The sequence below is a fragment of the Hippopotamus amphibius genome, chromosome 3 (genome assembly GCF_030028045.1).
Source record: "Hippopotamus amphibius kiboko isolate mHipAmp2 chromosome 3, mHipAmp2.hap2, whole genome shotgun sequence".
NCBI lineage: Eukaryota > Metazoa > Chordata > Mammalia > Artiodactyla > Hippopotamidae > Hippopotamus > Hippopotamus amphibius.
Window position 1 is genome coordinate 58,160,047 of NC_080188.1, and position 142,837 is coordinate 58,302,883.

At 39.0% G+C, this 142,837-nt stretch overlaps 4 protein-coding genes and 1 non-coding gene across 6 annotated transcripts; 2 read left to right on the forward strand and 3 right to left on the reverse strand.

Annotated features, from left to right (window-relative positions):
- Positions 1 to 1,317: 1,317 nt before the first annotated feature.
- TRNAW-CCA (transfer RNA tryptophan (anticodon CCA)) lies at positions 1,318 to 1,390 on the reverse strand. Its single transcript has one exon. It is a non-coding gene; the product is annotated as a tRNA-Trp (tRNA).
- An 11,231-nt stretch (positions 1,391 to 12,621) lies between these two features.
- On the forward strand, positions 12,622 to 63,956 carry HERC6 (HECT and RLD domain containing E3 ubiquitin protein ligase family member 6). Its single transcript, XM_057728393.1, has 23 exons — positions 12,622 to 12,838; positions 14,948 to 15,107; positions 16,660 to 16,736; positions 17,778 to 18,005; positions 19,327 to 19,421; positions 20,944 to 21,071; positions 22,037 to 22,173; positions 22,719 to 22,786; positions 28,127 to 28,251; positions 28,943 to 29,002; positions 32,158 to 32,245; positions 35,350 to 35,539; positions 38,954 to 39,108; positions 42,761 to 42,874; positions 43,528 to 43,635; positions 47,371 to 47,529; positions 49,566 to 49,709; positions 57,786 to 57,952; positions 59,177 to 59,243; positions 59,671 to 59,741; positions 61,075 to 61,258; positions 61,346 to 61,448; positions 63,190 to 63,956. Exons 1-23 carry the CDS (start codon positions 12,622 to 12,624, stop codon positions 63,402 to 63,404), a joined length of 3,060 nt encoding a protein of 1,019 aa, XP_057584376.1. The 3' UTR covers positions 63,405 to 63,956.
- A 3,993-nt stretch (positions 63,957 to 67,949) lies between these two features.
- HERC5 (HECT and RLD domain containing E3 ubiquitin protein ligase 5) lies at positions 67,950 to 106,155 on the forward strand. Of its 2 annotated transcripts, XM_057728391.1 has the most exons (23): positions 67,950 to 68,434; positions 70,745 to 70,865; positions 71,538 to 71,614; positions 74,183 to 74,404; positions 75,619 to 75,710; positions 75,945 to 76,075; positions 77,559 to 77,704; positions 78,838 to 78,914; positions 79,637 to 79,740; positions 81,008 to 81,067; positions 82,420 to 82,513; positions 85,805 to 85,994; positions 87,228 to 87,382; positions 91,833 to 91,946; positions 92,896 to 93,006; positions 94,556 to 94,726; positions 96,838 to 96,981; positions 97,893 to 98,059; positions 101,460 to 101,526; positions 102,380 to 102,450; positions 104,448 to 104,631; positions 104,713 to 104,815; positions 105,880 to 106,155. In XM_057728391.1, exons 1-23 carry the CDS (start codon positions 68,155 to 68,157, stop codon positions 106,083 to 106,085), a joined length of 3,087 nt encoding a protein of 1,028 aa, XP_057584374.1. In that variant the 5' UTR covers positions 67,950 to 68,154; the 3' UTR covers positions 106,086 to 106,155. The 2 variants fall into 2 exon arrangements, with proteins under 2 accessions (XP_057584374.1, XP_057584375.1); XM_057728392.1 differs by lacking the exons at positions 70,745 to 70,865; positions 71,538 to 71,614.
- Positions 106,156 to 108,682: 2,527 nt separating this feature from the next.
- On the reverse strand, positions 108,683 to 112,411 carry PIGY (phosphatidylinositol glycan anchor biosynthesis class Y). The gene has a single exon (XM_057729551.1). It carries the CDS (start codon positions 112,409 to 112,411, stop codon positions 112,196 to 112,198), a length of 216 nt encoding a protein of 71 aa, XP_057585534.1. The 3' UTR covers positions 108,683 to 112,195.
- Positions 112,412 to 112,504: 93 nt separating this feature from the next.
- Positions 112,505 to 114,361, reverse strand: PYURF (PIGY upstream open reading frame). Its single transcript, XM_057729550.1, has 2 exons — positions 114,022 to 114,361; positions 112,505 to 112,646 (listed from the first exon to the last, which is right to left on the reverse strand). Exons 1-2 carry the CDS (start codon positions 114,222 to 114,224, stop codon positions 112,505 to 112,507), a joined length of 345 nt encoding a protein of 114 aa, XP_057585533.1. The 5' UTR covers positions 114,225 to 114,361.
- Positions 114,362 to 142,837: the final 28,476 nt, after the last annotated feature.

The window sequence follows — 142,837 nt, forward strand, 5'->3', positions numbered from 1 at the left end:
TTTTTGGTGGTGTCACTAGGATTTTCTATATAATCATATCATCTGCAAGCAGTGACAGTTTTACTTCTTCCTTTTCATTTTGGATTCCATTTATTTCTTTCTCTTCTCTGATTGCTGTGGCTAGGACTTCCAATACTATGTTGAATAAAAGTGATGAGATTGGGCATCCTTGTCTTGTTCCTGATATTAGAGGAAATGCTTTCAGCTTTTCACCATTAAGTATGTTGTTAACTGTGGGCTTATCATATATGGCCTTTGTTATGGTGAGGTGTGTTCCCTCTATATCCACCTTGTTGAGTTTTTGTTTTTGTTTTATCATAAATGGATGCTGAATTTTGTCATAAGCTTTTTCTGCTCTATGGAGATGATCATATGGTTTTTATTCTTCAGTTTGTTAATTTGGTGTATCACATTGATTGATTTGCAGGTATTGAACCATCCTTATATCCCTGGGATGAATCCCACTTGATCATGGTGTATAATCCTTTTATTTTTCTTTTTCTTTGGCCATGCTGCATGGCTTGTGGGATCTTAGTTCCCTGACTAGGGATTGAACCTGGGCCACAGCAGTGAAAATGCCAAGTCCTAAACTTTGGACTAGCAGGGAATTCCTATAATCCTTTTAATGTATTTTTCTTGTTGAGGATTTTTGCATTAGGTTCATCAGTCATGTTGGCCCGTAATTTTCTTTTTTTGTGGTATTTTTGTCTGGCTTTGGTATCAGGGTGCTGCTGGCCTCATAGAATGAGTTCAGAAGTATTCCTTGCTCTGTAATTTTTTGGAATAGTTTGAGAAGGGTAGGTGTTAACCCACCTCTAAATGTTTGGTAGAATTCAGCTGTGAGGCCCTCTGGTCCTTGACTTTTGTTTGTTCAAAGTTTTTAAATTAATTATTCAATTGCATTGCTGGTAATTGGTCTTTTTACACTTTCTATTTCTTCATGGTTCATTTTTAGGAGACTGTACATTTCTGGGAATTTGTCCATTTGTTCTAGGTTATCCATTTTATTGGCATGTAATTATTCATTACAATCTCTTATGATCCTTTGTATTTCTGCGATATTGGTTGTAACCGCCTTTTTCATTTGATTTTATTGAAATCTTTTTTTTTTTTTTTAAGGATTCTGGCTAAAGGTTTATCAATTTTTTTAAAATCTTTTAAAAGAACCAGTTCTAGTTTCATTGACCTTTTCTATTTTTTGAAGTCTATTTTATTTATTTCTGCTCTGATCTTTTTTAAAATATTTATTTATTTATTTGGCTGTGCTGGGTCTTAGCTGTGCTATACAGGATCTTCATTGTGGCATGTGGGATCTAGTTCCCTGACCAGGGATCGAACCTGGGCCCACTGCATTGGGAGCGTGAAGTCTTAACCACTGGACCACCAGGGAAGTCCCTCTGCTCTGATCTTTATGATTTCTTTCCTTCTACTAATTTTGGGTGTTGTTTGTTCTTCTTTTTCTTGTTCCTTTAGATGTAACATTAGATTGTTTCTTTGAGTTTTTTTCTTATTTCCTGAGGTAGGCTTATATGACTTTAAACTTTCCTCTTAGAACTGCTTTTTGCTGCATCCCATAGTTTTTGGATCACTGTGTATTTGTTTCCATTTGTCTCCAGGTATTTTTAAATTTTTTCCTTGATTTCTTCAGTGATCCATTGGTTGTTCAGTAGCTTCTTGCCTAGCCTTTATGTGTTTGTGTTTTTATCAGTTATTTCCTCGTAGTTGATTTCTAATCTCATAACCCATGGTCAGAAAAGATGCTTGATATGATTTCAATTTCCTTAAATTTACCAAGACTTGCTTTGCAGCCTAGCATGTGATCTATCCTGAAGAATGTTTCATGTGTACTTGAAAAGATGTGTATTCTGCTGTCTTTGGATGGGATGTTCCATATATCAGTTAAGTCCATTTGGCTTAATGTGTCATTTAAGACCTGTGTTTCCTTATTGATTTTCTATCTGGATGCTCTGTCTGTTGAGTAAGTGGGGTATTAAAGTCCCCTACTATTATTGTGTTACTGTCAATTTTTCCCTTTATGTCTTTTAATATTTGCTTTATGAATTTAAGTGTTCCTATGTTGGGTGCATATGTATTTACAATTGTTACATTTTCTTCTTGGATTGATTCCTTGATCATTATATAATAAACTTTGTCTTTTATAACATTATTTTAAAGTCTGTTTTGTCTGATGTAAGTATTGCTACTCTGGCTTTTTATTTCCATTTGCATGGACTACCTTTTTTCCAGTCCCCTCAAACTCAGTCTGTGTGTGTCTTTAGATTTGAAGTGAGTCTCTTGTGGTCAGCAAAAATATGGGTCTTTTTTTGTATCTGTTCAACTACTCTGTGTCTTTTGGTTGGAGCATTTAGTCCATGTACATTTAAAGCAATTGTTGATATGTATGTACTTATTGACATTTTGTTAATTGTTTTTGTAGTTCTTTTTTGTTCATTTCTTCTTCTTTTGTTCTCTTCCCTTATGATTAGATGACTATCTTTAGTGTTATGTTTGGATTCCTCTCTCTTTTTTTATGTGTGTCTATTACAGATTTTTGTTTTTAGTTATCCTGAGGTTTATATATAGTAATATATATATGTGATTATTTTAAGTTGCTGATAGCTTAATTTCTAATGCATTTTAAAAACCCTTTATTTTTATTCTCCTTTCCTCATAATTACTGTTTTTGACATCATATTTTACTGAATTTCTATATTCTGATTTGACTTTTCCTACATATTATAAACTAGTGATAGTTAAGGACATTAGTGTGAAAAAATTTCTCATAAAACTTTCATGACACAATGAGCTCTCCTGATGAACTCTGTAATGAAAACAGCCTTTTAGCCTAACTTGGATATATTGCTTTATCTTTTATTTTCAAACTTTCATTATCATTTCCATATTGACACAAGGCTAGGGGGAGTGGGAAGGAAGAAAATGTCTGAATATGGAGTATTTACCTGAAAAGCAACATTTCAAACAAGAAGAGATGGAGCTAGTTAAATGATAAACTTAAGATCTCTGCCCACTCAGTAGCACAGAGGCTGAGAATAAGTTTATATCAGTTCTAGAAAATAAATATTTTTGCATAGTCTGACTGAGTTATTAAACCCTGACACCAGTGCCAGTGTCATAATTTGTGGGACCCAGTGCAAAATAAAAATTCAGAGCCATTTGTTGAAAAAGTAGGGGGAAAAAAGGGCAATTAAAGGTACTAAAATATAAGGTTGTTTTGTTTTTTTTTCCATCTACAATCTCTTTTTTCATCTTTTCCTTTCAAGGGTAAAAATTTTTATTTTTGAGGAACTTCATACTGCTCATTTCAGAGTCACATTAGAAAGTAAAATATTGTTCTCCCTTCATCCTAGAAATTAATGAGAAGGGCATATATTTTTTGAAAAAAAAAATCACAACTCTTGGAAATTTACCTCTAGTATCTAAAATGAACAAAAGAGAGAAAAAAGCACTTACTATGTATTTCAGATTTTTTTGGCTGGGGAGATCTTCCCATGTGGTATTAGTACTTCTTTTAGTTCATATTACCAAAATAGTAAAAGCAAGAAACAATATAAACCTAGTGGTTTTTTGCTGAAACTGACGAGCTTGTTCTCTTGTTCTGTGCAGACACTCTCAGCTTCTCAGCTGGCTGGAAAAAAATTTGTTGACATTTTCCTTTTGTAGTTGTTTGTTTTGTAAAGAACAATAGTAAAACTTCTAACATCCACACCTTGGTGATTAGTCTTCCACTTTATTCCTTGAATGTTTCTCTGGTGTTGGTAAGGTCATCTTCCAGTCTCTTTTTCAGTTTGTCATGGTGTTTTTATTTGCTAATGTTATTCTGAAAAAAATATATATATAGAATTTTAAATTATTAGCTTGAATTCTATCATTCATCTTTAAATTGTGCAATACTAGTTTTAAATGCAAATTTTATAGCTCTTATTTGCAAGTGTGTTTCATCCTTATCAGAATAGTGGAAACACTGCCCCAAACTAACTCAACTATTTTATTCCACTTCCCGATTCCCACTTGTTCTACCAACACTCTAATTTTGGCCTAAGGATAAGGAAGGACTGAAAGGGGATTATTTGGGTTGCCCTATCTTTTCTTTCTTTTTTTCTTTTATAATTTAAACTCTTTATTAAATATTAGTACAGTTTCACTTCCCCCACATTGACTCTCTTCTTAATTTATTAATTTCCCCAGTTACTTAACTTTCAAGTGAACCCTCAAATCCCAGGTAAGAGTTTGTGAGCTGAAGTTTATCTAAATAAATTAGGGTTGTAATGAAAAAATTAGTGACTGAGAATTTCTAAAAATAATAGACTTCTTCCTCTGCCACTCTGAGACTAGACGGAAGCTTAACACATTCACAACTTAACCAACTTAACAAAGTGACCCTCAAAATTATACAGGAAACCTTTCTGTAAAATTATTTTTGAAAGAGTATAATATTTGATATTTCAATGAAAGTATGGAAGTATTCATCAAGGGGAAAATCAAAACTTTGTTGGACTTTTCACATTTTTTTAATTAAAAATTTATTAAAGCATAGTTGATTTATAGTATTGCATTAGTTTCAGGTGTACAGCACAGCAATTCAGTTATACATACGTGTGTGTGTGTGTGTGTGTGTGTATACTGTTTCAAAATCTTTTCCCTTACAGATTATGATAAAATATTGAGTATAATTTCCTGTGCTATACAGTAGGTCCTTGTTGGTTATCTATTTTGTATATAGTAGTATGTATATGTTAATCCCAAACTCCTAATTTATTCCTCCCCTCAAACCCCTTTCCCCTTTAGTAACCATATGTTTGTTTTCTATGTCTGCGAGTCTCTTTCTGTTTTGGAAATAAGTTCATTTGTATCTTTTTTTTTTTTTAGATTCCACATATAAGCGATATCATATTTGTCTTTCTCTATCCAGTTTACTTTACTTAATATGATAATCTCTAGGTCCATCCATGTTACTGCAAATGGCATTATTTCATCTTTTTTATGGCTGAGTAATATTCCAGTGTGTGTGTGTGTGTGTGTGTGCGCGTAAAACATCTTCTTTATCCATTCCTCTGTTGATGGACATTTAGGTTTCTTCCATGTCTTGGCTATTGTACGTATTGCTGCAGTGAACACTGGGGTATGCATGTATCTTTGAAAATTATGGTTTTTCTGCATATATGTCCAGGAGTGGGATTGCAGGATCATATGGTAGCTCTATTTTTAGTTTTTTAAGGAATCTCCATAATGTTCTCCATAGTGGCTCCTTTTTCTTTCTATATCATCACTTTCAGCGTAAGTGGTTGCCTGACACTGAGAACTAACAGGGGGAGTAAGGAATGATGTGGTAGGGTTTCTTGCTTCTTTGTGTTTCTTAGAATGCCATTCATTGCCTTATTTCTGTGTTGGAAGCCCAGTTCTAGTTCGAATAGAACGTGTGACCTCTAGGGATTATCAGTGTCCCAACTAACTCAGTCATGCATGTAACCTGCTTACCTTATACTGAGTCTCATTGAACTCCCACACATCATGGACCCAATGGGATTTTGTGCTCATGGGGCATCCTGAACACTGTGTATGAACAGGGTGGCAAGAAATAGCAGACATATGTATCTCCCTTGCTCACATGCATACTCCAGTATTACATCACACTTCACTTACAAAACACAGGTTCAAAGATAAAGTTGTTAAGAATTTCAAGACAGAACATTAAGTGCAGGGCCTTCTGAGAGCAGGACCCTCTCAGTGTGCAACTGATTACACTCGTCACACACCCATGAAGCTGCCTTGTCTGCTATATATGTTTGGACCAGACATCTCAAATTCCTTGCTGGCTGTGGAGAGACAGCTCATTGCCAGCTAATAATCCTCTTCTTCCTCCTTGGTAACTGAATGCCAGTTTTATTTGGAGTTATAAGATGTTCAGCTAAAAACTACATTTTCCAGCATCTTATGCAGCTACTTGTGAACAAGTTTTGGTTAATCAGATATATGCAGAAGTGTTGCATGGGATTTGGGGGATAGCAACCTCATTCCTCCTTTCCAGCTGCTTGGAATAGAGTTGTGATAGCTAGAACTCCAGCAGTCACCTTGGAACATGAGGCAACCTTGAAGATAGAAGTTGGGTTCTCAAATGAAACACTTAGAAGATGCCTGAGTCCCTGAAAAACCATGGAGTTACCACTTGGGCCCTTCGCTGCTTATCTCAGGACTTTTTAATGTGTGAGAGAAATAAACTTGTATCTTGTTAAATCACTGTTAATTGGCCTTTTAATTATATGCAGGCGAAACTAATCCTAACTTACAGGGAAAGCTTCACTATTTCACACAGGTTAACAAGTTAAGTTAAACAGAGTTTTAAATTCAAACCTCAGGCAGTCCTCAGTGGCAACCACTTCTAGGATTCAGAAGCATTTTTCCTCTTTCTTCCCAGTTCAGGACTATGTTCTAGAGCTCTGAGATTGCAGGTAGACTCCAAATAAATGCAGTGTTACAATGTAATGCATTACAGCAGTGATATACTAATATAACATGAGAGTAGCATTTTGTCATTTTTTTTCTAATTTAAATACCAATATCTTACAATGAACATGGGAAAGAAAATTATAAACATCCTTGTGGATAATTATAAGATAACCTGTAGAAAAGAGATGTCAACCATTAATCTCTCAACCATAAAAAAAGAGATGAAGTTGTTGCCTGGATAAAAAAAAAAAAAAGGATCAGGTTGACTAATACTGCCACCTAGAGTTAAAATTCAAAACTACCATTTCTTCCCATTGCCTAGTACTGGCTATCCTAATTCTCTTGTCCATTTGTGAAGAGTCACTAGATGACATTTTTCAGGGAGCCTCCGGGACATGAAGCTAGAGGGTGATCATACACCAAGCTAATACATGGAGTGCATTCCATTTTCCATTTATCTATCCCATCTGAGTGCTGTCCTGGCTAAGTAGCATGGAGATGGGCTTTGAACTCAGAAGCATGGGAGTTAAGCAGAAGTGGGTCTAGGAAGAGGATCGCAGAGGAAAGCAATGGAAGTGCAACACCTTACCTCTTCCCAGACGTCCTTCCAGCTGATCCTCAAGGACTGACCTCAGGCCCATTTCCCCTCCTCCTGCCTGGGTTATTCTGCTTCCCTCAACCCCATGTGTTCCCTGCTGACCTTTTGTAAGCCCATCCTCTCCCCCCTTTGTAGCATCCCTCTCACCTCACTTTGTGTCAGTGCTATTTGGTGGAAAGAGGGTAAAGAAAGAGGTGTGGCTTGAATCTGGTCTCCCATTTATCTTACTATTTATCTTGAGCAAGTCACTACAGTTTCTTGAGACTCCAGTTATTCATATCTGTATGGGGTGTAATACATGGACCCTACAGGGCGGTTGCCAAGCTGAAACGGGGAAATGTATTGTGAGAGAAACTGGCATGTGGTGGGTAGTTAAGAAATTTTATTTTCTTTCCCTTTTCTCATTCTCTGCCCTCCATAAATCACTGTTAGGAAAAATAAGTAGGGAAAAAAAAAAGGAAAATAGGCTGTTGGTATGGGTATAAATATATATAAAGATTATTTATATAGGTATAAATAACCTTCAAAGTCTGATTTTAAAGATACAATGAAAATCAATGTCTGTTGCTTTTCTGTTTTTCACCTGTGTGTTCTCTGAGAAAGGGAAGCTCATCAGACATGGTTATAAAGTAGAAAGAAAAACCAGGGGCTATTCAACTCACTGATCTGTAATTCAAGACCCATTACTTTGACCTCTCTGAGCCTACGTCTTCATCTGTGAAGCAGGGACTGTGTTCCCTCTCATGCCCGCTTACTCTGTGCTTATGAAGACACAGCAGGTAAAAGAGCTGGATTTTGTAAAGTCTAAAGTAAATACTAACGTAAATAGTAATTATTATATTTTGTTTGCTCCCTGTTATACCCATAGTGGACATTCAGTAAATATTTTTAAAAAATAACCCTGAATTTTACCTAATTAATTCACCTAATAGTCATTGTGCCTATTAAGTGCCAGGCACTATATTTAGCGTGTATTGTGTAATAGACACTTTGTTAGAATTTGGTAAGCCTGCAGAGATGATTCAGGACCCTCCTGGAGTTGGTTGGGCAAAGGTGAAATAATACAGCCATACAGAGTGAAATCGTGGGAGTGTGTGCACACTGAGGTCATCACTTGTTGTAGCAGCTCAGAAGGGAGTAATTGATGCTGTGGAGTCCAAGAAGTACTTCACAGAGATGAAGCATTTAAGACATACATATTTTTGTAAACAAATGGAGAAAAGGAAATTCCTCTTCTCAGAGTGAACAAAGGCATGGATTTGGAAAAAATCAGAGAGGAAAAGGTAAGTTGTTTGTTGTGACAGTAGAGAGAGAGAGGGAGAACAAGATATGTCTGTAATTGTTGGTGAAATGCAGCTGGAAACGTCAGTTAAACAAGCAGATCGTGGGCAGTCTTAAATTATATACAAAGGATTTTGTGTGTATTATTTCTGTAGCAATAAGCCGACAACCATTAAAACAGTTAAGTGACATGATCAGAACTATGTTTTCTGCAGATGACTCTTAGGAGAACATAAAAGATTGATTGGAGAGGCCAGATATTAGAGATACAGACATGTGAGATGTTACTGCAAAAGAGCTTAACCAGGGTAGGAGTGGTGGAGCTATAAAGTGGATAGAAAATGAGATGTTGCTGATATGAGCTTACATCCTTCGGCAACTAATTGATTAGGGGAGGATTTTGCAGTGGGGAGAGAATACAAGATGAATTGGAATTATCTAGATGTACCATTAACCCAAAGGGGGCCGGAGAGGAGAGATTAGGGACTCAAAAGCGTGCAAAAATTATTGTAACAGAAACCTCAATTAAGTGGACTTGGGAGACCAGAAGGAGGAGCTCTCAGGCCCTGGACAAGACAGCAGAGCCCTTCTTTCCGGCAAGGTCTCAACCAATGAAAGGCCATGGACTCTTAGCTTACTGTAGTCCTCCCAACTTCCTCTTCCCCTCTATAAAAGTGTTTCCTTCTCTTGCCATGGGGTGATTTGCACATGGCTCACTGTGATTGCAGACCCCAAACTGAAATTCTTCACTGATCCCAAGCAAACCCACCTTTGCTGGAGAAATATATGGCAGTCTATTTGTTAAAGGTCAACAAATATGTTATAGTGGAAATTAAATAGGCTTTCTAGTCAAAGTAGCCAATGTTAAAATCCTTCCACTTTACATGCACGTGTCGTCAAACGAGTTAACAAAACTCTCTGAGCCTTGATTCCTTACCTACAAAATGGGAATAATACTACTACTTAGTTTCCATGATTGATGTAGAGGATCCTCGTTGCTTTTCTCCTTGGCATCCATCCCCCACTTCTTCCAGCAACATGCCCAGTCTTCACTGTGGAATCTGCACACTCCTCACTCTCAGAACATGTGCTCACAAGAGACTCTTGCAGGCAGAGCTGACTGGCTCAGGAGGGACATGTGACCCAAATTGGGTCATTAAGAGCATCATGGCTAAACACCAGGGCTTTTGTTTGTGAGCAGATTGTCCACAGGCTGTAAAACTGAGAGCTGGATATAAAGTTTAGAGCCTCTGTAACCCTCTTGCCACCTCAGAGGAGATTCTGGAACTGCGCAGTTATGCTGCTTGGAGCCTGAAGATGAAGTCCTCATAGCAAGAGGCAGAGTGAAGAGAGACAGAGAACTGGAGTCACTTGGACATTGTATAAGCCCTTGTTGACAGCACTTCCCAGAATCAGCCATGCCCATGGACTTTTCAGTTATGTGACTGTCAGAAGAGGCTACGTTATGCTCTCTGTGTAATAACAAACACCCCAAAGCTCAGGGGTTTATAACAACAAAGATTTATCTCTCACTTTTGTTACACAGAATGGCTGCAACTCTGCTAGATTGTTTTTGGTCTGGGACCCAGGATCATGGAACAATTTCTGTTTGGAAAATCACCAGTTGTGATAGAGGAAAAAAAAGAGTAGGGAAAATAAGTACTAGTTCTTAAACCATCTGCCTGGAAGATGCTTCCTCCTTGCATGTGATTGGCCAGAACAAATTCACACACTCAAGCTTGATGCCATAGGGTGGAGAGGGGCAGCAAATATTGTTGAATAATAATCATGCAATCTACCAGTAAATTTCCCTTTTGCTTAAGCGCGCTTAGGTCATATTTTCTGTCACTTGCAGCCAAAAGGACCTTAACTGAGAAAAGCTGGAGAAAGAATTAGATATTTTATATTAAATAGTCAACACATGGTAAACACTCAATAAATGGGAGCTACTATTTCCAAGTATATGAACACAGATGAACTGAGAATTACATCTTTCTCAAATGTTCTCAATTCCTTTAATTTATTCACTATCTCACTAATATTTATTGAGTTCTTTTCATGTGACACATAGTGTGCTAAGTGGTGGGGACACAAAAGGACACAATACCTTTGCAGTTTAGTTCTCCAGTAGATTTTTTTTAATAACATAACATGAGGGCTCAGTGTCTTATGCCTGAGAAAAGTGGTAAACATTTAGGAAATTACTATACAGAAAAAGGATATATATGGTACATAATGAAATAGAACCAGAAGTATGACTAGTATTCATTTACTCAGCACTCATCAACCCATTTGTCCAATACATACTTATTAGCCTCTAGCACGAGCTAGACACTCCTGAGGTAGAAAAGCAAATGACATTTATTCTCATCTTTACTTGAAATGTGGCAGTAAAGAGAGGTGAGCTGAGAGTATATAAATGGATGCTATAATAATAAAAATAAAATAATAATGCTGGTGATGACTAATGCTGTCACAGTCACCAGTGACCTCCATTTTGCCAAGCCTGAAGTCCAACACTCAACCTTGTTCGACAAGCAATTGACAGGGTTAATCATTCCCTTATTCTTCGCTTGCTTGTGCACACTGCCCTTCCTGGTTTCCCTCCTAGGATCAGTCCGCTGTTGCATGCGTAACACACTGACCCCCTGGGTGATCTCGTTCAGTCTTCTGGCTTTAGGTATCATCTCTACACTGATGACCCCCAGTTTGATGGCCACCTCAGGTTCTCTCCACAACTCCAGGATGATTGATCTTATTGCCTCTTTGTATAATAAGCATCTCACAGGTATTACCAGACTGGACTTCTGACCCATCAGCCCCAAACTGTACCTCTCTTGGGGTTCCCACTCCAGTAAAGGGTACCGCCTTTCACCCCAGTTGCTCAGGCCAACCTCAGAGGAATCCTAATCCCTTTCCTTCTTTCCTCCCACTTTCAATCCATTAGCCAATCTGTGGACTCTGACTTTTAAACCATTTTGAATGTGATCATTTCTTCTTTCTTCCCCTCTAGGATATCACCTTAGTCCTGGACGCAGCATCATCCTTCTGCCCTGGAGTCTTACAGCAGCCTCCCCTAACTGGCTTTTCTGCTTCCATTTTTGTTCTATTATTTTCTACATGGCAGCCAGAATAATTCTTTTAAAACTAAAGTCAGATCATATCACTTCACTGTTCAAAAGCCTCTAAATGCTCCACTTCACCCTCCACCCTTAGATATGAGTATGACTCATTCCCTCATTTCCCAGGTCCCCTTGGCTCTCTGCTCAAACATCACTTCATCAGAGAGGTCTTCCCTGATATCTTATCAAAAAATGCTAGTTCCTTCTGCCCCCACCCTCTATTTCTTTACTGTTTTATTTTTCTTCATGTTGCCACTTGACAGTATACAAAATATTTATGTTTGTTTATAAACAGGAGAATGTAAGCACCATGAGGATTTTGCATTTCCAGTGCCAAAAACAGCCTAGAAGAAGGTTGGCATGCAGATGCTTTTTTTTAAAAACAATTAATTAATTAATTGGCTGTGTTGGGTCTTCCTTGTCGTGCACAGGCTTTCTCTAGTTGTGGCGAGCCAGGGCTACTCTTCCTTGCAGTAAGTGGGCTTCTCATTGTGGTGGCTTCTCTTATTGTGCAGCTGGGGCTCTAGGTGCGGCAGACTTCAGTAGTTGTGGCTCATGGGCTCTACAGCGCAGGCTACCTCGTTGTGGGCATTGGCTTAGTTGCTGCGGGGCATGTGGGATCTTCCCAGACCAGGGATTGAACCCATGTTCCCTGCATTGGCAGGCAGACTCTTAACCTCTGCCCCAGCAGGGAAGTCCCAGATGCTTTTACTAGGTACCCTAGGCATTATTCTAACACAATTTATTATCTATTACATTATCCTAACACATTAGATTTGCTGTATTACTGTCTACATTTTGTAGACGTGGTAGCTGAGGCACAGAATCGTTAAGTAACTTGCCTAGAGTCACACAGCTTTTAAGCGGCTTAGTTATGCAAATTCAGGCGCTCTTCCTCCGGAGTCCCTCTGTTCCTCAGCACTTGGCGCTCAGGTATGATTCCTGAAGGCCATTCCCGAGGAGGCGTCAGGATGACGGCTGTCAGGACGGTGTTGGGGGCGGGGAACGAGTTGGACCAAAGGGTGACACCAGCGAGGGCGCGGCTCAGCCCGCCTCCCATTTGCTGGGAAGTCAGCGTTGCCCCTGTCACTAGCCTTTGGGTGCCGGGCGGGCAGAGCGCACAGACTCGGGCAGGTGGCTGGGCGAGGCAGCGGGATGTACTTCTGCTGGGTGACGGGCCGCCAGGAGCCGCTGCGCAAGGGGCCCGAGGGCGCCGGCGGCAACGCGCTGCTTCAGGCGGCCAGCGGAGAGCATCACTCGCTGCTGCTGCTGAGCGACGGCACCGTCCTCTCGTGCGGAGACAACAGCCGAGGCCAGCTGGGCCGGAAACGCGCGCCGCGCAAGGAGCGGCCAAAAGAGCGCCGGGACGCAGGTGCGGGGCTCGGGGCCTGGCAGGTGGCGGTGGCGGCAGTCGCGGGTCTCCCGTGGCGGGACCACGGGAGGCGGGGGAACCGTGCTGCGCGCCGCCCAAGCGCAACTCCGTCAGTTTCGTTTTCTCGTTGCGTCTCAGGTTTGTTTCGGTTTCTCGTAGTTTTATCTTGAAAAGGAAACTGAAAGCTGAACGAAACTGGGCCACATTCCTTTGAACAGAGAGAGATGCCTTTTGAGACCAATCCTTACCTATGCGACTCTGTCTGGAACAGAGTGACCTTCCAAACGTGGTTTGTGGTTTGGACACCCGTAACTCCCTCAGAAATAGCCAAGAGAGTCTTTTTGCTTAAAATTAAGAAAATGTGTAATAGCATTTTACTGTTATTAATTATTGTAGAAACACAGGGAAAGAAATCGCTTATTATCCTAACACCTAAAGACAACTCCTAAGATTTTGATGAGTCTTTTTTACTTATTATATATATTTAATCTTTATAAAATCATGTCATATACAGTTTTGTATATGCAGAATTTATATAACTCTATAAATTGCATTTTCATTAAACATATCATGAACATATTGCCCTTTTATTATGTATTTTTTGAAGATAAATTTTAATTTGCAAGTGTTCTAGGCTGTGACAGTACAATTTAATTATTCTCCTTTTGTGGAAATTTTGTTTTTTCTCATCGGGGCTTTTATAAATAATACTATGATGTACATTATTGTAAGTAAATATTTGACCAAATTTCTGATTACTTACTTAAAATGAATTCCAAGAGTTGTGTCTAGAGGAAAAACTTTTCCTCTGCCCTCTTAGTTCTAGTCCTGAGGGCCTGTGAATTAAATTGACAAAGACAGATTAGTGAGAGAAAAAAATCTTACAATTTCATTAATATTTTATATGCAAAGGAGTTCACAGAAAAAAAGTGAAATTCAACAAGTGGTTAGACTTAGGAGCTTATATGCCATTTAACAAAGAACAGGGGGTTTGGGTTTTGAGGGATGATCAATTGTGGGGAAGTGTCTTTGAAATACATGGGGGAAACTAATGGAGGGTAAGGGTTATTTTACTAAGGGCTATTTATGCAGACTCATCTCAGTGCCAGCTCTGGTGGTGAATCACTGTTTTCTTCCTGGTAGGGAAGCGGGGAGGAGAAATTCATGCCAACTTCACAAATTTATGCTTCTACGTTGATAAGGGGAAGGCAGCGAACTCTTCTTGTGATCTGTTGATTCTCAGTTGCCTTCAGCTCAAAATCATCCTTATGCCAAAGTGGCATATTTTTGGGTGGCATATCCTGATCCCCGTCAGGTGGAAATAAGGGACAACATGATACTTAAAGCCAGATTCTTCTCCAGGAAGAAGGTACCAGTGTCTACCTCCATGAGTGTATGAATCTCTGGGAATTTTTTTATTGTTGCATAGTTTGAAAAGTAAATCATTGAAAAGGATAAGATCACAAGATTAAAAAAGAAAAAGAAAACAAGTGTGAATAAAAACTTTACTGGTAAGGATGTGCTTAACTCCAAACCTCTAATAATTCAGAGACACACACTTTGGGAGAACAATTTTGATTGTCGTGTAGCGAAATGTGCTCGGGTTTTCATTTGTGGGCACCTCTGGCCCATTGAGAGGCATATTCCTGCACTCTTCCTTGTCAGAGTGCCTGGCATCTGCCTCTCACACTCGGGCAGGCTCCCTGCCCATTTCTTCCTAAGCAAAGGATTCACTGTTCTCGCTCTTCTGGGCTGGGAGGTCAGAGGAGTGGACAAGGGGTGATCCCACGTTCTCTCCGGCTCCTTTTCTCTGGCTAGGTTTTGACCCCACCCTCATAGAGAAATGTTAGGCCAAGTGATGAGTCCTTAGAGAGTCCCCTCCTCCACATGCCCACCCTTTTGAATAGCAGCTATGTTCCCATGAAGACAGTGCCACACGTTGAGCCTATTTCCTTCACACCTTTAAGGTGGATTTTGGCCTTGATTTCAAAGTCATTGGAAGAGAGGAGAAATCCCAGTGACCCTTCCTTTTGAAGAAAAGTACTTTCTTAAACTTGGTATTAAGTTAACAGTCTTGTGGGGGGTTTTGTTTTGTTTTTGTTCCCAAAGAAAGAATTCCATCATTGGAAACTCTACGTGTTAATCTGGTGAGCTGTGGAAAGGAGCACTCCCTGGCCGTCTGTCACAAAGGAAGGGTCTTCGCGTGGGGAGCTGGTTCTGAAGGACAGCTGGGAATTGGAGAATTTAAGGAAATAAATTTTATACCTAAGTATGTATTTTAATTAATTCATTTATTCATTTCAGTATTTTTGAGTTTCATGTGCCAGGCACCATGCAAGATGCCAGGGTCCAAAGATGACTATAACAAACACAGCTCCTAACCTCAAGGGTTATAGTGTAGTGAGGGAAAGAGGCAGGAGAAAACGTATAACACCGATTATTATTTAGAGTCTATGAAAGAGAAGGGCAGCGTGACGTAAGAACCTGTGACCCTTTGATCTTGATCTTATGTACTGGAAATAACTGTGGGGCCCACATGGACCTCCAGAGTTGGTATAAAGATTATTTTAAGTGAAAATATTTAAGCTACAGAAGATGCACAGAGATATCTTATCTGGCTAAAACAGGGCCTCCTGAAAATACAGCTGCCATCAACCCTCTCCTTTGAGGGAGTTTCCTATGAATTCAGCTGTTGTGAAGACAAACCACCCAATCAGCATCAAAAAATCCAATATAATCTTCTATACTCTCCCACTGAAGCCCTAAAAAAACCCCTTTTGCTAAGTAAATATATATAAACCTCTATGCAGGCTGTTGTACAAATTTTCCATTACTGGGAGCTCCTGTCTGTACATGTAAACTTTGCCTTTTTTCCTGTTAATCTGTCTATTGTCAGTTAATTTGCAGGTCCCCAATCATGGGACACAAATTGGAAGAGGAAAGGTTTTCCTCCCAACATAACCTTTTGGCTTGTCATAAGCCACTGGATCCTAATATTTTACTTAGTAAAATCGGGGAAAAAATCACTTCCTCACACACAGCTTCCTACGCCAGATGATGTGACAAGCAGTCTGAACTGTGTGTTTGTGAATTACGTGCATTGGGAATTTTCAAAAGCTTTTTTTTTTTTAATACTAGGAAGTTATCTTTTATTACCTTCTCTGGTCATTAAATTATATAAGAGATTGCTGTGGCTTGGGGGAATGAGCATTGAACTTGGAATGAAAAGCCCAAGGTTTGAGTCCATTCTACAGCTGGTACCAGTGCACCTCTTTGAGTTCTCCTAGGTTAAATCGTATAAAATTGCTGATAGTTTTTGATCCACAAAAATGGCAATTTAATAGGAATCAACCTAATGGTATCTTTCTCTCACAGGGTGAGATAGGTGATGCAGGTGAGAGTGCTTTATAAATTCTGAAGTCCTGTGCTATATGTGTATGAAGAAATGTATTTTTCTTTTAGGCTGTTTTAAGTATAGCATAAGTATAGCATAAAAGTTAGTACATTATACGTGTTAAAAGCCCAATAAAAATCACTTTTGCATTATGTATTGTTTTGAATTCTGTCCTGCACCTTTGTATATGTTGATATCACGTTAAAACAGTTTGAGAGCTTCAGTATAAAGTTTGTTCAGGTTTTTCTGTAAGATATTATGAAAAAACCTGAATGAACCTTTTGGCCAGCCCAATTTACAGAAATATTATACAAGAAAATATTCTATAACCCAATATTATACAAGAAAATAATTTAAACTATGTGTAGTCTACTTGGTGACCAAATCTGAAGAAAGGTTAACAGATTTTGCATCATTTTTATTATAGGAAGATAGAAGCTCTGACTGGTATAAAAATTATACAGGTTTCCTGTGGACAGTACCACTCCCTGGCATTATCAGAAGGTAAAGAAAAAGTCTTCTTGGGTCTCCTAAGTGTCATCAGGAAGTAATTTTTTGAATAAGAATGATACCTGTTGAGTTTTAATGCACTGGGGTTCATTTTAATGTATTTAAAGTTAAAAAAAACTTAACTTATAGAAATCTGAGATGTGTTTTCAGTTCTCTGGGCAGATAGTTAAGCATTAAAAGAACTTGATTTTTTTCTCTTTTTAAGAATTTGATTTTTGACTTCTTATAAATTATCCATCTCTGGTCAAATTCAACATAAAATGTTGTTGGTTTTTTCCCCCCCAAGTCATTCTACAAGTATTTGTTGAGTGCCTACAGTGTTTCCAGCAAAGAAGATATAGCAGTTAACAAACCTAAGACCTTGCTTTAACGAGCTTATATTCTGGAGGGATGTAGGAGAAGTGAGCCTTAAACACACAAATAGTTGTGTGGTGTAACAGAAATAAGGACTTGAAGAGAGGTGAAGCGTGGCAAGGAGACAGAGCGAGGAGGAGGTTGGAGGGAGAGAGCAAGCTCCGGAAGGGTTCCATCAGACTTATATTTTTAAAAGAGCACTGTGACCACTGTTTAGAAAAGAAACTGTTGGGGCAGAGATGCAGTGTGGGAGCTCAGTGAGGTGCTGTTGTCATTTTCCAGGAGAGAAGTGATGATGACTTGGCGGCTAAGGCGGTAACAGTGGAGAGGTGAGAAGTGGTTGGATCCTGGATAGATTTTGAAGATAGAGGCTTTAGTATTTGCTGGGTTGAAGGGTGTAAAAGAAAGAGAGAAGTCAAGGATGACTTCAAGGTTTTTGGCTTGAGTGGCTGAAAGATCATGGTTACCCTTTCCTGGGAGGGAGAAGAAGAGTGGATGTTGTTGGAAGGGACTTTTAAAGGTGACCTTGACCATCCCCTTTGCCTTTAGTGAAAGGCCTTTAACCTCCTTTACCCCTGTTCTTATTCTTTAAAGAGTTTTAGAATTAGAATAGTAGTGTCTCCTTGACTTTGGTATTCCATTGTGTTTGCAGTTCTGAATTTCTCCTCTTTATTTTTGTAGACGGCCAAGTGTTTTCATGGGGAAAGAACAGCCATGGGCAGCTGGGCCTGGGGAAGAAGTTCCCCTCCCAAGCCAGCCCGCAGAGGGTGAGGTCCCTGGAGGGGGTCCCGCTGGCGCAGGTGGCCGCAGGAGGGGCCCACAGCTTCGCCCTGTCTCTGTGCGGGACTTCGTTTGGCTGGGGGAGCAACAGTGCGGGGCAGCTGGCCCTCGGAGGGGATGATGTCCCAGGTAACGAGATGGGCTTGTAGTACGCCCTTTCTTTCCAGTGGGAGGATCAGTTCTGTAAAAGGGACCCTCAGCGGTCAGAACAGTGGTTCCCAAACTTTGTGTCACATTAGAATCACCCAGGGAGCTGTGTGAACTTTTTTGATTCCTGCTGTAACAAATCACCACAAACCTAGTGGCTTAAAACAACATACATTTATGACCTCATGGTTCTGGTGGCCAGAAGTCTGATGCAGGTCTCACTGAGTTAAAGTCAGAGGGTCAGCAGGGCTGCGTTCTTTTCCAGGCTGGAGGGGGACAGATCACTTCTGTTGCCTTTTCCAGCTTCTAGAGGCACCTACCCTCCTGACTCATATCCCCCTTTCTTCTTCAAAGCCAGCAGTGGCTGGTTAAGTCTTCTTCAAGTCACATTACTCTGACATTCATTCTTCTGTCTCGCTCTTCCTCAATGAAAGGACCCTTGTGATTACATTGGGCCCACCTGGATAACCCAGGCTACCCTCCCTATTTTAAGGTCAACGAATTAGCAATCTTAAATCCATCTGCGTCCTTAATTCCCCTTTGCCATGTAATCTAACATATTCACAGGCTCTGGGAAGAGAACACAGACATCTTTGAAAGGCCATTATTCTGTCTACTCTAAGAACGTTCGAAAATCTGAATGCCCACGTTGGACCCCAGACCGATTAAATCAGAATGTCTGGGGACGGAAGCCAGGCATTAGTCATTGCCCCACAGGTGATTCCAATGTGCAGCAAAGTTTGGGAACCACTTGTTTAGAAGATTGCTAGCAGTAGGGGAAACCAGGTCCTCTGGCAACCGTTCAACAAAACTCACCGTGATGTCTTCCCCAAGAGTCCCTCTGTTCACCCCTTTACACGTGGCTCACGACTCACGTATATTTAGCTCCTGTTACATTACCAGTACCATGCTGAGCTGCTACATCTCATGTCATTTAACTTTGTCAACATAAAGTAGGCCATCTTATTTTCTCAATTATTATTCCATATTTTCAAAACACCTATTATGTGACAGCAATGAATACAACATAATGGAAATATTATTGGGAAGGAGGGTCTTAAAGCTTAGCTTTCTTGGCCAATAGCCTTACTCATTCCAGACAATTAAATATTTTCCAGAAATAAATGCTAAAGGACTCCTCTTTTTTTTCCAGTTCAGGCTTTCCCTCTGTTTTATAATACTTCTGATTGCTCACTTTTTAAATTACGTTGATGAATTACAAGATGACAAAAATATTAAATAAATAAAAACTCAGGAAATATAGTATTTCTTATACTCTAGAGATTCTGCTTTCTTTCAACAGGTCAGAGCTACAAGCCTCTATCAGTTGGTTCACTGAAGACTCTAAGTGTGACTTATATCAGCTGTGGTTACGAGCACACAGCAGTGCTTACGCAGGTAATCCAGAATGCCTTGCTATTATTATTATTATTTTTTTGGCCACACCATGTGGCTTGCGGGATCTTAGTTCCCCCACCAGGGACTGAACCCAGGCCGCTGGCAGTGAAAGCGCTGAGTCCCAACCACTGGGCCGCCAGGGAATTCCCATCTTGCTATTTTTTTTTAAATCCCAGAGAAACGTTACCACAAGGTACATGTACTGATTATTGTGGAAAGCAATATGTATATCAACATCTGAAGACACCCATTCAATGTACAGATCTCTAAAGAGGAGAAGTTAGCCAAACATAAACCATAACAAATTTTAAGATCCTATTTTTTTTAGTTCCTATAATAAAAGCTAATTTCAGCTTTAGGAAATATTTTTAGATATTTAAAAAATTTAATATAGGAGCTAATCCTTTTAGCAAGTATTCGTTTATACTATAGCTCTACACATGAAAAATATTATAGAAGCAATAAAGTAATTTTTATAGGTTTCCATGGCCCACATTACAGACTAGAACATTCTTTGTTCTGTTTCTTACTTGGCACAATTGTGAGTCAGCTTCCTGAATGTTTCCCCCCTTTCTTGTACTGGCCATACAGTACATTCCAATGGGATGGATTTTCTCCATAGACGTAATGAATAGACTTGAAGACTATTTGTGAGATTGCAATGTTTCTTTAAAAACTAAATACCTAAAATAATTTATATTTTGTTTTAAAAGCATGTTTGAATTATATGCTTCTTCGTTGGCAGGAGAAAGCTAGAGTTGTTTTAATCTAGAATCATCTTTTGAAAAGAGATTTATTTTCAGAGAAATGCTCAAATAAATAAAGCAACCCTATGCTTAAATTAGTGTTACACTTTTTTTTTTTTTTGGCTGTGTTGGGTCTTCATTGCTACCCATAGGCTTTCTCTAGTTGCGGGGAGCGGGAGCTACTGTTCTTTATAGTTTCTCTATGCTTAAATGTTAGTGTTACTCTTTTTTTCTTTTTGGCTGTATTGGGTCTTCATCGCTACCTGCAGGCTTTCTCTAGTTGCGGGCAGTAGGGGCTACTCTTCGTTGTGATGCGTGGGCTTCTCATTGCGGTGGCCTCTCTTGTTGTAGAGCATGGGCTCTAGGAGTATGGGCTTCAGTAGTTGCGGTGCACAGGCTAGTTGCTCTGCAACATGTGGGATCTTTCTGAACCCGGGATCGATCCTGTGTCCCCTGCATTGGCAGGCAGATTCTTAAGCACTGTGCCACCAGGGAAGCCCCCAGTGTTACTCTTGAACCATTTAATTGGTCCATCAGTTTATTCTACAAACATATATAAGTGCCTAGTTCTGAAGGGAATGCCAATGAGTTTTCAAGCTTAATGTGTTAATTCTTCATTCACTATTAGAAATAATAAATATAGGATCCTCCTCTTTTCTATAGGGTGTATATCTACCATAGTGTTCTCATAGAAGTCTCTTATGATACTTAATCTTTTAGTTTTTAGTTACTTTTTTTTAGCTTGAAATTAGTCTGATCCCTCCTTTTTTAAACAGGATGGGAAAGTATTCACATTTGGAGACAATAGCTGTGGACAGCTGGGACACAGCCCCACTGCTGAGAAGAGGGGTCCGCAACCTGTGGAAAGAATTGAGGGCCTAGTTTCGCAGATAGATTGTGGAAGGTAATAGGCTTTTTTTTTTTTTAATGCATGAGTGAAAAGTGTTATATTTTATTGCTTAGAAGTGACTTATGTGGAATGTTATCTAACCTTAAAACCCTAAAATATGTGAGTATTCTTTTTATGGATCATTTTCCTTTCTGAAAATTTACTTCTTGCCAACATAGTTTAATTTTTCTATTTTTTCTTCTTTATCCTGGACATTTCATTTATTTCATAAGAATTTATTGGAAATCTGCTATGTATAGGCCACCTTACTTGGGGGGTAGGGGAGCTGGTCTATAATAAAAATAGTGATGCTTGCCTGTTTGAGTTCGTGAAACAAAATTAATCTTGTGCAAGTAGAAGATATATTTGCATATGTATTCAGAGTTTTGCATGACCTAATTATAAAGACACTATTTCTTTTTAAATTTTTATTAGCGTATAGTTGATTTACATGTTAGTTTCTGCTGTACAGCAAAGTGAATCAATTATTCATATACATATATCCACTCTTTTTTAGATTCTTTTCCCATATAGGTCATTACAGAGTACTGAGTAGGGTTCCCTGTGCTATACAGTAGGTCCTTATTAGTTATCTATTTTATATATAGTAGTGTGTATATGTCAATCCCAATCTCACAACTTATCCCTCCCTGTGAGAACATTTTGAATATTATCTACCCAATTCATAAAAAAAGACAAAAAGAGCTTACATTTAAAACACAAATGATAGACACCATAGTAACGACCCATCAATAATATTCTGCCTTTAAGGTCAGTAAGAAGTCAATATTCACCTACCATTTGTTTAGCCACGTGATTTGGCACCCTCTAACTCTGACATTGTGATATGGGATCTGGGTACTTAGTATAAGATGAATCTGTTATTTTGTGTTGAGACATCACACACATCACTCATCTTTTTTGAAAAAGCGTGACTCATTATAATATGTCTTCATTGTAATATATTCTCTCTTCCCCAGTTATCACACCCTTGCGTATGTCTATACCACGGGTCAGGTGGTGTCTTTTGGTCGTGGACCAAGCTGCACAAGCAGCTCATCTCATCCGGGGGCTCTGGCAGAGAACTTTGACATTAGCTGCCGGATTTCTGCTGATGGTATGAGCAGTCCCACTAATTCATGATTTTGTGTTAATTGATGCCACTGGAGGAGAAATATTATGCAGTTTCCTACCAAAGGAATGCATAGAATTGTGGTTCTTTTAGTACTGTTATCTTCGATTTGTACAATATGCATTTTTTTCTCGTGTAATGTTTCCTGGAATATTTGGTGATCTTTTCTAAAGATTAAGGTAATACAAAAGAAGAACCCAAATCGGTTACTTAAGCTTTGGAACAGTACACTTTTATATATTTAATCAAACCTCTATTAAAGCACATCAGCCTGGTTTCATTATGCAAGTGCATGAAAAATTAAATTTCGGGCTAAGTGCATATACAACATGTAATCTGATGAAAATGAATCCTTGTGCTGTTTGTAGTCAAAATCCATTTAGAAGCCAATAAATAAGTAAATTTAGCTTGGTACTTAATACATTAGATTTTTTTTTAGAGATTATTTTTAGAGCAGTTTTAGGTTTATAACAAAAGATTTATTTTTTACTTCTGAAAACAATAAGCATGGGTTTATGACTTTCTTCTAGACCTTGTGAATGTTCAAGCCAAACATATTTTTGCTGGAACGTATGCCAACTTTGTGACAACCTACCAGGTATCTATTATACTTTCTGTTTCTTTTAAAAATCATTTTTTCCTCTAGATTTCATAGCGGTATTTGAAACACTGTATCATTTGTGTATATTCAAAACTTTTACTCAAATAGTAAGATCCTCTATTAAAATGCTTCTTTAAACATATTGCATGGCTCTCCCCTCCTCACTTGGCGCCCTAACAGATGCCATTTGACAGCAACAATGACTAATACCCACAGTAGTCACCCATGAGTTCGCGGCCAATCAAAGCGCTGTAAATGGATCGACACACGTAATCCTCATATCGGCTCCAATTGGTATTATCTCCCCCATTTTACAGAGGAAAAAACTGAGTCTCAGAGAGGTGGACCTACCCAAAGTTACACTGCTAAGAAGTGGCAGAGCTGGATTCAAGCAGTCCAGCTCCAAAGCTTACACCGTTACCCACCATGCTCCAGTGCCCTCCTCATTGTCAGCAGAGAGGATTTTATTGTCATATTTCTGGGTGAGGTCTGGAATGTTTGTAGGGAGACAAAGTACATGCAGTTATTTTCATAGTTTGTACTTTTTTTCTATTATCAGGAATGTTTTAAACTTTACACCTGTATTAGGCTCTTACTGTATTTTCTGGGACAGAAAATTGTCAGAGGCAAGGGTTTCTGTGCTGCTGGGGATAGTCAGGAGATTGTGCTTGGTTGCTCTGTTACAGCCATTCAGTCAGCCAGTCAGCAAAGGCGTCCTGTCTCAGGCTCTGCTCTGGGTCCTTGGGGTAAAGTGAATAAGACACACAAGATTGTCCTCATTCGTGCCGTTTGGATTCTACAGGGAAGGACAGAGGAGAAACACGTAAATGCAAAATAAGTATGATTGTGTTCGAGAATGACAAGTGCTCCAAAGAAAATAAAATGGGCCAATTGAGACTGATGAGGTGTGCGTCTTTAGAAATGTCAGTCAGGGAAGACCTCCCACAGGCTGTGACATTTGAGCAGAGATCTTACCCGCGCTTAGATCCGGAGAATGCGTGTTCCAGGGAGCACACAGAAAGGTCCTGGGGCAAGAATAAGTTTAGTATGTGTGAGGGACAAAAAGGAAGCCAGTCAGGCAGAGCATAGTGGGAAAGAGTGAAGAGTTATATGAGCTGGAATCATATGGAGACGGGTGAGTTATGGGAGATGGGGCCCGTTTGAAATGTCCTTGGAGAGGAGATCCAGAGTCTTAGTTGTATGTCCAACTCCAGATCTCAGGAAGGATGCTAGCACTGGAAAATAAACATGATAGTTTTATTAAACTACAGATGGTATTTAAAGCCAGGGGCCTGGCGAAAAGTCACTTAGAGTGAGAGCAGAAATGAGAAGAGAAGGGGACAGAATCCAGCCTCGAGGGACTTTTCCATTAGGAGGTCAGGCAGTGACGAGGGGCCAGAAGAAGAACTGAGAAGGGCCAGTTTCAAGGTGGGGAAAACCAGGAGAGGGCGGCCCATCAAAACAAGAGAAGAAAGTCTTTCCAGAAGGAGGAAGTGGCCAAACCTGACACATACTACTGAGGGATCAAGTAAGACAATCACAGAGTTTGTTTTTGCTTTGTCAAGACTGAGTCATCTCAGGGGACAGAGGATGAAACCTAACTGAGTGGGATGGGCAGAGAATAGAGGGTAAGAAGTGGAGGACAATGACCGTGAGAGTTCTGAGAAGTTTTGTTGTGAAAGGGAGTAGAGGACCGTGGGAGGGTTTTGTTGTTGTTGGAGAGGTGATATTAAGGTATGTTTGTATGCCAGTGAGAATGATCCCATTCTGGGGGAGAAAGTGATGATGCATAAGAAAGGGAATAATTGTAGAGGTAACAGACATCCCAGAATAGGAGCGAGGAAGCAGGGTGCAGGGTTCAAGTAGAATGTAGGGATTTGGGCAGAAATTTTTATTCCGTTCTGATGAGGAGAGTGGAGGTGAGGGTAGGCTACTGGTGGGAAGGTGCTTAGTTCTTCCCTGATTGTTTCAGTGTTCTTAGTGATGCACAAGCCACGGTCCTTATCTGAAACTTAGTGAACCAGAGAAGGATCGCTGCACGTTTAGGAATAAAAGGAAAGTGTCTCAAAGTGAGAAAGTGAACATTGTGGGAGATTGCTAGACAGTATAGAGTGCCCATTTGAAATCTGTGGTCGTAGGCTTAAGGTGAAATCAGTCAACACAGCTGTTTGTTTTCCTCCATTGATGTAAAGCTGCTTGGATTCCCTTGGAGTAATTCAGAGTTGAGGTTAACTACAGGTAGACTTTTGCTGGGTAAATACAGTAGGAAAGGGACAGAAGACTTAGAGGTATTTGCAAAGGACTGATTCTAGTGCTGACCATACAATCTAAGCGGGGTGAGAAAGACATGAGGAGGGTGATGGATAATGAACAAACAATAGGGTCAACGGATTGGAGAGCCCAGGGGCCTCAGAGAATGTTGGAATGGGTTCCACTCTAAAGTAAGTGTCTTAGTCTGTTCAGGCTGCTATAACAAAACACCATAGATTGAGTGCTTTATAAACAGAAGTTTATTTTTCACAGTTTTAAAGGCTGGGAAGTCCAGGACTAAGATGCTGGCACATTTGATGTCTGGTGAGGGCCTGCTTCCTGGTTGATAGATTGTTGTCTTCTCACTGTATCCTCACATAGCAGAGAGGGCTAGGGGTGGAAGAGCTCTCTGGGGTCTAAGAGCACAAGTCCCATTCCTGAGGGCTCCACCCTCATGTCCCAGTCACCTCCCAAAGGCCCTACCTCCTAATGCCATCACATTGGGGGTTAGGATTCCAGTATATGAATTTTGGGGAACACAGACGATAATGTTCTGCCACTGCGCCCCTCCCTCCCCCCCCCCGGCAAATTCATGTCCTTATTGCATGCAAAATACATTCATTTCATCCCAACAGCCCCCAAATCTTAACTCATTCCAGCATCAAAGAATGTTAGCCTGGGCGTTCCACTCAAGGCAGTGAATTAGAAAGGATGATATATGATGATCAGAAAGGATGATATATGATGATCAGAGTGAAGACTGTTTCTAATAGCAATTTAGAAGGTGGGATAATTATTGATGATCATAAAGTACAGAATATCACCTTTATCTAGGGCAATAGTTTTCAGCTAGGAGTGGTTTGGCGCCCCTGGAAACATTTGGCAACGTCTGTGGTCAGTTTAGGTTGTCCTGAGGGAGGGGCATGTGTGTTGGGGTGGCTGCTACTGCCACCTAGTGGGTAGAGGCCAGGGCTGCTGCTAAACATCCTACAATGCACAAGACAGCCGCTCGCAACAGAGTTATCTGCTGCAAAATGTCAGTCGGATCAGTTTAGAAACCCTGATCCAAGGCCTGAGTGGCTGAGGTGGAGCAGAGGGAAAGAGTGGAGATGAGATCAAGAATGGAGAGATCAAGGTGGGAAATAAATCGTGTTCATTACGTCTGAAGTTGGCAAGAATAACAGGAAGCATGATGAGAGGCGTGGTTGCACTGAGGAAGACAGTCAGCAAGGTGCTCACATTTTCAATGACTGAAGGGTAGTGACTAGGACTTTGGGAGGTGGTTACAGAAGAAGAGGAGGCAGGCGAGATAGCCTGATGTCATGCACTTCAGAGGAGCCGGGATTTCGAAGAAGAAAGTAGAGGAAGTGGTCTGTAAGTGCCAGTAGGGAGCACCTCATTGTCCGAAGGTTCCTGGGATGTTGGAGGAAGAAAAAAGCTTCCTCATGATTGAACTCCAGGGGACACCCAGGACTCAGATCAAGAAGGTGAAGGGAACTTTGGGAGTCATGGTTACACATCTTTTTCAAAAGGTCTTTAGTTAAGCATGAAACAAAACTGATGCAGAATTCCCTGATTTATTATGCGCTTAGTGGAGGCAGAGGTATAATATGGAGCAGAAGTATAATGGCTTTGGAAGAATATATTAAAGACAGGTTTTTGTTTCCAGACAGTGATTTCTGACACCTGTGGTTGAGCCATTTAGTTTCAAATATTGTATAGAACCATGGTTCTGAAAGTGTGGTCCCCAAATTGGCAACATCAGTATCACCTGGAAATTTGCTAGAGGCAAATTCTTTTTAATTATTTATTTATTTTTATTCGTTTATTTATTTATTGACTGTGTTGGGTCTTCATTGCTGCGCATGGGCTTTCTCTAGTTGCGGTGAATGGGGGCTACTCTTCATTGCAGAGCACGGGCTCTAGGTGTGCAGGCTTCAGTAGTTGTGGCGTGTGGGCTCAGTAGTGTGGTGCATGGGCTTAGTTGCTCCGTGGCATGTGGGATCCTCCTGGAGCAGGGATCGAAGCCATGTCCCCTACATTGGCAGGTGGATTCTTAACCACTGAGTCACCAGGGAAGTCCCTAGATGCAAATTCTTGAGCTCCACACCTGACCTGTTGAATCAGAAACTGTGGAGATGGGCCCAGCAATCTACGCTTTAACAAGATCACCAGGTGATTGTGTTATCAGTTTGAAAACCACTGATATAAAAGCAAATATCTGTGGATGATTAAAGGGCAGAAAGAAACGTATTTACTGAGTACTTACTATAATCCAAAGGCTTTGTGTACCTAATATCTTTTAATCTTAACAGGAGCCCAGAGAGGTAGGTATTGTTATCTCATTTTTTAAATTGTGGTAAAACATATATAACATAAAATTTGCTGTTTCAACCATTTTAAAAGGTATAATTCAGTGGCATTAATTGCATTCACAGTGTTGTGCAATCATCACCACTGTCCATCTCCCAAACTTTTCATCACCCCAAGCAGAAACTCTTTTCTCCCCCAAACAGAAACTTTTAACCATTAAATAATAACTCCCCATTCCCCCCCTACCCCTAACTCCAGGTAACTTTAATATCCTTCTGTCTATGAATTAACCTGTTTCATACAAGTGGAATCGTACAATATTTGTCCTTTTTTATCGGGCTCATTTCACTTGGCAGAGTGTTTTCAGAGTTCATCTGTGTTGCAGCATGTGTCAGAACTTCCTTCCTTTTTATGGCTGAGTAATATTCCATTGTGCGTATATACCATATTCATCAGTGGATGCTGTTGCTGGATGTGGGTTGCTTCCATCTTTTTGGCTATTGTGAATAATGCTGCAATGAATATTGAGATACAAGAATCTGTCTGAGTCCCTGTTTTCAATTCTTTTGTGTTATCTCAGTTTTAAAATGATAACTAAGGCTCAGACCAAGCAACTGGCCAAGGCTAGGAAGTGGAACAGCCAGGCCAGTCTGAGGCCATGGCTCCTCCCACCAAACCCCACTGTTTTAGAGGGTGGGGTCTATCTCCCATCCGTGTCTTACTTACTACTTAGTGTGTGTGTTTTCCTGATCATTCTTTTTTTTTTCTTCCCAGAAGGATACCAGTTCTACCAGTGTTTCCAGGAAAACACTGCCAGAAATAAGCCGAATTAACCAGTCCCTGACAGAAAAATGGATGACAGTGGCAAGAGGAAGTGCAGAACATGAAGTGGCTAAGAGGTGGCTTTGTCTGATAAAGTAGAAACTGGAAATTCGCTGGTGGTCCAGTGGTTAGGACTCTGCGCTTTCACTGCTGGGGTGTTTGGGGTACTAAGACCCTGCAAGCCATGTGGCAAGGCAAAAAAAAAAAAAAAAAAGTAGAAACTGCTTTTATTACTTGGTTCTGAAGCCTTGGTCATTTTAACCTAGACATAGGAGAGAGGATTTGGCTTTGTCATGAAGGTATTTGCATTTTAACCATGGTTCTCTTCTACCATCTCTTACTTTGAAGAACTCATTGATGTATTCACTCATTCATCATTTCTTTAAACAGGTATATTGAGGATGCCAGGCACTTTGATAGGTGAGGAAGATGCAGGAGTGAATCAAAAATGCCTTCTGTCCCACAAAGCCTTCCCCAAGGCAGACTTTTTATAGCTTCACAGTTTATTCTCTGGGGCTCCATAAGTTTCTGTTTTCAGAAGGATGGATTTTATTTAAATCTAGATGACTTGATTAAATCAACTATGAAGGGTTTTGGTGAGATTTAGCAGTCACATGCAAAGTATACCCAGAATTTGGAAGACTCTTAAGATATAGTTATTTTCATTAATAATGATTCTACGCCATCAGTTATACACAGTATTCAGTAAGATGAAAGGGACATGCTTATAGTATGTTGTGACTTAACTTTATCTTATTACGTTTGCAGGGAAATCAGAGTGATATTTTCATCTCCTGCTTGTCTGACTGCAAGTTTCTTAAAGAAAAGGTAACATTTACACAAGACTTACCTTTACTTAAAACACTGGGGACTATTTAAAATGAAATGTTTCGACTCAGTCTTTTTAATATGTGAATTTTGTTATCTATGAACAAAAAAATCCAACATTGAAGACTTCATAGGTTGTTACAGAATTCTTCCATTTTTGTAAGGTAATTTCCTATTGGACCACTACAAATTGTAATTTCTCATTTACATTGTTCACTTCCTCTGCCCTGCCCTCCTCTAGTATCTGATTGGCAGGAATGGTGTGTTTTTTTAGAATCATTGTATCTAGGAGTGATCAGTTCATTCTAACATTGCTTTTGTACTTAGAGGCCAGGGCTGTGCTTTGAAGTTCTTACTGTGAGATCACTAAGGAAAACAGATCCTATTTATTTTATCTTTAACTAGTCTTACTACCACAGAGGAGAATCTAACTTCTCTCCTACTTGGTTTGACACTTGGTCTGATTCAGCAGTTTAAACACTTCCTCTCTTAAATTGCTCAATGTTTGGCCTTCTGTTTCTTCCCCTCCCTCTATGCACTCCAATACTGTACCTGGGAGCTACTGAAAGATAAAGTGCGGCATAGTAAGAATTGTAAGAGTTTATTTGAGCGAACATCGATTTGAATCACACAGCATCAATTTGGAATTGCTTAAGAGTGCTCCAGCACCAGGAGCTCAGGGAGAGACATATAGGGAAGGTACAGAAACAAAGAAAGGAAATGATTTGGTTGGCTATCGCTTAAAGCCTAGTTGGCTTTTTGTGATTGGTTGTCCTTAGGTTTTGATTCATAACTCTGAGGCATTTACAGGCTTGGATTTTGGTTTGCTTTTGAAACTGTGCACCTCAGACTGGGACTTGAACCCACATGCCGGGACTCAAACCCAGCCTATACCCAGGTTGGGACTCAAACCCACACAGTTGGGACTCAAACCCACGCAGTCGAGACTCAAACCTGGCCAAAACCCTGACTGGGACTTGAACCCACGAGGCTGGGACTTGAACCCTGCCAAAACCCAGGATCTTCCAACTGAGATCACATTACCTGGTTTCAGGACTTCATGAAGCTCAGGTTCTTGATGTCTCATCACAGAAAGAATTCAGTGAGAGACAAAGTGACAGGTAAGAAGTTTGTTTAGAGATTTATTTAGAGAGAAACACACTCCAAAGACAGCCTGGGCCATGTCAGAAGGTGAGAAAGGCACCAGCATGTGGGGGTTGTCGGGTTTCATAAGGGTGGGTAATTTCATAGGCTGATGAGTGGGCGGAGTATTCCAGAACTGGGCCACCGCCCACTCTTTCATCCTCAGGGTCAGCCTTGGGACTGTCATGGTGCTTGGAAGTTGACTTGTCCGCCATCTTGGACCCATTTGGGTCTAATCAGTTTATGTCATGTCCTCAGGCTATGTCATTCTTTCGCATGTTGTGCCCTGCTCCCTTCCCTCCTGTTTCACTTTTATAGGCCACCATGGCATTAGGGCCACTGCAGTGTAATGGCCTCCCTGTTTAATTAATTTAGCAGGGACAAGGGAGAGGCGGGGGATAACCGCATAAAGGGGCCCTCAGGCTGCTCTCTGTCTTCTCTGGAGGGTGGCGCCCTGCAGGGCTGTCTGCAGTAGTGTAACTCATCCCAGTCCTTTGCTAGGTCAGGTCCTGTCCCTCCCTTGTTGACGTGGCCTCAGGTTGGCTCACTGGTTCAGAAGGTAGCTGCACACATGCACCACTAGGCGGTACTCTCTATTCGCTTAACCCTGTTGCAGGTATTTATCGCTTCTCTGTAACCCCCTGTTGTCCCTTTGGTTCTTAACCCAGCTGCATTCTCAGCCACTCCTTGGAGACTGGAGGAATGGTTGGGTCCCATAGCTTCACCTGGGAACTGGAGAAGCCAAGGGAGGCTGAATGTCAAGGATTCTTGCCCCCCACCTGACCCTACCCCTTCACTGCAGCTCATGAGGCAGTTGTCATTTTAGAGTCCCAAAAGGCATCCCTGTTCATCTCTACATATCCTGGCCAAAGGCAGGAGATGAGAAATCAAGACACTGCTTCCCTCTGCTGGCTTTCTCTCCCTTTTGCCTTCCTCTTCTTGCCATCCTTCTAGCCTAGAAAGAAGGGGACTCTACCATGCAATATATCCTCTTTCTTCCCCACCGTAGCCTCAAGCTCATTCTCACTACATAAAGGAGAATCTTTTACACTCTAAGAGTATTATCTTTCTAAAGTGTCAATGTATCTATGCGTCCTTCACAGGAGTGATAAAATTCAAGGTTTGATCTTAAGATGTCAAAGGCCGCAATGGAAAGTTTATTTTACAGGGAAATTTACAGGACTTTGTTTTAGTACTTGCATAAATGTTTTAGCCCTAGTATTACAATGGATTTGCTAATCTAGCCAGTGTGAAATATTTTGTAATAGTACATGATAAAGACAAATCGTTCTACAGAACGCGGTCTCCTCAAATGTCACCAACACAACCCAGGGAAACGCCACACCTAAACCAAACCTTGGTAGTATTTCTGAGGGGAGTGGCCAGGTCTGAATTTTTTTAAATCAGCAGTTTGGATTAAGGCAGGTCTTTCAGTGTGGGAGGGGAGGGTGGAGAACTTGATTAGGATTGAGGAAATATACCAGCATCCAAGACAACTGCAAACAGCAAGGCAAAGATTTTGAGACCAGAGATGCAAAGAATTTTAGGGCGTAAACGGTTGATAGCTTTACGGAAGAGTTAATGGGTCTTTTCAGGAAGTTCCTAAAATGAAGAATCAAGCCATTTGCCTGGGCAAAGGTGTCTTGGAATAGTAAAGTCATGCTAATGAAACAGTGGAATCCCAAAGTAATGTAAATATAAAGATAGGTGGGGGTTAGGGAGTTTCAGTTCTCAGTGTGCAGGCTGAATGTGAGGGTAAATGGTTTCAGTTCTCAGACGTAGCAACTGAACTTTTGCTATTGTTGTAGCCCAAACTTGAGATAATAAATTGTTATGTATTCTCTTTAAGGAGAACATAAATTTTATACTTTTGTTTTTGGTGCCAAGTAAACTGATTATTTCGAAAGAATGCAAGCTTTAGGAAAAAAGATTCATAATGATATATGAAGTTAGAAATATTCATTTACATCAATTTATGTGTTTTTTTTTTTTAACATTTCTTGCATCCAAAGAGAATCTGGAGAAACAGTTTCCGTTGATGTGGACTTAGCAAGAGATACCTTCAAGAAGTTAACAGAAAAGGAATGGATTTCTTCTATGGTAATAACCAGTATTCACTTGAGAAATAGAGCAATAGAATTTCTTTACAGAAACCAATATGGTGAAGTTTAATTTTGTTAGGAGCTGAGTGAGATGGAATGTGATCGGGGAGGGGGCTAGTGTTTATTATGAGGTTACTATATGCCAGACACTGTAGGGGCTTCTGTGGGAAAACAAATGAACTTTTCAAGGAGACAGATGGGCTTTTATGGGGACACATGGAAGACAGGATAGCTTGTGATAATGTTTGTTTCTGCAGTTTCTCATCCAAGTGCAAGTGCTTGGTCTTTTTCCTGGCAGTGAAGTTTGCTTGCCTGCCCACCAGGGAGGGGATTTATAGCTGCTTCACTGTTCCAAGACTCTGCCTTTAGTCAGATGAGGAAAGCTCTGAAGGCTTCTTTCCCCATCAGCTGTATTTCTGACATCTTCAGTTTAAAATCATCTTTATACCGATTTGGGTCCCTACATTTGGAAGGGAAAGAGGGAGAGTGTTCCTTAATATGCAGTAGAAACTATTTTTATTTATTTATTTTTAAAAATATTTATTTATTTATTTGTATTTTATTTGGCTGCATCAGGTCTTAGTTGTGGCACATGGGATCTTTTAGTTCTGCATGTGGGATCTTTAGTTGCAGCATGAGAACTCTTAGTTTTGTCATGTGAGATCTAGTTCCCTGACCAGGGATCGAACCAGGGCCCCCTGCATTGGGATCGCTTAGTCTTAGCCACTGGACCACCAGGGAAGTCCTTATTTTTATTTTCAAGATGAAAAAGTAAGAAGAGTAAATGTGATTAAGTGTGTATATATATATATATATATATTTTTTTTAAGCTCTTTATTGGAGTATAATTGCTTTACACTGTTGTACCAGTTTTTGAGGTACACCACAGTGAATCAGCTGTATTTATACATATAGCCCCAAGTATTTTTTTAAAATAAATATTTAGGTGATGCGAGAGATCGCTTCGTGTGCTATTCCCAGTGTGAGTTCTAAGAAACATTAGTTTCATAGACTGCTCTACCTAAAGGGGTTCTTAGTGAAGCAGCTTTGGGAACACTGCATACTGTTATGGGGTCGTGATGCACATAAGTAAATCAAATACTCTATGATGTCACGTACCGAAGGAAACCAGCTTTTTGGACCCTATTTTTCTCAAAGTTATTTGACTTTGCGACACTGTTTTCCCAGGTACACCTCCTCGCATTCCACAGAAGTCATGTTCTTCTAGATATATGAAAAAACAAATTGGAAGAACATTAATGTAATGATAATAATATACAGTACTTCAGAGTTTATTGTTACAGGTACCATGTTCCTTAACCCGTATGACATGTAGAGGTAGACAACTCATAGTGAAGAGTATCTAAGATCTGTTAGAGAGAATGAATGAGCTGTTGGTTCAGAAACTGGCCCCTGTGCTTAGGGGATACGGAGAGACTGAGGAAAGAGGCAGCCACTCCAGATTGGAAGGTGGCAGGTTTACTAAGCAAGGGAATGCACAAGGCTTGTCTTGGGTGGCCGCAGATGAGTAGATCTCTGCACCTGCCTGCCAGAATCTTGAAGTTTGTATAGAGGCATTAACTGCTGGCTTCAGTCACATATACCGTCCAGATGGTCTCAGCAGCACCTTACTCTCTCTCGGCTGCGTCCTTGGAACAGCTCGCACCGCGGCAGAGCACACGTTCCACACACAACGGGGGTGGGCCAGGAGCCTTCGATGGCCCGGGTCCCGCTCGAGGGCCAACATCCCCTTGATTACCTCCTGCAAACATAAGCGCCTCCAGACAACTTCCAGATCTCAATGGCCTGTTCACACCGTGAAGCTTTTTTTTTTTTTCTCACACCAAAGTCCACACGGGGTTGGGATAGGAGGCATCCGTAGGGAAGGAAAGAAATTGATTTTTCCTCTCCTTATTTTAGTTGCATTGGCTGGGGCCTTGCAGATTACACTGAGAAAAGACAGATGAACAAGAGAAAAACAAATCAGTTTATTAGCATGTGCATCCCGCGTATGCAGGGAAATACTCAGTGATGAGTAACTTTAAGGAGTGGTTAGAATGTGGGTTCCTAAAGCATCTTAGCGAAGAACCGTAATTTTGTAGAGCGGTGAGAAGACAAAGGAAAAGGACTTTGAGCTTCCGTGTTGGCAGGTGGTGGGACGGCAAATATATGAAGAAAGTTAATAGTAGGTAAGGGCTAGTGAGTAACGTGTGCTGTGTAGTCTTCCTGAGTGCCAGCTCATCTCTGCTGATAAGGTTGTCATCCCCTTCCTGGTATGGGAAGTTGGGGGACAGGAGGACACCTTCACAAGGGGAATTTATGTTCTGTTTTCAGGTAGATGGGAGAGGCCAGAGAGCTTGTTCTATGTCTGCTTGTTCTTACTTGCCTTCAGCTTAAAATAATCCTCCTGTCGGAATGGCATATTTGGGGGGTGGCAAATTCTACTACCCTTACACCCTCTGCCCAGGTTCATTCAGGAGTGACTCAGGCTCTTTCTCTCTGGCGTTCTAGGCCCCAGGGCCATGAAATTCTCCAGTAGATCTCTTGTGTTGGTTGGCAGATGAGGAAAGAAGGTATGAAAGGTCAGATGGGAGGCTTTAGGGGCCAAGCCTGGAAGTGTCACACATCACCTTCCCTCATGTTCTGTTAGCTAGACCCTGGTCACATGGCCCCACCTGACTGCAGGGGAGGCTGGGCAGTGCCATCTAACTGTGAGCCCTGGAGGAAGACGAAACGGTATTGGCGAGATGAACATATGCCATTTTCTCTGCCACAGTAGATTGTAGGTCAGATAGATCTGGGTATGGATCCCTTCTAATTGAGCAACCTTTATGATTTATTCACTGTGTCCAGGCATGTGATTTCACTTTTATTTCTTTCATTGACCCCAATATAAAATAGGGTGGATGGTTCTCACATACCACTTCAGGGGCATTTGGGATACAAGGAGAATGGAGTTTGAATAGTAGGTTTCAGGAAAACTAAATGATTATTCCATTTGGAACATAGTGGAGTTGAAACCTCTGGTCCCATAGCTTATTTCTTACCATACTCTGTATCTAATATATCCTGAGCCTTTCCCTGATCCTGTTTCAACCACAGATAACAACATGTCTCAGGGATCATCTGCTCAGAGCTCTTCCATGTCGTTCTCCGCACCAAGAAGCTTTATCAGTCTTCCTTCTGCTCCCAGAGTGTCCGGTCATGCATGATCCTAAGAACTGGATGACTCTGGTGGTTCCATTTGCAGAGGCTGTTTATAACATGACTGGCCAATCTTCAAGAGTCCTGAGTAAGTTTGATTACTTCTATGTCGTTTTATCTGTATTTTCAATAGAGAGTCACTGTCTAAAGTAGAAGCTGTAGCAAATTTTAGATTTCAAAATGCTACACAAATGTTTGAGTGTATGGTATATGCATTATTGAAAAGATTAACCTAAAGCTATTGTCAAATCCAAGTTTGTGTGCCCGAGGCACAGTGATGCCAAACAAAGCAAAGCGTTGGAGTTTGGAGCAGAGAAGGGTTTACTTCAAGTGCCAAGCAAGGAGAACGGGCAGTTTGTGTTCAAAAGACCTAAACTCCCTGATGGGTTTCAGGGAAGAGTTTTTAAAGGTGGATTTTCAGGGAAGGCTGCAGAGTGTGTGACTTTCTTCTGATTGGTTGGTGGTGAGGTAACAGGGTGGTGCTCCAGGAACCTCAGTCATCAGCCTTCTGGTTGTAACCAGTCTGCAGTTCAGGTACTTGTGCTCAGTCTGAAGTTACCATCCTCCACCTGGGTGGGGGGATCTTAGTTCCTGTAGAAGAACTCAGAGATATGTATCAGACTGTCTTATATATCCCTTGAGGAGGAACCCAGACCCTGCCCCATTTCTGCACTATTGTTTCTTGACTGCCTTTCCTTCCTTTCTACATTCCCTCACTTTCTTAATTACTAACAGTTTGACTCTGCCTCTTGGAACTCAGGGAAGGTCCAGGGAGTTGAAGCCTTTTTCCTGCAATCAAGAAACAGGAGACACAGAAAGGCTTTTGCACTTGGGAGGGGCCCACAGGATCCTGCATGGTTTCAAAGCTATTATAATCATTACTCTTATCATTACAAAGTATGTGTAATTCTTAGACTTGGTCACAGCCTTGACATCAGAGTTTAATAATCATAGAGTATCCAGTCAAGATAAATCCATACTTTGAAACTTTTTGTTTATGTTGTTTTAAAACTTTAGACCTTTTGACCAAAGGTGAGGAAAAAAATGTTTAACTTTGTGTTCTTATTTTATTCAATGCTATAGGATATCCTTTTACAACTTTGAGCTAATGTTCAAAGTTCAAAGCTTAAAAGGTATGAAGGTGAAATATATGGTGAATTATAAGCCACCTTGTTCCTCTCCCAGAAAGCAGCTACAGAGTAGAATTTCTTGAGTAACCTTCTATAAAAACACATAGAAATAATATTCTTTTTTAAAAATGGTAGCATATATTCTTTGACAACCTGCTTTTTTCCACCAAACAGTGTATCTTGGAGGTCATTATGTTACAGCACCTATACGACTGCCTTATTCCATTTAATGGCTGAGTAGTTTTCTATTGGGAGGCTATACGTGAATGGTTGTTTCTAAATTTTTGCTATTATAACAGTTCTAACATGCATTTCTTTGTACATATATAAATTTACACAGGCAGGGAAATGTCCAGAAAGCAAAAGTATTGGGTCAAATTGTATGTGCATTTTAAATCTTGAGAGATTTTGCCAAATGACCCTCCACAGAAGTCAGGGCCACCATGTCAACCAGCTTTAAGTGGTTACCATTCACATTGTCACCCTTGGAATTGGGCAACATGGCAGCTTTGACAGAAGATGTACCAGTTTACACTTCATCAATAAATATGAGAGCATCAGCCCACACACTCTTCCACAGTGTGAACCAGACTTTGGTCTATACCATTCTGAAAAGAAGAATCTCTCTCCCTTTTTTTTTTTTTCACTGCATCACACAGCTCATGGGATCTTAGTTCCCTGACCAGGGATAGAACCTGGACCCCCTGCAGTGGAATTGTGGAGTCCTAACTACTGGACCACCAGGGGATTCCCAAGAATCTCTTAATTTGAATTTGAAGTTTCTCATTATGAATGAAGTTGTGTTGGTTTTCCAGTATTCCATTCCATTTGTACATAATATTCTAGGAACTATCATTTGTTGTTAGTATCTTTCTTTTTTATTTAGAAGTTTTAAACTACTAAGACAATTTTTTTTGGCAGCATCTTCCCATATCACTTGTTTTCTTTTATTTTTTTAAATTAATTTTTATTAAAGTCGCTTTACAATGTTGTGTTAGTTTCTGCTGTACAGCAAAATGAATCAGCTATACATTTATGACAATTCTTTATCCATAGTATGAGTTGTAATTTTTTTCTTTTTACTTTGTGGTATTTTTGCCATGCATAATTATTTTTAAACATTTTTAAGCAGCCTACTACATTAACATTTTCTCTTATGGTTTCTGAATTTGAGTCATACCTCAAAAAGTTTACCTCATGATGAAATTTAAAGATTTCCCATGCTCCCATTAGAATTTATATTGTTTCCTTTTAAAATTAATTTTTATTGGAGTATAGTTGATTTACAATGTTGTGTTAGTTTCTGCTGTACAGCACAGTGAATCAGTTATACATATACATATATCCACTCTTTTTTAGATTCTTTCCCTATATAGGGTCATTACAGAATATTGAATAGAGTTCCCTGTGGTATACAACAGGTTTTTATTAATTGTCTGTTTTATATATAGTAGTGTATATACGTCAATCCTAATCTCCCAATTTACCCATCCCCGACATTGTTTCATTTTTATGTTTAAATCTTTGAACTATATGGAGTTTAAACTTCATTTTTTTTTATTAAACTTCATTTTTTTTTCTGGATCAGTTTCCAGTTGTCACACATTTATTAAATGATCTGTTTCATTCCCCACTAGTATGCAGTGCCACCTTCATCATATACTAAAGTTTCATGTGTATTTGGGTCCATTTGTGAAGTCTCTGCTACATTAATCTGCCTTTCATGCATCTGGGTCATTACTATTTTAATTACATTAGCTTGAAAATATATTTTAACATTTGATATGTTTGTTTTTGAGAATTATCTTTTAAAATTACAAAAATTCAGTTTGTAACCTCAGTGATATTAAAATATTGTTACTGAGCTAATTTATAAATATATCCATCTATACCAGATGTTCATAAAGCCTGAAAACATAGATAATATTATTTTATTTTTTACAGATTAAAAATGTCCTTGATGACATTATATGTCTTGTGTGTATGTGTGTGTGTTTGCATGCGCACGTTTGTATTTATGTATTCACCTATGTATGTTTTCAGACTTTACAGATACCCTATGGAATTTTCAGTTTGAAAATCATGAAATCAGTCAAGTAATCAAGCATAAATATGAACTATCAACAACTTTTTTTCAGAAACCTGAATTTGAGCTTTTAATTCCAAAGATACTTAATCAGGGAAAAAAATTTTTTTCCAGATACGTGAGTAGTAAATGTTGTCCAGGATGTTATCCTTTGAAAAGATATTTTATGGGTTATGCCATCAAAAATGGAAAATGTGATCTATTTCTTACATTAAAAAACTTAGAAGCTGAGGGAGATTTTTTTGAGGGGGTACGTATTTATCATGGCTGATTTTACACCCCTCAGAGCAGTACTGGGCATCTTTGCAAGAATCCTCTCTCAACACACTGGTCCAGATGCTTAAAACTGCCATCATCTCTCAACTGTATTCTTGGACTGAAACCATTCAGAGTCACCGCAATGTTAAAGCTCTTCTGGAAGTGATGAAAAAAGTGTATAAGGTAAGGGTTCACCTAAAGGAATGTTTATACCATTTTACTAAATCAAGATCCCTTAGTTCTTAGCCATTTGGAGGCTTGTTTTGGTTTATTTTCTATATCAAGAATGAAAATATTTTATTCAGCCCTTAATAATTCAGAATTTTGCTTGTTTTGCTAACTGGATAAATTCTGGTGGAATATATCACATATTATGTATAATATATTAGAGGCACAAATACTCAGATATGAGAATGATTCAACATTTTCATTAGTGTATACAACATAATCCAGAAGTAACCTAAGGTTAGGCTACTAATAAACCTAATAATTATTGGAGGATAGGGAGGAGCCAGAGCATTTTAAATAAAAGAGCAGAATTAAATTGGTATCGTTCAATTGAAAAATAATTAGCTATTGTAAGATGCTTTTATATCTTACCATATAAATTGTTCAATTGGCAGTCAAAGCAAATTTCACCACAAAATATCCATCTCAGTAGGAGAAAATATTATGTACAGAAATTAGTGCTTTTCAGAAGTAATAATGCACTATTTCTAAAGTAGTATATTTCTTCCCCCCATCTTTATTGAGATGTAACTGACATAGAACATTGTGTAAGTTTAAGGTGTACAACATGTTGATTTGATACACTTATACATTACAAAATGATTACCACCATAGCTGTAGCTAATACCTACATCACCTCATATAGTTACCATTTTTTACTGTGGTGAGAACACTTAAGATCTACCCTCTTAGCAACTTTCGACTATATAGTACAGTATTGTTAACTACAGTATAATCACCATGCTGTACATTAGATCCCCAGAACTTATTCATCTTATAACTGGAAGTTTGTACCCTTTGACCAAGATCTCTCCATCTTCCCCACCCGCCTGCCCCCAACTCTGGAAACTACTGATCTACTCTGTTTCCATGAGTTTAGCTTTTTTTAGATTCCACATATAAATGATGCTCTACTGTATTTGTCTTTCTCTGTTTGATTTATTTCACTTAGCATAATGTTCTCATGGTCTGTGCATGTTGTTGCAAATGGCAAGATTTCCTTGCTGAATAATATTCCTCTGTGTGTGTGTGTGTGTATGTGTTTGTGTACACCATATCTTCTTTATCCATTCATCTGTCCATGGACACTTAGGTTGTTTCTCTGTCTTGGCTATTCTATATAATGTTGCAATGAACATGGGGCTGTAGATTATCTCTTTGAAATAGTGATTTCAATTCCTTTGAATATATACCCCAAAGTAGGATTGCTGGATATTATAGTAGTTCTATTTTTAATTTTTTGGGGAACCTCCATACTGTTTTCCGTAGTGGCTGCACCAATTTACATTCCCACTAACAGTGCACAAATGTTCCCTTTTCTGCACATCTTCACCCGCACTTATCTCTTATCTTTTCGATGATAGCCATTCTAACACCTATGAGGTGATATCACACTGTGGTTTTGACTTGCATTTCCCTGATGATTCGTGACGTTGAGCACCTTTTCATGTACTTGTTGGCCATCTGTATGTCTTCTTTGAAAAGATATCTGTTCAGTTCCTCTACCCATTTTTTAATTGGATTGTTTGATTTTTTTAATTCTGTTGTATGACTTCTGTGTATATTTTAGATATTAATCCCTTATCAGATATATGGTTTGCAAACTTTTTCTCCCATTCCATAGGTTGCCTTTTCACTTTGTTGATTGTTTCTTTTGCTGTGCAGAAGTTTTTCAGTTTGAAGTAGTCTCATTTCTTAATTATTGCTTTTGTTGCTTGTGCTTTCAGTGTCACATTCATTGCCAAGACCAGTGTCAAAGAGCTTTCCCCGATGTTTTCTTCTAGGAGTTTTGTGGATTTAGGTCTTCTGTTTAAGTCTTCAATCCATTTCAAGTTAATTTTTCTGAGTGGTATAAAATTGGGGTTCAATTTTCATTCTTCTGCATGCAGTTATCCGGTTATCCCAACTGCATTTATTGAAGAGATTATTCTTTCCCCAGTGAGTATTCTTGGTTACACTGTCAAATACTAGTTGGCCAAATATGTGAGGGTTTATTCCTGGGCTCTTGTTTCTGTTCCATAGGTCTATTCATCTGTTTTCCTGCCAATACCATACTGTTTTGATTACTATAGCTTTGTAGTATAGCTGCAGTCAGGACATGTGATACCTCCAGCTTTGTTCTTTTCAGGATTGATTTGTCTATTCAGGGTCTTTTGCAGTCTCATACACATTTTAGGATTTTTTTTTCTATTTTGTGAAAAGTGCAATTAGAATTTTAAGAGGGATTGCATTGAGTTTATAGATGGCTTTAGGTAGTATGGACATTTTAACAATATTCTTCCAATCAACATTGGATATCTTTTCATTTATTTGTGTTTTCTTCAATTTATTTCATCATAATCTTATTGCTTTCAGTGTACAGATCTTTCACCTCTTTGGTTAAATTTTTTCCTAAATATTTTATTGTTTTTGATGCTTTTGTGAATGGCCGATTAGAGTTTTAAGAAGACAAATAAGAATCATGAGGAGTCAAATATTTTTTAAAAATAATGTATAAAAGGGAAATGTTTGACATAGAATCATTGGGGATTTTAAAAGTAAGAAACTTTATGAAGACTTAAAAAGATGATTGGTAATGGAGTCCTTTCATTTAGAAAAAGTGGATATTGCCTTTTATAGTTTCGTCACATTTTTCATTCTTGATATTAGTTATTTACTTCTTTTTTCTTTTTCTTTTCTTTTCTTTTTTTTTTTGTTCAATCTTACCAGGAAGGTTTTTTGTAAGACCTAACCTTTTCATTTGTTGATCTTCTCTCTTGTACATCTCCTTTTTATTTCCTTAATTTATGTTTGTAGATTTCTTATTTCCTGCCTTCTATCTCTTGGATTAGTTTGGATTAATTGGATGTGATGGAGGCTTATTTACACCGTTGATTTAACACATTGCTTCTTCTGGGAAGCCTTCTTGAACCCCTTAAGTCCTTCTCCAATCAAAACTGTATCCTAGGTGCCTGATTACTTGTTGTTTTTACCTACTAGATCATGGGTTGGCAATCCATGCCCATGGGCAGCCTTCTACTTTTACAAATAAAGTTTTATTGAGACATATCCGCACTTACTTATTTACTTATTGTCTAAGGGTGTTTTATGCTACAAAATGGCAGGGTTGAATAGTTGCACCAGAAACTGTATGATCCCAAGCTCAAAATAATTACTATCTGGATTTGAGAGTTTGCTGACTACTCTACTAGACAGTAAGCGATGTATAAACGAGGACAATTTTTAGCTTATGTTTTGTCTCATGCCTGATAAATAGTGTGTGCTAAATTAATATTCATTAATTCATAGAGAAAGGGACGAGTTTGTCAAAAGTACCTAAGTTTTTTTGTGCTTTTATTCTCAAGATCTGGAAACTGTTTCCAGTGAACCTTTGTCCTAAGAATTGGTTTACTAATCTCCACTGCCAATGTTTTATATCTTTTACAATATTTGTAAAAATTAGAGAAGTTATGGATCAAAAATTGGAAGTTTTATAGAGCTCTACTTCATCATTGACAAATACATTGGGTTCATAGAGCTCTATTCTAATTATCTATATGCTAACCATATATAAAAATAGATTAAATCACTTACTGATAGAAAATGAAAATCACATATTCTCTTTAAGGTAAACAAAGATAATTGTCAACTACCAGAAAATACTTTCAACATAAATGAACTCTCCATTTTGTTGGATTTTTATGGAGAGAGAGAAAAAGTGATCTGGAGGAATAAAAACCTGGTAAGAATAATATTTTTACTTTCCGAAGCTTTTCATACTTTAAAGGGGGAACACATTAGTAGCTAGGTAGGTATCTTCTTGATAAATTAAGATTTGAAAATTTATTCTTTGCAGTGCTGAATTTGCTAAAGTAGATGATTGTGGAAAACTTAAACATCTTTCAGTCACAAAGCAAATGCATTTTCCTAGAAATTTGTTTCTAGGTAATATAGATTCTTAAAAATGAAATCTAAAAAGTGTTGAGGTTGGACTTCCTAGGTGGCACTGTGGTTAAGAATCCACCTGCCAATGCAAGGGACATGGGTTCAATCCCTGCTCCAGGAAGATTCCACATGCTGTGGAGCAGTTAAGCCTGTGCACCACAACTACTGAGACCATGTGCCACAACTAGTGAAGCCCGCACACCTAGAGCCCATGCTCCTCAACAAGAGAAGCCATGGCATTGAGGAGCCCATGCACCACAACAAAGAGTAGCCCCCACTCGTTGTAACTAGAGAAAGTCTGTGTGCAACAGCAAAGACCCAACACAGCCAATAAATAAATAAATTAAAAAAAAAAAGTGTGGAGGTAAATAATTTAAGATGGTGAGGTAAAAGAATGAAGTTTTCCTTTTATTTTGATTATCAAAACTGTTATCTCTTTTTCATTTTTAGATATCTGCAGAAAACTTCAGTCCCATTATTTTCAGTGATTTTCCATTTGTCTTTAATTTGCTCTCCAAAATTAAATTATTACAAGCTGATTCCCATATAAAAATGCTGGTATGTATGTCTTACTTTTTTATTATGTAAAATTTTCAAACATATACAAAATAGAGATAATGGTGTATTAACCCCCAGCGCAAATTTTCAGCAGCTATTAACATTTTGCCATGCTTTCTTCATTTATCATTTTTGTTATTTTTGTAGTTGTTACTATTTTTGCTAAAGTATAATATTTTAAAGCAAATCCCAGGCCCGATTTCTTTTCATCTTGCCACACTTCAGTGCATTATTTCTGTTTGTTTCATTTTTGTTCATGCTGAGATTCATCAGCGGGTTCAGTGGTGACCACATTCTTCCACTGTAATATTTCCCATCAACCTTTTCAAAAATAATTAAATCATAGTTGGTGTACAATATTATATGTTACAGGAGTACAGTATAGTAATTCAGAATTTTTAAAGGTTATATTTCACTTATAGTTATTATAAAATATTGGCTAAAAAATATTGGCTATATTCCCATGTTGTACAGTGTATGCTTGTAGCTTATTTTATATCTAATGATATCTAATGATTACTCCCCTACCCCTAAATTGCCCCTCCCTGCTTCCCTTGCCCCACTGGTCACCACTAGTTTGTTCTCTATATCTGTGAATCTGCTTCTTTTTTCTTTCATTCACTAGTTGCTGTATTTTTTAGATTCCACATATAAGTAATATCATACAGTATTTGTCTTTCTGTCTCATTTACTTCACTTAGCATTATGCCCTCCAAGTCCATCTGTTTTGCTACAAATGGCAAAATTTCATTCTTTTTTATGACTGAGTAGTATTCCTGTGTGTGTGTGTGTATGTGTGTGTATATGTATCACATCTTCCTTATCCATTCATCCACTGGTGGACACAGTTTGCTTTCATATCTTGGCAATTGTAAATAATGCTGCTGTGAGAAGAGTTAACACCTGTTGTTCTTAAACTGCTCTAAAAAGTTGCAGAGTATGGAACACTTTTGAACTTATTCTGTGAGGCCAGCATCACCTTGATACCAAACTAGAAAAGATATCACAAAAAAAGAAAATTACAGGCCAGTATCACTGATGAACATACATGCAAAAATCCTCAACAAAATACCAGCAAATCAAGTCCAGCAATATATTAAAAGGATTATACACCATAATCAAGTGGGATTTATCTCAGGGATGCAAGGATTTTTCAGTATCCACAAATTAATCAATGTGATATAGCACATTAACAAACTGAAGAATAAAAACCATCTGGTCATCTCAATAGATGTAGGAAGAGCTTTTGATAAAATTCAACACCCATTTATGTTAAAAACTTTCCAGAAAGTGGGCATAGAGGGAACCTACCTCAACATAATAAAGGCCATATATGACAAACCCGCAACTAACATCATCCCCAGTGGTGAAAAGCTGAACGCATTCTCCTTAGGATCAGGAACAAGACAAGGATGCCCACTCTCACTGCTTTTATTCAGTAACGTTTTGGAAGTCCTAGCAACAGCAACCAAAGAAGAAAAAGAAATAAAAGGAATCCAAGTTGGAAAGGAAGAAGTAAAACTGTCACTGTTTGCACATGACATGATACTATACATAGAAAATCATAAAGATGCTACCAAAACAATTATTAGAGCTCATCAATGAATTTGGTAAAGTTGCAGGGTACAAAGTTAATATACAGTAATCTGTTGCATTTTTATACACTAACAATGAACTATTAGAAAGGGAAATTAAGGGAGCAATCCCATTTCCCATCACATCAAAAAGAATAAAATACCTAGGAATAGCCCTACCTAAGGAAGCAAAATACCTATACTCTGAAAACTATAAGATGTTGATGAAAGAAATCAAAAATGACACAAACAGATGGACAGATACACTGTGTTCTTGGATTGGAAGAATCAATATTGTTAAAATGACCATACTACCCAAGGCAATCTACAGATTCAATGCAACCCTTATCAAAATACCAATGGCATTTTTCACAGAACTAGAACAACTAATTTTAAAATTTGTATAGAAACAAGAAAGATCCCTGATAGCCCAAGCAATCTTGAGAAAGAAGAACAGAGCTGGAGGAATCATGCTTCCTGACTTCAGACTATTTTAAAAAGCTACAATAATCAAAACAGTATGGTAGTGGGACAAAAACAGACACATAGATCAATGGAACAGAATAGAGAGTTCAGAAATAAACCCACACACTTATGATCAATTAATCTATGACAAAGGAGGCAAGAGTATACAATGGAGAAAAGACAGTCTCTTCAGTAAGTGGTGCTGGGAAAACTGGACAGCTGCATGTAAAATAATGAAATTAGAACATTCTCTAACACCATATACAAAAATGAATTCAAAGTGGAGTAAAGACCTAAATGTAAGACTACATACTATATAAAACTCTTAGAGGAAAACATAGGCAGAACACTGTTTGACATAAATTGCAGCAATAGTTTTTTTGGATCTGTCTCCTAGAGTAAGAGAAACAGAAGCAAAAATGAACAAATGGACCTAATTAAACTTAAGAGCTTTTGCACAGGAAAGGAAACCATTGACAAAATGAAATGACAGCCTATTGAACGGGAGAAAATATTTACAAATTATATGACTGATTAAGGATTAATATCCAACATATATAAATAGCTCATACGGGGCTTCCTAGGTGGCACAGTGGTTAAGAATCCACCTGCCAATGCAGGGGACACAGGTTTGATCCCTGCTCCAGGAGGATCCCACATGCCACGGAGCAACTAAGCCCTTGCACCACAACTACTGAGCCTGTGCTTTAGAGCCTGTGAGCCACAACTATTGAGCCCATGTGCTGCAACTACTGAACCCCACGTGCCTCGAGCCTGTGCTCCACAACAAGAGAAGCCACAGCAATGGGGAGCCCGCGCATCACAACGAAGAGTAGCCCCCACTCACCGCAACTAAAAAAAAAGAAAGCCCGCACACAGCAAAAAGACCCAACACAGCCAATAAAATAAATAAATAATAAATAAATAAATAAATAAATAAATTTATAAAAAAATAAAAAATAAAAATAAACAGTGCATACAACTTAATATCAAAAAAACAAACAATGCAATTAAAAAATGGGCAGAAGAGCTGAATAGACATTTTTCCAAAGAGGAAATGCAGATGGCCAACAGGCACGTGAAAAGATGCTCAACATGGCTAATCATCAGGGAAATGCAAATCAAAACCACAATGAGATGTCACCTCACACCTGTCAGAATAGCTATCATCAAAAAAGAACACAAATAACAAATGTTGGTGAGGATGTGGAGAAAAGGGAACCCAATGCAGTTACCAAGCGTTATGATCTTTTCCAAATTTGATGGATTAATCATGACATTTCAGTTTAATTTTAATTGTTTCTTACTATTATATAAGGCCTGAATCTTCATACTCTATTTATTTATTCATTTATTTATGGCTGTGTCAGGTCTGGATGAGTGTCTCAGTGTGTTTAATACCACTATTGCCTGTAAGGATTATGTTTATTATGATAAGTGATCTGAAATACTTTTAACTATTTAGCTGTACATCCATGGTGACTAATCCCCTGTATACAGTTCCTAAATGCCACAGATCCTGTGGTCTCTTTATCTTCTGTAACATAGATATGATGCTCTTTTCCTTAAATAATTACAATATGAGTATATATAGCAATGGTAGGCATAAATGTATGCTATACAAAATATGTTTATTTGAAATATTAAACAATTCCTAGTATTCCTATGAGGATTTCTAAAATACTTCTTTTTCTAGGAATCAGTAGGGAGAAATTTGGATTTGGGGCACATGATTCTTCCAGGAAGGGCTGAATCCCCTCCATTTGTACTTAGAGTCAGACGAAGTCACCTTGTTGAAGATGCTCTGCGTCAGTTAAGCCAAGCTGAAGTCACTGACCTCCGGAAAATATTAGTGGTACAGTAAAAAGCCTCATTGGATATTTTTACTAATGTGGGAGGGAAACATTTATATAATGTAGCACAGGAAGAGCCTGTATTTACAACTATAGTTATCAGCCTAATGGTTTCCAGGATTCCTTGGTTACCCTTCAGAGAAGAGCTGTGGAACATTGGGGTTATGAGTTAACTATTAGTTACCTATGGCTACAGAAATGCTGCTTAATGAACCATCCCAAAGCATAGTGACTTAAAGTAATAATTTTACAGATCTCAACGCAGCTCAAGGTCTGCTGATCTAAGTTGAACTCATCTGGGTGGCTTTGCAGATTTTGCCTATACTTGTTTACATGTTTGGGAGTTGACTAGGGATTGGCTGATCTAGGCTAGGCCTGATTGGGGCAGTTTGACCCTGGGCCCTGGTTCCTATGTTTTCCATCTTCTTCCTGGGACCCACAAATATGTTCTCATAGCAGTGTCAGAGGTACAAGATAGCAAGCTTAGTCACACAACAAACATTGCTTTAGTCAAAGCAAGTCACATGGCTGAACTCAAGTCAAGGGCTGGCAAAATATCCTCAGCCTCTTTAGTGAGAAGAACTGCAAAGTCGCATGCAAAAGACCTGGGTCAAGGAAGGGTGAAGAATTGGGGCTGTGAATGCAATCAGCAAGCAGCTGGTGGAACAGATACTTTCCCTACATTTTGGCTCTAGTTTTAGTCATAGACTTTCCACTTTATTGGTCCCAATTCTAGCCATCCTTCACTTCACCCTTTGTGGGCACCTGTAGGGTTTTCACTGTGTAGTACTGGCGATCATTTGCCCACAGAATGGTGGCTAACTTTGTAGGTAAGGGCTGGCATCTATCCAGAAGGGAGTAAATTTTCCTGATATCAGCCATGAGGGGAAGAGTTAAGTTCTCAGAGAAGAAGTCAAAACCTGAAGGGTGGGCCTCAGAGAGGAGAGGTATGTTCCCAGCATGGGCTCTAATAGAAAACATAGAACTATTTTAAAAGCCAGAATTTCTAGTTGTTGTCTCCCTCTGTACCTATTTTCCTTTAAATCTCGATTATGAGAAAATCAATGGAAAATGATTCTGCCTACAAGAGATGACAAAGCAGTAAGAAGGCAAACTTCAAGACAAATCCAATCAAAATATAGACTCTAAACAAGGCAGGGTCCTCACGGCCCTTTTAGCAGGTGCTGACCGTGGCGAAGGCAGACTTGCTAGTATAAATGAGCAGAAATAAGAAAATCGGAAACAAGCTTAATTTATTATTGGGATATCCAAATGGAATGTGAGGCAAGCCCTTATGATGATGGACAGGTTGATGGTTGATCAAAGTGCCAGTAAATCAGATCTTCTAGGCAAAGAGAAGAGAAAGAGAACTCAGTGAAGCTCGGTGATACTTATATTAAAAAGAGAAAAAGAAACAGGAAAGGAAGTATAGAAGGAGTAGTTAGAAACGTAGGAGGAAACCCAGGGTAGTACTCAACTACAAAGCCCAGAGGTAGACTTTAGAAAAGAGGGACCAGTTCTTATTGATGCCTACATGAGGGCTCTGGGCATTCAGCTCTGAAGATTCCTACAGGTGCCATGCCCAGGCTGACGGGGAGGCTGTTTATCTGAAGTCTTAATGAGGGGAGAGGCAGAAGAAACCAAATAATTTTTGACTGGAGCCCAAGTTGTAAAGACTGAATGATGAGAGAAAGATAAACAAGATAGAAGGATCAAAGAATTTAGTGGCCCAGGGGTTTGAAGCACATCAGAATTTGGTTCAAGATGCATTGGTGAATGCTGAATCTTGCTAGAATTCTGCTTGACTTGGTTCATGTGGCAGTAGAAGGGACCCATGCACTCACTATACAGTAATCTGACAGTAACTAGGTTCATGGCATCTGCTGCTCAGAAGCAGATTGAGGGAGAACAGAGAACAGTTAGGTGAGAAGAATGGATTTTAGGAATCCAGGTGATGGCAGGAGGTTTGAAAGTTTTCCATAAAGGTCAAGGCATTATATTTTAAATGTGGACCTGGGAGTGTGTTCTCTTTCCTCAGGTTGAGTTTATTAAAGAAATTCGTTCTGTGGGGGAAGGGGTGAAGTCTGAGTTCTTCCACTGTATAGTTGAAGATATGACCAAGAAAGAATATGGGATGTTCATATACCCTGAAGAGGGTTCCTGCATGTGGTTTCCTGTCAATGTAAGTCTTTTATTTGTTTTCTTACGGTTTTTCAGAACAGAAAAAGTATGCCATATACTGTAACATGAACACGATACATACTAATGTAAAATTAGGTCACATAAAGCATGCTACTCAAAATGTGGTCCACAGAGCAGAAGCTTTAGCGTTACCAGGAGTTGTTAGAAAAGCAGAACCTCAGGCCCAGACCAGAACATGTATTTTTTATAAGATCCCCAGGTGATTCATATGAATATTAAATTTTTTTAATGAATTCATTTATTTGTTTATTTATTTATTTTTGGTTGTGTTGGGTCTTTGTTGCTACACATGGGCTTTCTCTAGTCATGGCAAGTAGGGGCTCCTTTTCGTTGTGGTGTGTGGGCTTCTCATTGAGGTGGCTTCTCTTGTTGTGGAGGATGAACTTTAGGTGCACAGGCTTCAGTAGTTGTGGCATGCAGGCTCAGTAGTTGTGGCTTGCTGGCTCTAGAGCACAGGCTCAGTAGTTGTGGTGCACAGGCTTAGTTGCTCCGTGGCATGTGGGATCTTCCGGGCCCAGGGCACAGGCCCATGTCACCTGCATTGGCAGGCGGATTCTTAACCACTGCACCACCAGGGAAGTCCCTGAACACTAAATTTTTAAACAGCTTGAATAAAGTATACTTGAGATATGATAAACGGCACACAAAGTGTCCAGTTTGATAAATTTTGATTTACATCTATAGCCGTGGAACTCAAGACAATGAACATATCCATCATCCCCCAGAGACCCTCAGATCCCTTTCTGATTCTACTCCTCCCTGCTTCTGCTCCTTGCCCCATGCCCAGGCAACCACTGATCAGATTTCTCTATAGAGTAGTTTTACATAAATGGAATTTTACATAAATGGAATCATAAGTAGTCTTCTTGTCTGTCCTCTTTCATTCACATAATGATATTGAGACTTATGCATGTCGTTGTATGTATTGTAGTTTATTCCCTTTTATTGCTGAGTAGTATTCCATTGTTTAGATGAACTACACTTTGTGATCCAGCCTCCTGTTGATGGATATTTGGGTGGTTTCCTAAATTTTCAGAGGCAGTAGTTGAGAGTTTCAAATTAGGAGAGAAATTATTAACAGAATCCTAGAGATAATTGCTAATTCTAATAAGGTGATTCATTTCTGCAATGATTATATTTTACAAAGAACCTCAATATGTAAACATTTTTTTTCGCTGTGGTAAAGTTCCAGAACAATATGTCTAGTGTGGTATGATTTGTGCTAGTGATCAAAAGGGCTTTGTTCTTGTCCATAAATATTTATTTATTTATTTATTTACTTTATTCTTTATTTTTCCCTCAATCTGTTTTTTTTAAGAATTTTATTGAGATATAATTGACACAATAAACTGCATATATTTACAGTGTACAGTTTGATTTTTTTTATTACTAATGTATATGGCAATCCCAATCTCCCAATTCATCCCACCCTAACCCCCAGCCCCCACTCCCCGCCCTGGTGTCCATATGTTTGTTCTGTACATCTGTGTCTCTATTTCTGCCTTGCAAACTGGTTGATCTGCACCATTTTTCTAGATTCCACATATATGCATTAATATACAATATTTGTTTTTCTCTTTCTGAGTTACTTCACTCTGTATGACAGTCTCTAGGTCCATCCATGTCTCTACAAATGACCCAATTTCATTCCTTTTTATGGCTGAGTAATATTCCATTGTGTATATATATATATACACCACTTCTTCTTTATCCATTCATCTGTTGATGGACATTTAGGTTGCTTCCATGACCTGGCTATTGTAAATAGTGCTGCAATGAACATTGGGGTGCATGTGTCTTTTTGAATTATGGTGTTCTCTGGGTATATGCCCAGTAGTGGGATCTCTGGGTCATATGGTAATTCCATTTTTAGTTTTTTAAGGAACCTCCATACTGTTCTCCATAGTGGCTGTATCAATTTACATTCCCACCAGCAGTGCAAGAGCGTTCCCTTTTCTCCACACCCTCTCCAGCATTTATTGTTTGTAGATTTTCTGATGATGTCCACTGTAACTGGTGTGAGGTGATACCTAATTGTAGTTTTGATTTGCATTTCTCTAATAATTAGTGATGCTGAGCAGCTTTTTATGTGCCTCTTGGCCATCTGTATGTCTTCTTTGGAGAAATGCCTATTTAGGTCTTCTGCCCATTTTTTGATTGGGTTGTTTGTTTTTTTATTATTGAGCTGCATATGTTGCTTGTATATTTTGGAGATTAATCCTTTGTTGATTCGTTTGCAAATATTTTCTCCCATTCTGAGGGGTTTTTTTTTGTCTTGTTTATAGTTTCCTTTGCTGTGCAAAAGCTTTTAAGTTTCATTAGGTCCCACTTGTTTATTTTTGGTTTTATTTCCATTACTCTAGGAGGTGGGTCAAAAAAAGGTCTTGCTGTGATTTATGTCAAAGAGTATTCTTCCTATGTTTTCCTCTAGGAGTTTTATTGTGTCTGGCCTTACAGTTAGGTCTTTAATCAATATTGAGTTTCTTTTTGTATATAGTGTTAGGGTGTGTTCTAATTTCATTCTTTTACATGTAGCTGTCCAGTTTTCACAGCACCATTTATTGAAGAGGCTGTCTTATCTCCATTGTATATCCTTGCTTCCTTTGTCGTAGATTAGCTGACCATAGTTTATCTCTGGGCTTTCTTTCCTGTTCCATTGATCTATATTTCTGTTTTTGTGCCAGTACCATATTGTCTTGATTACTGTACCTTTGTAGTATAGTCTGAAGTGAGGGCGTTTGATTCCTCCAGCTCCGTTTTTTTCTCTGAAGATGGCTTTGGCTATTCAGGGTCTTTTATATCTCCATACAAATTTTAGGATTTTTGGTTCTAGTTCTGTAAAAATTGTCATTGGTAATTTGATAGGGATTGCACTGAATCTATAGATTGCTTTGGGTAGTATAGTCATTTTCACGATGTTGATTCTTCTAATCCAAGAACATGGTATATCTCACCATCTGTTTTGTCATCTTTGATTTCTTTCATCAGCGTCTTATAGTTTTCTGAGTACAGGTCTTTTACCTCCTTAGGTAGGTTTATTCCTAGGTATTTTGTTGTTGTTATTGTTGTTGCAATGATGAATGGGATTGTTTCCTTAATTTCTCTTTCTGATCTTTCGTTGTTAGTTTATAGGAATGCAAGAGATTTGTGAGTGTTAATTTTGTATCCTATAACTCTACCAAATTCATTGATTGATTAGCTCAAGTAGTTTTCTGGTGGCATCTTTAGGACTTTCTATGTATAGTATCATGTCATCTGCAAATAGTGACAGTTTTACTTCTTCTTTTCCAATTTGGATTCCTTTTATTTCTTTTTCTTCTCTGTTTGCTGTGGCAAGGAATTCCAAAACTATGTTGAATAGTAGTGGCAAGAATGAACATCCTTGTCTTGTTCCTGATCTTAGAGGGAATGCTTTCAGTTTTTCACCATTGAAAATGATGTTTGCTCTGGGTTTGTCATATATGGCCTTTATTATGTTGAGGTAGGTTCCCTCTGTGCCCACTTTCTGGAGAGTTTTTTTTTTTTTATCATAAGTGGATGTTGAATTTTGTCAAAAGCTTTTTCTGCATCGATTGAGATGATCATATGGGTTTTTTTCTTCAGTTTGTGAATATAGTTATCACATTGGTTGATTTGCATATACTGAAGAATCCTTGCATCCCTGGGATAAATCCCACTTGATCATGGTGTATGATCCTTTTAATGTGTTGCTGGATTCTGTTTGCTAGTATTTTGTTGAGGATTTTTGCATCTATATTCATCAGTGATATTGGTCTGTAATTTTTTTGTAATATCTTTGTCTGGTTTTGGTATCAGGGTGATGGTAGCCTCATGGAATGACTTTGGGTGTTCCTCCCTCTGCAATTTTTTGGAAGAGTTTGAGAAGGATATGTGTTAGCACTTCTTTAAATGTTTGATAGAATTAACCTCTAAAGCCATCTGGTCCTGGAGTTTTGTTTGTTGGAAAATTTTTTATTACAGTTTCAATTTCATTACTTGTGATGGTCTGTTCATATTTTCTATTTCTTTCTGATTCAGTCTTGGAAGGTTATACCTTTCTAAGAATTTGTCCTTTTCTTCCAGGTTGTCCATTTTATTGGCATATAGTTGCTTGTAGTAGTCTCTTATGGTGCTTTTTATTTCTGTGGTGTCTGTTGTAACTTGTTTCATTTCCAGTTTTATGATTTGAGTCCTCTCCCTCTTTTTCTTGATGAGTCTGGCTAAAGGTTTATCAATTTTGTTTATCTTCTCAAAGAACTAGCTTTTACTTTTATTGATCTTTGCTATTGTTTTGTTTCTATTGCATTCATTTCTCCTCTGATCTTTATGATTTCTCTCCTTCTATTAACTTTGGGTTTTGTTTGTTCCTCTTTCTCTAGTTTCTTTAGGTGTAAAGTTACATTGTTTATTTGGGATTTTTCTTGTTTCTTGAGGTAGGATTGTATTGCTATAAACTTTCCTCTTAAAACTGCTTTTGCTGCATCCCATAGGTTTTGGATCATTGTGTTTTCATTGTCATTTGTCTCTAGGTATTTTTTGATTTCCTCTTTGATTTCTTCAGTGATCTCTTGGTTATTTAGTAGCATATTATTTAACCTCCATATGTTTGTGTTTTTTACAGTTTTTTTTCCCTGTAATTGATTTCTAATCTCATAGTGTTGTGGTTGGAAAATATGCTTGATATGATTTCAATTTTCTTAAATTTACCAAGGCTTGATTTGTGACCCAAGATGTTATCTATCCTGGAGAATGTTCCATGTGCATTTGAGGAGATGTTCCATGTGCATTTGAGGAGAAAGTGTAATCTGCCGTTTTCAGATGGAATGTCCTATAAATATCAATTAAATCTATTTGCTCTATTGTGTCACTTAAAGCTTGTGTTTCCTTATTAATTTCTGTCTGGATGATCTGTCCATTTGTATAAATGGGGTGTTAAAGTCCCCCACTATTATTGTGTTACTGTCAGTTTCCTCTTTTATAGTTGTTAGCATTTGCCTTATGTATTGAGGTGCTCCTATGTTGGATGCATATATATTTATAATTGTTATCTCTTCTTCTCGGATTGATCCCTTGATCATTATGTAGTGTCCTTTCTTGTCTCTTACAACATTCTTTATTTTAAAGTCTATTTTATCTGATATGAGTATCGCTACTCCAGCTTTCTTTTGATTTCCAATTGCACGGACTATCTTTTTCCATCCCCTCACTTTCAGTCTGTAAGCATCCCTAGCTCTGAAGTGGGTGTCTTATAGACAGCATATATATGAGTCTTGTTTTTTTTATCCATTCAGCCAGTCTGTGTCTTTTGATTGGAGCATTTAATCCATTTACGTTCAAGGTAATTATCGACATGTATGTTCCTAGTACCATTTTCATAATTGTTTGGGGTTTGTTTTTGTAGGTTCTTTTCTTCTCTTGTGTTTCCCACTTAGAGAAGTTCCTTTAGCATTTGTCGTATGGCTGGTTTGGTGGTGCTGAATTCTCTTAGCTTTTGCTTGTCTATAAAGCTTTTGATTTCTCTGTCAAATCTGAATAAGATCCTTGCTAGGTAGACTATTCTTGGTTGTAAGTTCTTCCCTTTCATCACCTTAACTATATCATGATACTCCTTTCTTGCTTGCAGAGTTTCTGCTGAGAAATCTGCTGTTAACCTTATGGGAGTTCCCTTGTATGTTATATGTCATTTTTCCCTTGTTGGTTTTAATAATTCTTCTTTGTCTTTAATTTTTGTCAGTTTAATTACTATGTGTCTTGGCTGGTTCTCCTTGGGTTTCTCCCACTTGGGACTCTCTGTGCTTCCTGGACTTGGGTAGCTATTTCCTTTCCCTTGTTAGGGAAGTTTTCAACTATAATCTCTTCAAATATTTTCTCAGGTCCTTTTTCTCTTCTCCTTCTGGGACCCCTATAATGTGAATGTTGGTGCATTTAATGTTGTCCCAGATGTCTCTTAGGCTGTCTTCGTCTTTTCATTCTTTTTTTCTTTATTCTATTCTGTGGCAGTGATTTCCACCATTCTGTCTTCCAGGTCACTTATCCATTCTTCTGCCTCAGTAATTCTTCTGTTGATTCCTTCTAGTGTATTTTTCACTTCAGTTATTGTATTGTTCATCTCTGTTTGTTCTTTAATTCTTCTAGGTCTTTGTTAAGCATTTCTTGCATCTTCTCCATTCTCTATCAAGCTCCTGGATCATTTTCACTATCATTATTCTGAATTCTTTTTCTGGAAGGTAGCCTATATCCGCTTCATTTAGTTGTTTTTCTGGAGTTTTACCATGTCCCTTCATCTGGTACAAAGTCCTCTGCCTTTTCATTTTGTCTGTCTTTCTGTGGCTGTGGTTTTCTTCCCACAGGCTGCAGGATGATAGTTCTTCTTGCTACTGCTCAACATTTTCTTAAAGTAACAAAAAAACTTCAATCTCTATTAGTAACACAGAGCAAATAATTCAAAAAAGAATCACATGTTGAGCTTCAATTTATTTTATTTTAAAAAATTATTTATGTTTTGGCTGCATTGGGTCTTCGTTGCTGCGCACATGCTCTCTCTAGTTGTGGTGAGTGGGGGCTACTCTTCAGTGCAGTGCGAGGGCTTTTCAGTGCAGTGGCTTCTCTTGTTGCAGAGCACAGGCTCGAGGCATGTGGGCTTCATTAGTTGCAGCATGTGGGCTCAGTAGTTGTGGCACACTGGCCCTAGAGCACACACTCAGCAGTTGTGGTGCATGGGCTTAGTTGCTGTGCAGCATGTGGGATCTTTCTAGACCAAGGATCAAACCCGTGTCCCCCACATTGGAAGGCAGATTCTTAACCACTGCACCACCAGGGAAGTCCCAAGCTTCAATTTACTGATCTTCTCTCCCATAAACTTCCAAAATGTTTTTCCAAATGACATGGTGGAGTTTGGAACCCAGAAAGGACAGGGGACAGGAGAAGATGAATGGGAGTGAAAAATTACTGAAAGGTGTTTTGTATCTTTTTTGAGAATGAATGAACCTCTAAAAGATAAGAGTGGCCAAGGTGTGGCAGTGGTAGGATTTTTATCAATCAACAAACTTTTACTGGCTATTTCTTGAGGTTCCCACATTGTATTAAATATTGCAAAAGATTCAAATTAGTGTTTAACACACTCTCTTTCCTCTTCCAACTCTTTGTATATGTAGATGGAGGGATAAGACTAAAACACAAGGAACTTTAGCAATTTTTTGAAATTATGGACTGCTGATTTTAAGTGTTGTAATAGTTGTTGGGAAACTTTGTAGGATAGGGAAGGAAACACTCATGTGGGATTAGAAGCCCAGAGTTCTAGTGTTGAGTGGTGGTGGGTGTGCAATTTAGCCTCTCTGAGTTTTCAGTTTCCTCACCTATAAAATGGCTGTCATAATTTCTGTTCTGTCTGTTTTAGAGCTGTTGTCAGATTAAAATAAGATAAGGTATGTCAAAGTGTGAAGCGCCATGAAAACTTTAGGGCACTATACAAATTTACGAGATTTCATCAGGACTCTTTCCTTCCTCCTTCCACAGACCGTCACAGTCAACAGCATCAGTCACCTTCCTGACCCATATGCTTGTCCCTGTAAGCACACCTAGGTTGAGAGCCTCATCACCATAGGGAACTGCACTCCTCTGACACACACCTGACATGCCTGGTGCCCACTGCAGGTGTACATAAAATGTAGCCTTCTTTCCCGGTGTCATTTTTCTACATTAATTTGAAGACAAAGACTGTAAAATTAAATAGCGAAAAGCTTGGTATATAAGGCTATCTGAGCATTTTTTTCGTATTCCAGATATGCTATTAGTAACAAAATGCAAATTCATTTATTCAATATTCTGAACTGTTAAAATTTGTATTTTAACTTATGGAAGAAATTTACATTGTATTACAGCCAGTGTAAGAACCTCAAATTTTGATTTTCCTGAAGCCCATTTTGTTTTCTAATTTCTGACTTTTAGAAAAGGGAACTAAACCTTTTTTTTTTTTTTTTTTACTAATCTAATTATCCCTTTGGATTGTTGATTATTTATAATACATCAAGGATTTTTTTTCCTTCTCCTTTTCCAGCCTGTAATTGAGAAGAAGAGATATTTCCTCTTTGGGATGCTGTGTGGACTCTCCCTATACAATTTTAATATTGTCAACCTACCTTTCCCACTGGCTCTGTTTAAGAAACTTCTGGACCAAAAGCCATCATTGGAAGATTTAAAAGAACTCAGTCCTCTTTTGGGGAAGTAAGTAAATATAATTGCTTTTCTAGGACTATATATCGAGTCAGTCTCAGTTGTTTAGATATAATTAATGTTATACACAAACATAGATACACACAGACAAGCTCTTCAGTTTCAATAAATATGTGTGCTCTTTAGATGAATTTGAATTTTAGCATGATTTATAATTAAGTAAACATTTAGAAATGGAGAAAAGCCAAATGCTCCTCTAATTATGAACCAGCACAATAAACAGAGCTGTGGCCTATTCTCTTGAATTTATCCAGACGGAAACAGTTGCTTTGGGTAGTACATGATATTCTTAATGAGAATCATACATGCTATATTTATTTTAAATAAATCCTATTTAGTCCTATTTTATTTATTTTAGTAAATCAGCATGTCATCAATTTTATTTTCTAAGTATTGAAAAATATTTATTCTGAGTTAAAAGGCAAACTATATCCTGTGAGGGAAATAGTGGCAACACATATGATAGACAAAGGATTAATACCTCTGGTGCATAAATATAGATATATAGATATGACTGCATGTGTGTATGTATATGTAATAATAAAATGAAAATACACTCAACCTTACTAGTAATCAAGAAAATACAAATGAAAATGAGATATCATTTTTCTGCTTACAGACTGACAACTGTTAAGTTTTTCATAAAATGTAAAGTTGGCCACAGATGGCAGATTATTCTCTTCTCATGTACAGTTAGTTGAAGACTAAACTAGCTAGACTTACACCATATGCTCTGACAGTGTAGAACAGGGTTTTTCAAGCTTTGCGATACTGACATTTTGGATAATTCTTTGTTGTGGAAGGCTGACCTGGACAGTGTAGGGATGTTTAGCAGCATATGGGGTTGCTACCTACTAGATGGCAGTAGCAAAACTCCCTTTAATCGTAACAACAAAGGATGTCTCCAGATTTTGCCAGATGTCCCCTAGGGCACAAAATCTCCCCTGGCTGAGAATCCCTGGTCTAGAGGAAGGGGCTCCTTTTTATAATTACCACCAAGACACAGCAGTGTCTGTGTGTTAGCAGTGGTTCCACCAGTCAAACTGTAAATAGGAGTTAATTCCAGAAAGAGGGGTGGGTGGGTTGAGGGGAAGAAATTCACACAGCATTTTATACATTTCTACATTGTCCACAGTTTTTTCCACTGAATGTTTATTTCTTTTGAAATTTTACAAGAATAATAAATATAATATTTTAAAACAAATTTTTCATTAGGAATTTGCAGGAAGTTCTAAATGATGAATCTAATGACATTACAGAAATGCTTGGCCTACGTTTTTCTGTGAGTACTAATGAAAGCCAGATTATAGTTTAGATTTAATGTTTTTTAAAAATATTTTTATTATAGTGTCTTAAATATGGGATGTGTTTTTTGGAGGGTATTTTACTTCTGTACTGTAGGACTTTTCCCCTACTTACTCCTCATTTGTACCTTATGTCTATATACTCTCAAATAAAGTGAAAAGACAGCAACTATTCAATCAATGTGAACAATGTAAAAAATGGAATGATGTATGCTTAAAGCAATATACAGCATATACTAGGATATGTTTCTATTCATGTATATATTTAGAAGACTGAACTACATAAATAGTTAATACCTAGTTATTTAAAATTTTATAGGGAAGAATGTACTAACAAAAATGGTATTATGGTAGATTATTCAGACTTTCTTTCATGTTTGGCACCTGAATATATGTTGGTTACAGATACACTGGGACCAAAATGATGCTGATTTAATTCCAAATGGGATCTCTATATTTGTAGACCAAAGCAACAAGTAAGTTTTGAGACCTAGTATATCTGCTTTGAATACACATAAAATGTTTATATCCCTATGCTTCAAAAATGTATTTTGTCTTCCCAGATGATCATTTTAGCTCTTTATCTTTCTCGAAAAACAAAAGGTCACAGGGAAAAACAGGGGAGAAAGGAGTCAAGATTAAATATTTCCTTTGCAGCACTTTTCACTATTCATTTAACAATTATTTTTGAGATACAGCAGTGAAAAAGACAACAAAATCTGGAGCTTATATTCCAGTGGGGCAGAAAGTCAGTACACAAATAAATTATTATGTACTAGGATGTCAGACAAAGGATGTGCACTCTGAAGAAAATGAAAACCAATTAAGAAACTAGAGGATGACAGGTAGTGGTATGCTGGAGCTTGTGAGAGCTGATTGTTAAATTTTCAAAAATGTTGGGGGTTTATTATTAAAAGCATTAGTAGCTTGAAATCAGCCATGGTGGGAATAGTTACACCACAGAAACTGGCAAGTGCTGCAAATGAGGGTTCCCTCTTTTTTCCTCTCCTTTTAAGAGAGCTGGTTGTAGAACATTTACTAGCATGCCAGTGGTTACAGGGGAGGGCAGAGGAGGGCTGATTTAGATAGGATGGTCCATAAAGGATGCTCAGAGGGTAGGAGACTGGCATGTTTTTGGTGGATATCTGGTGGAAATACCTCCAGTAGCACGTCTACCATCAGGAAATTCATCACGCAGTAGAGAAGACAACCTTTGCAGAAATAATTTTCACATAGTGAGAGGGGAGAGGGAGAGGAACAGAGGACCAACCCTGAGAAAGTCATGTTCGTTTTGAATTCTGATGAGTGATGGAAGTTGCCAGGTGAAAAAAGAGCCCTGTCTGCTGTGGACTAACTGTAAGTGAGACAGTGAGGCCAGTGAACTGAAGGTCAGTGTGGCTGGAAGTTCCAGCGGAGGTGGGAAGAGGCTGCTGAGGCGGGCAAGGGTCAAATCATCGAGGCCTTTTTGATCCCTCTAAAGAGGTTTGAAATTTACCCTAAAGGCAGTGAGAAGCCTTTGAAAAATTTTAAGCAGGAGAATGACATATCCGGATTAGTGTTTGTAAAATATTGTCCTGTCTGCAGCTGGGGAAATGGGAGCAAAACAAAGCCTTCATCCTTTTGCCATATTCTCCAAGTTTCCTTCTTGTAGCTGACCAGATGTTTTCATACCCCTATGTCATATAGGGTTGTGTGCTATGCAGATGTAATTTACTTTCATTTCTCAATTGAAATAGTAAAAAGGGCAAAGTAGAGGATAGTTTAGTCACTGGTAAAGTATATTATTGGCTTTTTTTTTCTTCCCTCAAGGAAAGACTATGTTTCTAAGTGTGTTGACTACATTTTCAATGCCTCTGCCATAGCAGTTTATAAGGAATTTCAGAGAGGATTTTTTAAAGTCCTTGACAAGGAGATACTTAAATTTTTCCAGCCTGAAGAACTAAGGACAGCAGTAGTTGGAACTACTGATTATGACTGGAAACAATTTGAAAAGGTGGGTGATGACTAAAGTGCCCCCAATTCTTCCAAACAAAAATTCCCCCTAAAAACCATTTTTCTCCTTTTTTTTTTTTTTCCCAAGAATTCAAGTTATGAGCAAGGATACTATGAATCACATCCTACTATACTGATGTTTTGGAAAGCTTTCCATAAATTAACTTTGGAGGAAAAGAGAAAATTCCTCTGTAAGTATTGCAGTAATAGACGGATCTATAATTACATATCTTTTAAAATATCTTATTGAGATGAAGTCATCATTAATGGTGTGTCCCAGACATTAATGGCAAAGCAAGGGTTAGAACCCAGGTTTCCGGCCTTCTAGACCAGTGTGCTTTCTCTTACATAAGCCTGTTTCCCACTTGAAAAAAATGATAGTAATAAAGATATTGCAGTTTTACTACCTTGTCTGCACTGACTCTAATATCACCTCCAATTTAAGTTTATATCCTCTGTCTTCACTCTGGTTGGCTCCTAATTGAGCCTTTATCTCATATTCCTACCTTTATTTACGTGCAGTTATCTAAAGTCCTATGGAATTAGGACAATGGTCAACTGTCTCAAATACTATTTTAGAAATAATAGTAATAGCAGTGACCACTGATGATGATGATAACAGCATTTATAGTGTTTTTTTTAAATTAATTAATTAATTTATGCTGCATGGGCTTTCTCTAGTTGTGGTGAGCAGGGGCTACTCTTCGTTGTGGTGCACTGGCCCCTCATTACTGTGGCTTCTCTTGTTGCAGAGCAGGGCTCTAGGTGCGTGGGCTTCAGTAGTTGTGGCACATGGGCTCAATAGTTGTGGCTCACGGGCTTTAAAGCACAGGCTCAATTGTTGTGGCACACGGGCTTAGTTGCTCCGTGGCACGTGGGATCTTCCTGGAGCAGGGATCGAACCCGTGTCCCCTGCATTGGCAGGCGGATTCTCAGCCACTGCGCCACCTAGGCAGCCCAACAGCATTTATGTTGTGTGCTTACTCTATGCCAGGCATTGTACTGATCTCGCTTTATATCTATTGCCTCCCTTTATCCTAATAGCAACTTTAAGAAGCAGGTGCTCTTATTTTTCCGCATTTCAGATATGAGGAAAAAGAGGCTTGAGGTATTTAGTAGCTTGCATATGTTTAGATAGCTGGTGATTGTCAGAATGAGAATTTGAACCCAGCAGGCTAATTCAAAGCCCAGGCTCAAGACCACTAAGCTCTGTGTGGTATAAGAACTTCTCTTGCTGGGAATCCTAGGGTTTCCAAAGGACAGACTTAATGACATATTCTCTTACCTTTTTATCCCACTTCTCAGTTCTTTCTGAGATATACATCTTTCTTCTTGCTATTTTTGTTACCACTAAGGATGTTTAAGGCCAACTTTTCCATAAACCTAACCTACTTCTCCAAAAGCCCAAACTACCTTTCCAATCTTCTCTCTTAATGGGAAACATATGCTTCAGTCCAGTGGTTCTGTTGGCTGCACATTCAGTGAGTTCACTTACATCTTCCTACCTCTGGCTTTTTCTTGGGCTTTTCCCCCTGCCTAGAATGGTCATCAGCTTCTCTTCTTGAGAACTGTCTAGCCAGATGTGACCTCTGAAGCTTCCCTGTCACCCCAGCCTGGTGCCTCTCTCCCTGCTTTGAGTCTCAGGGCCTTCATTAGCTCTTCACCTCATACTTCCTAGTTGAGCTAAACTAAACTTCCTTGTGTCTTGCTGTTATCTTTTCACGTATGTAATTTCCCCCCAACTAGGTCATGAACTCATCGAGAACTAAGACCAAGTGTCATGATTTTTTTTCACTCCACATAGTCCCATGTAGTTCTCTATGCACAAGGGGACCCAATAAGTATTTATGGAATGAATTGATTAATTTCTTCCTTTTCATTTTAAGTTTTACTTTCTGTGAACTATTTTAACCAAAGCTTATTTCTTTTTAGTTTTTCTTACAGGAAATGAAAGGCTGCATGTAAAAGGCATACAGAAAATGGGAATCTTCTTTCGCTGTCCTGAAACTTTCACTGAACAAGACTTCCCAAGAGCACTGACATGTCATAATATTCTGGACCTCCCTAAATATTCTTCAATGGAAAGAATGGAGGAAGCACTTCAAGTAGTCATCAACAGCAACAAAGGATTTATCACAGTGCGATAGTGACGTTTTGAGAGGCTCAGGTCTCAGGTTCTCTCACCCTTCCATCCTTTTGTTCTTCTTTAGGTCTAATTAGTGCAAAGGCTTGATGGATTTTAGTTAGAATTAGTTGACACATGCTGGGGTAAATAATAATGTGATGAGTCAAGGATCACATTTTTAATGAATCAATATTTCCTGATCTTTAAACTTGCTATAAGAATGCTTGCTTTTGGGACTTCCTAGGCGGCACAGTGGTTAAGAATCTGCCTGCCAATGCAGGGGACATGGGTTCAAGCCCTGCCCCAGGAAGATAACACATGCCACAGAGCAACTAAGCCCGTGGGCCACAACTATTGAGCCTGTGCTGTAGAGCCCATGAGCCACAACTATTGAGCCCATGTGCAACAGCTACTGAAGCCCGTGTGCCTAGAGCCCATGCTCCACAACAAGAGAAGCCACCACAATGAGAAGCCCACGCATCACAATGAAGAGGAGCCCCCACTTGCAGCAACTAGAGAAAGCCCGTGTGCAGCAACGAAGGCCCAACACAGCCAAAAAAAAAAAAAAACAAAACAAAACACCAATAAATAAATAAATAAATAAATTTATATATAAAAAAAGAATGCTTGCTTTTTACTGAAATTTTTCCTGAACAATAATTATCATTTAAAAATATACTGAATATTAAAAGCTAACAGATATTTTAAAAAATGTACATCTAATAAACACTGTCTGCAAATATGAAAGATGCTGAAGTGCAAAAAAATAAAACTATAAACTAATTCAACATGTTTTTGAGGCATGTAAATATATATTTTCATATTCTGGAATGTCTCCAGAGTTTTGATTTTTGCCAAACAGTCTATTTGAAAAATCTAAATGTTAAGGGATTTATTAATTTACTGAATAATGACTTAAGCTCATTGTTGGGTTCCAAGTAGCATTCTGAATGCAGCTATCCTTATTTTGGTTAAAGGCTAAGCCCAACCAGGAACTCCTGTCTAATGACAGTTGTAAAAAAATGAAGAACATGAAATATGTTTCAGCATCATGGCTATAGAATGAATTAAAGGAGAGATATAAGTATGTTGGAAATGAATTTTGTTGGCCATTTCTATCTCATGTTAAAATTTAAACTGTAAGCTATTCTATGAATGCCTATTGTCATCCGAAACCATACACAGAAGCTTTGTGTCAGTGGTACTTTGGGAAAGGAAATGATGGGGTGAAGTCCACACTGGGGTGCTGATGTGGAAAGAGGGCAGGCAACTGAAGATAGGCAGAACAGACAGAGAATTCACCAAGGACACTGAAATGGAGGTGGTTAGTAGAGACACAGCCCCCAGTGAATCCTCAGTTATTCTGGATATATCTGGTTTCTACAAATAAGTAGAATGAAGGCCCAGATGTATTGTGTTTGAATTTTAAGGGAAAATTTTGAACTTAACCTCTATTAAATTCTATTTGAATTTAACCTCTAAATCTTAGGGATCCTTATGCACCTAACTTTTGTGTTGTTTTTCAAGCCTTTCAACTCCAACATTAGTTTTTGTATGCAAATGGGTGACGTGTACTAAGCATTTTAAGAAGAGATAGTACCAATTCTTTATACACTCTTTCAGAAAATAAAGAAGGAACACTTCCCAATTAATTGTCTGTTGCCAGCATTACCCTAATAACAAAACCAGATAAAGACATTACAGGAAAAGAAAACTATATGTATCTCTCATATGAATACACATACAAAAATCTACAAAGTTTTAACATGTCATTCAATAAAATATAAAAAGGATAATACCTTATGACCAACTGGGAAATAGTCCAGAAATGCATCTGAAAATCCATTATATTTCACCATAATAGACAAAAAAAATCATATAATTACCTCAATAGAGGTAGAAAAAAATTGACAAAATTCAGTAGCCACTCATGCAGGATGAATACTCTTGGCAAACTAGGAACTTCCTCAGCCTGATTACTTCATACTTAATGGTGAAAGACCAAATGCTTTCCTACTAAAATTGGAAACAAGGCCAAGATGTCTCTCATCGCTTCTGTTCAACATTTACTAGTCCACAGAATAGGGCAAACTAAAAACAAGGGGGGGCATAATGATTAGAAAGGAAATAGTAAAGCTATCTTATTTATAGATTACATAGTTATCTGTAGGATATCCAAAGGTATCCATACAAAAAAACTACTAGAACTATTAAGTAAATATAGAAAGGTGTCAGGATTCACCGTCAATGTATAAAAATTAATTTCATTTATATATACTCACAACTATCACACACTGAAATTTTTTAAAGTACCACTTACAATATCATTAAAAAATAAATACTTAAGGATAAATTTAACAAAATATGTTCGACTGTTCAATGAAAACTTGAAAATATTGCTAAAAGAGATGAAAGAAGCTTTAAATTAAAGGAGACATGCTCACGGACAGAAGAATCAATATTATCAGCATATAAATTCTTCCCAAACTGACCTAATTTAGTGCAATTTCAAAATCCTTGCAGTCTGTTTTGTAGAAATTGATAAACTGTTCCTAAAATATATATGGAAATGCAAAGGACCAAAACTGTTCCTAAAATATATATGGAAATGCAAAGGACCAAAACAACACTGAAGAAGGACAGTGGTGGAACACTTGACTGAACTTATTTTGAGACTTAATTAGAATCTCCAGTAATCAAGGCGGTGTGGTACTGGAGTGAAAAATGGACTTTCAGATCAATGAAACACAAAAGTCCAGAAATAAATCTAACCACATATAGCCAACAGTTTTGACAAAGACGCCAAGGCAATTCAGAGTAAAGGTAAACTGGAACAGTTGGAAATCCATAAGAAAAAAAAATGAACCTCTTCCCTTCCCTCACATCATAAAGAATAATTCATTTGAAATGTAACAAAGACCTAAAGCTATAAAACTTCTAGAAGATAACATATAAGAAAATCTTTATCTGGTTAAGCAAAGATTTCTTAAGACAAAAAAAGGCATGAACGATGTAAGAGAAAAAAAATGGATAAAGAAAAAAATGAATAAACTGCATCAAATTAAAGCTTGAGCTCTTCAAATGACATTTCTCATGTAATTTTATTTATTTTTTTGTTTTAGTTTTATCACAGTATTCTTTTTATTGAAGTATAGTTGCATTACAATATTGTGTTAGTGCAGATGACATTTTTAATAAAATTAAAAGGCAAGCCACAGACTGGTAGAAAACATTTCAGAACATATGTCTAATAAAGGACTTTATATGTAACATAAAGAACTCTATTATAGGACTTCCCTCCTGATGCAGTGGTTAAGACTCCACACTCCCAATCCTAGGGGCCTGGGTTCAATCCCTGGTCAGGGAACTAGATCATGCATGCATGCCACAACTAAGAGTTCAAATGCCAAAATTAAAGATCCCACCTGCAGCAACTAAGACCTGGCATCAGCACAATTAAATAAATAAGTAAATAAATATAAAAAAAGAACCTCTAAATAAAAAACCCCTTAGATAATAAGCAATCAAATTAATAAATGGGCAAAAGATGTGAACAGACACTTGACCAAAGAAGAGGCAGAGATCAGCACTAATAAGCACCTTAAAAAATGCTAAACAGTCATTAGGGAAATGGAAATTAAAACTGCAATAAGACAGTACTGTAGACCACTGCAATTGCTAAAATTAAAAAGACTGACAATACCAAATGTTGGCAAGGAAATAGAAGGACTGGAACTCCCGTAAATTGCGGGACGGAATGCAAAATAGTATAGCCCTTTTAAAAAGTTTGGTAGTTTCTTAAAATGATATTCGTGTACTTACCATATGACAAAGCAATTCCATTTTTAGGTATTTACCCCAAAGAGATGAAAACATTTATCCACTCAAAGACTTGTTCACAGTATTCACAGCACATCCATTCACTGTAGCCGCAAGCTGGAAAGGACTGAAATGCCTGCCTATTGGTAAATGGATAAAAAAATTGTGGTATATCCATAAAATAGAATACCACTCAACAATAACAAAGAGGGAACTACTGATGAAACGCTACAGGAGGAATCTCAAAATTCTTACGCTAAGTAAAAAAAGTCAGACACAAAACACTGCACAAGTTTTATTCCATTCGGAAGAAACTCTAGGAAAGGCAAAAATGTATTGACAGGAAGCAGGTCAGTGGTTGCAGGCACCACATCACGATGCTGTGGCAGAGCCTGGAACAGAATGCTTAACAAACTTCAGCTTTCCTTGCCACAATAGTTTCTGGAAATTCTGCAAGTCCGCCTGTGTCAGGGCTCCTCCTAGTGGAATTGCACTGTTTCTTCGAAGGCCACCTGGTCCAGTTCAGGTGGCCACTGCCCGCCCAGGGGCACCTTCTCACACCCCCCTCTTCACCGGCCAGCGCCCTGTTTACTCTGGCCACCGTCCAAGCCAGTCTTGAATCATTGAGTTTCCCTTTTCTTTTCCTTTTCGATTCCGCCCCCTTAAAAAAAAAAAAAGTCAGTTTCGATTCTCTCGGAAACTGCCGGCCCCGCCCCCCAACAGCACTTAGGCAGCCCGACGTCGGGGCAGGGGCGGGGTAGGGAGACCCCGGTTCCTCGACGCCGCTGCGCGTTGCGCTCGCTCCGGCTCCGCACCGCGACGCGAGGGGGCGGTGGACGCTCTCAGGCCTTCGCAGTCTCTCTCTTTCCTCTTGTCTTGCGGCGGGTTGGAGCTCGGGGTCCTCTGAAGGTCCGGAGGGCGGAGGCGCGGCCTTGGAGCCCGCGAAAAAGGCGATGGAGCGGACGCCACGGAGGAGGTCGCGGGGCGGCGCGCGCTTGGCGCCCGCGCGGGTCCCAGCGGCCCGGCCCGCCGCGGCCCGGCCCGCGGAGCCGCGGGGCGCGGAGCTCTGGCTCTTCCCCAGCGCCGCCGGGCTCCGCGGCGCTCTGTCCCGGAGGACCGAGGCGATGCGCCAGATGTGCTGCACGGGCGAACGCCTGGCGGTGCTGCAGCGCGGCGGGGCCGGCGTCGAGGTCCACCAGCTGCGGGCGGGGAGCGACGGCGCCAGGAAGCCGAGTGAGTGGGGCCGCGCAGCGCCCGCTCGGCCCTCCCGCCGCGGGCCGGGGGCTGTGAGTGCGGTGGGCGGCTGGGGTCGGAGTCTGGGCCGGGGTCGGGGCCGGGGCCTGCGGGGACGCTTCTCTCCAGAGCGCCCCGACGTGTGGGTGTGCAGTTCTTCTCTACCCGCGAAGGAGGCTCAGAAGGGGCCCCGACGCCGCAGTGGTCCGCGGGGGCCGCAGAAGCGCGCCCGGCCCGGGGTTTTTTCGCGTTTGGCGCGTGCAGCACCCCTGAGTTCTCCCCGCCCGGTTCCTGATGGGCTCGGAGTTTGGCAGGATGGTGGCGAGAAATGGGTGGTCCGCTTCGCCCGTCGACTGCACGGAGGGAGTCTACCGGCAGCATCTTAGCCAGTTAGCCTCTGTCACTGATTTCTGTTCAAAGTGTGTTTTTCACTTACACCTTTTTAGAACATACCCACTCCTATTTTGAGTTTTGGGGAACCTCGTTTGCGTTATCTTGTACTTAGTGATTATGTTTGCAAGTATTTTAAAGAGTGCTTGCAGTTGCACTTCTCCGTAGTAATCTCTGTAGAGATGAGGTCAGGTGACTGTGGCTCCGATTTTACGGCTGGGGGATAAGCACATGGCCACACACTTAATTGAAAAATCTGCTCATGTGTTGAATGAAGAAAATAATATTTTACTTTTGTTCGGTTTGCTTTTAATTTGAGCGAAGTCGAGGATCTTTTTCCTGTTGGTCATTTGCATTTCTTTTTGGTGAACTGCCTGATCATGCATACCTTTGCCTGGCTTCTTAAAAAATTGAGTTGCTAGTCTTTTTCGTATTTATTTGGAAGAGTTTTTGAATATTGAGTAAGAGTAGCCGTTTGTCGGTCATATACGTTGTAAAATTTTCCCCTACTTGCCTTTAGCTAATTCTTATAGTCTGCTTCATCAATGTTTTCTTTTAAGGAGGCTTATGGATTTTGTGTTATGTTTAGAAAGCTATTCACGATCCAAATTTTTTTTTATGTACTCATCTTTATACTAATTTTAAGATTTTACTTTTAAACCTAAAATTTTTAATACACTTGGAAATTATTTTGACTTGAGTGAAGTAGGGGGATCTAGACTGATTTGTTTCTCCAAAGTGGCTAGCCAGATGTCCCAATACCTTTTTAAATAAATAAATTTATTTATTTATTTATTTGGCTGCGTTGGGTCTTTTTTGCTGCACACAGGCTTTCTCTAGTTGCTGAGGGGGGGCTCCTCGATGTAGTGGCTTTTCTTGTTGCGGACCACCGGCTCTAGGTGCGTGGGCTTCAATAGTTGCTCTGTGACATGTGGAATCTTCCCAGAGCAGGGCTGGAACCTGTATCCCCTGCATTGGCAGGCGGCTTCTTAACCACTGCGCCACCTAGGAAGCCCCCCAATACCTTTTTTGAATAAACCCTCTTTTTTTCCAATTGATTTTAAATGCTGAGTCTCTAAAAAACTTCAGTCTGTTGGGCCATTTCTTCTTTATTATCAAACTGTTTTGGTTGTAGCGTTTGTATTATGTAGCATTTGTATTTGGTTTAGCATTTGTATTATGAAGTGGTTTGTGCTTTAATGTTTTTACATGAATAGATTTTATTTCGTTAGAACTGAAAACTGAAACAAGGTCCCAAATCTATCCTACCTTTTGCGAACAAATTAAATAAGAGTAAATGGTATAGTGGACAATTGAAAATCTTTTAACTTTTAGAAAGGGCTAAATATGCACTAATGCCAATACAAATTCTTTTAACAACATCGTTTTTAAAAATCGTCCCCCAAACTGAATTCCTCCTTTTAAGAATATAGGCCTTAGGCCTTGTCTTCTATGTGGAGGATCAGGAAGGGTTTATTATTGTTATTTGTTTTGTTTTTGGAAAGAGTGTGTCTCAGAATACACAATATATTTACTCTTAGAGTTATGGTGTCCAAAAATTAAGTTATATTTTCTTACAAATTTTTTCATTTCTAGCACTTCAAATTTCTCTTTCTGAACTTCTTAAACAGGAATCTAAAAACAAATATTTGATTGGCTATTTTAAAAGTATATTCAATTTAAAACAAAGTATAAGTTCTTTCCCAAATTTAAAAAAAAAATCTGTTATCAAGACACTAGTACTTTCTAATTTGTTTGCTTTCCACACTTGAATTTTCTTTAAAGGGAAGTTCATGTTAAGTCAAGAGTTGTCTAGTTGAAATTTTTTTCCAGGTATTTTAAGTGTATTATAATGAAATGAATGATAATAGTGGGTAACACTCAGAGTAATGATAATTCCTGGTTGGATTTGCTCTGCAGAGTGCATTAAGTTAGGGAAAAAAATGAAGATACATTCCGTGGACCAAGGAGCAGACCACATGCTGGTTCTATCCTCAGATGGAAAACCATTTGAGTACAACTATAGCATAGAACATGCAAGGTAGGGAAGTTTTCTTCTTTTATTAAAAGTTATTTAAATTTTACTCAAACAGCAATCATAATTTTGGTAGGACAATACTACTTTATATGATCCTTGTCCCCTGCTTTATATAGTGGCATCTTAGGAAAATGATGAATTCTGAACTGACTAGTGAATTCTATCAGTGAACTATAAATCAATTGATGTCTCTCAGGGCAGGTACCATGTGTTGCTTTGGCATTTAAAGGAAATGATTGGTTAGTCCACATAGCTGCAAATTGGACTTTAACATCCTTTAACTCATTTAACCTTCATAATACTATAAGTCAGATTTACAGAAATAGTTTTCAACCTAGGAAAAAAATGAATTATCATGGAATGATTTGTGAGACTTTTTCCTAGTAGATCATGTGAATTAGAACTTATTTTCATCTTGCATTATTCCTGCATCATAAAATTGTTTGCAAAAGAGTCTTGTAATCATCTTACCACAATTTTATAATGCACATTATTTTCCTTTTAAGCCACTAATTAAACCATGTTATTATTATAATAATTTTAGATGTGCTGATTGTGAAGCAGTAAATTTCATTTTTTTGAGCTTCAATCCTAATTAGATCCTGTTAATAATTCTTACATCAATGTTGTGACTTCCATCATGTGGTCAACATAAAATATATTTTCTTTCATCAGGTTTCAGTGCATTTTACAAGAAAAAAATATAATTCAGATTGCATGTGGAGATTATCATTCTCTTGCACTCTCTAAAGGTATTTTTCTGGAATATTAATTGTTTTTTTAGCGAGAGTAAATATGTGAACTAGTAGAATGTATGTGCTTCACTTTGTAATGGGACAGAAATTACAGTTTTGAATGTGATGTTGTCTAGAGCACTACTAAAGGAGATACAAAATTAGAATTCTTGGACCTATGAAGTCTTCAGGTTTTCATAATTACTATTCCTACATTTTGTTCTGTCAAATGACAAAACTAAAACAGTTTGGTAATGAGTTTGATGTCCTTTATTTAAGGGGAAACAGCCCATGGATTGAGAGTGTATAGGGCCTCAAAAGCAGTGGCACACTCTTCCTGAGGGATTTCGGGCAAGGGCGAGTTTTGTAGAGTGTTGGAAACCTCAACATGGAAACAGGGCATGATTGGCTGAGGTTGCATATCTGACCTTCTTTAGAAATATCAGGGAACAAGGAGATAAGTGTAGCGCACAGAGTAGACTTGGTTTTGGGGGATTGGCTGACTGGATATACTGCGTTTCTGGTCAAGTCAAGCATTTATAGGAGCGTGAAAATTCAGTTTAGTGACATAGCATGTGGGCCCCATCTTGGGCCTAGAGATTTATTTCAAAAGTTCCATGTTTTTTTTTCAAATATGAAACAATGAAACTGTTCTAAATAATCAAAATCATCCTCTCCGGCAAGGGGACCAGCATGGTCCACTCTTTTCCAGAACTTCCTTCCCTTTTCCTAGTGCTCTTCCAACTCCCATGTTAAGAGCTCAGAATCCATTGGGTCTGCATTTATGGCCAGTATGCAGGCCTCTAACGTGTTTTAACCTTACCTTTTGAATTCAGAGATTCTCCCCAACCCTTTATTACTTCCTGTTTCTTATCAGACACCCTAGTGGTAGGGAAGGGAAGTAGTGAATGTGGATTATGTCCTGAAGAAACTTGAGTTAATTATGATAGGAAGGTGATAGAGGGGAATTCAGGATCAAGGACATTTTTTAAATACATAGGACAGATATAAACATAAACTGAATGAAAGCTGGAATTCAAGGGAAGTAAGTAAGCAAGTATTTGACCTGTACTGAAGGCTCTGTTAAGGTTTGAATATATAAATGTGTATTGGAAAAAAGCTGGTTGTTTGACTTTATCCATTTATGAACAGATCTTTCATTTTGATTATCTACCATGTTCCGGTTGTGAAGATGAAACAGACAGACTGTGCCTTCAGGAACCCAGGATGTAGGGATGTGGGGGGAAGGGGCTGTTCAGGGTTTGTTATTGGTAAATCACAGTCTAGGAAGAATGAAAGTTGGGAAAGCAAAAAAGGGAGCTACTGATTATTCTTATCATGATATTCCTGGTGGCCGATAGGCTCGTGATAATTATGTTTGAAGGGAAATCTCTGCTTCTCACCAGGTCCTGCACGGAATCTTGTGAGGCAGTGCTCAGTAAACATTGTCTCTGATGTATTTTTTCAGACGCCATTAGATACTGTCACCTCTATTAGATAACATCTAAGAACTTTTCTTTAAAAATATGATCCAATATGTGTATGTATAACTAATTCACTTTGCTGTACACCTGAAACTGACACATCAACTCTCCTCCAATAAAAATTTTAAAAATAAATAAGTAAAATAAAACATGTTCCGTATATTCACTTAACAGAAAGGATGCTCTCTCTTTCAAGGTACTGTGCTGCAATTTCAAATGTATTTTTTTAAGCTCTTTATTGGAATATAATTGCTTTACACAGTGGTGCCAGGTTTTGCTGTACAACAAAGTGAATCAGCTGTATTTATACATATATCCCCATATCCCCTCAAATGTATTTTTAAGTTATTTATTTAGCATCTTCAGGCACTTGTGAGAGGAAAAGAAAGAAAAGTAGTTCTAGGTTTTATTTTCCCAAATAATCAAAATCATCCTCTCTGGCAAGGGGACCAGCATGGTCCCAATGTAGAATGTAGAATGTTTCTGTCTTTCATGGGCCTATCCTGTGGGTTTTTAAAAATAAGTATTTGTTGATTTGATTATGATATGTTCAGATAGCTTTATTCTTTTTCCTTTCGGGCTGCTGTAACAAAAATAGACTGGGTGGCTTAAACAGCAGAAATTTACTTCTCACAGTTCTGGAGGTAAAAGTGCAATTCAGGGTTCCAGCAGGTTCGGTGCCTAGTGCGGGCCAGTCTTCTTACAGGTGGAGAGGGCAAGGGAGCTCTCTGGGGATCCTTTTTTAAGGGCATTAATCCCACTCATGAGTGCTCCCCCATCCTCATGATCTCATCTAATTCTAGTCACTGCCCAAAGGCCCTACCTCCATCACAAGGAGGGTTAGGATTTCAACATAGGAGTTTTGTGGGGGACACAGACATTCAGTTCATAACATTACCCTTTGAGGTAGGAGGTAAAGAACTGTAACTTACTGCTAAAGAGAAGATTCTTGTTTTTCTGACTGAGACCTGAGATCTGAGCAGTCCTGTCAGTTGGAATGGAGGAGATTGAGGTGGTGTAGTATGGATGTGTATAAAGTCCTAGGGTGGTGTCTGCTGCATTTTAGACTTACTAAGACAGCATTTTCTCTGTTTACATCAAGGTGGTGAGCTTTTTGCTTGGGGACAGAACTTATATGGCCAGCTTGGAGTTGGAAGAATATTTGCCTCAAGCCCCACACCACAGATTGTGGAGCACCTCTCAGGAGTACCCTTGGTTCAGATTTCTGCAGGAGAAGCCCACAGCATGGCCTTATCCATGTCTGGAAATGTTTACTCATGGGGAAGAAATGATTGTGGACAGCTGGGCCTGGGCCACACCGACAGTATGGAAACATATTTTCAAATTCATATTATGAACAAATATATTTGTCATGTAAGAGATGAATGTAGCACAACTGAAGATGGTTCAGATCCCCACTTTCATTAGCACTGATCTCCCTGGTTATCTCTGTCTCCAGGGCAGAATTGGTCTAAACGACATGCACAGGGTGAAGGTCATGGCTGTAATTGAGACGAGTGTCGGGGCCGAGTGGGAAAAGGGAAGGAGCATTGGACTGGGGATTGGAATACCTGGGCTGTGATACCCGCTTCGAAGTTAACTAATTTCAGGGCCTACCCAGCTCACTTCACTTTTCTCTAGGTCTTATTTTCCTCTTTTGTAAAGTGGTGAGTTTGGATGAAGTGACCTTCAAGATACTTGTGCACTTAAATGTCTATTATTACAATTATGACAAAAGGATACTAAGATTCTATTTAGAAACTCACCTATTCTAATCTTATTCTATAAGGTATTAATTATATCTGTGTACACACACACACACACACACGAAAACACATGTAATTCGCATTATGGAGCTACCTCCACAAAGCAGATGGCAATATTTCTGATGACCCCAAACACCTTGTTAGAGGTTTCAAGTGTGGCAGACTCCGCTGCTTTATTAGCTGTGGTCATGTACACGTTCCCTCCAGGGTTACTGGTCAGATACTGCATTTCTGCCTCACATGGTCCAATACTAGTTACTCAGGAGAACTTGTAAGTCAGTGTTAGAAAAATATTCAGAGGAGGGAAAGGAATAAAGAACAATTGAACTTATTTTTGCTGAATCCGTAAGTGCTTGGACGAGAAAATAATCATGAAAGAGAGAAGAGGTAGTGTAAGGCAAGGACACTGTAGTAGAGAATTTGAAAGAAAAAAAGAATCTTTATGTTCATGAAAAGGGTAATGCTCGATGGGAATTGGAAATTTTGGGTATGCTGCAGTGAAAACTAATCAAGTCAGGTTAAAAAGAGAAGAATGGGCTCTGGGAAGTGAAAGTGACACTTTCACAGGTGAGCCCCCGGAAGCGTGGCCCTTTGACCACTGCCTCATCTTCACTGTTAGATCTAAATGTACCAGCACAGAGCCTTTCTTGTCAGAGTGCTGGGAGCTGTTGTGATGGGCCTAGAGGAAGTGCTCTGATATTTTATCAATAGAGTGGAACTCCAGTGTGAAATTCACCATTTCCTTTTGAACCCTTCTTTACCTTGCATATAGATAAAGATTCTCCTTCCTGTGTTGAAGTGCCGGACAATCAGAAAGTTGAGTTTCTCGCTTGTGGTGGCTCTCACACTGCCCTGCTCACGAAGGTGCGTGAACGCTTGTCTCTTTCACTGTAATTCCAGGAAAGCACTTTGTAGTGGAGAAAGCACTAAAACATGGAGATGTGGACAGCTAGCGTTTCCCAGGGAAGAAAGGTCACCACTTCCCACATGCAGGACTGTCCTGATAAATGGGGGGCTTTGCTTTGATGGTGACTTTATTGAGTGTTTACTTCTGTGTCATATTTCTCTAGAATCTGATATGAAGTTCCCTTTCTTTAGGGTGGGCTGGTGTTTACTTTTGGTGCTGGAAAATATGGGCAACTTGGTCACAATTCAGCACAGAATCAGTTGAGACCCTGTTTGGTAACTGGGCTCCTGGGGAATAGAGTGACCCAGATAGCATGTGGAAGGTAAGTTGTAAAGTATCAGTGAAAATTGATATGATATATACATTTAGATATATACATTTAGTTTAATAAAATTTCCATCACGTTACTTTGATTGAGATAAAGGTATCAAACATTTTTAGATAGGTGAAGATGCTTAATTTACATGATTAGACAATCATAATAAACCTTTATTTTAGTATACATATTTATTTTCATTGATTTTTTTTAAATGTGTAAATAAATTTACTTTCGTTGGCCCTTTAGTGAAATACCTTTGTAACTGTTCGAAGGTACCTTTATCTTAAAAAAAAAAGTTATTCATTTGGGAAAGAGTGAACAGACATGAGTTAGGATTATTCATTGATATCATCACCCTATCTCTGCATTAACCAAAGGAACATTGTCACCACTTTGGATTTTTCATAACATACATTCCTCTGAGTAGCATGTATTACAGGAGGAGTCCTTACCTTAGAAATGTCTTAATGCAAACCAGGGCAGTACACCCACTAATACAGGAGAATTCACTGGCAAGACACAAGACTCACGGAAAGCCATTAATACTGATGGTCACTTTTATTACAAATGGAGGATATAAGTTAGAACTAGTCAAAGGCAGAGATGCATAGGACAGAGTCTAGAAGGGGTCCAAATGAGGAGCTTCTGGTGTCCACTCCCCTTGGAGCCAAGGACAGTGTTACTTACCTCTCCGCACCCTGACACAAGACTGTGAAGAATATTGCCAACCAGGGAAGCTCACCCAAGTCCAGGGTTGTTATTGGGGTTTCATTGCTTAATCATGATTGATTGAATTATTGCCCTTGTGGTTGAACTTAGCCTCAGCCTCTGTGTACCCAGAGGTTGGGCTTAACATACAGCTGGAGGGGCCTCCATGAGCCACCTGGATAAACTATTAGGTGTGGTCTTAGGGGCCTACCATGAATAACAGAGACACTCCTATCATTTGGAAAATTCTAAGGGTTTAGACACTGCCTCCCAGGAAGTGAGGACAAAGGCCAGACCTCTGAGCAAGGCCAAATTCTTTCCTTATATACCTGTATAGTAGGAGAGGCCATCAAGCAAATCAGTAAGAAAATCAACATGATAAAGGTCTTTGGGAAATAGAGCTGAGCTCAGAGAGGATCACCTAATTCCATCTTCTCAGATGGGGAGGGGAGGGGCTCAGAGATGGCTTCCAGGAGGTGGTGACTCAAGCCAAGGCCTTAAAAAGGAGTAAAAAGCAAGAGGTTGTGCTTGTTCTGACAAAGGGAGCATCATTTGCCAGGGTGCAGCATCATGGCCTTCAGCAGATTTAGGGGTTTCAAAATCATCTCAGCCACACATTTGTGATTTCTTAGTTTCCAGATGGCTAATTTCATCCACTGGGGGTTCGTTAGCTAATTTCACTCATTGAGTAGCGTAATTTCTGCACTTTACCAGATTGCTGTATACTCTAATCATTGTGGATAATTGAGAATTGACTGTATGTGCTTTTATTTAATAGGCAGCACACTCTTGCCTATATTTCTGATTTGGGGAAGGTCTTTTCTTTTGGTTCTGGAAAAGAAGGACAACTGGGAAACGGTGGAACACATAATCAGCTGATACCATGTCCTATGAAATTGCCATCAAATGAAGAACTCAAATTTGGTAAATTCTGTAGGAGTACAGGATTTGGCATAAATATCTTTGTTGAGAAACTGATTTTTCTAAGTGTGTAATGTGGCAAGAAGAGAAATGTATGACTGTGAAGGGTGTTTTTCTAAACCTTGGTTTCATTTGTTTACTTGTAAACAAGTTAACGTATCCATTCTAATTTAGCAAGTCAAAATAACCATTAGTTTTCTCTTAGCCCTTCAGATTAAGATTAATGTGGATTTAAGATGATGCAACATAAAGTAGACTGTATGGGTTCAGAGGCCTATGCAGCCTCTGATTCCAGTTTTCAGAGGAGCTATTAATTCCATAGGGATTGGTTTTCTTACCTAGTTAAGTTGACTCATAATTGTATAAAACCCTCAGAATGATGAGCAGCTAACATATGCCAGGCACTGTAAACTATGCTTAACTCACCTGTCCTTAAACAATTCTGGGAGATGTGTACTCTTAGTCCTATTTTACTGCAGGGTACAGAGACTTGGAGAGCAAAGGGTTAGCCTGTATGTGGTTTGCCTGGACTTGAACTGTGCCCTGTGTAACTTCATAGCCTTAGCTCTGATACATTCCATTGTAGAAGTACCTCAGAGCACTTGGGTCACTTGTTTCTAAAAGCTTAGTGGTGACCTAAAGTACCAAATTTCTCTCAGTTCTTCTGGAGAAGTGAACAATAGAGTTATTTCCTTAAGCAGTTTATATGTTGTATGTGATTTCTTATAATCACTTACATAGGCTTTTGAAGTACTTATTTACATACTTCACAGCCAATAGTCATTGATTAAGTCTTGAGTTGTAGAATAGGGTTTTTAGTAATAGGCACTGAATTAAACCAGGGAACTGTTAACTAATCAAATATTTGTTTGACTGTGTTGTGTATAGAAGCATTTATATTAATTATATATATTAAATTGATACCAAATTGTCAACCTTGTGAATCACATATGTTTGCCAACTAGACTTCACAGAAGATATGTATTTCTGCTTTATTGGTGGGAAATGTACTGAGTCTTTGTCAGAAAGATAATAAAAGGACTCAGTTTAAGCAGAATCTAAAATTATTTAGGTTGAGTGTGTATGTTTGTATCAAATGAGTTTCTAAACTCTTGTTTTTTGTGACTCCCTTTCAGAAAGCCGTACCTCAGAAAAGGAGTTAATAATGATTGCTGGAGGGGATCAGAGCATTTTGCTTTGGATGGAAAAAGAGGTAAAAATAGATCTCTAGAAGTTTTATAACTTGGTATTTTAAGCAAAACAAAAGATTCTAGAATCTAGATTTGGTGAATTCCAAAATCACCAAGTTATTAGGAACCTGGGGTATGGCTAGAAATTATTGATGCTTTATTATCTAAACTTCATATGTCTTTACTCTCAAAAATCAGCAGATTTGCCCTTAGTGTATGTCAGATACATGTGATTTCTTTAGACTGCTTACCTTTCAGGAGGCTCTTTGCCAAGAGCGTTTTGATCAGGGTTCTGTTGAACCAACAGCTTGACATTCTGAAGTGACTTTGCCAGCCAATACTAAAAAAGACTGGAGGTTTATAGTCTTGTGAATAATCAGTCCATAACTTCCACACCCTACTTCACCAGGGCAAATCGAGTTCTTGCTACTTCTGTTCCCAGTCCTTTAAGGATCTCCCCACTCAAAGCTGTCTGATGTTCAATTTTAATCTGACCTTACTCTTATAAAGTGTTCAGTGTTGGGGCATTCAGAGAAATTTACTTTGGATCTAAGCACCCTTGGACAGGAAATTGGCAACCAGGCAAATGATTGATTGTTCCTTGGTGGAAGCTTATTTTATGATTTTCCAGAGCTATATTATCCATACTTAGTATTACTGTCTGTCCTTAGAATGTGCCGAAAAGTTGGATACCTATTTCTGTTGTGTCTGAATTTCTATATTTTACTGTTTTGTGTGTTTATAGAATTCCTATGTTAACCTGAGGAGGAAAATTCCTACTTTGAATGAAGGCACTGTAAAGAGATGGATTGCTGATGTGGGGACTAAACAGTGGCAAAATGCAAAAAGGTACACCCTGAATGTCTGACTATCTGCACAGATAGCTCTCTAAAGCAGTGTTTCCCCACCTGGTTCTGTACAATACAGAGATGTAAGATTTTGTGGTCCACTAGTGGTCCATTAGTCAGAGGTCTCCAAAGAAACAGAACCCATAGAGGGTGTGTGTCTGTGTGTGTGTGTGTGTGTGTGTGTGTGTGTGTGTGTGTGTGTGTGTAGAAATTTTAAGGAATTGGCTCATGTAATTGTAGGGGATGGCAAGTGAAAAATCTGTGAGGCAGGTCAGCAGGCTGGAGACCCAGGGAAGAGTTGATATTGCAGCTCGAGTCTCAAGGCAGTCTGGAGACAGAATTTGCTCTTCCTCAGGAGACCTTAGGTTTTTTCTCTTAAGACTTTCAGCTGATTAGATGAGGCCCACCCACCTTATGGAGAGTAATCTGCTTTACTCAGAGTCAACTGATTTGAATGTTAATCTCACCTAAAAAATACCTTCACAGCAAAATCTAAATTGGTGTTTGACCAAATCTCTGGGTACCATGGCCTAGCCAAGTTGACACGTACAATTAACCATCACAAGTAGCGTGTAAGCTCCATGAGGGCGGCTTTCTTTACTGTAGGATTTCTCCAGGCCTTTGATGAGTTTGCATAATTGTGACTCTGAGCAGGAAACGTAATCTACAGTTTCCCAACCCTCTTTGACTTTGGAGCCTCTTGTTTGTTGAGCTGTTATTCCTAGCTGAACAGCTTGGGCAACCTTGCTCTAAATGATAGAACTCCTACCATCTGTACAAAAGATACTCATTTTTTACAGGCATTTCCTCTTAGAGACATTTTTAGGTATGGCCTTCTAGTTCTGGAGAGTAATTATACCAAACAGCTGCATCATAACTTGTAGTGCACAAATGGTCAAGAACTATTTGTGCAATTACTTCTAAGATGGAACTGAACATACCTTTCCCCATTTAATTTCTAGAAATTTTTTCGTTTCTGCTTCAGTGGAATAGAAATAAATAGGGCTTAGAAAGCTGGGTGGTTTGGGAGTGTCTTATTTGTCCAAGAAAATACCCTAGGTCAAGCCTTCTCTTCTTCCCCTCTGGCTTCTCAAGTACCTATCATTTTGTTTCCCACGTTTGCAAATGAAATAGACTTTCAGATGCCCAAGGCAATATGCAAATAAATCGGAGATAGATGGAGGAATTTGAAGGACAGTTCATCATGTCTCCTGCTATAAGGAGGCATATTCTGATTTGTTTTAACCACCATCTTATTCCTAATATAGGGAAATCAGAGAGATATTTTCATCTCTTGCATGTCTGACGGGAAGTTTTCTAAAGGAAAGGTAATATATATAATAAATGTAAAATTTTGTTAAAAACACTATGTCTAGATAGCATGGTGACTATCGTTAATAATACTGTACTGCATATTTGAAAGTTGCTAAGAGGATAGATGTTACAAGTTCTTATCACCCGAGAAAAATGTGTAAGTATGTGTGGTGATGAATATTAACTAGACTTATTGTGGTGATCATTTCACAGTATATGCTATGCATATATCAATGTGTTATGTTGTACACACCTGAAACTAATGTTATGTGTCAATTATATCTCAATTTAAAAAACTGAAAGATTGTAAAGAAAATGATTTGAGGGTAATATAATTATCTATGTCTTTAACTCTTTTTAAAAATTACCTTTTTTTCCCTACAAAAGCACATATATGCTTGCTGTAGAAGATGTCAAAAAAAGAGACATGAAACAAAAAGAAAAAGAAAACCAGCCAAAATTCACCACTTAAGTGTAATAGCTAGTGTTTATATAAATATCTTTTTCTATGCAAATGTATTCTTTTACCAAAAAAATAGGATTGTATTGTTTTATACATTTCTTTACACTTTATACATTTCTTTACACTTATTTGCCCATTTTCCATTCTTTTCAATTTTTGTATTATTCAGTATTTCCCCATAACATCATTTTAATGGTTGCATGGTATTCCATGGGAAGAACAAACCTTAATTTATTTCCTTATTGCTAGATACTAAAGTTTCTTTGAATTTTTAAGTACTATGAAAGAATGACTTTGCACTTCTTTTCCTAAATATTCGTATAATATTTATTTAAAAGAAATTTTTCTGTTTTCAGAAATATATGTGTTATTTCACAAAGAATGTGTCTATTTTCAGACAGTATATTTAGTCCAGTATAAATGTAATTCTTGGGTTAAGATAGACATTTTGTTAGTAATTTTCTAAAATTTACTGCTCTGAAACCCCTTTTCTGGACCCTGCTTATAGTTCATGTAACTGGGAAACAAGAAAAACCTTTACTTTTTTCTGTGGCTATTTTTTTTTTTTTTACTTGGAAAATAAATATTTATTGATTGATTACTCATTTAAGATAAGATAATATCTGATGTAAAGTCTGATAGCATATGCATTGTTAATGCAGCCTTGATATTTTTGACATTTTAGAAACAATCATATTTTGTCAGCTATATTTTCAGTTGTGTTTGTATTCAGCCAAATTTTTGCAGTTATTGAAAAGGTGACAAAAAAGTAATTTTATGAAAATGAAGCAAGCTTTAGAAGAAACTTTTCATCTGGATAAATAATCTAATAGAATATTTAATTTTGAAGTGTCCTTTTTCATTTACTTACTCATCTCTTTTTCATTTATCTTCCTTCCACAGAATAGCTGGAGAAACAGTGTCTGTTCATTTGGACTTAAATACAGCAAGGAACACCTTTGAGGAGTTAACCCAAGAGGAGTGGATTACTAAAACGGTGGTATTCTTCAGATTGTTACTTGGAAAAAGAAAATACACTGAAACATTTTTATAAGAACTCAACATTTCAGAAGAAATATCTTGTTTCAGATATTCTCTGAGACCCTGTGGCACCTACAGATTAGGTTAAACTCAGCTGGCATTCAGTTTCCCCACTTAGGGTGAAATAGTTGGTATAGTGGGCATTTCTGTGTCATCAGTTCATCTGTACTCACACACATAGACGTATATGCACAGACACCCCGGTAGAGCAGCGGTCCCCAAGCGTTTTGGCACCCAGGATCAGTTTCGTGGAAGACAGTTTTCCCACAGACTGGGGGAGGGGCTTGGGGGTGGTTCAGGCAGTAATGTGAGTGATGGGGAGTGGCAGATGAAGCTTTGCTCCCTCACCTGCCTTTCACCTCCTGCCGTGTGGCCCGGTTCCTAACAGGCCGCAGACGGTACCGCGGACCCCTGCCCTAGAGGGAATGTTTTCAGCTCAGGGCTCTGGGAAGATGGTTAAAGTATTTCTTGAGACTGGTACACTAAAATAAGAATGACATTTTATTTGCAGTTATTTTAAACATTAAAGTACAGAAATGAGAACATTTCTTATATGAAAGGCCCCCTCACCAAGGACTGCCCGGATTCTTCATCTGTGTTTTGTTGCACTGCACTTTATTTTCTGTAGGTTCTGGACAGTTCTTGTGCTTTCTAAGATTGTTGCTTCTTTGTTTCAGCCTACTGTCTTTAGGCTTCCCACTTGGAGATGCTTAAACATGCTTCCTTTATTAATGTAGCCTTTCCTAATGCAGCCTTTATTAATTTATTTCCCTCTTCTCCTGTACTGATTGAGCTGGGGGTGGTACTGTCAATGTTTTTGTCTCCATCTGTTTCTTTCTGGGTCTCTGGTTCTTTTTTGCTCTCTCTCTCTCCTTCACTCTCTTCTCTTTGCAACCCCCCCCCCCCCCGCCCCCATTTGGTCTTTCCTGCTGCTTCTGTGGCTCTTACTCTCTCTCCGTCTCCGCCTCTAGCTCGTTATCTCCCTGCTCTCAGCTCCCTCACCTGCTCTCTTGCTCTGTCTGTCACACTCAGCATTTTGTATTGTACCTGCAGGTTCTCTCCCATACACTGTTTTTTTCTCTCAAGGGAAAATGGAAAGTTTAATTATGTTCACTGTGGCAGAACCACTGCCCCATTAGGAGTCTGAGGTAAAATGGATCCCTAAGTATGCAGCTTTATCAGGCCTCTGCAGCACTTAGTAGAAAGATCACCAAACGTAGGAAGCCACTTCTGCATCTGTGAAGGGAGGAGGTAGGACCAGTTCATCACTAAGGCTAATTATACCTTAGTTGTGCCAGAACAGTATCATATATGGTGCAAGCGACATAATTGTAGAGCAGTGTCCCATTGTTTCAGGTGGGAGAGGTGGATCAGAAGACCTGTAATGTTCCTTTCTATTTTGAGATTTCTGTGATGTGGACTCACGCAGGCCTTCCTCCATTCAGCAAATATTTGAATACTGCTATGTGTAAAGCACCGTGGTGAGACCCCTGTCTTTAAATGCTCCTGGTTTGTAAGGGAGACAAATACCTATATGCAGGCGTTAGTGTGGAGACTGGGTGTGTTTTACACTCCACTGTCTTCCCTAGTGCCCAGCTTAGAACGTAGTGGGTGTATCATAAATATTTTTAGATGAATGAATTCAGTCATTACCTGGGCAGTGAACAGTCAGCTCTATTTGGAGTGCTCAAAATAAGGTGTTGAGGGGGAGGGGGGGTTTACCAGGTACCTACAGGGGACGGACATTCCAGGCAGTCAGGAAGATGTGCACCAAGGCACCAGATGACTGACTTGAGAGTGTTGCGGTGGTCCTGAAGGGCTGGAAGGTTGGGGGCGTGGATGATGAAAAGCATAGAGGAAGAAAGGGGGCACGGAGAGAGGTTACAATGCAGTAGTCAGGTGTGCATGGCTCCGAAGGCTGAACCTCATAGTGGGAGCCCAATATCATGTTGTGATATAAAAATAGATAATTGTAAGAATTTGTACATTTAGAGATATCATTTAGCTAGTATCTCATAATTCAGTGATTGAGTTTGAGCTTTGGAGTCAGAAAGATCCAGCAGAGATTCCCACTTAGCTCTGTGACCCTCAGCAGGTTAATTTCTCTGAGAGTTCTCATTTATAAATTGGAGTTAATAATATCATCTATGTTATAGAGAAAAGACAAGGATAAATGACCTTGTATTACTTAGCACAGTATCTGGCAATAATAAGAACCTTGTAAACGCTAGCTTGTCTTTTTAGTGGGCTTTTAGGGAAATTGTTACTCTTATCTGAGCCCACAAAACACATAAAAATTAAGAACTCCATTTGGATTTTTCTTCAACACTTGCATTCTGAATTGGGGAAACTTAAGAAGATTGAAAGGGCCAAAAACGAGTTTGGTGGAGAGAGTTTGTGATGAGACAAATGATTCTGTGAGAAGGTAACAGGAAACCATGCTGATTTTTGTTGTTGCAGTTGTTGGTTTTCGTTTTTGTTTTTTACTGTTTTGCTTGGGGAAATTCTTCCTCTTTAAAAACTGAGGTTTGATAGTGGAACTGGCAGGAAGAATGTGGAGCTTATTATTGGGAGGGCTGCCTTCTAGTTCTCTGTCCATTGTTCATCCGGTATAATCTTTTTTTAAAAAAAATTTCTGTTATTTATTTGTTTGTTTGTTTATTTTTGGCTGCGTTGGGTCTTATTTGAGCATGCAGGATCTTTCGTTGCAGGAAGCAGGCTTCTCTCTAGTTGTGGGTGTGCAGGCTCCAGAGAGCGTGGGCTCTGTAGTTGTGGTATACGGGCTCCAGAGCCTGTAGGCTTTGTAGTTTGCGGCACACAGCCTCTTCAGTTGAAGCACAAGAGCTCAGTAGTTACGGCACGTGTGGGCTTAGCTGCCCCATGGTATGTGGAATCTTAGTTCCCCAACCAGGGATCGAACCCACGTCCCTTGCATTGGAAGGCAGATTCTTTACCACTGGACCACCAGGGAAGTCCCCATCCAGTATAATCTTGCACATGTGATTTCTTCTTGATCTCCTTCATGAACCCCAACAATTGGATGGAGAAAACACTTGTCACATATCTACACCTAGGTATTTGGGAAGCTAGATGAGCTAGATGTTATAAACATGGATTTTAGAAATACCAAGTGATTGTTGCAATTTCATCGTTGAATGAAACTCCAGCTTCCACACTTTATTACAGTAATTGCACCTAGTTCCTGCTGTATTTTGAATGTCTTTTCCTGGATCCTTTTTGACCACAGATAACCACATGTCTCAGGGATACTCTGCTCAAAAATCTTCCATTTCGTTCTCCACACCAAGAAGCTTTAGAAGTTTTCTTCCTTCTCCCAGAATGTCCCATGATGCATGATTGTAACAACTGGGAGAGCCTGGTGGTTCCATTTGCAGAGGCTGTTTGTAAAATGAGTGCCCAGTCGTCAGAAGTTCTGGGTAAGATTGATGGTTTACATTTGAAAATACATGACAGTCTTCTCAATGGAAACACGTGCCTAGTGAAATTACGGCAAGACTTAGGCAATTGTAAACACGTTCATGGTTTTTAGTTCATATTTGTAGCCTATTCTGAACATGCTATAATAATTAATGTGTTCATCCAAAATGAATTGTTCTAGTCCCTTTTTAGCATTCTTGTAGTGATACCTGTGTGGCTTGATCATGAGGTCCTTTGACTCCATCCCTACTTTACATTGTGAAAAACTTCACACACAGACATTGAAAGACTAGTACAGTTAGTCCCAGATACTCTCTACCTGAGAGTCAACAGTAGTTAATGTGTTGCCGTGTGTGTACAGATTACATTTGATGTACAGTTTATATTTAATTTTTACTGAACTATTTGAAAGTGAGTTGGAGACATCATGACATTTTACCCATAATATTTCAGCATGCATCTCCTGAGGATATGGAATCCTGTATTACCACGTCATTATCACACCTAATAAGATTAGCTGTGATTCCATAATATTACCTCATATCTAGGCCGTATTCAGATTTCTGCACTTGTTCCAGAAAGTATCTTACAGGCTTCTTTTTATTTTTTATTTAAAGAGCCTGGGTCAGTTGTCCTGTACGGTGTCTCACATCTGGATTTGTCTGATTGTTTCCTCCTTTCCCTGTATTTTCTGTACACTGGAAATTAGGTCTTGGGGCTTGATTATATTTGAATGAGGTTTTTGACACAAATAGGAAATCTGTTCTTTCTTATGTTTTAAGTCACATTGTAAGCGATGAAAAGCTAGTTTAAAGCATTTTTCTTTTTTACAATACTGAAAGATGGTTTTTAAAAGTTAAAAACTTGTGCTGATAGTGCGAAAAAGAGTCATGTAATCACAAATAGTTCTTAATCTGGGTTTTAATACTGTATACTATTTCATCTGGGCAAAAAATGTGACTAATTTGTCTAGTTCCCCCCCTCACACCCACACACAAATTAATTAGATCAAGTTTGTGGTTCTGTTACTGTCAAGGCATTTTTTTGAGAACATTAAATTCTAAACTTTCAATTGTGATTGTATTTACTGAAAAATGTATTACAAATGTGTTTTTATAACTATGATATATATGAAAATATTCTGTTGGTTTTGGAAAATATTGACTGCTTTTTACCTTTAAGAATCCGGGAAACATTACATGCTAACAGTTATTTACCTTTGTATCCCTCAGAGGAATATTGGGCATCTATGCAAGAATCTGCTTTCATCAAACTGGTTCACATGTTTAAAAAAGCCATCGTTGCTCAACTGAATTATTGGACTGAAAGTGCTGAGAATAACTGTCACATTAAAGCTCTCCTAGAAATGTTGAAAAAGCTGCACAGGGTAAGTGCTCTTTTAGAAACCAATATATCTTTATTTTGCAATAAAAAGTCCCTTGGTTTCACCTGGCTTGAATCTTAAGCAGACTCTTACGAAACATGAAGTTGATATTGATGTTTTTAAAATGTTTTTTGTGAATTGAGTCATGAATATAAAGGAGTTGTGTATAGTATCTATGTACAGGTTCAAGAAAAGTAGTAAAACAGACATCAGTGTAACTACCATCCATGTTAAAAAAGAAAACATTTCTAGTACTTTAGAAATGCCTGTATGTCTCTCACAGATTATACACCCTCACCTCCTGAAGGTAGCCAGGATCTTGGATTTTCAGTTAATCCCTCACTTACTTTTCTTTATGGTTTTATAACTGTATGTGTCTCTTGACGCTATGCTGTTTAATTTTGCTGTTTTCAAAATTTAATATGAGTGGAATACATGCTGCTTACACAATGTTTTGTTTTATAGATTCATCCAGATTAACACTTATGTCTGTACTTCATTCATTTTCACTTCTGTATCATAGTCCGTAGTGTGCCTCTACCGTGATTATCCATTCCAGTATTGATGGATATACAGTATGTGCTGTTTGCCGTTCTTTTCTGCGGGGAGGGTCCCTCTATTAGCAAACATGCTGCTGTCAACATTTTTGTACATATCTCTTGGTGTTCATGTGTCAAGAGTTAGTTTTCAGTTTCCATCCCTAATTCTGGAATTGATAGATTGGAGGATATGCCTGTGTTGTTCTTTATTGGTAGTGACAAACTCTTCCAAAGTGGTAGGACCAGTTTAAATCCTTTCCAGGAGATGATGGGAATTCTGTTGGCCCGTGTCTGACTTTAAAATTTGGAAAATATTTTTAGTACCATATTGAAAACAAGCCAAATTATGATTTTAATTGTATTTCCCTCATTCTAATGCATTAGAGCATATTTTCATATTTATAATTGCAGTACTTGTTTCCTCTTCTATAAGATGCTTGTCCTTTTGCTCAATTTAAATGTACTGTTTAACTTTTTCTTATGGATTATAGGAGTACTTTTTATTTGGATACTAGTCCTTTGACAGCTATATATGTTGCAAATATCAAGTACCAGTTTGTAGCTTGTCGTGGTGGGTTTTGATGAACTCATGTTCTTCTTGTTTCCTTTTTTCTTTTCTTTTCTTTTTGGGCACACCCCTCAGCATGTGGGATCTTAGTGCCCTGACCAGGGATCAAACCTGAGACCCCTTCATTGGAAGCGTGGAGTCTCAACCACTGGATCACTGAAGTCCCGAACTCATGTTCTTAATTTTAATGTAGATAAAATTTGGGGACTTCCCTGGTGGTCCAGTGGTTAAGACTCTGCTCTCCCATTGCAGGGGGCATGGATTCAATCCCTGGTCGGAGAACTAAGACTGTGCATGCCGCACAGCATGGTCCCCCCACCTCAAAAAAAATTATCAATCCATTCCTTTACAATCTTTACTCCATGTGTTTCGTTTTAAACTTTTTTTCCTTCAAGGTTTTAAATTAAAAAAATTTTTTTTTTTATTTTTGGCTGCATTGGGTCTTCATTACTGCGTGTGTGGTCTTTCTCTAGTTGTGGTGAGCGGGGGCTACTCTTCATTGTGGTGCGCGGGCTTCTCATTGTGGTGGCCTCTCTTGTGGAGCATGGGCTCTAGGCACACGGGCTTCGGTAGTTGTGGCATGCAGGCTCAATAGTTGTGGCTCGTGGGCTCTGGAGTGCAGGCTCAGTAGTTGTGGCTCACAGGCTTAGTTGCTTCGTGGCATGTGGGATCTTCACAGACCAGGGCTTGAACCCATGTCCCCTGCATTGGCCACCACAGAAGTCCCAAGGTCACCACTGCACCACCAGGGAAGTCTCAAGGTTTTAAATTATTACCCTGATTAGGGATCAACAGGGCTTCTTTTTGGAAAGGACAGAATGTTGAATAGAAGTGGTAGTGGGTGCCTATTCTTGGTGGTTTTAAAGGAAATTTTTGAACATCACTATTAAGTAAAATGTTTAACATGGGGTTTTTGAAAATAACCTTTGTAGGTAAAAGAATGTTTCCTCCTTTTCTAAGTTGTTACACATTTTAATTCAAAACAAGTATTGACTCTTCTACTGAAATTCTCTCATTTTGTATGTTAGACCTTCTCAACTCTGTCTTCCATGTCTCTTACGCTTCTTCTCCTAATTTCCATCTGTTTGTCTCTTTGTACCCCATTCTGCATGATTTCTTCAGCCCTATCTTCCTGTTCATGAATTCTGTTTCTAATGATTTTTGTTTGCTATTAAAATCGTCCTTTGAGTTTTTATTTCTAGTAGTACGTTTTTCACTTCTGGAAGTTCTCATTGGTTCTTTAATTTTTTTTGTGGTCGTTATTTATAATTTCTTTACGCTTATATTTTCAAGCTTTTACTTATTTAAATCTGCGTGCCTAATAACTGGTATCTGAAGTCTTTGCAGGTCAGTTCCTTCTGTCTTTTGTTTCTGTTGAATCTCCCTCATGGCTCCTTCATTATCATGTATTTTGTGACTCTGTGTGTGTGTATGCGCGTGCACATGAGTGCGTGTGTGCCTGCGTTTTCGCGTTACTCATTGTCCTTGGAACTTTTATCTTTTGGAATTATTTGAGGGCTGGGTCTCTTCAGGGAGAATATGCTTCTGCCAGGATCCTGGAGATATCAGCAGTTTGGTACTATTAAATTAGTCTTTAAAGATTAGCGTTTAATTTAAAGATTAAAATTTTGGCTTTAGGCTTTTTAGATCCCCAGGTGGTATGAATTTGGTGTGCAAATTTTCAGGAGAGTGCTTTTGTAATTAGAAATTCTGTGGGCAACCTTTCTCCCCATTCCAGCACCAAATTTTTTTTAATTTAAAATTTTTTAATTTATTTATTGAAGTGTAGTTGACTTAGTTTCAGGTGTATAACGTAGTGATTTGAAATCTTTATAGATTACATATCATACAAAGTTATAAAATATTGACTATTTTCCCTATGTGTACATTACATCCCTGTGACTTATGTATTTTATTTATTTCATTATTTTTTAATTGAAGTGTAGTTGATTTACAATGTTGTGCTAATCTCAAACGAACCTATCTACAAAACAGAAACAGACTCATAGACATGGAAAACAGACTTGTGGTTGCCAACGGGGAGGGAGAAAGGCAGAGGGATAGGGATGGATGGGGAGTTCGGGTTGGTAGATGCAAACTATTACATGCAGCACCATTTTAACTACAGTTTGCCTCACAGTCTTGGAGTCAAGGTGGGGATGGGTTGATGCAAGGGTGGAGGAAGGAGCTTGTTCATTTCTAGGTTACCCTGGCTCACTCGGTAGCCCTTTTGGGTCTCAGATTTATGAAGCAAGGTTACATAATTTGAACAGAGTCTGGACTTTGTCTCCTTTTCTCAAAGCCTCAGCCATTGAAAACCGAAGTTCAGTAAGTTTGGCAGATACTCTCAAGGCAAATGCCACCATCACTCAGTTTTTGACCTGATTATTCCATACCTGCTCACAAAATCAGTAATGCATCAAAAAATGTTGGTTTACAGTTTATCCTGTATCTACGGTTGTTTTCAGTGAATCAAAGTGCCCCATCTATCATACTGCTTTAAAGAAATGTCTGCCCTACTGCTGAAAAGTGATGCCTGTTCTTGGCTGTTTTTAAAGGTTTTATATAAAAGCGAAAGATCAATGAAAAAATAATTCAGGTGTTAAAAAATTGAGATTACTGAAGAGCTCAGGGAAAGTGTGTTGTAATGAGCTTGCCACTTACAAGGAGAAATCCTAGAAATACTAAAGCAGCAACAAAAGAAATCTTGAAGGGATCCTGCTTGGTCCCCTTTGACTGTAATAGGCAACATGAGAATATTTGTCTGGCTCCCCCTACACACACCCCTCAAGAAGAATCCATGAGATGATGCACCCTCTTTCTCCATGACGCTGAGGCCACTGAGCTCTGTTGACAGTGCAAGGCTGAGATCCGCAGGCTCCTGAGGACCATAGTCATAGGGGTGAAACGGCATCCCCACGCAGTGGTACGGGTCAGGGAACTAAGATCTCGCAAGCAGCACAGTGCAGCACCTGCTACCCCTCCTCCCCTCCCCCGCCCCCCCCCCCCAAAAAATAAAGAACATGACATGAAGTATTGGGCCCCAGAGTAGTCTGGATTCATATTACACTGTATTTTGCTTTGGACTTGAGTTACTTTAAAACATTTTTATGGTTTAAAAGTAACTAGAAGTTTTTCACGGTACCATCCATTTCTGCTGTTAAGTCTTAGGTATTCTTCATGCTCCTGGAAGTTTGGGGCTTTGGCAATGGGGAATTGGATAGAACTTAATTCTGCTCATTAAAAGTATGTTTAACATGCTATTTATTCTGATAATCTAATTTATAGCTATTAAGCAAAATTGTCTTTATATATAAAGTTTCTCACAGGTCATATTTTATTTAAGGTAAACCAGACTAAACGTCAGCTGCCTGAAAATATCTTCACAATAAATGAACTCACACAGTTACTTGATTTTTCTGAAGATGCATATAAAAGGTCCTCCTGTAAAATGAACTCAGTAAGTATGGCGTATTTAAAGACGGTATTGATCACTGGTAAGTTAACATAGGCACTCGTTCTATAACTTTGTGCGAGTTTCCAAAAAATTCTTGTACTCTGCAAAATGCCAGATAGAAATAGCAGGGCTTATGGGGAAAGCAAGGCAGACCCCTCAAAACCTATGCAGTTTTATAGCCAGAACACTGACAGAAAAGTGCTTGCTACCTGGGTAGATAGTTCAAATCAACCAGGCAAGCAGCTCTTGGAGAGTGCCACGAGAAGACGAAAAATGCACAAAAACCAAAGGGTAGAAATCTCTCCACACCCTAATTAGGGCACTGGTGGTACTGAGATAACACAGATGGGAGTGGAACTTTGCTCTTAAGGTGGGCGTAGGAGGTAGGGTGACTCACCACAAGGCAGAGTATAGGGCTGTAAGTTTGGGGAGGGTTCTCTGGGTGTAAGTACTTCTTTCTTATTTTCTTAAAATAAAGCTAAAGGGCTCTTGCTGGCAGTTCAGCAGCTAATCTGAGATTTTTTTTCTCCTTTTCTTTGAAAGTTCTGATTCTCCTCCTAGCACTTCATCCTTAGCCTGGCAAAAATCATGTAGTTAGCTAGCCAGCTGTTTATATTCTGTCACTCCCCTGTTTACCAAATGCATCTAAACTAATTCCCATTTCAGAAGTGCAGGTAGCAGCAGAATAGACTCTTTGGGAAAGTGTCCAGGGTTTATAATTAATGGTGAAATTAAATGAGCACTGAAAATACTAGGTTTATATACCTTTCATTGATACATATAAAACATTTTCTTAGAATTCTGTATATCTGAGCACTACTGGCCAGCATTTTGGATTCCTTTGGCTGTAAGTACTGAGACCTGAAACCATCAGGGCTTTAAGGCTAAGAAGTAAGGCGTAAGATTTCTCTGTCCTTTCATTTATGAAAATTATTGTCATTTCCATTTTTAGGACACTTCAGTAGACATCCAGCATCCTGTCATATTCAGTCATTTTCCATTTATCTTTAATATTCTGTCGAAAATTAAACTACTGTATGCAGACTCGTTTTTACAAATACAGGTATGCGTGCCTATTTCTTTGTCGTCATTAGCAAATCTAAATGATGAGTACCTTTTTCAGTGTATAATAGAGGAGTATAAAAGGGAGCCAGCCACTGGTAAAACCAGTGTAGCATTCAAGAAGCTTATACTCTAATAAAGAAGGCAAGAGAGACTGTCACAATTTGAGTCGGGTTGGCCTTGAGGCATACTAGAGCCTCAGTAGCAAAGGACAGAACTTGGGCCTAGTTGTTGCAGGGCTTTTACCTTGAGGTTGGTGCCGGTAGTCTTCTGAATGGTACTCAAAGAGGCATAGCGGACGTGGGGTTGGTTGGTATTAGCTCCAATATATAAGAAGGTCGGATCTAATGGGAAAACATCATAGTGGGAATAGAGGTGACAGGGATCTTGAATTTCAGACCCAAGTAAATGGCTGGTACTCTGTCATGGTGCCATAATAAAGGTTTGTAAAAAGTATTTCCTTTTCAGATATACTTACTGTCATCACCTGACTTGGTTCTGTTTGTCAGTATACCCAGCAAGGGGTTTTGAACTTAAAATTGGACAGTTGAAAATGCCTTGGAAAATGTACCTCATTGCATTTTTACAAGGATTAAATCTGTTAATATAGGTAAAGCATTTAGAAACAGTGCCTCGCACAAAGTGCCCTAAAGTGTTAGCTCTTGTTGTCACTTTTACCTTATATATTCCTCTGTATATGCATCTATGATATTCAAACGTATGTCATAAAAGTAGATACTTTTACATGATATGGTTGCCATAATAAAACAAAATATGAAATTGATTTATGAGTTCCAAGGAAGATCTTTAATGAAATATTTAACAGAGGAAAATGGAAGGAAAAAAGATTCAAGAACTTTATTTTGCTTGAACTTTGTAACTGTTCTCTCTTGATTTTAAACAAGCTTCCCGTAATTATTTTATAGAACTGGCATCTGATTCCTCTTTGTTTTGCTAAGAGCCATAGATGTTAATGATGCCAAATTGCCATTTGGTGCCAGATGGACGGTCTGTGTGTCTGTCAGTCTGTGGGTCTGTCTGTCTCATGTTAACTTCCTGAATTGTCTGTCCTCTAAAATCTCCTGCCTAGAAAAGGATGTCTTTAGAGAGGTCTCTCATCCCGCACTTTTCCTGAAGCGGACTTCTTTTCTAAACATCTGAACATCTCTTCCTGATTAGAATGTTAGGTTTCTGTTTACTGCTTCAGGCTCACTAGTCAGTCTCAGCCTGTTGGTGAGTGTTAGCTTGGTCACTGAAGTGTGCGTAAGTGTGTCTGCAGGATGCAGCGGTCCAGAGGCGCCTGCATCCGGTCGTGTTCCTGCTCACCCAGCTATTTGGCCCCACAGAGCTTTTCATTCCCTATGTCTCGTGCATCTTCTGCTTGCTATGGGTGAATACTGAATAAAGCCTGTCTCCAGTGGTGTACATGGGGCTCTTTTCATAAATGTTTGTGACATGAACTTACAATAAACTGAACTGGTGTATTCCACTTCGTAAATTTCTACTTAGAGCAAATGGTGAAGTGACGTGAAACATTTTTCTTTTCCCAGAAGAATAAACTTCGAGCTTGTATGAACTTGGCTAGAATTGTGGAACACGAAGGGTCTCCGTTAGCTTTTCTGGCTGCCTTTAATCTCACAGTCAGAAGGAGTCACTTGATTGAAGATGTTTTGAATCAGCTAAATCACTTTGAGAATGAAGATATGAGGAGGGAATTGCTGGTGAAGTATAATTCTTATTTGATGGTTTTGCTGCTGAGAGACGGGAAACATAAAAGAATGTAGCAGTGGCCGTTACAGAGAGGGGATTACCTCCCTTTTCCACTGGGGTTGTCTGTATTGGAGTTCCCCTAATTTTCCCGTTACCTGTGGACTCCAGGTGAGAGATGTCAGGACACTCTGGCTAAGGAGCAGCAGGTGAAAGGGTTCTCCTCCTCCCAACCTGCTCAGGTGCATAGCCCAGCACTAGCCCTAAGAGGTCCAGTCCCCCCTGAGGACTGACCAAGCCTGGCTCCTCATCACCTCTTAAAGGTTCCAGTGAGATGGGGAGAATTGAGTTTGTTTCTGCCCTCCTGCAGGAACCCAGATTGCTTTGTTGAAGAGAGAACATTCTCTTTATTGAAACTATATAGTTTTTTGAGGGTTTAATTGTAGGTATCACCATGTCCTGAATGTTCATTAATGATCTTTGCTTTAGTTACTGTGTAACTTGTCTTACTAATGGATATTTGACACAGAATAATAATGACTAGAAGATCTAATGAATGTTTTCCTTATGCCAGGAACTATCGTAAAAGCTTTACACTTACTTGTGTAACCCTTTCAACCACACTGTGAAGAGGGTTCTGTTTTATCCTCCTTTTACAGATGAGTGTAGAACTGAGGTGCAGAACTGTTAGGTAACCTATGCCGGGGTGAAACAACTGATAAGTATCAGAGCCGGGATTTGAGCCCAGTCATCAGGCTCTAGACTTTCCACTTAAGACAAGTAAAGACTTTCCTGATAATATTTATTAGAGTGTTTTTGGTGGGAGACATTAGTTTATCATTTGTCCTACTCAGATTAAAGAATGATTGACTTTACCAGACCTCAAAATAATATTTTAAAAGTATGGAGTTTGCAGTTAGAGTTGGCATTTCTATGTATATTTGCACATAGGTAATTTTTTAAAACCTAGTAAACTCATTATATGATTCTACACTGTGTCAGCCAGCTAGTCCACTCAGTTATTTTAGTTCCAGTTTTATATTTCATTCATCCATTTTAAAATTTTAGGTAACATTTGATAAGCAGCTACTGTTTTCCAGACTGTGTGAGGCATTTTACGTGTGTTATGCCATTTAATCTTTCTGATGATCTCAAGGGAAAACAGGCTTTGTGAGATTAAGGAGCTTGCCCATATAAAGGGGTGGGGTAAGAGAAAGGATAGAAGTGCCAGCATAGAGCTGGTGCAATTTCTGGTATTAAAGCAACACAAAAAAGAAGAAATAAAAACTTAAATAGTGCCTTGTAAGAGAAAACAAGGGAGAAAAGAGTGTGAAATAAGAGGAGGTGGCCAGAAGTGTAAAATGACTTGGTGAAATCAAGATGAGACATGAGAAACTTAAGTCGTTGGAATTGGGGATTCTATTGGAGAAGCATTTAAGTAGAGAAACGGGTTTAGAAGTTGGTGTAGATTAATCTCCAAAATTTTGGCAACTTAGAGTAGAGGAAGCCAGTATTGCCTGTATTGGAAACAAGGGTGTTGAGATTTTTTTTCTTTTAAGGGTAAGGGAGACCTTAACATATTTGTAAACTGAAGTGAAGGATTCCAAGAAGGAAAGGCAGGAAGGAACAGAGCAAGTAACTGAAGGAGCAAAGATGGGTTATGATAGAGTCATCTAGAGGAGGGATTGGTGTCAGCGGGTGGGATGCTGTCTCCTCATGGAATCAGCGGCCAAGCCAATAAATACTTTATGTGTGCTTTGGTTTTTCAGTTTTTTGAAAATGCTAATATTTATGATTTCTTTACGTTTATTTTCATTATACCTAATGTACCTTATGATTATAAAAATGTCAGTCGAGGTCACTTTAGTGGTAAAGACTTCAGGTTCTCAGGTTTGACAGCCATAGGGTTAAGTCTTAGCAGCTGTATAATCTTGGGAAAGTTCTTTAAATTCTTGAAGCCTCGTTAGCTTCCTAGACTGATTAGGAAAATTCAGTATGCTGACACAAGTCATTTGCTTACCCCAGTGCCTACCAAATACTTGGGTCCACAAATAATTACTAAGTGAAATTTAATACATAGCAATGCAGAGCTCTGGGAGTGCTGCATTATTTGCTATTTCTTTAGATTTCATTTCATGGAGAAATTGGATATGAGTCTGGAGGAGTCAGGACAGAGTTTTTCCACTGTCTCTTTGAAGAGATGACCCGGCCAGAATATGGGATGTTCATATACCCTGAGGAGGCTTCTTGCATGTGGTTTCCTGTCGAGGTAAGTCCTGTTTTCTTGATGTAGGTATTTCTTGAGAGAAAAGGTATGGGGATATACCATAGAAAATTAGGTTGTCTAGACTAATTTTAGGAGAGGAATTATTCATATAATTATGGAGATTAATTTTAATTCTTAAAAAGTGATTATTTTCTCTAAAATGGGGGTCCTCTTTCCTTAGGTTACCAAGTCCATACAGGAGAACTTAAGCAGTATATGTTATTGACCATTTATACAATGTATAGGTAAAAATGAACCTGTCCTTTCTTAGGCACTCATTCTTTGTTTTAGTTCTGCTTTCCCCAGTGAATTTGAAGATAAAGGCTATGAAAAGAAATTGCGAAGACTTTGTTTATAAGAATTACTAAGCCTAATGTGTTTCTATTCCTGTTAATCCTTTATTTTTATTGAAATATATTTGACGTATAACATTGTATAAATTTAAGGTATACATGTTGATTTGATACATTTATATTATAGTATGATTGCCATTATAGTGATAATTAGCACCTTTAATCAAGTCTCATAATTATCTCTTTTTAGTGGTGGATAATTAAGATCTAGTACCTTAGCAAATTTGATGATTATAATACAGTATTGTTATCCATACTAACTGCAGTATGCATTTGATCTCCAGGACTAATTTGCTACTCATTGCAGCTTTTCCCCCTAAACAGCATCTCTCCTATCCCCTCACCTCCATCCTGTTAATGCTTTTAGTAACCAAAACTGTGACAGGGATTTAAGTTGACTTAATGATTGAATATAAACCCTAAATATTATCTCAAAGATTTTTGATTAATTTGTGATTTGATTTTGTGAAAGGGGAAGAAAGGTTTACCTAATATAAATATTCCAATGTACTGGTAGACATTCATTATACATTCAGTTGGTTTTTTTTTTTCTCTTTTCAGCCTAAATTTGAGAAGAAGAGTTATTTCTTCTTTGGGGTTCTGTGTGGACTTTCCCTATTCAATTGCAATGTTGCCAACATCCCTTTCCCACTGGCTCTGTTTAAGAAACTTTTGGACCAAACACCATCACTAGAAGACTTGAAAGAACTCAGTCCTGTTTTGGGAAGGTAAGTTAACATAGTTCCTTTTCAGAACCCTATCTAACATGTATTTAGATAAATATTTAAACACTCACACATCCCAGTAGTATTTTCATGTTCAATAGTAGCATTCTAGGTATTTTAAATCAATTCTAACTTTGGCAAGAATTGTTAGATAATATTTTAACTTTCTAAAATTAAGAAAAGTTGATTTTTCATATAGTTAGTCCTCACTGCTTGCATTAACCTTTGGTTTATTTGAGTAGAGACAGTCATGACAGAGCACAAGTTACACCTTGGTGCAAAACCTACAAGTAATGTTTATTTTAAAAGTTATTTCATGTCATCATCTTTAAAATGAAAACTTATTTCTAAGTTAAAAGACAAGCCACCACCTCACAAAACATATTGGTAACATATAATAGAAAGGGTTAATATCCCTGCTGAATCAAGTGTTCCTGCACATCCATAAGAAAAATTGACAATACAAGAAAGTAACCTACAAAAGAAGCAGTAGAAATGGCTCATGATCATGGGTAATAAGAAATTAAGTGATCACGGAATGCATATTAAAATGAGAGGCTAATATGGACTTCAAATTGACAGTGCTTGGAAATACTGATGCTATGTAGTGTCAGCAAGGATTTGGTATATTTATGCAATGGAATACTATGAAGTTTCTTAAAAGAGTCTATTATTATCCCTATTTTACAGATAAGGAAACTGAAACAGAAAAGTTAGGTAACTTGCCCCAGATCCCATAGTGACAGAACCATGATTGGAACACAGTCTGGCTTCAGAATCCAACTGTTAAGCATTGTACTTATACTAATAAGATAAGGAAAAAAATATTGAAAGAACCAAATTTGGAAAGGAGTAAATTTGTTGTTATTTTTTTACTGAAAACATAGAAAATGACTTAAATATTGCTTATGCCTAAGAAGACTTAATAAACTAAATAATTTATAAAGACCACTAAATATGTATTAGCATTTCTTAAACTTTTAGGTCTTAAGACTCTCTTAAAAATTAATAGAGGACCCCAAAGAGCTTTTGCTTATATTGTTTACATTTGTCAGTATTTATAATATTAGAAATTAAAATTGATAAATGTTTTGAATACAGGAATACACACATTCTATTAGCTATCATATAGCCTCTGGAACACTCTGTTCTGTACTCATGACAAGAGTGTGAAGGAGGCAAGTAGTATCTTGGTATTACGAAGTTAGTTTTGACCTTGTGGACCCTCCCTGTAAAGGCCTCAGGGATTCCCAGAAGTTGTTGGTCTTGGTTATACAGAGAATCCCTGATCTCTATACTCAATAAAACTCCTATTTTAATCCCAGCAGGTTTTAAAAAAACAGGCTGATTTAAAATTTATATGGGTGAACAAGGGGCCAGGAATAGCCAGAAATAATTTGCAAGGTGAATAAGGATGGGGAACGTGGCCTACCAGATATCAGGAATCATTAGAAAGCTGTATTAACTAGGGCAGTATGATATTGGTGCGGGCTTTCCAGTGGGACAGGAGAGTGCAGAACCTGACCCCTATACACATGGCACTTTGTTAGAGGTAGTTTATTAGATCAGTGGGAATAGAAGTACTGTTCAATTAATGCACCTGGGAAAAAACTGAGAGCAGACACCTTAGGGCATGTAAGAGAATCAACTCTATGTAGATAAAGGACTTGAATATTGAATGCAAAAATAATGAGAACATGGACAGTTATCATTCTCACCATTGGGATTTCTCAAGCAAGACATAAAAATACCAACAGTAAAGGAAAGATTGACAAATTTAACTGCAATAAGATGAAAGAAGGTCTCTGTTCATCAAGAGATACCTTAGCAAAGAGAAAAGATACTCTTCAAAATATAGATGTATATATAACATTTCGGGGGTGGTAGAGAAATGGGATAAGGGAGGTACCCCCTATAGGTAGGTGTAAGATACTGGCAGTGCTTTAGTTCTTGTTTGGGGTGTCAGGTTCACAGGTGTTCTTTATAAACATACCCATAAAGAAGCACATGAGCCATACGTGGACAGATAAAAACAGTATCAGGAACCAAGTTTATGATGAATCCAGGTTTGTCAGCTGAGTTCCCATTACTCTCCGTCAACCCCAGAAGACATAATAAAAGATGTCTGTTTTTATCATGATACCATAATAAAAGATCCAGCATTTTAGAGAGTTCCTTTGTGGTCCAGTGGTTAGGACTTGGCGCTTTCACCACGGTGGCCTGAGTTCCATCCCTTGTTGGGGAACTGAGATCCCGTAAGCTGCATGGCACAGTCATTCCCTCCCCCCACCCCCCCCCCCCAAAAAAAAAAAAAAAAAAAAGATCCAGTACTGTACCACAATACAGTAATAAAAAAAATTCAGCACGGGAAAAAATCAACTTGGATTCCATCTTCTCCCAGAGGCGTTCTCCGATGACACGCATCCCTTCAGAAAGAGTGAAGCAAGCTCTCCCAAGTTGTACCTGTACCATTTACGTTGTTTCTAGCTGCACATACCTGACAGCACTGTAGTAAGATTTTTATCAGCACATTTTACCTATTAGTCTCAGGATTTAAGCGATAATAATGTCTTAGTCTCAACTTTACATCCCTTATCCCTGCCATACCAGGTACTTAATAAATGTTTGTTGAATGAATAAATGAGTGGGGGGGCACATAATATAGTAATACAGTGTATTACCTTAAAAGTATTTATAGGGACTTCCCTGGCGGCCCAGTGGTTAAGAGTCCACGCTTCCAGTGCAGGGGGCTCGGGTTTGATCCCTGGTCGGAGACTAAGATCCCACATACTGCACGCCATGGCCAAAAAATAAAAAATTTAAAAATAAATAAAGTATTTATAAAGATAGATAGACTGGCTGCTCTCCATTCAGATACAACCTCTGTTCTCACAGATACCTTGAAACAATTAAGGTGGTCAAATTTCAGGTCTGTCATAAGCTTGAGGATATTGGGACAGGATGTATAGAGAAGGTCCTTTGACCCACCCACTCCTCAGAAATTTCAAGTGATACCTGATAATTAAAAGGAAATCTGTTATTCTGTAAGTAAAGTTTAAAAGCTTAAAGAAAGGTAACACCAGTTTGAATGAATTTCAGAATCAGTAAGCGTGTTAGTGATCCTTTTCTGAATAGAAACCCATAGTCACTGGGTAAGGCGGGGTGGAGGGAAGAGAGCTGGGAATCGGGTGGGGAGCCTGCAGAATTACAAAGAAACCTCCAAACCTCACACTGTTGGTTGAGGTCTGGCCCTAGTGGACTATCAATACACAGAAACAGGTGCTGTGAACTGAACCTGACCTCCCACGTTGAGAATAGACGTGCCCTTGACATTTATTTTAGACGATGTATCTAGGTGTCATGATTACTGACATCTTAAGAATAAGATTACTTGTTCTTTTAGGAGTTTGCAAACACTTCTGGATGATGAAGGAGATGACTTTGGAGAAGTATTTCATATCCATTTTAATGTGAGTAACAGTAAAAATCAAATTACAGCTCATATTTAATCTGATTAACCATTTATATACATACCTTTAATAAAAAACCAAACTCTGAATTAAGCTAGTACAAAAAGTATTTTTCCTCATTTTTTATGAGTTGGGTATATCAGTTAGATTTTACTAAGTAACAGACAACACCTAAACTTAGTGGCTTAAAACAGCAAACACGATTCTGTGGGTTTCTGGACTGGGCTGACTTGGCTGGGCTGCGTGGTCCACAATGGCCTTGCTCACACACCTGGTCGTTAGGAGGTTGGTTGAGGGGGTGTCAGCTGGAACAGCTGTCTCTGTTCTAGTGGTCTCTTATCCTCCACTAGGCTAGCTGAGGCTTCTTCACAGAGGGGTCGCAGGGTTACAGAGAGTAGAAGGAGATGGCAAGCCCCAGCACACAAGCTTCTTTTCAAGCTTTTGCTCCTGTCAGGTCCCGTTGGCCAAAGTACTTCACGTGGCCATACCCAGATTCAGGAGCCAAAGAAATAGACTACCCCTCTTGATGGGAGGCATTGCAAAGTCACATTGCATAAATACCAGGTTGGGAGGAATTTGTGGCCATTTTTTGCAAATCTGCCACACTAGCTCTGTACTGTGTAAAGTGAATACTGAGATATGCCAATTTTCCAATTAATTTATTAATTGGAAATGATGAGTTAAAATAGATAATTCATTTTTTAAAAAAATCATTTTTCATTCTGCATGATAAAGGTGGTAATTTTTTACCACCTTGCTCATTTGAGGAAAAGAGATATGCTCCAAAATGTTTTTGTTGTTAGCAGATTGCTCGGGAGTGTTTTGGAGATACTGAGTTCATTTGTGGTTACAGGTGCATTGGGACAAAAATGATGTAGACTTAATTCCTGATGGAAGTCACATAAGTGTCAACCAGACTAACAAGTAGGTACAAAGAAATGAAGTATTTGTTTTGTTTGTACACTGTATTTATTTCACAGAGCTCTAAAAATTCCTTGTAATTATAATTTTCCTTTCTTAATTCATCATTTTCCAGTAAGGCAGAGAATCAGTGCATGCTGTATGTATGTGTGTGTCTCATAGCGTTTGTACGCTGGCAGGGAAGGAAATGACTTTCTCAGAGAGGCCTTCCCTTATCTTCCTGTCTAGGATTATACCACTGACCTCTCTTTCTTTATCTCCTTACCCAGCTTTACTTTTTCTTTTCATGTCACACATTACCTACCTTTAGGATTTTTTGCTTGTTTACTTACTAGTGTTTCCCATAGCTCCAAGGAGCTGCATGATGGCAGGAGCTTGGTCTGTCTTGCTCACCATTGTTTATCCAGTACCTAGAGTGGTCCACAGTGGTACCAGGTCCATAGGCAATTCGTTTTGTTAATATTATTAGATGTTACTGAGGTATCTTGACTTCCCAATAGTTTATGGGATGCCATTTAAAGCCACAGAGTTTGGAATCATAGAATGTTCCCCTGGTAGTTGGTCAGAGTGGCAAAGAAGTATCTAGTGAGAATTCTTTATTTAAAAAAACTTTGTATTATAGTATAACATACAGGAAAGTTAGAAATTATAAATGTGCAGATCAAGAAATAAAACATTTCTAGCTCTGTGGTATTTTTTATAACTATACCCCAGTTTGTCCAAAGTATTATTGATTGCCTGTCCCCTTTCCCTGCAAGAATTGGCAAATGTGCCCAAAGACAGAAACTGCAAGTAAACCACTGGGCTCACCTCAGGGAGCTTCCCTTCTCTCTTAGTCCAGAGGCCTCTTGAGTCTTGACGTAGATTTGGAGGACTGGAGCTAGATGTGCTTTTTCTCGTTCTTACCACTGGGAACGTTAGCTACGAGGTACTCCATCAGAGCTAGACGTATAAATCCCCTCTTTGTTTGTGCTTAACCACAAATAATTACTCACTTTGACAGATGTAGACAGTACAGAAGAGTATAAAATAGGAAGTTTCCCCTGTCTCCCAGAGATAACGGGGACGGTTTTATTCTTCCAAATTTTTTCTCTTCTGATCTGTCAGTTCTCTTAACTGCGTGACCCTGAACAATCTCACACCTTCACTGTGTCTCAGTGTCCTCTCTACCAAAATGCCATAAGAACCTGTCTCACATAGTTTTATGAAGATTAAATTAGGTAATATATGAAAAAAACAGCTCTAACAGTTCATGGGACACGTTAAACACCCAGTTATTAGATGTTCTAGATATTTATTTATTTATTTATTTATTTATTACTTTAAAATATTTTATTGGAATCCTTTTGGTAAGACCAAGTAAAGGCCGCCTAACTGATTTTGGCCCCCAAACTTCTAGGCAGTCTCCTCCTGCCAACCCCCGGAGGTTGACAGCTGCTCACACGGGTTAATGTGGGAAAGATGTAAAGTTCCTAGGATCTGTCCAGCACCAGATAGAGGACATCCTTTGTGTCAGAAAAATTCACAGTACCCAGGCAGAAGGCACGCTGCTCTCCACTTCTTGTCCCAGCCTGTTGTTGACACGGCAGGAGCCATTATCTGGGCATCCCAGCCATCCCAGTAGCACTTCTCCAGGAGGAGAATTCCAAACCTTAGGCCTGCAGTCACCAGGCTAGCCCTGAATCTCTTTGAAGGGGCACTGCCCCGGCTGGGTTTCCAGAGCTCTCATGCTTTATTCAGTAATAACACACTGGTAGACATCTTAATCCCCCTCGTGGCACTGCGGACCCTCCTTAGAGAATCAGTGGCCTGCACGTTGGCAAATGTGCAGTGATGGTGCAGGCGGCTGCCTTCTCCTTGTTTGGGGAGGGTTTTGCAGCAGCTGCCGGGCAGACCCCAAGGCCACCATCTCCCTGTATTTTTATCATCCTTTTCACCCCTTCCCCCAGTTTTGTTCAGGGTATTGCAGTAAACTAAAATCACTTTTTGTTTCATTAAAGGAGAGACTATGTTTCTAAGTATGTCAATTACATCTTCAACATCTCTGTAAAGGAAGTTTATGAAGAGTTTCAAAGAGGATTTTACAGAGTGTGTGACAGGGAGATTATTGAATTTTTCCATCCTGAAGAACTCAAGGATGTGATTATTGGAAATACAGATTACGACTGGGAAACATTTGAAAAGGTACATCATAAAGGCCAAGTGGTTTGAATTAAAATTTTGTTTGTTTCCTGAATGTTTTTTTTTTTTTGCCTTTTTCTCTAGAATGCACATTATGGACGAGGATACGACAATTCACATCCCACCATAGTGATGTTTTGGAAGGCTTTACACAAATTGACTCTGGAGGAAAAGAAAAAGTTCCTTGGTGAGTATTATTACATCAGGAGATCTATAATCTTATGTGTTTTTTGGGGGATAAGGAAATCTTGTTTGTCATGGGCACCATTTGCAACAAATCATACTGTCAGAGCCACTCCTAGTCCAGTGGAATGTCCTTTATGCCAGGTTGTCCCAACATCAAAAAATAAATGTTAAGATAGGTCTTTTTCCTGTCATTTTTAATTCTGCCTGTTGCTTCTACAATTTTCTTCTGTTCTTTGTGCTAAATATTGAGCCTTCTCCTGTAGTTGTGTCATCATTCAGTTACCCAGGCCCCCAGGGATGAGTCAGGCTGTATATTGTCACTTGTCTCCACTATTTTATGTCACCTTCAGACTTTGATCTCAGCTTTATGCCTACTCGGTACTTTTCCTGAGACTTGTTTAATGACTTCTCTCATTTTCTTACTCAATTTCCTTACTTATTTTTGAGGAACATTTATCTTCTTATTCTTTTTTTTCTGTGGATAACATGGATTTTGGAAGGTATTCAGACTTCTCTAGAAGCCCAGCCTAACTTCCTAGTTTTAACGCTTACAGGAAGTCTTCCTTCCTGCCAGACGGTTCCCTTGTCCCCACATTTCAGAGCTCACCTTGTGCCTCCCACCTCCAGCTTTCTCCTTCTGTGCCTTGAACCTTCACCCTCCTCCTTCTTGCCCCTCTAAACCTTTGCTTCCTTAAAGATTCAGCTTAATTGTGAACTCTTGGAAGTCTTCCCAGTCATCCCAGCCTGACTCTCTCTCCCTGCTCTGAACCACAGCATTTACACTCAGGAGGTACTTAATTCCATGGCACCTTGTTTGGCTGTCTTACACCCTATTATTTTCCTCTTGCTGTTTGTCTTTTCTTGCTCAAGAATATAATCTTCCCAACCAGGCTGTAAGCTGCTTGAGGGCGGTGACTGTGTGTCCTAATAGTGGTCCCCAGTGCAGTCCAGTGTCGTAGGACTCTGCACGTGGGCTCTCAGTTAGTGTTTTTGAATAAACACATTTTCTCTATATAAATTCTGGTCTCTGTGAAGCAGATCACTCATTTTGATTCTTCTTTTTAGTGTTTCTTACAGGAACTGACAGAATTCAAGTAAAAGGTTTAAAGAACATGAAAATAACATTTTGCTGTCCTGAAAATTTGAATGAAAAAGATCCCCTAAGAGCACAGACATGTTTTAGTGTCCTCTTCCTCCCTAAATATTCTACAATGGAAAGAGTAGAAGAAGCACTTCAAGCAGCCATCAACAGCAACAGAGGATTTGGCTGACCCTACCTCACACACTCTACCCCTTTTGGGAAATAGTTTCAAAAATAAAATTAGCTAAAAAATTAACATAAAAATCTTGCTGACTGTTCAATGTGTTTACCTGCTTTTTTGGAATTGCTGTTTTTGCATGTGAGATGTGTTAGTAATGATATAGATGAGGGTGTTAAAACAAGGTGGCCCTGAAACACAGTGCATTAAGTGAGACAGAAGGGATTTTTTTTCCTCATAAATGTCTGGGTAGTTTGTCCAGGGTTAAAGTGGTTCTTCTCCCTCTCAAACTGCTCTAGCAGCCGTCACAGATGACTTTCTTATTGCAAATTTCAGTGGAAACTTGCCCATTCCCATCTTAATATATTTATTGCATTTGAAACTATTGACTACTTTCTCCTCAAAACTCCCATGAACTGCTAGGCTTTCTTTTTCTCGGCTGCTTTCCCATCTCCTCTGCATGCTTCTCTTACACTGCCTTGAGCTAAAGTGCTAGTGTAGTCATCTTTCCCCACTCTACACATACTCCTTGTTGCCATGGCATCAGTTATTACTTCCATGCTGATGGTACCAAGATCTCTCTCTGCCCGGCAGGAGCTGATAGAGCCCAGCACCACAGCCATTTTTCTACGTAGCCTGTGTCTACCTGCATGCCTCTCGGCTCCTTCATCTCAACATGCTGAAGAAGATGACCACTTTTCCCGCATCCCACAACTTGGTATGGTACTGCCAATGCCTCCTACAACCATCTTCCCTTCCTGCCTCCCTTCACCCCCCACATTGGAAAAATCAGTCTGGTTTTGACAATTCTAGTTTTACATCTCCCTCTAAGCCCACTGCCAGTGCTTTAGTTCAGGCTCTCTTCATCTCCTGTCCCATCAATGCAGTTGTCTCTCAACTGGTCTCCTTATATCTAGACCAACACTGTCCAGTAGAACTTTCTGCGAGGCTAGAAATCTAGATAGATCCATACTGTTGAATAAGATGGACCCCTGCTGTAGATTAGGTTTAGTTGGTGAAGAATTTTGAAGAGAGAAAACTTTCATTGGTAGTAGAGGGAGAAAAACAGTATAGAGCTGTGCTGTCCAATATGTGGCTCTTTAACTAAAATGAGATTTAAAATTCAGTTCCTCAGTCACACTGGCCACATCTCAGGTGCTCAGTATCAGCATGGGACTGGTGGCCACTGTATTAGTGCAAATTTGAGCACTAGCCACCCCAGGGGTCCGTAACACACAGGACCCCTGCAAGTTTGCATGTGCTTTTTTTCTTCTTTTTCTGAGAAGAGCCATAGTGTTTATCAACTGCATGTATCAAAACAATTTTAAAATCAGGCAATAACGTCCAGTTTCATTAGCACTGTTACTCTAGTTCCCAAATCCATCCCGACATACCTCCCAGTCTCCCACCACTGCCCTGTGTACACAGTGTACCATGTTCTAATCATTTGTAACTAGCTCAGTTTCCTGAACAGGCCAGCCTCTTTCCTGTGTTTTCACACATGGTTTTTCTTCTGCCTGGAACCCTCTTCTCAGCTTACCTCTACCCCTCCTGCTTCCTCACCTTCTCTCTCTGGATTATTCCCAGTCCTTTCTCAGGATTCACCGCAGCTGGCTGTCTAGTAGAGGCCATGAGAGTGAATTAATAAGTGTTTGTGGACTGTGGCTACTCAGCTCAGAATTCCTCAACTACAGTCTTCAGGTTCCTTCCAGGAGCTTAGCGGCCAGTGGTCCCATGAGTTAGCCGAAAGTGCCACCTACTGGCTTGTGCAGAAGATGGCAATCACTTCCAAATGAAGCATTTCATTAAGTGGCGCAAAACTGGGAAAAGGGGACAGGTCTTTCCCTCCACCACCACACGTGGTAGTGAGAATCCACTATGGCTTTTGGCTGTACCAGGTAATTTCACATTACCTGCCTCACATCATTTCCATGTCAACAGATGCCGAGTCTGCAGTTGAGAGAGGCTTCCTTAAAAGCCCACTCTGCAGGAATGGAAGGAAATGAAAATGACAAATCCTTCCTTGCTCCTTCAGGGTGGAACATCGCTGCTTCGAACGCTGGTGGGAAGGAGCTTATTCACAGGGTGGTTAAAGATGATCCCTGTCGGTGATGCGATGAGGATAGTAGGGAAGGTAGTCTCGCTAAGAGGCTCTGAGGAGGCAAGAGGTCTCTGCCATTGTGGAGTCGGCTAATCATTAGGGAGGAAGAGTGGGGAAGAGTCCCAGTTCGTGAAAGAATCAGGCAGTATTTCTCATGGTGGGTTTACAGTGCAACGATCGGAGGTGGTGAGGTCACTGTCATGGTGTATGTGGCATGTAATGGCAAGGCAGCGCAGGAGTCCCCATAACAGACAGAAGGCCAATATGATGTGCTTGTGAGGAACTTAGAAAAGAAACACTAGAAAACTGTTGAAGAATTCCCCAGAAAGGGTGTCAGATCTGAGAGGGTCACTAGAAGTAGCATAACGTGCCGGACAAAATTTAGTGGGCTTAAGACCTATATTCCACTACTGTCCATGTCTCTAACCGGCATCTGAACTATAGCGAGTGACTTGGAACCACTGAGCCTTATGCTGGACATAGAGATGTTGTGTTTTGATAACAGCTTTATTGATATATAAGTCGCATAGCATATAATTCAGCCGTGTACATTGTACAACTCGATGGATTTAGTATAGTGACAGAATTGTGCAGTCATTGCCACAGTCGATTTTAGAACATGTTCATCACCCCAAAGAGTAACCCTGTACCTTCTAGCCATAACTGCAATCTCCTGTTCACCCACAGCCCGAGGCAACCACTAATCTACTTCCTATTTCTACAGATTTGCCTGTTATGGGCATTTCATCGATACAAAATCAATGTGATTTTTTATAACTAGCTTCTTTCATTATAGCATAATATTGTCAAGATTTATTCATGTTATAGTATATATCAGTACTTCATTCCTATTTATTGCCAAATAATATTTCTTTGTATTCATATTCATACCACATTTTATTTACTCATTCATCAGTTGATAGACATTTGGGTTGCTTTCTAACTTTCTGGTTATTATGAATGATGCTGCTGTGAACATTTGTGCACAAGTTTTTGTGTGGACATGTTTTCATTTCCCTTGAGTATATACCTAGGAGTGGAATTGCTAGGTCATATGGTAACTGTGTTTAACTTTTCGAGGGACTACCAACTGTCTTCCAAAGAAGCTGCAGCATTTTATATTCTCACCAGTAGTGTATAAGGGTCTGAGAAATATTTTAAAACTGCAGATCTGCTCTTAGGCGTGCCAGTGAGATAGAGAAATATTTCTTCTAGGTAGTTCTGTTCCTTTCCCAGCTTTCCATGATATTGTCATGCATATTTCATCTATGTTACAAACTCAACAATACTATAATAATTATTACTTTATATAATTTAATACCTCTTAAAGAAATTGAGAGAAGAAAGAACAAGTACTTATTTGTAGCATTAGTTACATTAACCTTATTTATCTTTTCTGGTTCTCTTCATTTGTTCCTGTGAATTCAAGTTACCTTCTAGTGTCATTTCCTTACTCCAGTACAGCTTTGCTCTCAGCCACTCACTTCCTTTGTGCTGTTAATGGCAAATAAGATGTTGACCCCAAAATACAATTGTATATATATTGTTTTATACAATTGCTCTGCAAATTAGTTAAGAAAAAATCCTTTTTTATCATTTACACTTCTCTAGTTACATAATTATCTTTACTCTCCTGGTGGCCTGCTCCTCCTGGGGAAATACCATGACCCTCAATTAGGAGCTGGGGAAGAGGGGCCGTGCTCATGGCCACACCACTTCTGGAGTGGCTATTACGCTGAGCTGAGAGGAGGGAGAAAGACCTGTGTGGTGGTTCAAACTGCTGTACTTAAGTTTTAGATTTTCTTGTATGTTTTCTCACTTGGCTATATGCTCCTAGATAGTTTCCAGAGACTTTTAATGGCTGTGTTGTTTTTTGTTTATTTTTTTTATTTTTTTGGGGGTACACCAGGTTCAATCATCTGTTTTTGGCTGTTTTGTTTTTAATTTTCACCAGTTAGGGTTGTTTCACTGGGGAACTGGTCTCCACAGCTCTTCCTGCGGCCATTCCGCAAGTCAGTACCACTGAGTTCTTTATAAAGTGCTTTCATGTGTAAAGTTTAGCTTGTTCCTCAGTTTTACGGAGCAAGCAGGGGAAGGATTTCTAGCCTTAAAGATGAAGCACAGAGCTAAGTAATTTGCCTGGTTACAAGGCTTGTCAGAGCTATGTGTTCACTCTTCCAGGAAGTGCTTGCTTATTGCCTCTGTGCTAAGCACTAGATAAAAAATGTTGAACAATCTACACAGACAATTACAGTACAAGGTTAAGTGCTAGAAGAGAGATAAAATATATGATACTCAGGAAAACAATAGGGCATCAGGCTTGATTAAGAATTTGAACCTATGCATTTTGATTCCTCATTTTATTTTTCCTGTAAATAGAAAGGATGAGTTTGCTCAAAATAAAGCAGCACTGTATAGTGATTCAGAAGGCAGACCTTAAAGCCACATTGCCAGGTGGTTTCAACTTCAATTATTGTTGTTACTCTGAGTAAACCACTTAATCTCCCTGTGCTTTAGTTTCCTCATCTGTGAGACGGTGCTAACTTTACCTACCCTACCCCTTAGGTTATAAGATGTTGTATGTTTAGAACTGTACCTAGTGTATAGTTTGTACTACACAGTGATTGCTAAGTAAATTCTACTAGTGAAAAGATGGAGTTACTACTGCAATCCCCCAGGGATATGATAATTTCCTCTAAAATGGTAAAATGCTTAGCATGAAAAAGCTAAAGCTGACTTTTCAGAATACAGTGCTTGTTTTATCAGCAAAATTGTTTCATTTACACTGACCATAGTGAGATTTAGGGCAAATTAAAAAGAACAATAATGCCATTTCAGGAAATGATAGGTACCTCTATTGTCTTATTTATATATTGCCAGGGAATAATTTCTAAAACATGACTTGTACTACAGTATATACACTGAATTAATGCAACAGAAAACACATCTAACTTATTTTAATATTCAAGAATCACTGTCTAATGCTTTTGTTAAACTACTTAAGATTCTATTAAGAATCAGTTAAGGTTATATTCAGTTCTTGGGTTTCTTTAGGGTAACTACTGAAAATATTTATGCTACACCTCTGAAACGGTTATTGTACTAATCAATCTTGTTGAAAGTTCTGGAAAATCAGGAACTATTAATGTGTAAAATGCTCATGCCCTTAGTGGTGCTAACTAGGTCTCCTATGGCAGGAAAATAAACTGAAATGTGGCTCAAAATGTAGCCCTAAACTCAATAGCACAGAATAAGCTATTTACAAATCTTCCAAACCCACCTCTACCTCCAGAGGCGCATACTTTCCTGGGAAATGATTCTATTTTGGGTATTATGTGCCTCTCTAAATAGTTTAACTTTAAAATTTAGACTATTTTACATTTTCCCTTCCTTAGAATCACACTTGTGAGCGAAGGAGGGGAGAAACCCCACAAAACTACAAATTGTTTTATGGAAAATGTCAGTATCTTATTTTATTATTACTGTTAAGTAGGTGATGCCAAGAAGGTAATTTTACAAACTCATAATTTTGGCAAGTACATGAAGTTTCCATTTTATTATAGTTTTATATCACATTAGTTCAAATGCATTTCTCTACAACTACGCCAGCACAACTCTTATGGAATTATTTCAGTCATCCTTAACATGTGACTCTACCAAAGACTTTGAATCTAAAATAAACATTATAGAATTTCAAGTTAATAACTTTTAATAATGAATGGGATAAGAAATAAAGTCGTCAGAGGATGGCTGGGGCTGTTAATTTCTAACAAGACACTTTGTTGAAATGTTTCTCCTGATACCCCAGGTATAAATGGGAACCTTCAAACAAGGGCAGAACCAAAGTGCAATATAGAAGCCTTTGCAGCGTAAGCCTCCCATAGTCCTATACCTCTGACAGAAGCTAGGCAAAGCCTCTTTCCTGCAAATTAAGTGGGATTCCAGTGCTTTCATGTATTGAGGTGTCAGAGACAGACGCTCAGGCGTATCATTAGGATATGCCATCTCGGCTCTGGTTGTATTAATTATGCCTGAAGAGTTTAATACCCATCCAAGTCCAAAGGTGGAAGAACACATAAACGGGTATGGTAACCGGCAAGAGCAGACTGTAAAAGCACAGGCTGCTTGTGCTCGTGCAGCCCTGTGGGAAGTCGTCTTCCACAGAGGCTGAGTATAACAGTCCGGTTAAAGAGACCAATGGAATAAGGACAGTCAACGTAGGAAGAGACAGAAACATTCTTCTCCACTTATTACCCGCCGCTCTGACTTTTTAAAAGGCGGATGGTACTGAGAAAAGTTAGGTGTGTGTGCTGTTGTTTTTAAGTATGATCTAAGGCTGCTCCACTTCTTCTTGCTTCTTATTTTGACGCGTCATCCTAGCTGCCTGTGGTATCATATGAGGAATCCCATCGATAATTGGATAGGCTATTCCTAACTCTTCGTTAATCAATTCGTTGGTTGATGCTTCATATCTGAGGGGGGAAAAGAAAAAGAAAACAAAGTGTGGAAAACAAAATGCTTGGAAGAGCTTGATGTTCAATAAACAGTAACATTTATCCAATTCTTAACACAGAGTTAATCCCAGAAAAGCAGAATTAGATTGCTTTTCATTCTAAAAGCAGTAATAGCTAATCGAACCATTTCTCTTAGAAAAGGAATCTCTTTGTTCCCATTTTAGTCCTTTTCTGCCATTTTTCTTTTTTCACTTTATTCTCAAGCTATGCATTAACGGTTTAAAATACCAGTCAGAAAAGATCTGCCCTTTTCATCCAAATATTCCTTCATTACTCTTTTCAACCCCCAAGCAATCCCTGTTTATTTACTACTGCAACAGACACTAGAAGAACTTCCAACTTCTTCGTTTTACAATACATGCTTAAAAGAGTAACCTTATTGAAACCACTGAAAATCAAAATACACATAAGTTTGAGAAAGATGAGAGGGCAGAAATGACGAAAGTTCGGAACGCACCACGTCTGCAGTGAGCTGTTTACACAATTAGCTAAAAAGCAGATGAAGTGGTAATTTCAAGGTTTAAGGAAACTGCATGAGTAATATGTCCATCGTGAGAAAAATCCAGAAAGATAAATGAAAAAAATGAAAACAAAGATTACTAGAAATCTACCACCCAAAGACTACCACTGATAACATCTTGGTGTTTACTAGTGTTGTCAATGTTCAGTTTTAGTAGCCTGGAACTGTAGAGCTGTTTATCCTAAAGATTCTAGGTTAAAGGCTAAGAAGGCCTTTACAAAAACCAGCTAGTCGAGAACTAAAAGCCAAAGGGCAGCACACGTAGCTTACGCGCTTAAGATCGCATACGGCGTTTTCACAAGAATCTGGAGGCTACTACATTTTTCATCATCTTGGCTTAAAAATCTGAATGCCTTCGGCTAGTCTTTTGAATCCCAAGAGTTCGTAAACCTGGTTTTACGGGAGAAACACAGGGTCCTTTTCACAAAATACGCAGTAGCCCAGGCCCCGCCCCCAGGCCTTCCGACTCCGCCCGCCTAGGGTGTTGCCTGGAAATCTGCATTTTTTACGACGTCTCCTGGCGGTTCTCATGCGCAGCCAGTGGAGAACCTATACGCGCCCTGACCCATGCCTTCGAGTAGGCGGTTTGGTTTGGGACGCCTGGGGCTCGGCGCCCCCCTGGCTCCCTGCCTCCCTCCCCGCCGCACAGAGAGATTCCTGGGAGCTGGCGGGCCCGGGTCCAAAAAATGGCAGCGAAGAACGCCCGGAATGACCCGAAAGGCTCCTCGAGGGCGGTAAACGGCCGTGGGGCCCACCTGTCCCCTGCCCGCGACGGGAGGCCACGGAGGAAAAGCCGCAGCGGGCGAGTCTCACCTGAGCGGCTTCTTGGAGAGCGGGCACACCAGGAACTCCAGCAGCGCCGGGTCGCAGGCGCCAGGCGGTTTCCCCGTCCTCTCGCTCTTGTCTGCAGACGGCCGCGCCCCCGACGCGTGCAGACACCTCCGGGCGACCTCAGCCGGCGGCGCGCGTGTCCCTCGCAGCGCTGAGGCGAGCCGGCCGCACACTCCGCTCAGCATGATCTGGAAGCCCGCCACCAGCCTCCTCGCGCTCCCTCCGCGATCCCCGGCCGCTGTAGCCGATCCCCGAGTCCAGCCCCGCCGGCCAGGCCCCGCCCCTCGGTGTTCTGGAAACGCTGCCCCCGACAGGCGGAGACCAGCGCTTTGGTTCCGAGCACACTCCGGACCCGACTGCTTTTTTTCCGCGACACCGCTCGGTAGTTGAGAGCGCCGCCTGCAGCTCCGGCCTCTTGCAGCTCTTTCTGCGCGTTTGCAAATTACAAACAAAAGTAATGCTTGAGGGGGTGTGTCTTGAGTTTTCACCAGAGCCTATCGCAGGGTTGCCAGGAAGCCAGTGGCCGGACCTCAAAACCACACAGTGTTACACTTGGACCTTCGTGGTTATCACCAAAATGAGGTTTCAAACACACTGTCATATTAGGTACGTTAAAAACATAACTTGGTTTTATGTAAATCTTAACTATACCACAGTTCCTGTAATATCGTTTGGCTTTTTCCCCCCCCCTTCTCCTTCTGAAAAGAATGACTTAGGCCTCTTAACCTCTGAGATGCCCAGATTCTTACGCTGTGGGACTCATCGTGAACTCATTGGCATCATAATAGCACAACTAATTTGCTTTTATAAATGAGCTTGAAAACAGCAAGAACTCTAAATAATTGTTAGTTAAATGGGTGATCCATTCAATGCCCTTCCCCCCCCCCCCCCCCCCCCCGCCCCAGTTTGCCTCTGGCTCTCCAAGGAAATGATGCAGGTTTGATCTTTCTTATAGTGTGGTAAATAAGTGCTTGGGCTCTGGGGTGCGCAGTTTACTAGCTGCATGACTCCAGCAAGTGACCTAACTACTCAGTGTCCTTATCTGTGTGATAAGATCAATAATCCTACCTACCTCATGCAGTTCCCTCCTGGGGCTTAAAATGTGCTAATGCATGCAAGGAGCATTTAGAAAAGTGCGTGGGACAAATTAATGCTCAATTAATGTCATCTACTGTTATTTTTATTTTTCTCTAGTCTTCCTAGTTCAGTATACTAGGAGATTGTTAGTCATCATTCTTTCCCCTTTGTTTTGCTAAATATTGAATCTTTTCTTGCATCATTTCACACTTTGAGTTCCTCAGAGTTAGGGATGGGAGTGAGGAATATAGAGATACAAATACAAGATTATATTTTCAAATTTCTCTTGCACTCAGCATTGTAAAAGTAGAGAAACTTTTATTTTGTTTGTTCATTGTATTTTTAAAAATCCACTACATTATTTGATGCTCTTTGTTTACTAATACTCAAAAGATTTCAGCATAGGCAGTTGTCAGGGATGTAGCCTCAGAAGGGCCTATTGTAAAGTTCCTATGTTACCTTCACATTATTTCCTACTAGGGCAGTAGTAGGAATTAATTTTTCAGGTGTAGTTAGTTGATACCTAGGGAAGGAGTGAACTGTAGGAAAGATAAGTTTCAGCGAGGTATGGGGACACAGAGCTTGACTTCTGCCAGCACTGAGTGAGCCCAGGCCAGGTTGGACAGGCTGGAACCTTGGCCCTTGTGGGGTAGGGCCAGGCACCCATGCTTAAGACAAGCTTCAGTAGCCTCAGCTGGCCTCACCTGGCTAATAGATGCCTATCAGCTGGGTTTTCTAACCAGTTATAAATAAATTAGTTTTAGTTTGCATCCACATAGAAGGTTTGAAGCAGATCAGTTTAATTTATATTAGGCTTGGGGAAAAATGGAGAGTAACAGCAAAATATTGAAAATATCTTCAAATTTATAACATCCCAAGCAACATCCAATATTTAAGGAACATCTCAGTGTGTGAAGTATTAATCCAAACCATGAAAATATTGAGTTGCAAAATGTCCCTACACAGCCCTCGCTAATTAACAAATTGACTCATTTCTGCATGTAGTATACTAAGGTGAATGTAGGTGGCAGTATAGAATTGTAAAGTAATTAGTCCTTTTTTTTTTACTATTGGCATGGCTTTGATCTTTCCCATCACAGAGCTCTGGGTACAGGTACCGCATTAGCTGGGTGACCTTGGGAAACTCTCTGCCTCAATCTTCTCATCTGTGAAAAGGTATAATAATACTACCTACTTTATTTGAGTTGTTGAGGGGATTAAATCAGATAATACAAGTAAACCAGTGAGCATAGGGGCTGACACAGAGCACACGTTTCAAAAATGTTATCAGAGCAGCAAAATTCCTTATTATAGGAAAGCTGTAGAAAATTCCGATGAAAAAGGAAAGCACAATGTACCACTGGGAACCTTAATTTTAACTGACATAGAATTTTTAGTTTCCATTGTGAATAATATTGAAATACAACTCTTGGGTTATTATACCCATTAAGTGAGTTAGAAATCTCCAGACAAAGGCTAGAATATATATTTTAATAAAGTCCCATAAATACCAAATTTGAGGCATTGGAATTCGGGAATCTGATTGAGAGAGAGAAGTTAAAGTCGCTTTTCCACTAGATGGCGTCTTCCAATATCTGAACTAACACTTATTCCTGCTAGTACTTTTCTTTCTGTGATTACAAAGATCTGCTTTTATTTTGCCAGTTGTTTCTTTAATTTGATGACATCTCTATGTTCCTAAAGGGACAAAAGTCACAAAAATTTTATTAATAAGTTAAGGTTGTGATGAGTTCATTAAAATCCAAAGGATAAATGCACAGAAAGTATGAAAAAAATCACAAAAGAGAAGATACAGTTGATCAATAAACACATAAAAAATATTCATCCTCAGTAGTAAGGTAATGCAAATTTTAAACATCAAAGAACTTTCTATTTCTCACCTATAAAAATTGTAAATATTTTAGAAGTATAATTCTTAATATTTGCCATTCATTTATTAATGTATTGAATGCCCACTATGTGGCAGGAACTGTCTAGATTAGTAGAGTTCTTCAGAGAAACAATTAATTGTGTGTGTATATATATCTGTATATAGGGTTTATTATGAGGAATTGGCTCACATGATTATGGAAGCTGAGAAACCCTAAGATCTACTCTCTGAAAGCTGGAGACCCAGGAAAGCCAGTGGTGAAGTCCAGTCTGCATTCCCGAAGGCCTGAGGGCCACACAAGTGGATGGTGTAAAAACCCCTGTCCAAGGGCAGGAGAAGACAGATCCCAGCTCGAGCAGGTAGGAAGCAAAAGGCATAAATTCCTCCTCCCTCCACCTCTTTGTTCTATATAGACTTTCAGTGGATTGGATGAGGACTATCCACACTGCAGTGAGCTGTTTTACCGAGTCAACGGATTCAAATGCTAATCTCATCTGTCCCTCACAGACATACCCAGAAATAATGTTCAGTCTGGGCACCCCTTGGCCCAGTCAAGTTGACACAAAAAGTTAACATCACAGTATCCTAGAGGCTGGAGCTATCCTCTGGACACACCATTACACAGGGTTAAAAATAAAAACTCATCACAACAATACCAAAGTGGGTATTATAGATAATAAGTGAAAGAAAGCTGGACACAAATTTTACGCATGAGTACAATTATTTTTTAAACCAAGAACTTAGGAATAGGAAAGGAAAAAAAGAATAAAAACCAAGTATTGATTGCCTTTAGGTGGTTGGAATATTACTGAATTGTTCTTTTTCTCTCTTTTAAATTTTTTCTTTAATAGTTTTAAAATATAAATATTACCAGTTAATATTTAAGGTTCATCACTGCTAGATGTGTATTTTGTTTCAAAACTATTGATTCAGTTAAGTGAATATTTATTGAGCACTTTCTATATTCTCAATATTATAATAGGAGTTAGAGAGGGTATAAAAGCGTAAAAGATATCCTGATTTTCAAGAAGTTCATAATCTTAAGTGGAGTAAACAGCATAGGATAAAGTTAACTGAAAATCCTGGCTTATATATTATGCATTTTTTGTGTATTTATTCAACATTTGTTGAATTTATATTGTACGTCAGATACACAAAGGAGGGAGTGATACCTGTGCCTGATGGGAGGGTTGGGGGAATATCAGTAAAGTATGGGTCATGTAGCACAGTCACATTATTTGTTTAGGTCTCAGGAGACACTCATTTAACCTCCTTTCATAATCTCTTTTAATCCATGAAAACAAATTTAAATTTTGCAATAAGGATATCGAAGGTAGCTGACAAAGATGAGTATGATGAGCCATCAAGACTATATAACTGTTAGATTTCAAATCCGATCACAAAAATGGCCAGATTTGGGGAATCCCCTGCTGGTCCAGTGGTTAGGACTCTGTGCTTTGAATGCAGGGGCCACGGGTTCGATCCCTGGTCAGGGAACTAGGATCCTGTAAACTGTGCGGCATGGCCAAAAGAGGAAAAAACAACAAAGGCCAGAGTTGATCTTCAGCTTAAAAGTCCAGCATGATTAGCATGTGAACATATGAAAAGAGGAATAGTATTTCTTAAAGAAACTCGTCACCACTATTTTGTTCTTTAAAATGTTCTCTTTATACATATTTCAGAAATGTCATTAAAACTATAAATGTATCAAAGAAGTGTCCAGGTAAACAATTCCCTATAATATTATTTTGTCTATTTAGAATAAAGGAAATCAAGGAGAAATGGCAGGGAGTTTGTTCCAACTTGGCTTTGAATAGAAATGGTGATAGTACCCATCTGTGCTGGCTGCTTTGGCCCTCTCAACCTCCATTTCACAGAAGTTGGGAAGCTAAAATTACATTTTCCAGACTCTCTTGTGGCTAGGGCTGTGGATGTGCAGTATGTTCTGTACACACATGAGATTTAAAAGGGAGACAGAAGCAAGCTTCCTGCAGCAGGGAGAGCTGACGAGCAGGCTCTCACAGACACAAGGCTTGCATGGATGGGTTGGATCTGTGTTGCCTTCTGGACGCATCTTGACTATGAGGCAGCTGTGGCAGCAAGAGCAGTGCTAGTAGCAGCAGCTTCCTGTCCTCTGGATCACAGCTATGAGGGTATGACCTTAACACCAAAACTCTAGAGCAAGCCCCTATTTCTGCTGTTCCAGCTCTTCCAATGAATTTATAAGCATGCACTTCCCTATGTTAAATTTCTTTGTACTGGAAATACCTAGAATAATTTATTTTTCCTATCCTGAACCCTGAGTGATAAATTATTAGAGTGTTGATGTGAGAATAAAATATATGTAATCATTTAGGATAGTACGTGATAGTTTGTACTCAATATGTGCTAGTTATTTAAATTTTTATTGGGGAGATGAGTTCAAGCTGAGGAGAACAATCTCGGCCCAAGGTTGAAAACTACGGTTTGAAGGCCAAATTGAGCCCACCATCTGTTTTCATAAATAAAGTTTTATTGGAAAACAGCCGCTATTATTTGTTGACATGTTGTCTGTGGCTACTTTCATTCTTCAAGATCATAGTTGCAACAGAAACTGAATAGACCACAAAGCCTAAAATGTTTCCTCTCTGGCCCTTATCAGAAAAGATTTCCTTACCCCTGATCTGAACCATCAAAAAGAATGAGGAGTACGAGGACTGGGAAGATTCATGAAAACAATCATCCCCTTGATACAGAGCTATCATATTTAAGGAAAATAGTTTGGGAAGTAGAACATTGAGGAGGGAGGAAGATACTTATGATATGTGCAAAACTCTGATTTTCTAAGTAAAATTGGAGGGATAAAAGGAGGCAAAACTGATGTCACCTGAGGCCTCAGCAGGTCATTTGCTCGCGCTCATAGGACGACTTCTGCCATTTCCCGAGGTTTTCCTCTAGATCGTGCAGCCCAGCTTGGAAAGTGGCCTGGTGAGAAGCAGCGTACCAAAAGTCTTTATTACCTCTTCCACACCCAGCTGATCGCAAGTTCTTACAGTTTGTTTCTTCATAAATTCTCTGGCATTCACCCACTTTGATCTTCAGTGTCACTCTTCTAATCTAGGCCTCAGTAATTTAAAACTGAATATAGTCCTAAATTCCTTGTTTTAAAATTTTTTCTCCTTTAAAATTCCAATTTAAAAATTTCTCCTTTTCTTTCTCATTGGCAGCTTTGTCAAAGATTTCACGAAAAGAAAAATTATTTATGCTTGATTTGTGATTTATTACTTTTCACAATATTCATTAACACGTCATAATCACCCAGAGCCCATAGTTTACCTTAGGGTTCACTCTTGGTGTTGTACAGTCTGTGGATTTGGACAAATGTATAATGGCACGTACCCACCACTGTGGTATCACACAGAGTATTTTTACTGCCCTAAAATTCCTGGGTTCCACCTACTTTTATATTTGATTTTCAAGTTCTGTGTGTTTTCAATTTTAACTAAGTTTCTTAGCTTTTATCTCTTTGCTTTTTTTACTCCTTTTCTCCCTCCTTCTACACCCCACCATCTCCCTCCCCCACTTCCTTCCTGCTGTGGATAAATATGACCCATATAATCTGACAGCACTTTTCAAACTTGAATGTGCATGTGAGTCACCTGGGAATCTTGTTAAAATGCAAATTCTGATTGAGTATGACTGAGATCATACTGAATAGGCAGCTTGTAATCCTCGTTTGTTAAAAGCTTCCAGGTGATGTCGCTGATTTTCAGACCACACTTTGAGTAGCAAGACTCTAGAACATTGATTCTCATACTGAGATGATTTTGGCCTCCAGGGGACACTTGGCAATGTGTGGAGACGTCTTTGATTGTTACAACTGGGGTAGTGCTACTGGGTAGAGGCCAGGAATGCTGCTACACATCTTACTATGCACAGGACAGCCCCTCACAACAAACAATTATCTTGCCCCAAAGGTCAGTAGTGCCAAGGCTGAGAACCCTGTTCTAGAATGAGCTTAAAATTTGTAAGTACCACGTATGTATGTTCTATGACTCTAACAGGTTTTTCTGAGTTTGGGGTCAGGGGGTTGGTTGATAGGAAAAAGCTTTCCAGGTTGCTCCCAGTGAGGCCTGGTAGGTTCCCTCTTCTTAGCCATTTCTTGTGACTGAAAGGGTTTCTTACATAATATCAGGAAGAATTTTTTCTTTCAAAAGTCTATTAGCCCTCAGGTCATATCCTCTTCTGATTTATTAAGTGAAAATTACGAATGGAATTTTTCATGGCATTAGCATGATTTTTAAAAGCCCCATAACCCTAGAAAAGGATAAAAAAAATTAAGGCAGCAAGTCTGTAGGCTTGAAATGTGTGATGTTATATGGCTTTTGTGCTATCCATACTTAGGCTAGTGCTTTATGGGGTCTTAGAAAACAACTGAAGCAATTCCCAAAATGATAATCAATAGATGTTTTACTCTGTGTGTTTCCAATGAATCTTCAAATTGTATCAATCAGGTAGTCCATGGTGTAAAAGGAAATGAACCTTAAAAGAAGCCTTTCCCTGTATTTAGATGAGGAAGATGAGGACTAGCTCTAAGAGTTCTTCGCTCTGACCATAGGGAGCTGTGTTTTCCGTGGTTGAAGGGATTTGGGAATTTGATAAACTCTGGCTTGATTTGACTCTTCAGCAGCACAGTCCACACAAAAGAGTTACTGCCTATGAGAAATACGATGACTTTACCAGAATAATGTTTAAATGAAAGTATTTTTATTTAAATTCTGGTCACAATTCCAGATTTTTGAAAGTCTGCCTTCCCGATTTTCTCAGCCCGTCAGGCATCGCTAGCTGACTCATAGACCAACATTGAACTTCCTACCAGACACTTACTGCCTGGCCTGCCAGCACCTGCAGCACAACCCTGGGATTCGTTCTGCTCTGGTTTCTTCTTGCTGTCCTTCCAAAGGAAGATAATACCACATTTTAAAACAGTGTTTAGACTCGTCACTGAGAATATTTTCTTTTAATGTAATAATCGCATTGAAACATAATTTATTCACCAACTTATAGAATTCATAAACTGAAAAATGCTGTGTAAGGTGATTAAATCAGACAGAATGATCCTCTTAAACTTAGTTTCTCACTCCCCCCCACAACTCTCCCTCTTCTTTACTAAACTTAGTCAGTGATACCACCATCCACTGAATCACCTGGGCCCCAGAACTGAAGTCATCCTATACTTCTCCCTTCCTCTCACCTCCCACATGCAGTCAGTCACTAGGTCCTATCATTTGCATCCCTTAGTCTAGGTCCTCATGACTTCTGTCCTAATGTTCAACAATAGTCGTTTAACAGGTCCTGCTTCCAGTCTCGTCTTTTGTCAATTCATCCCCCACACTGTTGCCAAAATATTCTTTTAATGTAAAAATTAATCACAAGTAAAAGCCTTTGCTTAAAATACAGTTTCCAAACTCCAAAATGTGACTGCTTTAGGTAAATTTTTGGCTTTAATCCTCCTGCTGGTTTCTGAATTTGTGTATATGTAATCTGTATATTATTACATAATAAATATATATATTTAGGTAATTATATATATCTAATTTGTAGAGCAATTTTAGGTTCACAGCAAAATTGAACGGTAAGTACAGAGAGTTCCTATATATCTCCTCCCCGACAAACACACACAAGCTCCTCCACTATCAACATCCCTCACCAGAGTCGTACATTTGTTGGAATCAGTGAACCTACAGCGACACATTATTATCACCCCCAATCCATAGTTTATATTAGAGTTCATTGTTGGTGTTGTACATTTTATAGGTCTGAACAAATGTATAATGACAACTGTCTACCATTGTAGTATCATACAAAGTATTTTCATTGTCCTAAAAATCACCTGTTCTTCATTTGCTCATCCCTCCCCCAAACCCCTGGCAACCACTGATTTTTTTTTTTAATGTCTCCATAGTTTTGCCTTTTCCTGAATGTCATATAGGCGGAATCATACAATATGTAGCCTTTTCAGATTGGCTTCTTTCACTTAGCAATATGCATTTGTTTCATTTTCACGAATTGATAGCTCATCTCTTTTTACTGTTGAATAATATCTCATTGCCTGGATGTACCACAGTTTGTTTATTTATGCACCTATTGAAGGTCATCTTGGTTGTTTCCAAGTTTTGGCAATTATGAATAAAGCTGCTATAAACATTTTTGTGCACGTTTTGTGTGGACATAATTTTTGATTCATTTGGGTAAATACCAAGAAATGTGATTGCTCGATCATATGGTAAAAGTATATTTAGTTTTGTAAGAAACTGCCAAACTGTCTTCCAAAGTGGCCATACCATTTTGCATTCCCACCAGCAATAAATGAGAGTTCCATTTATTTTACATCCTTGTCAGCATCTGGTGTTTTCAATGTTTTTGATTTTCGCCATTCTAACAGGTGCGTAGTGGTATCTCATTATTTTAATTTGCAATTCCCTAATGATGTATGAAATTGAGCATCTTTTAACATGCTTTTTTGCCATCTGTATATCACCTTTGGTGAGGTATCTATTCAGATCTTTTGTTCATTTTTTAAATTGGCTTGTTCATTTTCTTATTGAGCTCTAAGAGTTCTTCTAACAATTTATAATAGATAACAGTCCCCTATCAGATATGTCTTTTGCAAATATTTCCTTGCAGTCTGTGGCTCATCTTCTCATTCTTTTCATGTGTATTTTTCTTAAGCTCTTTATTGGAATATAATTGCTTTACACTCTTGTACCAGCTTTTGAGGTAGACCAAAGTGAATCAGCTGTATTTATACATATATCCCCATATCCCTTCCCTCCCGCAACTCCCTCCCGCTCTCCCCGTCCTGGCCCTCTAAGGCATCACCCATCATCGAGTTGATCTCCTTTTGTTATACAGCAACTTCCCACTAGCTATCTGTTTTACAGTTGGTAGTGTATATATGTCTATGCGACTCTCTCACTTTGTCCCAGATTCCCCTTTGCCCCCTGGCCCCCCAGCCCTGTGTCCTCCAGTCCATTCTCTGCATCTGCATCCTTATTCTTGCCCTGTCACTGAGTTCATCAGTACCATTTTCTTTTTTTTTTTAGATTCTGTATATATGAGTTAGCATACAGTATTTGTTTTTCTCTTTCTGGCTTACTTCACTCTGTATGACAGACTCTAGGTCTATCCACCTCATTACATATAGCTCCATTTCATTCCTTTTTATGGCTGAGTAGTATTCCATTGTATATATGTGCCACATCTTCTTTATCCATTCATCTGTTGATGGGCATTTAGGTTGCTTCCATGTCCTGGCTATTGTAAATAGTGCTGCAATGAACATTATGGTACATGTTTCTTTTTGGATTATGGTTTTCTCTGGGTCATATGTATTTTTTATATAGGAATAAATAAAAGTTCAGAATCCTGAGACAGATATAAATTAGAAATGTTTTTTCTTTAAAGACCTTTTATTTTTACTCAAAATATTCTTCGGTATCCAACATCTATTTCCTGTACTCATTCCCCAATTTTCTGATTGCAAAGTTTCTCTCCTTCATTGGTAAACTCTTTGAAAGATGTGAGCAGAGATTTTTGACTACTTGTTACCCTGATTTATGAGAAGCAAACAAAAAAGAGGTGTACCCATGGTCAAGCACTGTTGTCTTGACTGAGCCACTATTTTTCTGTCAAGATAATTGACACAGTGATGACCTTCAAATTACAACTTAACCGTTCTCATGTGGCACATTAAGAGTGAATCCCCACCAATCTCTTACAGTGATATTGCAAGGGAGAAAGAATGCAAATTTTTCTCATGTCGTAGTATAAGATACAAAGATAGCAGAACATCCCATTCTCAGTTCCATTCCCTTGTTATAATTAACACAAATCATCTTATGGGAATGGAATGACCTACTTTAATGTACCTTGCTTTGTATGTGATCGTTTAACAAGTTAGACATTCACATACGCAGACAAATGCCAAGAACTCACAACCCCACTTCCACAGGATTGTGCAAAGTTTCCTGGCACAAGTGGCCTTTGCTGCCCTCAAGGAACTGGCTTCTGCCTCTCTCTTAGCATCCTTTCTCACTGTGGCCACTTTCCATCTTGGATTTAGCCTTTCTGTATTATTTGCTATCTCACTAATGCTCTAGGCTGTTTTACAGCTTCATGTGCTTTGCACATGCCCCAAATACTCTTCCCTCTATTTGTCCATCTAAAGCACGCTTCATCTTTTAAGATCCAATTTTAACACAACCTCTCTTGGGAAGATTGTTCTAACCCTCTTCGTTTCTTGGCTCCTTGGGAATTGGCCAATCTATCCATTGTGTACAATGGTGGATTACACACACACACACCCCCGCCCCCCATTTAATAGTACTTCATTGCAGTCATTCACTTACCTGTCTGTCTCTCCTACTAATCTGTAAGATCCTTTAGGTCACATGCCATGTATATTTTTTTCTTTATCCCTGCATCTAGCACAATGACTGGCATATAGCAGGCTTTAAATAAATGCTCGTAAAATGCATGTAACATGTCCAGTACCAAATGTTTTGTTGTTCCTCTTAATTTGCCAGCAGAAAAAAATTATTATGCAGTCATGGAACATGCCAGGAATATCATTACCTGCAAAAAGCACAGCATAATTAACTTTTCTTTTTCAATTTAGAGAAATTCTAAACACAAAACACAAAAGACATTTTGCCAGTTTTTTAATAATTTTGAGCAATGTAAGTTAGGGTGGTGGTACTAGAAGGAGTACTGTATAATATCTGTCTTCTGAATTCTTTTTTGTTTGAGATTATATGTACATATTTTTGTTTAACTCTTTTTTGGAATATATTTGCTTTACACTCTTGTACCCGTCTCTGAGGTACACCAAAGTGAATCAGTTGCATCTACACACATATCCCCATATCCCCTCCCTCCCGCAACTCCCCCCCACCCTCCCCATCCTGGCCCTCCAGGGCATCTCCCATGAAGTTGATCTCCTTTTGTTATACAGCAACTTCCCACTAGCTATCTATTTTACAGCTCGTAGTGTAAATATGTCTATGCTACTCTCTCACCTCGTCCCAACTTCCCCTTTGCCCCTCACCCCAACCCCATGTCCTCATAGTCCATTCTCTACTTCCGTATTTCCACTCTTGCCTGTCACTGGTTTCATCAGTACCATTTCTTCAGATTCCATATATATGTGTTAGCATACAGTATTTGTTTTTCTCTTTCTGGCTTACTTCACTCTGTATGACAGACTCTAGGTCTATCTACCTCATGACATATAGTTCAATTTCATTCCTTTTTATGGCTGAGTAGTATTCCATTGTATATATGTGCCACATCTTCTTTATCCATTCATCTGTTGATGGGCATCGAGGTTGTTTCCATGTCCTGGCTATTGTAAATAGTGCTGCAATAAACATTATGCTACTTGTTTCTTTTTGGATCATGGTTTTCTCTGGGTATATGCCCAGTAGTGGGATTACTGGGTCATATGATAGTTCTACTTTTAGTTTTTTAAGGACCCTCCAAACTGTTTTCCATAGTGGCTGTACCAGCTTACAGTCCCACCAACAATGCAGGAGAGTTCCCTTTTTTCCACACCCTCTCCAACATTTATTGTCTCTAGATTTTGTGATGATGGTTATTCTGACCAGTTGTGAGGTGATACCTTATTGTGGCTTTGACCTGCATTTCTCTAATAATGAGTGATGTTGAGCATCTTTTCATGTGTTTGTTGGCCTTCTGTATGTCTTCTTTGGAGAAATGTCTGTTTAGGTCTTCTGCCCATTTGTGGATTGGGTTATTTGCTTTTTTGGTATTAAGCTGTATGAGCTGCTTGTATATTTTGGAGATTAATCCTTTGTCCATTGCTTCATTGGCAAGTATATTCTCCCATTCTGAGCATTGTCTTTTTGTCTTGTTTATGGATTCTTTTGCTGTGCAAAAGCTGTTAACTTTCATGAGGTCCCATTTGTTTATTCTTGATTTTATTTCCGTGATTCTAGGAGGTGGGTCAAAAAGGATCTTGCTTTGATGTATGTCATAGAGTGTTTATTGAGATACAGTTAACAGACAATAAACTGCATATATTTAGAGTGTACAATTTGGTATCCCAATTTCCCAATTCATTCCCCCCAACCCTCCCCACTTTCCCCATGTATATTTTAAACTGATATGAAAGTTACAAAAACAGAACAAAGAATTCTTAATACTCTCATCTAGATTTCCTAAGTTAATAGGTTTCAGTAACTAGATTTAAAAAAACTGAATGTAACTTGCAGACCTAAAGTTTAAACACTTCAAAACAAAAACAAAAGACATTATCTTATATCACTACAGTGTAATTATCAAAATCAGGAAGTTAATATTGATACAATATTATTTCATAAAGTATGGATTTCATACCATTTTTGCCAGTTGTCCTATCATAGCAAAAGGAAAAACATTTCTGCTCCAGGATCCATTCGAGGATCAAACATTGTATTTAGTTGTCATGTCTCATTTGTCTCTTTTAATATGAAATATTTTCTTGATCTTTTTTTTTGTCTTTCATCATCTTGACATTTTGAAGCATTCGGGCCAATTAATTCACAGCAAGTCCATTCCTCGATTTGGCTTGTCTAATATTTCCTCATGATTAGATTCAGCTTATATATTTTGCCAGGAATACCACAGAGTGATGCTGTGTCCTTCTCAGTGCATCAACCAAGAAGCATTACCAGTGATACTGACTCTAAACATCTTATTAAGGTGGTGCCTGCAAGTTGTCTCTGCTGTAAATGTTTTTCTCTACATAATTAATAAGTATTATATGGGGATGAGATTATATTTAAGGCTAAATAAAAGAGAATGCAATTTTTCCTAAGTGGTCTGATAGGAAATTATTTAGCTCTGTTATTTGACTTTCTTAGAGATTACATGTAAAAACTAGAAGACTGTTTAAAATGGCAATCTTCTGACACTTTTAGTGCTTTGGCCGCAAAATTATTTATGGAAACAAGATGTAGCTCGGATTTCTGCAGGGCTGAATATTAAAGCCATAAGTAAACGGGAGTCCTGCATTCAGCAGCGCCTCAAGGGGATGAAGCTTGAATAGCAGCAGAAGTGTTGTTTCTGTAATGCTGTATGCATTTGGCTCACTGTTGGATCACTCTTCAAAAACCTCTGACAGGAAGATAATGTCCTAGGCTATTAGTCATACTTTACAATCAAAAGAACAGCAGATTTATGTTGGTGTTAAAACGATGAGTCCTAACTTTCAGTCTCTTTGTTCAACCCACATATTCTTTAAGAGAGAACTATACTGGACTTCCCAGGTAGCTCAGTGGCTAAGAATCCGCCTGCCAATGCAGGGGACGCGGGTTCCATCTCTGCCCCTGGAAGATACCGCATGCCGCGGAGCAACTAAGACCGTGTGCAACAACTATTGAGCCTGCGCTCTAGAGCCTGTGAGCCGCAACTATTGAGCCCATGTGCTGCAACTACTGAAGCCCACGTGCCTAGAGCCTGTGTTCTGTAACAAGAGAGGCCACTGCAGTGAGAAGCCCACACACCACAATGAAGAGTAGCCCCCACTCGCCACAACTAGAGAAAGCCCGTGTGCAGCAACGAAGACCCAACAAAGCCAATAAAATAAATAAATTAATTAATTAATTTTAAAAAAAAGAGAGAGAACTATACTGAAACTGTACAGGTAATTTGATCCATGTTTACTTGTTTTCCAGGGTTATAAATCTAGCACAATAAATAGAATGCTTTTAAACTACTCTTTCAAATGGTTTCATATATATATATATGTATATATGTATATATGTATATATGACTTCCAGTCTTATGTTGAATAAAATTGGTGAAAGTAGGCATCTTTGTCTTAATCCTGATCTTACAGGAAAAGCTTTCAGGTTTTCACCATTGAGGATGATAGCTGTGGACTTGTCATATATGGCCTTATTACTGGGTTGACCAAAAAGTTTATTTGGGTTTTCCCATAAGATGTTATGGAAAAACCCTAAATGAACTTTTTGGTCAACCCAGTATGTAGAAGTACTACATATCTTATATACCAAATTTGTTGAGAGTTTTTTTTTTTTTTTATCATGAAAGGATGTCTAATTTTGTCAAATGCTTTTTTGTCATCTATTGAGATTATCATATGATTTTATCCTTCATGCTGTTAATATATCACATTTGTTGATTTGCATATGTTGAACTATCTTTGTATCTAAGGAGTGAGTCTCACTTGATCATGGTGTATGATCCTTTTAATATGCCTCTGAATTGGGTTTGCTAGTATTTTGTTGAGGCCTTTTACATCTGTGTTCATCAGGGATATTGGCCTGTAACTTTCTTTTCTTGCAGTATCCTTATCTGGCTTTGATGTCAGAGTAATGCTGGCTTCGTAAATTGAGTTTGGAAGTGTTCCCATCTCTTCAACTTTTTTGAAAGAGTTTGAGAATGATTGGCATTTATTCTTTAAATATTTGTACAATTCACCAGTAAAGCCATAAGGTCCTGGGATTTTCTTTGTTGGGGGGGGGTTGATTGCTAATTCAATCTCCTTTGTTGTTACTGGTCTATTTAAATTTTTTAGATCTTCATAATTCAGTCTCCATAAGTTATCTGTTGGCATATTATTGTTCATAGTAGTCTCATGATCCTTTGAATTTCTGTGGTATCGGTTTTAATGTCTCATTTATAATTTTATTTGTCTTCTCTTTTTTCTTAGTCTAAAGTTCTGTCAATTTTGTTTATCTTTTTGAAAAACCAACTCCTGTTTTCATTGATCTTTTCTATTGTTTTTATAGTCTCATTTATTTCTGCTTTGATCTGTATTATTTTCTTGTTTTGCTAATTTTAGGCTTAGTTTTTTCTTCCTTTTCTAGCCTTGAGGTGTAAAGTTAGGTTGTTTATTTGAGATTTTTCTTTTTCTTTTTTAACATAGGCATTTATATATAAATTTCCCTTTTAGACCTGCTTTTGCTGGGTCTGATAGGTTTTGGTATATTGTGTTCCCATTTTTGCTTGTCTAGGATAATTTTGATTTCTTCTTTGACTTATTGTTCAGGAGTGTGTTTAATTTCCACATATTTATGAATTTCTAATAATCCTTCTGCTATTGATTTCTAGTTTCATAACATTGTGGTCTGAAAAGATTGATTTCAATCTTCTTAAATTTGTTGACTTGTATTGTAGCCTAACATATGATCTATCCTGGAGAATATTTTATGTGTACTTGAAAAAAAATGTGTATTCTGCCGCAATTGAATGGAATGGTCTGTATACATTTGTTGGGTCTATTTGATCTATAGTGTTGTTCAAGTCTGCTGTTTATTAGTTTTCTGTCTAGATGATCTATCAATTGATGAAAGTGGGGTAATGAAGTCCCCTACCATTACTGCATTGCTGTCTGTATCCCTTCAGCACTGTTAACATTTGCTTTACATCTCTAGGTGCTCCAGTGTTGGGTGCATCCTCTTGATGAGTTGACCTCTTTATTATTATATAATGAACTTCTTTTTCTCTTATGCCAGTTTTTGACTTAAAGTCTCTCTCTTTTTCTTTTCTTTTTTTTAAATTTTATTTATTTATTTATTTATTGGCTGCATTGGGTCTTCGTTGCTGCGCCCAGGCTTTTTCTAGCTGCGGGGAGCAGGGCCTACTCTTTGTTGCGGTGCATGGGTTTCTCATTTCGGTGGCTTCTCTTGTTGCAGAGCACAAGCTCTAGGTGTGTGGGCTTCAGTAGTTGTGGCACGTGGGCTCAATAGTTGTGGCTCACGGGCTCTAGAGTTTTGTTTTTTTTTTAATGTTTTTATTTTTAAAAATAAATTTTTTATTTTTGGCTGTGCTGGGTCTTCATTGGTGCATGTGGGCTTTTTTCTAGTTGTGCTGAGCAGGAGCTACACTTCATTGCCATGTGTGGGCTTCTCAGCGCATTGTCTTCTCTTGTTGCGGAGCATGGGGTCTAGGCATGTGGGCTTCAGTAGTTGTGGTGCATGGGCTCAGTAGTTGTGGCACATGGACTCTAGAGCACAGGCTCAGTAGTTCTTAGTTGCTCTGAGGCATGTGGGATCTTCCTGGACCAGGGATCAAACCCATGTTTCCTGCATTGGCAGGCGGATTCTTAACCACTGTGCCACCAGGGAAGCCCCTTCATTTTTTTTTCTTTTTTTTTTTTTGATATAAGTAGAGCCACCCCTTCCGTCTTTTGTTTACCTTTTGCATCAGCTATCTTTTCCCATCCTTTTACTTTCAGCCTGTGTATATCTTAAAGCTAAAGTGAGTCTCATGTAGGCAGCATATAGTTGTCTTGTTTTTTTTTAATTCGTTCAACCACTCTGTGTCTTTTCATGGAGAATTTAATCCATTTATATTTTAAAATCATTATTGGTTTGTGAAGACTTACTATTGTAATTTTGTTATTGTTTTCTGTTTTCTTGTCTTCCTTTCTTCCTTTCTTGCTGTCTTCCTTTGTGGTTTAATGACTTTTTTGTAGTGATATGTTTTGGGAATCATGCCATTCTGAGTACAACACTTATTTCCCTCACTAGATTCCAGCTACTAAAGACCTTTTTTCATATTGGGATGCCCTTTAGGATGGCACTGTACAACATGGAGATAGCTGCCTGCACTAATTTGCTAGGGCTTCTATAACAAATTACCACAGACTGCATGGTTTAAGCAATAGAAATTTATTTTCTCACAATTCAGGATGTTAGAAATCTGAGATCAAGGTTTTGGAAGGGCTGATTTCTCCTGAGACCTCTCTCTTTGGCTTGTAGATGGCCATCTTCCTCCAGTGTCATCACATGATCTCCCCTCTGTGTATGTCTGTGTCCTACTCTCCTCTTCTTATAAGAACATCAGTCATATTGGATTAGGGCCCGTATGACCTCATTTTACTCTAGTTACTTTTTTAAAGGCCCTATCTCCAATTATATAGTCATTATGAGGTATTGGGGGCTAGGACTTCAACATATGAATTTGGAGGAAACACAATTCAGGCCATAACATTGCTCTTCCAGTTACGCTGTTTTGGCACAAAAAGTTCCTGGTTATTCTACCAATTCTACAGGATTTAAAGGATGTTATCAAACATCCTAAAGTCCCTTAGTAGACTTTACAATACACATTCAAATTCGTTTAATTTTTTAAAGGAAGTCATTTGCAGAATTCTCTAGGGAATTATGTATGAGAAACATTAATTTTTAAAGTAATGACAGTTCCAAGGGAAACATTTATTTTATTTTTATATGCTTGAAGGTAACTTGACTATAAAGAGTTTTTACAGTCTAAGCTAAAAAACAATTTTCTTTTTCAGGAAAAATTCTAAACTAAAACTCAGTGTAAAGTTATAATTACTGTAAAGATGTAATAATTCAAGTTGTCTTATCTCATTCTTCCTTAATTGTGGTATAAATATGAATAATAACCAAATATTTTAGAAAGGACTTCCTTGCCCTTTGGGGAAATCAGAATTAGGATAGGCTAGATATGGTACCGTGAAAACAACCCCCAAATCTCAGTAGCCTAAAATAATGAGTATATTTTGTGTTCATGTTGTTAGGTTAAATCACATGAAATTACCAGTATTTTATCTTTTTTTGAACTAGAGATACTGAAAGTTTATATAGGTAAACCTAGTCCATATCAGTCACAGGTTGATTTGGGTCTCTCTTTCTTGTTGTCTTTACTGAGGTTTCATAAGCTAGGATGTTGCTGGTTACCTTGGCAGAAGGAAAGGAACCTTAAAAATATGCACATTCCACTTACATTCAAATATTATTTATTAAAAAAAGGTCTTAAGGTTATGTTTAACTTCAGTGGGGTGGGAAGTGCTATCCGTATGGAAAAGGAAAACCTAAAATTTTGGAGACTGCCAAATCTGGTAATATTTATGTCGGTGTCAATTAGTAATAATGATTCTTTTATATATTTTTCTAGGCCTTTCATGTATAGAGAACCTGTTTTTTAAAAAATCACATGGCTTAATTATGCAATTATGATTGTTTTTGGTTTTTTGCATGGTAAAAATTGAAACACCCTGGACATTGCTAATCAGATGAATCTGATGTTATTTAAATAAGCTTTGTCGGCGGTTGGGAGCTACCTGAGTTGGGTTCGGTTTGGCTGCTGTGGCTTCAGGCGCCTGTAGCTGCGCTCCTAGCCTTGTCTTTGCGTGGCTGTGGCCTAGGCAGCTTTCCTAGCCCTCGGCGTCTCCAAAGGCGGCGCTGCCGCCTAACCCCCAGGCCGCTTTGGGCCGCGGAGCCCATGAGAGCGCGGGCCCCGCCGCCGCATTTGCGGCGTAGCTCTCATCCCGGGGCACCCCGAGCCGGCGGGGGCATGGCCGTGGCATGAACACGGAACCTCCGCCAGAGCCGGAGAAGAAGGCGGTGTCGGAGCCCGAGGCGGGAGCCATGCCGGAGAAGCGCGTGGGCTCGCGGGCCGCGAGCGGCAGCTCGGATTAAGATGGCAGAGTCGGAGGACGTGTGCTCACTCCCTCTTGCAAGAGCACTGGAATTACAACTAACTGCTGAACAATCATCGACAGAAAGACACTGGAACTCACCAAAAAAAAGACACCCCACATCCAGAGGCAAAGGAGAAGCCACAGTGAGACAGTAGGAGGGGCGCAATCGCATTAAAATCAAATCCCATAAATGCTGGGTGGGTGACTCACAAATTGGAGAACAGTTATACTGCAGAAGTCCACTCACTAAAATGAGGGTTCTGAGCCCCACGTCAGGCTTCACAACCTGGGAGTCCAGCAACGGGAAGAGGAATCCCCAGAGAATCAGACCCTGAAAGCCAGCGGGATTTGATTGCAGGACCTCCACAGGACTGGGGGAAACAGACTCCACTCTTGCAGGGCACACAAAAATATGTGCTCACCAGGACCCAGGGGGAAGGAGCAGTGACCCCATAGGAGACTGAACCAGACCCACCTGCTGGTGTTGGAGGGTTGCCTGCAGAGTTGGGGGGCAGCTGTGGCTCACCGAGGAGGCAGGGGCACTGGCAGCAGGGGTTTTGGAAAATGCTTATTGGTGTGAGCCCTCCCAGAGTCCACCATTAGCCCCACCAAAGAGCCTATGGGCTCCAGCACTAGGTGGCCTCAGGCCAAACAACCAACAATGTATGAACACAGCCCTACCCATTAGCAGACAAGCAAATTAAAGTTTTACTGAGCTCCGCCCACCAAATCAGATTAAAGCTTTACTGAGCTCTGCCCACCCAGCCCTACCCACCCTCAGTCCCTCCCATCAGGAAGCACACAGAAGGCTCCCAGATAGCTTCCTCCGCAAGAGGGCAGACAGCAGTATCAAGCAGTATCAGCAGTATTTCGTCTTACAGAACTGAAAACCACAGCCACAGAAAGATAGAGAAAATGAAAAAGCAGAGGACTTTGTACCAGATGAAGGGACAGGGTAAAGCCCCAGAAGAACAACTAAATGAAGAGGAGATAGCACTCTTACAGAAAAAGAATTCAGAATAATGATAGTGAAGATGATCCAGGACTTTGAAAAAAGACTGGATGCAAAGATCGAAAAGTTTACCAAAGACCTAGAAGAATTAAAGAGCAAACAAACAGAGATATGCAACACAATAACAGAAATGAAAAATACACTAGAAGGAACCAATAGCAGATTAACGGAGGCAGAAGGGCGAAAAAGTGAGCTGGAAGACAGAATGGTGATCATCACTGATGTGGAAAAGAATAAAGAAAAAAGAATGAAAAGAACTGAAGACAGCCTAAAAGACCTTTGGGACAATGTTAAATGTGCCAACATTCGCATTATAGGGGTCCCAGAAGGAGATGAGAGAGAGAAAGGACCTGAGAAAATATTGGAAGAGATTACAGTTGAAAACTTCCCTAACATGGGAAAGGAAATAGCTACCCAAGTCCAGGCAGCACAGAGAGTCCCAGGCAGGATAAATCCAAGGAGAAACATGCCAAGACTTATAGTAGTCACACTGACAAAAATTAAAGACAGAGAAATGTTATTAAAAGCAACAAGGGAAAAACGACAAATAACATGCACGGGAACTCCCATAAGGGTAACAGCTGATTTCTCAGCAGAAACTCTGCAAGCCAGAAGAGAGTGGCATGATATATTTCAAGTGATGAAAGGGAAGAACCTACAACCAAGAATACTCTACCCAGCAAGGATCTTATTCAGATTCGACAGAGAAATCAAAAGCTTTACAGACAAGCAACAGCTAAGAGAATTCATCACCACCAAACCAGCCCTACAACAAATGCTAAAGGAACTTCTCTAAGTGGGAAACATAAGAGAAGGACCTACAAAAACAAAAACAAAACAATTAAGAAAATGGTACTAGAAACAGAGATATCGATAATTACCTTGAATGTAAATGGACTAAATGCACCAACCAGAAGACACAGACTGGCTGAATGGATACAAAAACAAGACCCATATATATGCTGTCTCCAAGAGACCCACTTCAGACCTAGGGACACATACAGACTGAAAGTGAGGGGATGGAAAAAGATATTCTAAGCAAATGAAAATCAAAAGAAAGCTGGAGTAGCATTACTCATATCAGATAAAATAGACTTTAAAATAAAAAATGTTATGAGACAAGAAAGGATATTACATAAAGATCAAGGGATCAATCCAAGAAGAGGAGATGACAATTGTAAATATATATGAACCCAATATAGGAGCGCCTCAATACATAAGGCAAACTCAAAACAACTATGAAAGAGGAAATGCAAGGCAGAAATAGAGACACAGGTGTAAAGAACAAACACATGGACACCAAGTGGGGAAGGCAGGGAGGGTTGGGGGGGAATGAATTGGGAGATTGGGATACCACATTGTACACTCTAAATATATGCTGTTTATTGTCTGTTAACTGTATCTCAATAAAAGTTCTCAAAAAAAAAAAAAATAAGCTTTGTCACAGAGTTTTAGAAATAGTTTTTGGACTTTGCTATTGTTACAATAGTAGTCTCCCAGTAATTCTTTAATAATGTGTCATGTTCTCCTATAATGTATAATATAATTCCTGTGCTAGGGCTATTTTTTCCAATTTTTTTCTGGATATAGAATTGGAATTTCACAACAGGTACTGAAGAAACCATATTTCAATAGTTTCTTAACTTTTTTCTTTCTTATCCCAAACTTGTCATATAATATAGATAATATCCATATTTAATAATCAAAGAGCTGACATCTTTATTAAATTGGTTGGTCTTATTAACCAGTGAAATACCAGTTCTAATTTTGTATTCTTCGTATTCTTTGCTAAAATAGTGGTTTAAGAATTGTTTTATAATGTTTTTGGTTAGAAAGCATAACAACAATAGTAATCAGTGGATGTGATGTGTATTTCCATGCAGTTTTTTTTTTAATAAGTCCAAAGAACTTTTTTTACAAAATTTATTTATTTATTTATTTATTTTATTGGCTGTGTTGGGTCTTTTTTGCTGTGTTCAGGCTTTCTTTAGTTGTAGTGAGTGGGGGCTACTCTTCATTGTGGTGTGCAGGCTCCTCATTGCCGTGGCTTCTCTTGTTGCAAAGCACAGGCTCTAGGCGCTGTGGGCTTTAGTAGTTGCAGCACATGGGCTCAATAGTTGTGGCTCACGGGCTCTAAAGCGTAGGCTCAATAGTTGTGACACGCGTGCTTAGTTGCTCCGCAGCATGTGGGATCTTCCTGGGGCAGGGATCGAACCTGTGTCCCCTGCATTGGCAGGTGGATTCTTAACCACTGCGCCACCTAGGAAGCCCCTATTTCCATGTAGTTTTGATTTGTATTTCCATGATAGCTAATGATCTTGAGCATCTTTTCTCATGTGTTTATTGATCATTTGTGGATCTTTTTTGGAGAAATGTCTGTTCAGATCCGTTGGACATTTTTCAATTGGGTTCTTTGTCTTTTTATTGAGTTGTAAGTGCTCTGTATATATTTTGGATACAAGTCCATTATCAGACATAATATTTTCTCTCATCCTGTTGATTGTCTTTTCATTTTTTGGTGTTGTGCTTTGAAGCACAAAATTTCACGTCTTCTTTATCCATTCATCTGTTGATGGACACAGCTTGCTTCCATTAGTTAGCAATTGTACATAATGCTGCTTTGAACATTGGCGTGCATTTATCTTTTTGAATTAATGTTTTTGTTTTCTTTAGATACATGCCCAGGAGTGGAATTGCTGGGTCATGTGGTAGTTCTATTTTTGTTTTTTTGGGGGAACCTGCATAATGTTTTCCAAAGTGGCTACACCAATTTACATTCCCATCAACAATGTATAAGTTCCCTTTTATCCACATCCTCACCAACATTTGTTATTTGTATTCTTTTTGGTGATAGCCCTTCTGACAGGTGTGAGATGACATCACATTGTGGTTTTAACTTACATTTCTCTGATGACTAACAATGCTGAGCATATTTTCATGTGCCTCGTTTATGAGTTTTGTTTGTTTTTTACTAGATTCCTTAGGATTTTCTATATACAGTATCAACATTTGCAACATAGATAGTTTTACTTCTTCATTTACAATCTAGATGCCTTTTACTTTATTTTATTGCCAATTGCCCTACTAGAACCTCCAGCATGATTTTGAACAGCAATGACAAAGCAGACATCCTTGGCTTGTTTCTGATCTTAGGAGAAAAACATTCAGTCTTTCTCCATTAAGTATTATGTTAACTATGGGTTTTTTGTAGGTGCTGTAATGATCTTTTAAAGTACTGTATTTATAATTGTTACATTTCTCTTACATGGTTGCATTACCTACATAAAATAGCATAATAGAATTTGACAACATTGAGGTAAATATTGTGAAAATAAGGTTACATCTTGTTTTATCTGTAACTACTGGCCATCTTCATTTTTATGCTTGTCCTGTTCACACCTCCACCAAGGAAAGTGATCCATCATTGGACCCTACTGTCTCAGGAGTCGTATATGGTATTATGGTCATATCTTCCTCCTTTCCCCATCCCAATTTATTGGACTGGAATAACCATCTGACCCAAGAACAACTAATCCTCAGGAGAGACAGTAATCTTCACCCTCTAAGGCCAGATTCAAAAAGAGTCATTTAGCCTAGTGAGAATTGGACCTAAGGAACAAAGAAAGACTTTTTCAGTTACTGATGGAAGCTGTAGCTGAAAATTTATGAGACTTGAACTTGGAAGAATCAGGACTTGGGAGGCTATAACGGACCACATATAAGCTAAAATTATGGGGAGGTAGAAATTATAAATAAGCAGAAGCCGTTATTAAAGCAAGATAGAAAGAAGTAGATACATGGAATAGAACTGACTAGCGCTAACAGTAGAGTAGTAGAGGAAAGATTCTTGAACTTCTGCATCTGAGGTTTCTAGAATGAAAGGTTTCTTGAATCCAGACCCAATTTCCTGCTTCAGTTCTTGGATTCCCATGAAATCCTGATTTCCTTATTCTTCCACTTGAGCTAATTTAAAGGGTCTTTGTTACTTGTAAATAAGTGAGATAACTAAAAACATTCAGCATGAACTCGTCACATCTGACAATATTTTTCTCCCTCAGGTGTCCTGAACTCTGAAGAGAAAGACATGGGAAAAGAGAATGGAAATTATTGATATTTTGGGGGGTAGTGAAGGATAAAACCCACGTTGCTTAATGCTGTTGCTATTAGTTGTTAGAAATATGATTAGTACTGACTAAATAATTCCTACTTAGGAGAAATATTTGGTAAGGTGCTAGTAATGATATTATTAAAATGATGATACTGTGCCTGATAAATTCTTGAAGGTAGGGCATTTGGGAAGAAACCTTGTTAATGCAGAATATCTCCCAAGGATTTAAAATGGTATGATGGCAATACCAATTATAGATGACATAAATGGCAAAGGCTGTGTCCTGGAAGCTTTAGCACATGACTTCAGATGAAGAATAAGGTAATTTTGAAGATGAAGTAAATAAAATGATTAAGATTAGAGTTGGGCTTTAAATAATAATGACTGCTAGTTAGTGAGGTGTAGGCTATAATTTTTCCCAGCTGAATTTGATTAAGCCTGCTCAGGTGCCAATAAGGACTTTGTTAATGGGACAGGAAGAGCTAATGATGGGAAGAGTTAGTAAGTAAACTGAGATTGGGAGCAATTTTTGACATGTAAGAGGAGCATATGAGAAGTTAATGGGATACCTTGGCATTTATTTGGGAAAGAGATAAGGCCTAGCTCCATGGGTAGAGTCAGAATTATGGTGACTGAGGTTAGGACATCATTCGTTGGTTAGTAATCATGCCTTGTTAATTATAACAAATACGTATACTAAAACGTGCTGCTGCTTTTGTTGATTCTGGATAATGATTTTGGGTAGGGTGTTAATTTCCAGGCTTACTCAAGCTAATGTTCACGGCGAGCCAAACATAGGATCTAGAATTAAGCTAAAGAAAACAGTTATCACACAAGTAAACTTTAGTATAGAAATGATATGGTATAAACCATTTTAAGAGTGGGGATTCAACAGATTAATTAATTGACTTTAGTATGAGAGCATGAAAGTTTTGCATTACCTCATTCAGGTTGGGGTCCTTAAATTTATTCCTTCAAAGCATCTCTTACTCATTTTTTTAAAATAAATTTATTTATTTATTTATTTATTTATTTTATTGGCTGTGTTGGGTCTTTGTTGCTGCACATGGGCTTTCTCCAGTTGTGGTGAGCGGGGGCTACTCTTTGTTGTGGTGCACAGGCTTCTCATTGCAGTGGCCTCTCTTGTTGCAGATGGGCTTCAGTAGTTGCAGCACATGGGCTCAGTAGTTGTGGCTCATGGGCTCTAGAGTGCAGGCTCAATAGTTGTGGGGCACGGGCTTAGTTGCTCCATGGCATGTGGTATCTTCCTGGGGCAGGGATCAAACCTGTGTCCCCTGCATTGGCAGCTGGATTCTTACCCACTGCACCACCTCGGAAGTCCCTCTTACTCATTTTTGTGATTGCATATTATATTAATCAGGATTCTCCAAAGAAACAGAACCAATGGGATATATGTAGATATATCAGAGAAGAGGTATTGTAGAAATTAGCTCATGCAAATATGGAGGCCAAGAGGTCCCATGATCTATAAGCTGGAGAACCAGGAAAGCTGGTGGTATAATTCAGTCTAAGTCCAAAGGCCTGAGAACCTGGAGCAGGGATATCCCAGAACAAGCAGAGAGCACATCCTCCCTGCCTCCACCTTTATATTCTGTTCACTTCCTCGGTGGATTGGGTGATGCCCGTGCACGTGGAGGATGGGGATCTTCTTTACTCCTGATTTACTACCTATTCAAATGCCAGTCTCTTTTGGAAACACTCTTACAGACACACCCAGAAATAATATTTTAACAGCTTTCTGGGCATCTCTTAGCTTAGTCAAGTTGACAGATAAAATTCACTGTCATACATATGCATGTTGTTATGAGGCAGTTTGATATTTGTTTAAAGCACATGATTATTTAAGGTGGAGAAATTTTGTTCCCATGTGCTATTGGGTATGCCACAGGTAGAGATTTAATTAAACTCATGGAATTATGGTGTATGGGTTTTAAAAATTATTTATTTATTTTTGGCTGCATTGGGTCTTTGTTACTGCATGTGGGCTTTCTCTACTTACAGCAAGTGGGGGCTACTCTTCCTTGTGGTGTGCAGGCTTCTCATTGTAATGGCTTCTCTTGTTGCAGAGCACGGGCTGTAGGTGCGTGGGCTTCAGTAGTTGTGGCACGTGGGCTCAGTAGTTGTGGCTTGCAGGCTCTAGAGCACAGGCTCAGTAGTTGTGGCACACAGGCTTAGTTGCTTTGAGCCATGTGGGATCTTCCCAGACCAGGGCTTGAACCCATGTCCCCTGCATGGGCAGGCGGATTCTTAAGCACTGCGCCACCAGGCAAGTCCCAGGGTATATTTTTATGACTAATTATTGGTAATTGTGATAGAGTTTGATATAAAGTGCTCTTGAAAATGATATTTACCATACTTATTGAAAATTATATTGCCATATTCTAATAAAATATTTCAGGTGGGTGTGAAGGACTTTTATATAACCTGAAATAAATGTAAATTGACTTACAGTTCTGGTGTGTGTGGTTACTTAAGGATGCAGATAAATCCTATCATGAGAGATGGAGCAGGAATATTATATTCCTTAGTTAAGTTTGATATGGTGATAGAATGAAAAAAATTAGTCAATAGTCAAACAAAGAAAGAAATGGAAATTTTATGGAGCTAACCTGAGGATTATAACTCTGGAGACAGCCTCTCAGACAGCTGTGAGAACTGTTCTGAAGAGGGGAGTCCGTGCAGTCAAGCACACATCTTGGTAGAAGGTTGCTGCTAGTCACGAGGAACAGACAGCTTAGTTAATGGTTTTAGTGCTTTTCTAAGTATGGGAAGATGCAAGGATCCAGGTTCATACAAAATTTCTCCTGAAAATATCTAACTGTCTGAAGGCCAATTCTGTCTGTTTTCCCAGAGCAGAGAATGTCTCATCCTGATCTTTACCCTGAATTTCTTTCAGGTCAGCAACTGCAGTGGCTAATGAATTGATTCTTGAGAACTGGATGGTGGGCAAAGTCTTCATTTTACAGTGCCTTCCCTTTTGGTCTTAATCTCGTTTGGAAGGCATTCCTGACCAGTTTTCCCACGACGCTAGGAATGCTCATTTTCAGGTCAGGCAGGCATTTAGTTGACAGGCCACTCAGTGCGCTATTACTGAACTAGGCCCTGTTAACAGTAGCCAAAAGCCTCTGTACTACCTGTCTTACTAGTCTGTTATGGTCCAGGACATGGTTCCTTTTTTTGCTTCTTCCCATAATTAGAGTTACACTATTACAATTATTGATCTTATAGAAGTAATTTGGTCAATCCTTTCAAATCACCTAGTCATCATTAATTTTATCTGTGGCTCTGTCATCAATTTGGTAATGTAAGAAACAATAATCTTATAAAACAGACAAAATACAAGTAATATAGCTAGTGACATTAATAAGGTGATAAATAAGTATTTAAGCTAAGAACTTCCATTAGGTTTGGCCCAGTATTTCCCCAGGTCATCTGACTAATCTGTTCTATACCAATTGCTATCTTTAAGGGAAATGATATATTGGCATTGTACATAAAGTTTACTAAAGATATCTGCATGTACAAGGTGAGTGGTGGTCATCATGACCCCTTATAGGATCAAAAAAGGAATGTTGGGACTTACCTGGTGGTGGAGTGGTTAAGAACCCACCTGCCAATGCGGGGGACACAGGTACAAGCCCTGGTCGGGGAAGAGCCCACATGTGGCAGAGTAGCTAAGCCCGTGCGCCACAACTACTGAAGCCCGCTCGCCTAGAGCCTGTGCAGAGAAGCCACCACAATGAGAAGCCCGCGCACCACAACAAAGAGTAGCCCCCACTCACCACAACTAGAGAAACCCTGTGCACAGCAACGAAGACCCAACGCCGCCAAAAAAAAAAAAAAAAAGGAATGTTATCTTCTAAGGAGTTATGTGGCTGGTGCCAGAGGGAGAAAAAAAATGACCTTTAGGGTTGAGCAGCTATTTCTGCCACTGGGGAGGTCTGGTTAATGCATAATTCAGGTGCACACTGTGCACTGGAGGGGAGGGAGGAAGCCAAAATGAGCAGAGGAAATTTTTATGTTTGAATTTTTCTTGTCTTGCTTTGAAATCTGAATTTTATTTCATCAATGAGAGTAAGGAGAGAGGAGAATTCTGGTGATTGTTACTCTACAGGAAATTGGTGATTTACTCCTGATTTACTACCTATTCAAATGCCAGTCTCTTTTGGAAACACCCTTACAGACACACCAGTAAGCTCCAGTGAGACACTTCTTAGTTTGATAAACCCA

What these genes read in the sequence shown, in the direction of transcription:
- HERC6 (XM_057728393.1), top strand. Translation starts at nt 12,622, where the DNA reads ATGTACTTCTGCTGGGTGACGGGCCGCCAGGAGCCGCTGCGCAAGGGG. An exon ending in ACACAGCAGTGCTTACGCAG is followed by an intron (nt 19,422 to 20,943) that starts GTAATCCAGAAT and finishes TTTTTTAAACAG; the next exon opens with GATGGGAAAGTATTCACATT. An exon ending in TCTGGAGGAATAAAAACCTG is followed by an intron (nt 42,875 to 43,527) that starts GTAAGAATAATA and finishes TTTCATTTTTAG; the next exon opens with ATATCTGCAGAAAACTTCAG.
- HERC5 (XM_057728391.1), top strand. Translation starts at nt 68,155, where the DNA reads ATGGAGCGGACGCCACGGAGGAGGTCGCGGGGCGGCGCGCGCTTGGCG. An exon ending in AAATGAAGAACTCAAATTTG is followed by an intron (nt 77,705 to 78,837) that starts GTAAATTCTGTA and finishes ACTCCCTTTCAG; the next exon opens with AAAGCCGTACCTCAGAAAAG. An exon ending in TGTTGAAAAAGCTGCACAGG is followed by an intron (nt 87,383 to 91,832) that starts GTAAGTGCTCTT and finishes ATTTTATTTAAG; the next exon opens with GTAAACCAGACTAAACGTCA.
- PIGY (XM_057729551.1), bottom strand. Translation starts at nt 112,411, where the DNA reads ATGTTTCTGTCTCTTCCTACGTTGACTGTCCTTATTCCATTGGTCTCT.
- PYURF (XM_057729550.1), bottom strand. Translation starts at nt 114,224, where the DNA reads ATGCTGAGCGGAGTGTGCGGCCGGCTCGCCTCAGCGCTGCGAGGGACA. An exon ending in CTCTCCAAGAAGCCGCTCAG is followed by an intron (nt 112,647 to 114,021) that starts GTGAGACTCGCC and finishes TTCCCCCCTCAG; the next exon opens with ATATGAAGCATCAACCAACG.